The 142920-nt window shown below is 47.1% G+C and overlaps 2 protein-coding genes and 1 long non-coding RNA gene across 7 annotated transcripts; 1 reads left to right on the top strand and 2 right to left on the bottom strand.

The window, feature by feature from the left end:
• The first annotated feature begins 22825 nt into the window (after positions 1 to 22825).
• Positions 22826 to 54661, top strand: LDLR (low density lipoprotein receptor). Its single transcript, XM_081844982.1, has 18 exons — positions 22826 to 23092; positions 32483 to 32605; positions 35242 to 35364; positions 36654 to 37022; positions 37731 to 37853; positions 39441 to 39563; positions 41661 to 41780; positions 42600 to 42725; positions 43772 to 43943; positions 44160 to 44387; positions 45546 to 45664; positions 47465 to 47604; positions 47903 to 48044; positions 49147 to 49299; positions 49955 to 50167; positions 50369 to 50446; positions 51377 to 51534; positions 52856 to 54661. Exons 1-18 carry the CDS (start codon positions 23020 to 23022, stop codon positions 52892 to 52894), a joined length of 2622 nt encoding a protein of 873 aa, XP_081701108.1. The 5' UTR covers positions 22826 to 23019; the 3' UTR covers positions 52895 to 54661.
• On the bottom strand, positions 25435 to 32452 carry LOC309332610. Its single transcript, XR_014152239.1, has 2 exons — positions 32068 to 32452; positions 25435 to 25901 (listed from the first exon to the last, which is right to left on the bottom strand). It is a non-coding gene; the product is annotated as an uncharacterized lncRNA (long non-coding RNA).
• A 6714-nt stretch (positions 54662 to 61375) lies between the features above and the next one.
• KANK2 (KN motif and ankyrin repeat domains 2) lies at positions 61376 to 140865 on the bottom strand. 5 transcript variants are annotated; one of them, XM_081844909.1, is made up of 15 exons: positions 140811 to 140860; positions 140561 to 140639; positions 104388 to 104507; positions 80022 to 80143; positions 77554 to 78221; positions 75742 to 76606; positions 73131 to 73244; positions 71187 to 71289; positions 70501 to 70737; positions 69957 to 70044; positions 68755 to 68974; positions 66150 to 66292; positions 65351 to 65551; positions 64207 to 64305; positions 61376 to 63470 (listed from the first exon to the last, which is right to left on the bottom strand). In XM_081844909.1, exons 4-15 carry the CDS (start codon positions 80059 to 80061, stop codon positions 63411 to 63413), a joined length of 2838 nt encoding a protein of 945 aa, XP_081701035.1. In that variant the 5' UTR covers positions 80062 to 80143; positions 104388 to 104507; positions 140561 to 140639; positions 140811 to 140860; the 3' UTR covers positions 61376 to 63410. The 5 variants fall into 5 exon arrangements, with proteins under 5 accessions (XP_081701035.1, XP_081701036.1, XP_081701034.1 ...); XM_081844910.1 differs by lacking the exon at positions 140561 to 140639 and having other exon boundaries at positions 140811 to 140865; XM_081844908.1 differs by lacking the exon at positions 140811 to 140860 and having other exon boundaries at positions 140561 to 140794.
• Between the last annotated feature and the right edge of the window lie 2055 nt (positions 140866 to 142920).

Here is a 142920-nt window from a genome sequence, read left to right as displayed (position 1 = left end):
ATTTTTTTATAAAAAGGTGGAACCTTGTGGCATGATCATTTAATATGATAGCGGATCCCCTCGGCGGGACATTATGGCTTTCTGTTTCCATGTTGTGCCATCTGAAAGCAACACATTGTCATTTTCCTGAAGTGGTGGCAAGTTTTTAGCACCCTTATCGTAATGCCATTTTCTCTTGACCTTGCTGCGTGGTAACTAGTTCTGTAAGTAAGACATGCCAAATAAGGATCAGCCTTTGAGTTCATTGCTTTATTTGGGAATCCCTTTGCTAGGCCATTCTCAACAAGTTCATTGGATTTTGTAGATATCTTGAGCTGGATGTTTTGTGGATAAACCCATCTAGCTTTGCAAATCCTTGGAACTTGTGGCCATCAAACTGATGTGTGTTATCTGTTTGTACTACAGTAGGCATGCCGTGTTGAGCAAATACTGATGCAATGAGGGTGATTACTTAAATGGCTGTCATGTTGCCCAGATGAACTATCTCAGGGTAGTTGGAAAAACAGTCCATTATTAGCAGGACAGTTCTTTCCTGCTAGCTGAAGTCAGTGCCCACCTTTGACCGTGGATGCAGAAGCTCTCCCCAAAACATCACAGGTTCTTCTATCAGAGCTGATATAAATTCCTGACATGCCAGGCTTTCCCTCTTCTTTCTCTGTCTACATTTATGTTTGGCCAGTAGCCTCTAGAAAAGTCTATCTATAATTACATTTTTCTATACCCAAGTGGCCTTCACGTACTCTTTGCGTCATATCTTCCTTTGAAGCCTTGCATGCAGTCTTGTACATTGGAACAAGATGTCACCTAGTACTGACAGTTCTTCCTTGAACTATATGACGATTCCAATTCTTGAGAGCCAGTGTGGTGTAGTGGTTCAGAGCGGTAGTCTCGTAATCTGGGGAACCGGGTTCGCGTCTCCGTTCCTCCACATGCAGCTGCTGGGTGACCTTGGGCTAGTCACACTTCTCTGAAGTCTCTCAGCCCCACTCACCTCACAGAGTGTTTGTTGTGGGGGAGGAAGGGAAAGGAGATTGTTAGCCGCTTTGATACTCCTGAAGGGGAGTGAAAGGCGGGATATCAAATCCAAACTCTTCTTCTTCTTCTTCTTTTGCAGGATATCATCTCGATCTATGAACTGGGCAAATGCGAACCTAGGGCTGCCATAGTTCAAAAAGTGAAAATCCAGATACAAATGTTGTTTTTGGAGGAGGGAGACAAAGTTGATGAGCTGGAGGCAAAGTTGATGAAAGCTGTCCGAGTCATGTGGTCAGCATGACAAAACACTGGCTCCCTCAGCCTGAAAGCAAGATGAGCACCACAACCCTCTAGTCTCCTTTGACTTAACCATCCAGGGGTCCTTTACCTTTTTTACTTTTTAATGGTAATACCATGCTTTTTGATCTCTTTCAGGCAGCTAAAGTACCGTATTTTCTGCTCTATAAGACGCACCAGACCACAAGATGCACCTAGTTTGGGGAGGAGGAAAACAAGAAATAAAATATTCCGAATCTCAGAAGCCAGAACAGCAAGAGGGATCGCTGCGCAGTGAAAGCAGCAATCCCTCTTGCTGTTCTGGCTTCTGGGATAGCTGAGCAGCCTGCATTCACTCCATAAGACGCACACACATTTCCCCTTACTTTTTAGGAGGGGAAAAGTGAGTCTTATAGAGAAAAAAATATGGTGTTTATTGCCTTTGAATTTCTAATTCTAAAGCTTTCTACTCTTTCTATGGTAAGAGCAGTTAACCAGTTGGAAGGACTACCTTGGGATGGGAGGTGGTGGACTCTCCTTCGCTGGAGGATTTTGAACAGAAATTGCATGGCCATTTATCAGAGATTCTTTAGGTATGATTCTTGCATTGGAGTGGGTTGCACGAGTTGAGTCTTGGCGTCCTTTGCAACTCTGCAATTCTATGATTCTTCAGTTTTGTGGCTTTAAGAAGGTGATGGTCTTCATATTCTCTTTCTATTTGTATTCCCAAGTAGCGTGTTATGTTTCCTATATCCTTCTGTTGTAAGAAAATCTGCTCCTCTTTCCTTATGGGGTATCCAGGAGCCCATACAGAGTCCTTCTAAGGTGCCCTATCGGTAGGAGAAAGTAACAGAGGCCAACCAGAGTATATTGAGAAGCAAAGCGGCTAGTAAGCCTGATCTTTATTCAAGGAACGGTTGCAACAGGGTCCTCACTCATCACACACAGGAGGGAGAACCCCGAACAATGGTGCACAAGCCCTTATATAGACTATTGAAATTGCCCACCCTGTAGCCCAAGATTCTCCCCAAAACATCATGCATACATCACAGAAGGAGGCGGCCTAAGGCAGAAATCCTGTCTGCCAGGATACCTAATAATGGTCACTGATTGCATTACCTTGGCAGCCCAGCAATTCTTTTGTGATGGTTAACACTTTAGTTCCTGAGTCCAGGTCACAGGCTCACACTATTCATACACAAATACACCCTTAAGACAGGATTTGCAAGCAAAAAGACAATAGGAAGGATTTCCCCATTTGTCTCCCTTACTGCAGAGGAATATTTGAGGTCATTGGGAGAGTCAAAATGGCTTCAGGATTGCCTTCCCATACTATTTCAGACACATGGTTCATATATTTAGATATGTGTGCATTTATGAATATTTATTCTATATTTGAGACCATAAAATTCTTATAACACTTCTTTCCGAGTTTTGGTTTAATACTTTAATTAGTTCATGATCATCCCCATCTTGTTCAAAGCAGATCATCGGATTATCTACATGCAATGGTACACGAATCCATCTCTGATCTGTTCTCTTTGAATACAGGCAGAGATCTGCTTTACTTTGGGTGAATTTCCCCTTTGTCAGTACTTCATTTATTTTTGCATTCCATGCTCCGGCAGCTTGGTTAACCTTTGGGGGTCTTTAACCTGGAGGGGGAGGGCAGCATACAGATTCTACCAGTGTTCCAAGGTGGTGGTCTTACCCTGGCTGGGAATTCATTTGTTTTTCTTTCTTTCAGCTGCTGCTTTAAGTGGCAACTTGACTGTGTTCCTGGCACGGAAATCCCTTGGGAACACTTTGTCATGGTTCAGCGTCATTCCCAAGGGCAGGTTCAGCAAAGAAGCCTTTTTGTTGTCCTTGGGAAGAAAGAAGGAACCCCTCAGCTCCATCATAAAGATAAGACCACAACCTTTGAAGATTCATAAAATCCACCCATTTTCTAAAATTCTTGGGTATTTCCCCCCTGCTTTTGTTGGATGGCAGTATTTGTCCCAGGTTTCGCCCATGCATTTCCACTCCTGCTCCTCTATAACCATCTCTCCAGCCAGGGCCGTCTTACCCACAGACCCTAGTGGTGTGGGGCGCCAGGGTGCCAAGTTCTAGAGGGCGGCGGGCAAGAGTCTGGGGAACACCGAACGAGCGCGCTGAGTGAGCGAGGGTGCGTGCGCTGCTCCCATTGAGCGTCAGCTCAGTTTTTCCCTTTTAGTCTGCAGGTGCCGAATTCTGCGGGGCGCCAGAAGGCTAAAAGGGAAAAAACCGAGCCGGCGCTCAGAGGGAGCAGCACACCCCCCCTCACTCGCTCAGCGCAGGCCCGCTCACTCGGTGTGCTCACTCACCCAGTGTATGCCCAGTGGCTCCCATTTTACAAACCCCTTTAAGAGGGGACCCTGGAATCGCCACTGTGGGGGTTGGGGTGAGTTACCACTTCATGCCCACCCCCCCAGTTTAGGGAAGATAGACTAAAGGATTCTGCCCAAGGCCAAAACTGCCACCTGAGTCAGCGATTGCATGTTTGCTGCTGACTCCGCCTCCTATTTATGTGTCTGGCCCCGCCTCCCAAGAGTGCTGATAGGTTAACTGGGGTTTGGCAGGAACCCCCAATGACTAGCGCAGGGAGGTGGGCCAGCCCAACCAGCTGGTGAGTCCCACGTGGCCAGAGGAAGATAGTAAAAGCACAACTTCAGGCAATACCAATGAGACGGAAACATGGAAGGTGCCTAAAGAAGCCAGGGTGGCTATCTAAAGAACTTTTCACATGTACTGCTCTCAAGCCAGGTGTCACCCATCTTGTATTTGTGCCTCTCAATTTTTTTGCCCAAGTGCAATACTTTACATTTCTCCCTATTAAAATTCATCTTGTTTGTTTTGGCCCAGTTCTCTAATCTGTCAAGGTCGTTTTGAAGTGTGATCCTGTCCTCTGGGGTGTTAGCAACCCCACCCACTTTGGTGTCATCTGCAAATTTGATCAGGATGCCCTTGAGTCCATCATCCAAGTCATTGATAAAGATGTTGAATAAGACCGGGCCCAAGACAGAACCCTGTGGCACCCCACTAGTCACTCTCCTCCAGGATGAAGAGGAATCATTGATGAGCACCCTTTGTGTTCTGTCAGTCAGCCAGTTACAAATCCACTGAGTGGTAGCATAGTCAAGACCGCATTTTACCAGCTTCTTTACAAGAATATCATGGGGCACCTTGTCAAATGCCTTGCTGAAATCAAGGTAGGCTACATGCACTGCGTTCCCTTCATCTACCAGGCTTGTAATTCTGTCAAAAAACGATATCAGGTTAGTCTGACATGACTTATTTTTCAGAAATCCATGCTGACTATTGGTGATCACAGCATTCCTTTCTAGGTGCTCACAGACTGTTTGCTTAATGATCTGCTCCAGAATCTTCCCTGGTATTGATGTCAGACTGACTGGGCGGTAATTATTTGGGTCCTCTCTTTCCCCCTTTTTGAAAATAGGGACAACATTTGCCCTCCTCCAGTCTGCCGGGACTTCGCCTGTTCTCCAGGAATTCTCAAAGATGACTGCCAGTGGTTCTGAGATCACATCTGCCAGTTCTTTTAATACTCTTGGATGCAGTTCATCTGGCCCTGGAGACTTGAATACATCTAAACTAGCCAAGTATTCTTGTACTATCTCCTTAGTTATTCTGGGCCGTGTTTCCTCTGCTGAATCATTTGCTCCAAATTCTTCAGGTCGGGCATTGTTTTCTTTATCGGAGAAGACTGAGGCAAAGAAGGCATTGAGAAGTTCAGCCCTTTCTGTGTCCCCTGTTTGCATTTCACCATCTTCTCCTCTGAGTGACCCCACTGTTTCTTTGTTCTTCCTTTTGCTACGAACATACCCATAAAAGCCTTTTTTGTTGCTTTTAACCTCTCTAGCAAGCCTGAGTTCATTCTGTGCTTTAGCTTTTCTGACTTTGTGTCTACATGTGCTGGCTATTCGTTTGAATTCTTCTTTGGTGGTTTCCCCCATTTTCCATTTTTTGTACACATCCTTTTTTAATCTTAACTCAGTTAAAAGTTCTTTAGATAGCCACCCTGGCTTCTTTAGGCACCTTCCATGTTTCCGTCTCATTGGTATTGCCTGAAGTTGTGCTTTTACTATCTCCCTCTTAACAAACTCCCAGCCATCATGAACTCCCTTTCCTTTTAATATTACTGTCCATGGGATCTCACCCAGCACTTCCCTAAGTTTTATGAAGTCAGCTTTCTTAAAGTCAAGAAATTGAGTCCTAGTATGCTTGGCTGCTCCTTTCCGCTGTATAGTAAACTTCAGAAGAGCATGATCACTCGCGCCTAATGATCCTTCCACTTCTACCCCACTAACCAGGTCATCAACATTGGTTAGGACCAGATCTAAAATGGCTGTTCCTCTTGTTGCTTCTCCCACTTTCTGGACAATGAAGTTGTCTGCAAGGCCAGTGAGGAATCTGTTTGACCTTATGCTCTTGGCTGAGTTTGACATCCAGCAAATATCCGGGTAACTGAAGTCCCCCATTACTACTATCTCCCTTCCTTTTGCATGCTTGGCCATCTGTTCCAGGAAGGCATCATCTATGTCCTCCGTTTGGCTTGGGGATCTATAGTAAACTCCCACAATGAGGTCCCTGTTATTCATCTCTCCCTTAATTTTGACCCAAATGCTCTCACTTTGGCTTTGAGGTTCTAAATCTTGGATCTCTTCACAGGTATACACATCCCTGACATATAACGCCACTCCTCCTCCTTTCTTGTCTGGTCTGTTTCTCTGAAATAGATTGTAACCCTCCATTATTACATTCCAGTCGTGGGACTTATCCCACCAGGTTTCAGTGATGCCTATTATGTCATATTTAGTTTGCTGTACCAAGAGCTCAAGCTCATCTTGTTTATTACCCATGCTTTGCGCATTAGTGTACAGACATTGAAGTCCATTAATCGTTCCCCTGTGTCTCTTATTTAAAGATTTTTTCCTCCCACCACTAGGTCTGCGTGCTGTTTGCTCCATTTGGTCTATGACATTTGGATGATCATCTTCATCAATTGATAGACTCCTACCTTCAGGAGCACTGTCTTCCTCCCCCACATTAGTCAGTTTAAAGCCCTCCTGATGAGGTTTCTGAGATTTTTGGCAAAAACATTCCTCCCAACCGTTGTGAGGTGCAGCCCATCTCTTGCCAGAAGTCCATCTTCAAGAAACTGCAGTCCGTGATCTAAGAATCCAAACCGTTCCTGTTTACACCATTTGCAAAGCCAGCTGTTCACTTCCACTATTTTTCCCTCTCTCCCTGGGCCACGTCGTTCAACTTTCACACACCAGATGAAGACACTACCAATTTGGGTGGCAAAGAGGGCACATGTTTCACCATTTTGTGGTTGAAACTAGAAACACACTTCAACTGTCTCTCCTCCCTCCCTCTCTCTCACACACAAATCCCTTATTGCATATTGCTACAGACTCTTCTCCAACCACTGCATGGCGTCTTAATATACTCTGCAACATATATTTATTACACTAGCTGCTGAATAAAAATGTGGTAAAAGCTGGTAAAATGCGGTCTTGACTATGCTACCACTCAGTGGATTTGTAACTGGCTGACTGACCAAACCCAAAGGGTGCTCATCAATGGCTCCTCTTCATCCTGGAGAAGAGTGACTAGTGGGGTGCCACAGGGTTCTGTCTTGGGCCCGGTCTTATTCAACATCTTTATCAACGACTTGGATGATGGACTCAAGGGCATCCTGATCAAATTTGCAGATGACACCAAAGTGGGAGGGGTAGCTAACACCCCAGAGGACAGGATCACACTTCAAAACGACCTTGACAGATTAGAGAACTGGGCCAAAACAAACAAGATGAATTTTAATAGGGAGAAATGTAAAGTATTGCACTTGGGCAAAAAAAATGAGAGGCACAAATACAAGATGGGTGACACCTGGCTTGAGAGCAGTACATTTGAAAAGGATCTAGGAGTCTTGGCTGACCACAAACTTGACATGAGCCAACAGTGTGACGCGGCAGCTAAAAAAGCCAATGCAATTCTGGGCTGCATCAATAGGAGTATAGCATCTAGATCAAGGGAAGTAATAGTGCCACTGTATTCTGCTCTGGTCAGACCTCACCTGGAGTACTGTGTCCAGTTCTGGGCACCACAGTTCAAGAAGGACACTGACAAACTGGAACGTGTCCAGAGGAGGGCAACCAAAATGGTCAAAGGCCTGGAAACGATGCCTTATGAGGAACGGCTAAGGGAGCTGGGCATGTTTAGCCTGGAGAAGAGGAGGTTAAGGGGTGATATGATAGCCATGTTCAAATATATAAAAGGATGTCACATAGAGGAGGGAGAAAGGTTGTTTTCTGCTGCTCCAGAGAAGCAGACACGGAGCAATGGTTCCAAACTACAAGAAAAAAGATTCCACCTAAACATTAGGAAGAACCTCCTGACAGTAAGAGCTGTTCGACAGTGGAATTTGCTGCCAAGGAGTGTGGTGGAGTCTCCTTCTTTGGAGGTCTTTAAGCAGAGGCTTGACAACCATATGTCAGGAGTGTGCTCTGATGGTGTTTCCTGCTTGGCAGGGGGTTGGACTCGATGGCCCTTGTGGTCTCTTCCAACTCTATGATAATCCCCCGCTGCCTAGAAAAAGGAAGACGGATGGCAAAACTAGTGCAAGTTGAATTGCTCAGAGGGAAGGATGCAACGCTGAGAGGGACCTGCTGTGTTACACACAACTGACGTCATTGTTGTGTCCTAGATGTGACCTGCAAAGGATTTGCAATACCGTATTATGTATGTATGTAGACAAAGGAAATCCTCTTTGCTATTCTACCGTTACGTGTTCAGGGTGCTGGATCCAGTAAGTGTTAGAAATTAATCAAGGCTTGCGGCATTAAACTGGATGCCAGACCATTTTCATCCCCAGCAAGTGTTAAAAGCTCAATAAGCAAGGCTAGCTTCCTGCAGTCAGGTGATTGCCTCTGCCATGAGCCATTAAGAGAGCAAAGGAAAGGGAGCTCTGTGTCGGGTGGCAAAGGGGTGGGACCCCTCCTTCAAACAGAACTTGAAAACAGTTTTATTCAGTGAATATTTTAAGGGGGCCATCTGCACTTCCACTTGTCCTCTCCCAGGAAAACCTGCTCCTTTCCGTTGAATTGGAGCAAATATCAATAAGGTTTTCCGCTGAATTATATTTGCTCCTATAGAGTGGGGCAAATGTGAAACAACTCAGCCCCGTGCCTCTCAACAACAGTTGTTTAAACTTACTTTCTTTTGACCCCAAGTGCTCAGGAAAATAATCTGTCAAAATCTTCAGGCGTTTGAAAACTAGGAAGTTAAATAAAAAAATTAACCACGGGGAGTACCTTTTGTGCGGTTCAGGAGTATATTTTGCAAAATTGCAAAGAGCATGCCTCTATTCATATTTTTTTAAACTGAAACAAGTTTCCTTGGATTTGCTGAAAACCTTTTCAGCACTTCCTTCCCAAATTCCTCCTTTTTACCGATGCACATTTTCTGTGCACACTCAGCAAGCCTAGCCCACTGAGATGTTCCCCTGTCATCGTTGACCTTAGCCAGGTCTTTACTCTCCAAAGGTATTGAATGACTGCTCTATGCTGCATAGCTGAGCAAGAGAGATGAGCAGAGCCTTTGTTTTGTGGTAGAGCCTTTCAATTTCAAATATCCTGATTATTTCCACTTGTAGTTAAGTATTTTTTATTTATTTACTTGATGGGGGGGGAGCTGGCTCCCCCACCCTGCCCCGGCTACACCCATGACTGTGGATGAGACCTTAGTTTAGGTTCTACTGCTGTTTTGAATGGCTGCTGTTTTTAACCATTCCCGTATTAGGGTGGTTCAAAATAATATATTAAATACACCCCACCCACCCACTCTGAGAGCCACAGATAGAAGCCAAAATCTGGGTGCCCCAAAATGGAAAGAAGCAGAAGTCCCAGCAAAGAAAGAATCAGTACAAAAACTTATGGTATATGCAGAAATGGCGAAACTTACCGGAAGAATAAGAAATCAAGATAACATTTTAAAAAAAAAAAAATAAAAGAATGGAAATGGTTTATTGAATATTTACAGATAGATTGTAAACAGATAAGAACATTGACAGGGTTGTTGTAATAACCTGCAGTTTCATAAAAGCATATATTTAAAGTAGATGAATAAATGAGCAAATTAAGTTACAGTAATTTGGATATGCAGAAGATATTAAAAATAAATTTAAGGAACCACTGAAAGAGGGGGAAGGAAGTCAAGGTTTGAAACCGGAAAAGTATAAATAATTAAAAAAAGAAACAGATAAAGTCCTAGTTAAAGAGGTAAACTTTTGCCTGCTGCCTAAAGGTATCTTAAAGATGATCCAGAGCTCTTGCACAACAAACCCATAGCCCAAAAAGATCAGAGTTTCTGCTAAGAACAAAGGGACAGGGATGTGCCCTGAGAAGGTTTGCTCATGCTTGCTTTGATGCAATCTCATCTAACCTCCCTACAAATAAATCAAAATGAATGCTCATCGAATAGCCACCATTGTCTAATAATACTACAAACAGATAAGGATGGCTGCTCAGTAAGCAAGCCCTCTGGAAGATCCCTTAGTTTGTGAGTCTTTAATATCGTATATGACATCTCCACCTTTTTTGCAAGCTGTTCTGAGTATTAATTTGAAAGGAAGTGTAGGGCAGCAGTACTGAAAGCTATTAAGAAATCAATCTATCTGCTTTTCCCTAATCCAGCTCAAGAGACTTCCCTCCCTTGCTTGGGGTGAATATTTATGCTTGCCTGCCTTTGAAACCCTGTGGGAAAAGCCACTGAAAGGGATTGATTTGCAGTGGGGAATCAGTGGGCAGAGAAAGGTGTTTGGAGCTGTGCCATTCCCAGGGCTAGGCTGCCCATGAGGCAGATTGAAGCATGAGGGTCACATGGCAGCAGCTTCCAGCTAGATCTCGTGGCATTCTCGTGCAATCTCACCACGCAACCCCGGAAAGCAAGGCTTCAGCAGCAGGGGAGCAGCTGTGAAAGAGGACATGCCACTGGCACTTGCCCAACTCTCTTCACTATCAGATGTGAACAAGGCAGGGCTGGGCTGGAAATTGCAGTTTGCATTGACCCGCGAGGGGTTTGGAGCTTTCAAAAAAAAAATTAAGTGGTTTATAAATGCGTTGAAATAAATAAACATTGAATAGCACTCCACTATGCAAGGTCTTGGGGACACGGGTGGCGGTGTGGTCTAAACCACTGAGCCTCTTGGGCATGGTTAGGCAAACTAAGGCCCAATCGCCTTCTCAATCTGGCCCGCGGACGGTCCGGGAATCAGGTGTATTTGCATGAGTAGAATGTGTGCTTTTATTGAAAATGCATCTCTGGGTTATTTGTGGGGCCTGCCTGGTGTTTTTACATGAGTAGAATGTGTGCTTTTATTGAAAATGCATCTCTGGGTTATTTGTGGGGCATAGGAATTTGTTCATCCCCCCAAAATATATATATAGTCCGGCCCCCACAAGGTCTGAGGGACAGTGGACTGGCCCCCTGTTGAAAAAGTTTGCTGACCCCTTCTTTGGGCTTGCCCATCAGAAGGTTGGCGGTTCGAATCCTCGTGATGGGGTGAGCTCCGGTTGTTCTGTCCCAGCTCCTGCCAACCTAGCAGTTCGAAAGCACGCCAGTGCAAGTAGATAAATAGGTACCACTGTGGTGGGAAGGTAAATGGCGTTTCTGTGTGCTTTGGTTTCTGTTACAGTGTCCCATTGCACCAGAAGCGGTTTAGTCCTGCTGGCCACATGACCCAGAAAGCTGTCTGTGGACAAATGCCAGCTCTCTCGGCCTGAAAGCGAGATGAGCGCCACAACTCCATAGTCGCCTTTGACTGGACTTAACCATCCAGGGTTTATCTGGCTCGCTTTTGAACTGCTAGGTTGGCAGTAGCTAGGACAAAGCAAAGGGAGCTCACCCCGTCATGGGGATTCGGACCATCAACCTTCTGATCGGCAAGCCCAAGAGGCTCAATGGTTTAGACCACAGGGCCACCCATGTCCCATGCTCTGCCTAAACGTTATTGCTAGCCATGCATTTCAGGCAGCAGTTCCATCTGGTGCACAGGTGTTTGCTCTGAATATATTGTGCCCCTAATGGCTCGCTTGCCACCCACACCTAAGTAAGCCCTACTGAATGCAAAGGAACTTTCTTCTAGGTAATAGAGCAAAAAATACGGTAATTGTGTTCCTCCCTGCCTGTTCTCTTCTTGCAAAAAGGTGCTTGGGCTGGTGGGGAACGTGTAGGGAGTAAGTCCCTTTGCATTGAATAGGGCTCACTTCTGAGCAGAAGGCAGGTATCATGTCTCCTCATGGTCACAACATTCACAATACAAATTGAGTGTGCATTTGGAGACAGCCAAGAGGATGCATGGGGGAAACTGGAGGGCCATCTTTTATAGGTAGCTATCTTACTAGTGGGATGCGGGTGGCGCTGTGGGTTAAACCACAGAGCCTAGGACTTGCCGATCGGAAGGTCGGCGGTTCGAATCCCCTCAAAGGGGTGAGCTCCCATTTCTGTCCCAGCTCCTGCCAACCTAGCAGTTCGAAAGCACGTCAAAGTGCAAGTAGATAAATAGGTACTGCTCCGGTGGGAAGGTAAACAGCATTTCCATGCGCTGCTCTGGTTCGCCAGAAGCGGCTTAGTCATGCTGGCCACATGACCCAGAAGCTGTACGCCGGCTCCCTCGGCCAATAAAGCGAAATGAGCGCCGCAACCCCAGAGTCAGTCACGACTGGACCTAATGGTAGGGTCCCTTTACGTTTATCTTACGGGTCACGTGGGGAGGTAGAGAGCAGAAGCAGGGAAAATCCAGGACAAAGGCAAGAATTGTGATACAATGAACATATATTAATGGGGAACCGTCATGTTAAGGTATTAAAAATCATTTTTGCACTACTCGCTGTTAAGAGAAAAGTGGTTTTTTGTTCCAGGACATCCAAAATGTGAGCAGAACAGTGGGAATGACATGTGGTCCCTTGTCCTCCCCGCAAAAACCAGGCTGAAAACTTTTTTGAGGATTTGTGGCTGAGCCTTGAGTGGACCATGTGGACCTTTGTTACATCCAGAGATCAACCAGCTGTGCCAGCCTTTGCTTGTGTGTCTGTCTAGTTGTGTATGACAGTGGAACGAATCTCTTTCCTCTTTAACTTGGAGGCTGGCTACATGATGTTCAAAAATAGACACTGAAAGGCTTTTTTTTTTTTTGGTGCTTGCTCAAGGACCTTAGTGTACACTGTGATCTACGCTTTCAAAAAGAGTCATGCCGTTTCCTAAACTCTGATGATGCTCTGTGAGTAATCTATCAATAGGCACTACATGGAGAGGAACATATAGTTTATGTGCAGCTTCTATTAACCACAGTGGCAAAAGTATTATGCGTTTTTGCTAAAGTATGCTAAGACCTCCTTTGTTCCTTCTACTCGGGAGCCTTGCAGTACAATCCTGCGCATGTCTATTTAGAAGCACACTTCATGGGAGTAAGCCTCACTGATATCAGCTGAGTTGCCATCTGAGTAAATCTCCTTGGCCCCGAGCTATTTAGCAAGCTTCTCCTCTGTGGCTTACGTTTACCAAAATCTCGAAATGAATGTTCCACAGTACAAAACAAACAGGAACCTCATCATGTCCCAATCATCTTTTCGAATGATGTTTCCTCTTTTGTAATGATAAGTAGAGTCGGTGTTTCTTAAACAGCGGGCCTTCGGACACTGTGTGCCTCCTCTTTGCTTGACTCACGAGCCATACCGTAGGATTTGGGTGGTGAGTAAAGGGAAGTTTTAGGTAGGGAAGGTCTACTTACTCTCTGAGGGGAAAAGGCAGAGGAACTGTTGAAGGAAATTTGAAAATGAGATAAAATCTTTATTTATTTGTTATTGAATTCATATACCACCCTATACCCAGAGGTCTCAGGGCGGTTCACAGAACATAATCAAAATATAAAACCACAATATATATAATCAAAATAAAAACAACAACTCAATAACAACACCTCCCAAAAAAGAACATTTTAAAAGGGCATAGGATGTCAATCAAGTCAATCAAAGGCCTGGCTAAAAAGGAACGTTTTTGCCTGGCGCCTAAAGGTGTCTAATGAAGGCACCTGGCGAACTTCCCTGGGGAGAGCGTTCCACAGACGCAGCCACTGCAGAGAAGGCCCTGTTCTCGTGTTGCCACCCTCCGGACCTCTCAAAGAGGCGGCACATGAAAGAGGGCCTCAGAAAATGGTATCAAATAATAATTGTTATTATTATTAATTATTAAGTTCATAAAATAGGAATAGAAAGGAAAGGAATAAGAGAGGAAGGTTGTTACAGGAGGCAGAAATGAATGTAAAGGGACCAGGAAGGAGGGATGGAAGAAACTGGTGCGGCAGAGTGATGGAAAGAAGATATGAATTGAATGTGAAAGGAGAATGGGAGAAGAAATTACAGGAGATGGGTAAAAATACTTTGAGAAGCATGTGAGGGTTCTCCACTTCTGGACTCTGGACCAGCAAATGCTGCCTAAATAGAGAAGCTAAATACATGGGTAGCGAACATAGTGCCCTCAACTCCAGATATTGTTGGACTACAAGTCCCATAATCTCTGAAAATTGGCCATATTGGCTCAGACTGATGGGAATTGCAGAACCCCATGTTGGCTACCCATGCAATACCCCCAGAACCAATGTCTGTACTTGGCTTGAGGAAAAACTGAGCTTTGGAACTCCTTGCCACAAGGACAACACTATGGCAAAGAATTTCAGCCATTTCCATAGATGTATTAGAACTGGATATGGAACAACTGATTGGTTCAAAATTGGGAAAGGAGTATATGACAAGGCTGTGTATTATCTCCCTGCTTATTTAACTTATATGCAGAATTCATCATGCGAAAGGCTGGGTTGGATGAATCCCTAGCCGGAACCAAGATTGCCGGAAGAAATATCAACAACCTCAGATATGCAGATGACACAACCTTGATGGCAGAAAGTGAGGAGGAATTAAAGAACCTTTTAATGAGGGTGAAAGAGGAGAGTGCAAAATATGGTCTGAAGCTCAACATCAAAAAAACGAAGATCATGGCCACTGGTCCCATCACCTCCTGGCAAATAGAAGGGGAAGAAATGGAGGCAGTGAGAGATTTTCTTGGGCTCCATGATCACTGCAGATGGTGACAGCAGCCACGAAATTAAAAGACGCCTGCTTCTTGGGAGAAAAGCAATGACAAACCTAGACAGCATCTTAAAAAGCAGAGACATCACCTTGCCAACAAAGGTCCGTATAGTAAAAGCTATGGTTTTCCCAATGGTGATGTATGGAAATGAGAGCTGGACCATAAAGAAGGCTGATCGCCGAAGAACTGATGCTTTTGAATTATGGTGCTGGAGGAGACTCTTGAGAGTCCCATGGACTGTAAGATCAAACGTATCCATTCTTAAGGAAATCAGCCCTGAGTGCTCACTGGAAGGACAGATCATGAAGCTGAGGCTCCAATACTTTGGCCACCTCATGAGAAGAGAAGACTCCCTGGAAAAAACCCTGATGTTGGGTGTTATGTACTGAGTCGAATAGGATCCAAACTGCAGCAGTCTGATTGGTCCTAGAACAATAGGATCCAAAAGGCAGCAGTCTGATTGGTCCTAGAACAATAGGATTCAGAATGCAGCAGTCTGATTGGTCCTAGAACAATGCAGCAGTATGATTGGTTGGCAGGAACCACCCAATCATGCTCCAGATTGAAGTGAATCCACAACCTGATTGGTTTACAGTACAATTCCGGAATTAGCCAATCATGTGCAGCCCATTGTGTAAATAATGTATATAAGGCAGATACTTTGAGGGGACTTTCATTCATTCCTCCTCACCACTATGAGCTGAATAAAGAGCATGAAATCACTTTGCGACTCCGAGTATATTTCACTGGCGACGAGGATGGGATCCCGCTGAGCTGACTGCCACACACAGCACCGCAGCACCGCCACCTGCCGCACCGCTGCCTCGCACCGTGTATCCAGGCTTCAGCTCCGGGACACAAGGAACTCAGAATGGCAACTGACAGCAACTTCTCGCCGTTCAACCCAGCATCTGGAGACTGGGAAGCGTACGCCTCCCGTTTCACCTTCCTCCTAGAAGCCAAAGGGGTCACCGATGATGAAGACGCCAAGAAGAGGGCAATATTCTTCAGCGTCTGCGGAGAGGAGACATTTGAAATCGCCCGGGCTCTCCTTGCGCCTGAAGACGTTGCTACTGTTCCATACAAAACAATAATGGAACAGCTGAAGGGGCACTTTTCGCCACAGCCCTCAGTGGTGGCTCGTCGAAATGCCTTCTACGCAAAGCGGCAAGCCCCTGGGGAAACCATAACTGGGTTTGTGACCTCTCTCCGCCAAGCCGCCCGGTTCTGCAACTTCTCAGAGCTGGAGAACATGCTTCGTGACCGCCTCGTCGGTGGCCTGAGGGATGAGAAGCTGCAACGACGCCTCTACGCTAAGAAGAACCTAACGTTCCAGGTCGCTCTGGAGGAGGCCCTGGCAACGGAAGCTGCCGAGAGGTCGACACAAGAGGCACGGCCGAGCCAGCCGTCCCAACCGAGGGTCCACCATGAAGACCTCACCGACGACTCAGGATCTGACAGGGAGGAGGTGCACCTAGTACAGCAGCGCACTCAAGCAGCCCACATACCACAGCTGCCTCGACGAGAAGGAGGGAACTGCGCAAGCTGTGGAGAAAGTCATGAGAGGAGGACCTGCCGTTTCCGCAATGCAGAGTGCAGACAGTGCAGAAAATCGGGACACATCGCCCGGGTGTGTCGGGCTCGGCCCACCCGACACCAGGCATCAGACGACCAATCCAAGAACCCCAGGTCCCGGGGCCCAACGCACCAAGGCAACTCGACAGAGCTCACGGACTTCCAGGTATACCAGTTGCCCCACCCCAACATAGAGAAAATTTATGTAGAGGTACAGATAGAGGGGGCCCCATGCCGCATGGAGCTTGACACGGGTTCAACTCTATCCATAATCTCGGCAAGGACCTTAAGGAAACTGTGTCCTACTGGGGGTCCCAAACTCAGGCCGGCCCCATTCACCCTCCGGGACTTCCAGAAACGTAAGGTCCCCACAATGGGGGTGGGGACCTTCAGGGTGCAATACCGAGGGCGGACGCGGCAACTGGACTTGCTTGTGGTCAAGGGCCCCTACATTAGCTTACTGGGATTGGCATGGTTTGGACCACTGGGGCTAGCTGTCACCGGGGTGAACCACACTAGCTTACAAGTGGACGTGGACGCCATATGCAAGGAATTTCCGGGGGTTTTCGATGGGAAATTGGGACAGTATACGGGCCCCCCCATTGCTCTACAGCTTGACCCCGCAGTACGACCAGTCAGGCTCAAGGCCCGCCGGGTCCCGTTCGCTCTGAAACCCCGTATAGACGAGGAATTGGACCGGCTCGTGGAGCAAGGAGTGCTGGAACCGGTACCTAATGCCCCCTGGGAAACCCCAATCGTCACACCTGTCAAGCCTAATGGCTCAGTCCACATCTGCGCAGACTACAAATGTACCATAAACAAGGCCCTCACGGCCCATGCATACCCAGTGCCAGTGGTCAGCCATGTCCTTGCCACCCTGGCTGGGTCGAAAATTTTTGGCAAGCTGGACTTGGCCCAAGCATATCAACAGCTGCCAGTAGATGAGGCAACAGCAGAGGCACAGACGATTGTGACGCACAGAGGAGCATTCAGGGTAAAGCGGCTGCAATTCGGTGTCAGCGTGGCACCAGGCATATTCCAGAATCTAATGGACTCTCTCCTTAAAGGGATTCCTGGCGTCACCCCCTTCTTCGATGATGTGTTGATTGCCGGGCCCACACCAGAGGAGTTTGAGGACCGCCTCCGCACCGTTCTGCACCGTTTCCAGACAGCGGGTCTCAAGGTAAAGCGGGAAAAATGTCTACTAGGAGTGCCCCAGGTGGACTTTCTGGGATTCATGGTGGACGCAGAAGGGGTCCACCCGACTGGGGACAAGGTACGGGCCATTTGTGATGCCCCAGCGCCCAGGAACAAGACTGAACTTCAGGCCTTCTTGGGACTATTGAACTTTTACCATTCCTTCCTTCCCCACAAGGCGGCGGTAGCGGAGCCCCTACACAGACTCCTGGACAAGCGGGCCCCTTGGGTGTGGGGCCATCGCCAGGAGGCCGCATTCCAGGCAGTCAAGGACTTGCTTGTCTCAAACTCGGTCTTGGCACACTTCGACGAGAAGCTGCCGGTGGTGCTAGCATGCGACGCCTCACCCTATGGCATTGGCGCTGTCCTGGGACACCAACTCCCAGATGGAAGAGAGGTACCGGTGGCATACTTTTCCCAGACACTCAACGCAACCGAGCGGAACTACTCACAAATCGACAAGGAGGGCCTGGCAATCGTGAAGGGAGTAAAAAAATTCCATGATTTCTTGTATGGGCGGCCCTTCACCGTGGTGACTGACCACAAACTGTTGCTTGGCTTGTTTGCCCCCGAAAAGCAGACCCCCCAAGTGCTGTCTCCTCGTGTCCTCAGGTGGTCAATTTTCCTTGCCAGCTACCAGTATGCACTGATTCACCGCCCTGGGAAGGCGATGGGCCATGCGGACGCCCTCAGCAGGCTACCACTACCAGAAACAGGCCCCGACCCGGCACCTGCACAAGAGGTTATGAGCCTGGAGCTGCTTCCCGACTGCCCCATTCAGGCACAAGAAGTTGCACACCATTCCAAGAAAGATAGGGTCATCTCCCGGGTCCTGGACTGGGTGTGGAGGGGATGGCCCAGCAGCAGCCCCGGGCCAGAATTCGCCAGCTACACAACCCGCAAACATGAACTGTCGGCCCACAAGGGGTGCCTGTTATGGGGAAGCAGGGTCGTTGTTCCCTAGCCCCTCCGCAAAAGGGTCCTCACAGCCCTACACGAGACACACCCAGGGGTAGTAAGAATGAAGGCCCTTGCCAGGAGTTATGTGTGGTGGCCGGGGATCGACGGAGAGATAGAGGCCTGGGTCAAACACTGCCAGGCCTGCCAAGAATCCCGCCCAGATCCCCCAAGGGCCCCAGTCCAGTCCTGGGAGTCTGCCCGAGCACCATGGTCACGCCTGCATGTGGACTTCGCTGGCCCCTTTCAGGGGAAAACATTCTTCATAGTGGTGGACTCCTACACCAAATGGCTGGAAGTCGCACTGGTACCATCCACTTCTACATCCGCAGCCATCCGGGTACTACGCAGGCTGTTTGCAACGCACGGGCTCCCTGACACTCTCGTCTCAGACAACGGGACTGCATTTACGTCAGGAGAATTCCAAACCTTCACAAAGCAGAACGCCATCCGCCACATCCGTTCGGCGCCATTCCACCCTGCCACCAATGGCCAAGCAGAATGCATGGTGCGGACCACCAAGGACACCCTTCGCCGCATGACGCAAGGGGATTGGGAGTACCGCCTTGCCACATTCCTTCTAGCACAGCACAGCACCCCCAGCTCAACGACTGGCCGGAGCCCTGCTGAACTACTAATGGGTCGGCGCCTTGCAATCAGATTGGACCGCCTTCACCCCGATAGAGCTCAGGATGAGGTAGGGGTGGGGGAAGGCAGGAACCCCCGGACCTTCGAGGCCCAGGACCCAGTGTACGCAAAGAATTTTGGGGCAGGCCCTGCATGGGTACCCGCCACAGTCACCAGGGTCACTGGCCCCGTGTCGTACGAGGTGCTAACGGATGGGGGGCAATGCTGGCGCCGCCACTGTGACCAGATACGGCGACGATTCCCGGGAGAAAACCAGGAGGAGGAGGACAGGTCAGAGGAGTCCCAGGGGAACAGTGGGGCAGTGAGGCCCATAGAGCAGCAGGGGCCAGCAGGAGAGGCAGAACCAGTAAATACAGAGAGGTCCCGGGAGGCCGAAAGGACACCGGAACCAGAACCACGACTGAGCGAGCCGGTTGCGCCAGACCAAACAGCCCCATCACAGCCAGCATCCTTGGAACACGAGCCAGAACCAGAACCCCGGACCAGGGAACACCCCAGGCCGCAACGCACACGTAGGCCGCCGGCGTACCTCGAGGACTATGAATGCGACCTCCCGGGCAGGACTGGAACTTAGAGGGGAGGGGTGTTATGTACTGAGTCGAATAGGATCCAAACTGCAGCAGTCTGATTGGTCCTAGAACAATAGGATCCAAAAGGCAGCAGTCTGATTGGTCCTAGAACAATAGGATTCAGAATGCAGCAGTCTGATTGGTCCTAGAACAATGCAGCAGTATGATTGGTTGGCAGGAACCACCCAATCATGCTCCAGATTGAAGTGAATCCACAACCTGATTGGTTTACAGTACAATTCCGGAATTAGCCAATAATGTGCAGCCCATTGTGTAAATAATGTATATAAGGCAGATACTTTGAGGGGACTTTCATTCATTCCTCCTCACCACTATGAGCTGAATAAAGAGCATGAAATCACTTTGCGACTCCGAGTATATTTCATTGGGAAAGATGGAGGGCACAAGGAGAAGGGGACGACAGAGGACGAGATGGTTGGACAGTGTTCTCGAAGCTACCAGCATGAGTTTGACCAAACTGCGGGAGGCAGTGGAAGACAGGAGTGCCTGACGTGCTCTGGTCCATGGGGTCACGAAAAGTCGGACACGACTAAACGACTAAACAACAACAAATTAGATATCAAGAGAAAGTGGTGTCAGTAATTGCCCGCTGATAATGGCAGACTCTGCCTCCCTCTGCCACTATTTTGTGATGGGTTCTGCCCCTACAGCACCATTTTGTGGCTGGTGGGGCTCAGGCATCTGAAGTTGACCCTGGGGAGTTGAAGGTTTGAGAACCCATAAATTAGGTAACACTTGGGCTACTGTTGGGTTCACTACAATTAGGAATCAAAAAAATCCTGTGCTGCTGCTATATTGATCAATATTGATTTTGGAATACAGCAATTCCCTCCTCTCCTTTTCCTTTGTGTGTGTCCCTACATTACGGTGCCCTTCAAATATTGTTGGAGTACAGCTCCCATAATCCCTGACCACCGGCCATGCCAAATGCAGCTATTAGGAGTCGTAGTACAATAAATATCTAAGGGTCACCACATTGACTATCTGCACATATGAAGCTCTCCTAGTCAATTGGCGATAAGTCACGCTGTGGGTTAAACCACAGAGCCTAGGACTTGCCGATCAGAAGGTTGGTGGTTTGAATCCTCGCGACGGGGTGAGCGCCCGTTCCTCGGTCCCTGCTCCTGCCAACCTAGCAGTTCGAAGGCATGTCAAAGTGCAAGCAGATAAATAGGTGGGAAGGTAAACAGCGTTTCCGTGCGCTGCTCTGGTTCACCAGAAGTGGCTTAGTCATGCTGGCCACATGACCCAGAAGCTGTACGCCGGCTCCCTTGGCCAATAAAGCGAGATGAGCGCCACAACCCCAGAGTCAGTCACGACTGAGGTCCAGCGCCGAGGGCCTTCTGGCGGTTCCCTCATTGCGAGAAGCAAAGCTACAGGGAACCAGGCAGAGGGCCTTCTCGGTAGTGGCGCCCGCCCTGTGGAATGCCCTCCCATCAGATGTCAAAGCGATAAATAACTACCTGACATTCAGAAGACATCTTAAGGCAGCCCTGTTCAGGGAAGTTTTTAATCCGTGATATTTTAATGTATTTCTGGTTTTTATGGAAGCCGCCCAGAGTGGCTGGGGAAACCCAGCCAGATGGGCGGGGTACAAATAATAAATTATTATTATTATTATTATAATGGTCAGGGGTCCCTTTACCTTTACACGACATCATGAAGCCAGTCAGATTTTGGCAGGAGTGATGGCACTGAAGGCAAACTCATGGCTTGTCTGCATTTGGACATTGTCCGCATGAGCTCAGTCTGTAAAGCATTGAGACTCTTAATCTCAGGGTCCTGAGTTCGAGTCCACATTGGGCGAAAGATACCTGCCTTGCAGGGGGTTGGACTAAATGACCCGGGGGGGGTCCCTTCCAACTGTGATTCTGATTCAACCGTAGTAGTCCACACCCAAACATATTCTGATTGGTAGTTGAGCAGCAGCTTCAGTCTCTGTTTCCTGTTCACGCCAGGAGGCGTTGCCTTTTTGTGTTTGCCTTCTAATTTATTGATTATTTTATGCCACTTAAGTACTGACAGGGCATGCGTACTTTTTCTTCTTTTTAATTGCCCTGCCCAAGAAGTGTGCAAAAAGCACAAAGTCATGCAATTGTGAGTGAGGAAAAAAGCACAAAAGTCATGCAATCGTGAGTGACGGCCAGTGTTAAAAGTTTCGCTACATTACTGCAATGTTTTCTTTCCGGCCCCGCTTGCAAGACTGAAGCAGGATCTCTCCATTCATACCGGAGCAAATTACGAGACCCCCTGAGCCGCTCCTTCCTCCGTGTCTAAAAAGAAGCAGCTTCTGCAGCAACTCCCTCCCGCCAGAGCCCGAGCCCCACCTTTCTCGGTCCCAAAACGCGGTGGGATAGAATCCCAGAACTGTCGAGTTGGAAGGGGGACCCTCCCAGGGACATCTAGTCCAACCGCCCGCCTGCAATGCACGGAGGAGTCAAATGCGTTTGGCGTGTTATAGGAATTCTTAGGTCTCAAATATCGAATAAATGTTGATAATTGCACAAGGTAAACACACATACACAAGAATTTAAATTACATGTCTAAAATAGTAGGGGAGAGCAATCCAAAAGCCATCTTGGCTCCTGTAAAGTCTCTCAATATTTCCTCTGCCTCCTTAATTCTCCTTGCCTGAGAACAAGCAGGCAGATCGCAATCAGGGGAAGTTTCTGAATTGATTCCTCTTCTTATGATCCTCTCTTGTATTAATTGTCATTGTTTGCCCAGATAATTATAATAATTTATTATTTATACCTCGCCCAATGCTCTGCATTGAGGGATGTCCGACGGGCATCCCGGTTGTCTTATCAAATGCCAATGTTTTGTGCAAACTGTGTTTGGAACCATGTGAAGCTTGCTAAATCCTCAGGAACAATATCCCTTGGCTTTATGCCTGATGTAATTTCTATTTGTAGAGATGTCCTCCTCCTCCTCCCATGCCAAAATGCAAACCCTTAAAAGAGGTGTTTCTTTTTGATTCTGGGTCTCTCTTGCCTCCTTTTGCCAGGAGGGGAAGGGAGCTCTGTTGCAAGAGAAAAAAAATAAAGATCTGCCTTGCTTTCGCTGCATTCTGCCTCCATCCCTTCATCTCTGACCCATGGGGGACTCAAGAGTTCCATAGGGAAGCAAAAGGCAATCTCCCCTACTTTTCTAGATCAGGCGCATAGGGCGAAACCAGGAAGAGAAAGGCTCGCGCGCGCTCACGCCCACCCTGGGCGCAAAGCAAGGCGGATATCCCCACCCCACCCAAAGGGGGCGGGGTGGGGAGAAGGACCGGGGAAAGAAGGGTTAACTCGCTGACGTCACATGGTGCGTTCGCAACTCCTCCCCCACGCGCTTGAATTGGGGAGGTTTGAAAATCACCCCATTGGAAGCTCCTCCCCCGCGCCGCTTGAATGGGGGAGCCGCGCGGAGAGGATGCTACAAATCTGGTTCAGCCGGGCAAGTGCGCGCACGTGCGGAGAAGCGGCGCTTAGGGACCCATCGCCGGGCAGCCTCCCCGTTTGCGCGCCGCGGGTCTCCCTGCTTTACTCTCCCGGTGGGATCGAGAACAAGGGACGAGCAAATTCAGCAGCAGCAGCAGCAGCAGCAGCAGCCCGAGGGAGCCACGATGAGTCCCGGTGGATTGCAAACGCCTTTGCTAGCCTTGGCGGTCGTGCTCTGCGCCCAAGTTTCTGGAAACGGTAAGCGCTCTAATCCCGATCTCAATATATGTGTATATATATATATATATATATATATGGGACCTTCCCTTTGCGGAACGAGAGGGCTGGACGTTACTCTTTATAAGATCAGGTAGCAAAAGGCTTCCCTTCCCAGTTAAGGGTGGGTGGGTTGCCTGGCGGGGACGGGGGGGCCAGGGAAATGTATATATGTATTTATCTACTTTATTGCATTCGCATCCCCACTTTTCCTCCCAAGAAGCTTACGGTGGCGCGCATCCTGCCGCTCCCCATTTTATCCTCGCAACAACCTTGCGAGGTAGGCCGGCCCTCCGGTGGCTCAGCTTGCTTCTTCCAAGGTCTGGGTGGGGGTGTGTGTGCCTTTTTGTGACTCCGGTTCCCGCAGCCCTCCCTTGGGTCCGCTTCTTTTAGATGGGGGTGTTCTAAACAAGGGCATCTCTAGTAACAACGCTCCCCAGATATCGGGCTCCTAAATAGTGCCGACCGGAAGCTGAATTCTTGGGCTACAAATAGTTTTCTTTGCGCCCCCCCCCGCCCTTGTTCTGCCCACCCAACAGCATCCTCTGCTTCTGATTCCGCAGGTATGAACTTTGGTGAGCTTAGGAGGGGCTGCTGGTGCCCGACCCCTTCCTCCTCCCCCCCCCCCACCTGAGCCGTGATCTCTCTTCCATACCTGTTTCAGGGCAGGGCCCAGTGGAAGGACTGGGTCTGCTGCTGGTTGCCCCGCCCTGAGCTTATAAGGGCGGCTCCTTCCCTGCTATCACACTGCCATCCATCCTTCCGGAGCAAGACCTCCCAAGCCTAAGCATCCCTTTAATGGCTTCAGGGTGGGGGCCTTAGCCTGGGATGTGTGTGTCACTGTATTTTTTATTTTGCATTTTGCTGCTGTAAATTTAATAAATAGCAATGATAATATTGGGTGAAATAGATTCCCTCCCCAGGGATGATTTATTACCTGACAGCCTTTACTGTTCTGTTAATGAGCAACATTCCCTGGGGTAGGATGAGATTCTTAAATGATTTCTCGATAAGATCCCACAGGATTATTTTGCTCCTCCTTTCATTATTTCCTTTCCTTTTGCTCATTTAAAGACACAAATCTTCCCTGTGAGGAAGCGCATCTTTTTTTTCCTGCCCCCCCCCAAAGGAGGGGTCAGGCATGCACATGGAAAGAAGTAGTTAAAACTTGATTTTGAGAAGAAGCGAAGACACATGCATGGAACTCTCTGCATTAGGGTTGCTAGCCTAGGCTCCAAATGGGACTCCTTTACCAGGAGGGGATTGTGTGTAAAATAATGGGGGGAGAGGAGTGGCGAGGTGGGGAAAGCAAGAATGTTTGGAAATGCTGCGGAGTGTCTTGTGTCTTTTTGAAAATGGGCAGGAGGTCTGGGAAACCGATGGTGGTTTGATGGCAGAGAGGAATGGCACCTCCTGGCATGTTTGCATCTTTTAATAAGACCTCGGCAAAGGAATGACCACAAGCCCTTTTGTTTTTAAAGGGGTACGGATCTCAGGACATGCAATGGTGTCATTTGCCTCTTTGGAAGTAGCAACTACTTGGGTGTAAGAAGGGAGGGGAGCGAGTGTCAGTGTTGGGTGGGGTTTATCGGAAGGTACATGTTAGAAAGGGAGGCACCTCTGTCTTCAGCAGCACAAAGTCCAGCCAACCCGCTCCCCGGCCCTCGCCCATTCGTTCCCCTTCCCCACACGCTCTGCTTCCCCATTGGTTTGTGGGCCAAACGGGCCATTTGTCGGCTTCTTTGCAATCTGCCAATGGGTGTCGGAGAAAGAAACACCCTCTGGCTCGGCTTGGAAAGGCACCTCTGGCAAACGTGGGCTAAACTTCCTTCAATGTGAAGGATTCTCTGGCTTTTGTTTGTTTGAACCCTTCAGCCTGTCTGCCTCCGCTAATTTCACCTCTGTCAGCCTGAACTAACCAGCCTGTATGCTGGTGTCTCGATGTGACAGCGAAGGAAATGTTTGTTTTCTTTTGTGTCAAAGGGAGTGCAAGATGTGTGGCCTCCTGGGCTCATAAGGCATGTTCACACATTACATTCAACAAGTGTACAATCCGTCTTCCTGTGTACAGTACACAGTTAGCTGAGTGGTACGCTTGTAGCTGTACAAACCAACAAATGCAGACATTTGCTTGTGTAGAGACAGCTTCTCTATCTGTTCGGTGTAAGAAGCCTATGATGTCTTGCCAGTTCTTGATTGCAACTTAAATTTAAGTTTAACTGGTTATACAAGACGCCGAACCGATGTAGAAATGAATGGCATCACTCCCATTAGGAGTGACCTAGATCCTTGCTGTTATTCCAAAAGCTTAACACCATGCGAAGTTTTGATAGTTGCATATCCGTCTTTTAATGTTAAAGGCAGCATATCTCCTGCCATGCAACTGTTAATTATTGAGGGACGGCGTTTCTGCCCCCGTGGGAGCAAAGTTCTGAAGGACGGTAGCACCAGGTTTGGCTGCGTCCTGGGTATTTGCTTTAAAAACTTTGCTGTGAACTTCAGTCATGTTTACAAAAGGAGGTGGTTGGACATTGTAGAGAAACTCCACTTTGAAACCCCTTTTCACCATTCTGGTAATATTAAGGTGCGACTCCCAGAGCATGGCTTCCTCTTTACGAACAATAGAAGTTCTGATGAAATCGTTCTCTTTAAGTCCTCTCCAGTCTGCTGCCTCCCAGGTGTTTTTGCACTAACAGGTTCCCTTTTCCCACCTTCATCATGAGCAGCAATCAATGTTTGCAAGTTGCTCCTGGTCAGCCTTCTCTCAACCCTCCGAGGAATGTTGCTAGCCCTAGAATCAAAGGAGGAAATGGGTAATTGTGAAGAAGAAGCAGGAATGCTGATCCATCTGCCCTGCCCAAATCTAGCTGTGATGCAGAGACCATCGTAAACAGTGTGGCCTTCCTGTTTGCAACATCCTACCCCACTGCTTGCATGTTATGTGTGCTAGGTTAGAGAGGTTGGTTTGACCTCTTATGATGCATACTCCAGCCATTTGTTGTCAAGAGCGATACTTCATAGTTAGCAGCTTGTACAGTCGTACCTTGGTTGTTGAACACCTTGGTACTCATACGTTTTGGCTTCCGAATGCTGCAAACCCGGAAGTGAGTGTTCCGGTTTGCAAACGTTCCTTGGAACCCAAACGTCCGTTGCTGCTTCTGTGGCTTCCGATTGGGTGCAGGAAGCTTCTGTAGCCAATCGGAAGCTGTGCCTTGGTTTACGAACATTTTCAGAAGTCAAACAGACTTCTGGAATGGATTAAGTTCAACAACCAAGGTACCAATGTGTCGCTTTGGGTAGGGCAACATATTGGTGGTTTTGCTACTTCTCGGAGGCTAGAATCCTAACTGTACTTCCCTGGATTCAAATCTCTTCCAATACCCGTGTTTAGAATCGGGGGCCGTATGTGCCTATGCTGTACTTTCTTGACTCATTCTTACAACAGCTTTGAGGCAAGATCAGATGATATTTGAGCTCATCCATGCCCAGTAACACCACTAACCACTGAAAACTTCCAGACTTGGATTGGGTGACTTGCTGTGGTTGGACAACAGCCCGGGGTCATCTTCTAGCAGAAAGAAACCTCTTTTTGCTTTCATTTACTGTCACCTTGTGATCAATGCAACTCAAAGCTCATGACTTTGGTACGCTTTTTAAAAAAGAAAAGGGGTGGGGGGAATGAACATAAAAAGCCAACTACGTATGGGCCACATGAATTTCATGAGTTTAAGTCTGTGGGTTTTTAAGAGTAACCGAGGACCCTCACATCCATTTGTGTAAGGAAAAGTTCCTGGTCTGTATGCAAGGAGAAGACTTTGAAAATGTAAGGGGACCAAGAAGTCACAGAATTGGAAATAAATTTCTGCCAAATAAAAACAGGGCTGGGTGGATTTGGGTTTTCCACAGTAATGTTTCAAGAGTAGGCCTAGATGTTTTAGGTTTGATGTTAACAAGACTGTGCTTCACCCTGTTCATGAATATGTGCAAATTAAGTTGTTCCTACAACTCCCTCAGGTTTACCAATCCATTTCCCTGATGGACCCGAGAGCCAAGCATAATCTAACAGGATTTCTCTCCTTCCCCTGAGATTAAGGAGCAATGGCTGGATTTAGCAGTGCATTTTGGTACTATAGCTTCCAACTCCGCTTGTTCAAAATTATTGAATAATTATCCTTGGTACTTCAGTCTTCGCCAGAGATCAGGAGTCTCAAAACCTATTACCCTCAAGCCCCACGTGAGAGGACAGAAAATTCCTGAGACCCACCAATCGCAAAATGGTGGCACAGAGGCAGAGCCATTCATGAAATGGTGGCAAGTGGTGACTGGCACAAGGAGCTTGATGTTACTGATGTCGTTCTTCTGTTCATATCTAATCCCTCTTTAGAATTTGCTAAATTCTTTCCCACAACAATTTCCTCTTGGCGATGAACTCAACTTTCACATATGTGCACAGACCTTGGTTTTTTGGTGTATTTTAACTCTGTCTCTCCATTTTAGTTTTCCTTCACCCTTCCTCCCTGCTCCCTACACCATTTTTCTCTTAGAACAGCTTCTTTCTCCTGCACCCTCCATTTACTATTTCTAGTTGCATTGTTATTTTAAAAATATGGGCCTTATTTTTTTTAAAAAAACAAAAAAACCTGGCCCTTTATCTTCTCTCTCGGATTTCCTCCAGCACCTTCTCTGTTGCATCTCCCCTCCCTCTATCTTTCTTGTCTCCTGCCATCTTTGCTCAACCTGTGAGGCAATGCTGGTGTTGACTGTGGTCCAGCCAAAAGGTTATAGAAAGGATGTGTTAATGGGGCAAGTGAGCAAGGAGGTACTGGGTGGGCTTTGCCACTGATGGCGCATGGCTCCCAAGTGGTATTGGGGGCATGGGAGAGGCATGTGATTTCAGTTTCTAGCTATTCTTGACACCTTTCTTTGGATGAGGCTGCATGTTTTTATAGGAATTCAGAGGTCTCAAATAAAAAATAAATGTTGATAATTGTGCAAGGTAAACACAGATACAGTGTTTGTACCTTGGGTTACAAACACTTCGGGTTACAGACTCCACTAACCTGGAAGTAGTACCTCGGGTTAAGAACTTTACCTCAGGATGAGAAGAGAAATTGCGCGGCAGCAGAAGGCCCCATTAGATAAAGTGGTAGCTCAGGTTAAGAACGGACCTCCGGAGCGAATTAAGTTTGTAACCAGAGGTACCACTGTATATAAGTATATAAACCACATGTCTAAAATACTACAGGAGAGCAATCCAAAAGCCATCTTGGCTCACCTAATGACTCTCAATATTTCCTCTCCCTCCTTAAATCCCTTGCTTGAGAACACAGAGGCAGATAGCAATCAGGGGAAGTTCCTGAAGGGATTCCTCTCTTATATCTATGAACCTCCTTTATATTAATTGTCATTTTTTGCCCAGATGCTCTGCATTGAGGGATGCCCGACCTGGGCATCCTGATTGTCTTATCAAATGCTAATGTTTTGTGCAAACTGTCTGGAACTCTGTGAAACTTGCTAAATCGCCCCTTGGCCTGTGTGAGCCACAGTGACCTCACCTTAGGTGTGATGTAATTTCTGTTTGTAGAGGGGATGTCCTTTTTCTCCAGGAAACCCTTAAAAGAGAAGTTTCTTCTTGGTTCTGGGTCTCTCTTGCCTCTTCGCCAGGAGAGGGAACTCTGTTGCAACAGAAAAATGAAGATCTGCCTTGCTTTCGTGGCCTCCTGCCCCCATCTATTCATCTGTGACCCATCGTGGACTTACGGGACTCAGAGTCCCATGGGGAGTTGGGCAGCAAAAGCCAACCACCCCTAAAAAAAATTCTAGATCAGTGTGGATGTTTTAACTACGCTTGCCCTGACCTATTTGCCTTATTAATGAAGTTTCTGACAAACAGTTGCAGCAAATTCCTTCAGGCTTTCTCTTGTTGACCATTTCTCTTTTCCTACATCTCCTCAATAAAGGACAAACATTTGCAGATAACGATTTAGATAACATTCAGCACATGCCCTTCAAATGTAAGGCAAGCCAGATGTTGTTGTTTTTTTATGTTGCGCAGAATTGGTCTGTATTTGAGCACCAGGGATAAAGTAAGAGCAGGAAGGATCAAGCATGCAGATGCTTTGAATAACCCACCCCAAAAAACCCCAAACGACTCTTGTATTTCAGCTGAGGCTTAAATGCAGATGTGTGAAATGGTTCTCTCTCTTTCAGAATCCTTTGTCTCCAGCAAAAGTGCAAAATGGGAGAGGCCCGATTCTGGGTGTGTCCCTATATGGTTGTGTGTGCTGCTTGTAGAGAGGATATCCTTGTTTGTTCTTTTTAACTCTGCTGGTGGAGAGAGCTGTTTGCTAAGCAAGAGTCCTGTGCAAATATCTGGTGAAAGCTGTAAAAGTGCTGGGACCTCCCATCGGCCTGTCAATTCTCTGTCTTATGCTAATAGTGGAGGGTGGAGAGAGGAGGAGGGCCAATATCTGGACTGAATCTCCTACTTGCGTTGCTGACACTGGCAGAAAACCTTGCACAAAGCGAATGGATTTAAATCGCCTAAAAAGAGAGTGACCAGTTTAATTAGTTTTCCTCGTTTTGAAATAAGCATGTTTCCTGAGCCGTGCATCCTGTTTTAAGGATTATAGCTTGCTGGTTTTCAGCGAAACAGAGTGTTTTTGCAAGCTAAAGGCACAGTTCTGCACCTTTCTCCATGAAGCCCACCGAGAACTACATCTGCTCATAGGCAAAGTATACATACATGCAAGGATGTGTGAAGGAAGATCACTTATGCAACAGCTTCGGTTATGTGCATCTTCAGTTGGAAATATGCCCCAGTGGATGAGTGGAATTTATTTCTGAGTAAACATAGGAATTGCCTTGCCTTGAGTCAGATCATTGGTCCATCTAGCTGGCAATGGCTCTTCAGGGGTTCATAATTCCCATGCCCACCTTTAGTTAATATCTAAATACAAGGTCAGGACACAGGTGGCGCTGTGGTCTAAACCACTGAGCCTTGGGCTTGCCACTCAGAAGGTCGGTGGTTCGAATCCCCGCGATGGGGTGAGCTCCCGTTGCTCGGTCCCTGCTCCTGCCAACCTAGCAGTTCGAAAGCATGCCAGTGCAAGTAGATAAATAGGTACCGCTCCGGCGGGAAGGTAAACAGCATTTCCGTGCGCTGCTCTGGTTTCGCCAGAAGCGGCTTAGTCATGCTGGCCACATGACCCGGAAAAACTGTCTGCGGACAAATGCCGGCTGCCTCGGCCAGTAAAGTGAGATGAGCCCCAGAGTCATTCGTGACTGGACTTAACTGTCAGGGGTCCCTTTACCTTTTACCCTAAATACATGGTCATTTTTGTGGGCTCTAGGGATGTCCATGGGTGAGTTACAGCAATATCATCACTTTGATTCTAGCCCCTTTGATGATTCCCTGCAAAAACCCTGTGAAATAGGATGATCAGAGGGGCCCAGGGCCAGGTTAATTTTTTATGGGTCAGGATGGCCCCAAATTGGAGTGTCTGGTTAAATTTTACAATTTCCACGCGAAAAAGCCTGCAGCTCCTGGTAGCTATGTTTGAAACCTTTATACGTGGCAGGGCAAATGTACACAGCTTCTCCATGCCAGCTGTTTATTTTGCTGCCGTGTCTACCTGCAGCTGTAAGTAGGTATTTAAAAAACAGCCTCTGAAACACAGAAGCATGTTTTGCCGGACATGCTTACCTGAAGCTCCCATCACAATCAGCAAAATCTTCTTAGGATGTTAGCTGCACGAGAGAGCTTATGTTCCCGGGTCCTTTCTGGAAACTGTCAAGTTTCTAAAGAGGCTCATCTTGCAGAATGAGTTTACATTCTTTATTTGAGTGTTTAAGGCATTTCCCCTTTATCTGAAGTGACCGGAGCTGGATTTTCCTTTCTTTAAACACTCATGTCTAAAGTTGGAAGTGGCGGTTGCTGTCTGTAGCTACGTATTAGTAGTGTACCTCTTGTTGCCAAGAAGTCCCAAGTCTGAGTTCCTGTAGTATAGAGTTGGGTTATCCCACAATACAATGAAGACATTGCTTGTTGTATTGTTGTCGTTATTTTTGCTGCTGTTACTGTTAATTAAATTTTTATGCAGTCATACCTTGGAAGTTGAACAGAATCTGTTCTGAAAGTCGGTTCGACTTCCAAAACGTTTGGAAACCAAAGTGCGGCTTCTGATTGGCTGCAGGAAGTTCCAATAGCCAATCGGAAGCCGCACTAGATGTTTGGCTTCCGAAAATCATTCAAAAACCGGAACGCTCACTTCCCGTTTTTGAGTTCCAAGGTGTTCGGGAACCAAGGTACAACTGTACTGCCCTTCAGCCAAAAATCACAAACACATTTAAAAGGGTATAAGATGTTAATCAGCCAAAAGCCTGGTTGAAGAGGAATGTTTTCACCTGGCACCTAAAGGTGTATGATGAAGGCTGCAGGTGTGCCTCTCTGGGGAGAGAATTCCACAAATGGGGAGCCATTGCAGAAAAGGCCCACTTGTGTTGCCACCCTTTGGACTTCTTGTGGTGGAGGCACATGAAGAAGGGCCTCAGTTGATGATTGCAGGGTTCATATGGGGAGAGGTGGTCCTTGAGGTGTTGCTGTCCTGAGCCATATTAGGTCAAAACCAGCACTTTGAATTGGGCCTGGAAAGAAAATTGGCAGCCAGTGCAGTTGAGCCAGGATCGGTGCAATATGCTCAAACCGTCTTGCCCCCCCCCCCCCAGTGAGCCACGTGGCTGCCAAATTCTGCACTAGCTGAAGCTTCTGAACTGTCTCCAGAGGTAGCCCTACATATAATGTTTTGCAGTAATCTAGCCCAGAGGTTACCAGAGCATAGATGGCAGAAGTTAGGCTATCCCTAGGGGTGCAGCTAGTGGAAGGCATTCTGCCCCACTGAGGCCACCTGACACTCAAGCAACACAAAAGGATCCAGAACTAACCCCAAGCTACATACCTACTCCTTTAGACAGAGAGTCGCCCCATTAGGAGCAGACAACCTCCTAGCCATCTGGCAAAGGCAGATCCCAGGGAGCATGACCGGTTTGGTCGCACCAGGTGCCGAACCTCTGGGGCACCTCGACCGGCGCCGCTGTTGCGACGCACAACGGCAGGTGAGAGGCAGGGTGTGTGTCAGAGTTTGGCATCGCAGAGGGCGCCACTGAAATGTGAGACGCTACTGCGTCTGTTCCAGGGAGCCAGCCACAAACTGCCTCAAGCTTATCAAGGGTTGTGCTTCAGTTCGTTGGCTCTTATCAAGCTATTATGTTGGCGCAATTCACACTCTGATTGCAGCAGTGGGAGATCCTATGAGATCATTGTTTCACTGGCCTTTCTGGCGGCTAACGATGTTGCTTGCTTCTCTCTTGCAGGTGTGGAGAAGTGTAGGAGGAGGGAGTTCCAGTGCGGGAATGGCGAATGCATCCCTTACAAATGGATATGTGATGGCAAGGCTGAATGCCAGGACGGCTCTGATGAATCCTTGGATGCCTGCAGTAAGTTGACTATTATTGACTCCCCACCCCCTCTCCCAAATCATCCTGCGTAGGAGGGAGCTGAAGGAAAACCTCTGTGTGTAAGAAAACACTCTGGGTTTTCCTTGACCCTGCCAATACTGGAACACTTAAGGGCTTCTAGTCTTGTAGATCATGCTCCAACCTCTGTAAACCCTTTGAGCAGTCTCTTCTGCACCCCCGTGGGATGTAGATGAAGAAAGCAAGACTTGGATTGAGGGTGGGTGACTAACTTAACTGCCAGGTGAAGTAGGAATTTTTGAAAGCCAAGTGTGGGGAGAGACATCTTAGCTTTACCTTACTGGGAATGCGGGTGGCGCTGTGGTCTAAACCTCTGAGCCTCTTTGGGCTTGCCAGTCGGAAGGTTGGCGGTTCGAATCCCCGCAACAGGGTGAGCTCCCATTGCTCTGTCCCAGCTCCTGCCAACCTAGCAGTTCGAAAGCACGCCAGTGCAAGTAGATAAATAGGTACCACTGCGGCAGGAAGGTAATGTGCTCTGGCTTCCGTCAAGGTGTCCCGTTGCGCCAGAAGCGGTTTAGTCATGCTGGCCACATGACCCGGAAAGCTGTCTGTGGACAAATGTCAGCTCCCTTGGCCTGAAAGCGAGATGAGCGCCGCAATCCCATAGTTCCCTTTGACTGGATTTGACCATCCAAGGGTCTTTTACCTTTTTTTTTAATTTCCTTCTACCTTAAATCACACTGGGGCAGGTATGCCTTGCCTTGGAACGGACTTACTTCAACATATCAGGCTGCAGCCTTGTGGCTAGGGAGTCCACTTTGACCTGCATCACCACACTGTGAAAATTCAGAACCATGGGACATTATGGCTTAAATGCTAGGCAGATGGATTTCCATTGGGCATTCGAGGGATTGTTGAGAGATGTGAGCTATGTGCTATTGACTCAAAGCAACAGTGGATTTATTAGATCAGCTTCCATGCCCGTCCGTTGCAGCAAAACAGCAAAGTGTCTTGGGGCACCTTGAAAGTCATGAGAGATTGGTTCAGGTGCCTCAAGCCTTCTTTTTGTGTCAAATGGATCGGTGTCGAAAGGTCTTTCCAATGACCTCTGCATCTCTTGGTCAGCAACCTGCTTCTGTTCAGACATAAGGAAGGAATAACAAGAAAGGCAGCCATTTCTTTTCTCTCCCTCCCCTTGCAGTCCAGAGCGAGCCAAGCAAGCATTGATGCTTTCCTTATAAATGCAACAGTGCTGCTGCTATGTGTCATAGCAGTTCTGATATTTTCCTGCTATTACCCCCTCAAAGTCAAGAGTTAACCTTTCCAGATGCATTGGAGGGTATTACCTATTTTATGGGTTTCAGGTTTGCCTGTCCTGGCTGACCCCAAGGAACTTGAGAATTGACAACTTTGGGTCAGAGCCAGGAGTAGTTTGCAGTAGGCGTTCCTTAAAGGTAAAGGGACCCCTGACCATTAGGTCCAGTCGTGGCCGACTCTGGGGTTGAGGCACTCATCTTGCTTTATTGGCCGAGGGAGCCGGCGTACAGCTTCCAGGTCATGTGGGCAGCATGACGAAGCTGCTTCTGGCAAACCAGAGCAGAGCATGGAAACGCCGTTTACCTTCCCTCCGGAGCGGTACCTATTTATCTACTTGCACTTTGACATGCTTTTGAACTGCTAGGTTGGCAGGAGCTGGGACAGAGCAATGGGAGCTCACCCTGTCACGGGGATTCGAACCACCAACCTTCAGATCGGCAAGTCCTAGGCTCTGTGGTTTAACCCACAGTGCCACCCACGTCCCTATGGGTTCCTTAGGAAACAGCTATTTACCAGGTCCAGGGGTTGCCAAGGGAGCAGAAATGAATGCATTGCTTTGTCTGTTGTGTGCACACGCCCTAAGGCAAAGCAGAATCAATTTGAACAACAGCAAAGTTTGTTTTTATCCCAGATGGTTTAGTATTAGAGGGTTGAGTGGAGATGCATGGGCGTCCTGTGGGGGGGTTTAAAAGCCCCCAAAGGAAGGGTGCAAAAATCCTGCCAGAAATAGGGGGAATGTATCCACTTGTTGTGTTTGCATGCAACAGGAAGAAAATTGCACCTCTCTTCTGCCCCTGGCCCAGTCACAGTACAGTGGTATCTTGGGTTACAAACGCTTCGGGTTACAGACTCCGCTAACCTGGAAGTAGTACCTCGGGTTAAGAACTTTGCCCCAGGATGAGAAGAGAAATCGCGCACCAGCAGCAGCGGGAAGCCCCATTAGCTAAAGTGGTACCCCAGGTTAAGAGTGGTTTCAGGTTAAGAACGGATCTCTGGAACGAATTGAGTTCGTAACCAGAGGTACCACTGTATGTACAATACATGGGGGTGGAAGTGGAATTTGGCAATTGTGTGCTGATGTGGCAGGAGGACTCTGTTTCATGTTATGTGAGCCTTGGACTTTTGGCACAGGTGAGCTTGACAGCCTTCCTGTAGCTTGCACTTGCCCGTTGACACTATTGGTTTTCTGTCTTCCTAGCAGAGGCTGACCTGTAATGGACATTGTAGTGCCCCATAACCGCTTGGTGGCTCTGTGCCATCCATGCAAGAGCAGGCACAGAGGCCAGTCCCACGCTGGCGATACTGAGGTGGCATTTTAACATCTGACTTGTCTTTTACAGAGTCTGTGACCTGTGAGCCAGGGCAGTTCAGCTGTGGCGGCCGCATCAATCGGTGCATTGATATGTCCTGGCGGTGTGACTCGCAGATTGATTGTGAGAATGGCTCTGATGAAGAAAACTGCCGTAAGTCGGACTCTGTAGGCTTTGCTATGATAGTAATGGAGCTTTACCAAAGTGTCGGGCAGGGTCGAGGGGATGAAAATGGTGGGAAAACTCCTGGATTCTGCTTCTCTCTCTGGATTCAGGCTGGGTTTGGAGACTAGCATTGTAAAAACCCATGCTTCAGTAACACTCTGAAATTTGAAGCAATTGACCAGTTCTTCTACATCAAGGCCTATTGCCTGTAACTGAATTGGCAGCCTAGAGCCTCTGTGTGACCAGTAATCTTTATTGGCAAATAGAAGAGCTGCTCTCTTTGCCTGTCTGTAGCCGCTCAATTCAAGCTTTCACATTGCTTTTCAAGAGTTGCTTCCATAGCACAGAACTTCATCTATTCTGTCCTGTTGTAGTCTAGGAAAACAGATATAGCAGCCAGACCTCCAAATCCTTTTTGGGTACTTACTTTTTTTTAAACTAAGAAAAAACTACCAAAGGGTAGCAGTTGAGATTAATTTGTTGTCTTCTAGTGCAAGCTTCCTCAGCCTTGGCCCTCCAGATGTTTTGAGACTACAGTTCCCATCATCCCTGACCACTGGTCCTGCTAGCTAGGGATCATGGGAGTTGTAGGCCAAAAATAGCTGGAGGGCCAAGGTTGAGGAAGCCTGTTCCTAGTGCCTATTGCTGCAGTAGCTTGTATACACCCCTCACTGTCCTTCCCTTTAAATCACCTTGGAAATTTTAACTGAAAGGCAGTTGGGAAAGATCTAAATGAATCAGTTTAGACTGTAATGCCCCTAAGTCAGGACTGCAATACCTCAAGAACCGTCTCTTTCCATATGAACCTACCTGGTCCCTGAGATCATCTTCTGAGGCCCTCCTTCGTGTGCCACCTCCTTGAAAGGTGTGGAGGGTGGCAACACGAGAACAGGGACTTCTCTGCAGTGGCTCATTATACACCTTTAGGCACCAGGCAAAAATGTTCCTTTTTAACCAGGCCTTTGGTTGATCTGATTTACATCCTTTGCCCTTTTAAAATGTGTTTTTTTTGGGGGGGGGAGACTATTGGGTTGTTGCTTTTATTTTTATTATGTATTTTGTGGTTTTATATCTTGATTTTATTCTGTGAACCACCCTGAGACCCCTGGGTATAGGGCGGTATATAAATTCAATAAATAATAATAAGTCATTTGTTACTTGGTAAAAGCCATTTGTGTATTGATCATGCTGTTTTTAAAATGGCAACATGCTGCAGCCATTGACCCAGCCTGCAGGCACAGAACATGACTTGACCTTCTTGTCTTTTGCCTTTGCAGCCCCTAAACATTGTGCCGACAGCGAGTTCCAGTGCAAAGATGGGAACTGCATTGCTTTGAGTTTTGTCTGCGACGAAGACCGCGACTGCGAGGACGGCAGCGATGAAGAAGGCTGCTCTGGCCCGACCTGCAGCCCCGAAATGTTTCACTGCAACAGCTCAGAGTGCATTCCCAAGCTCTGGGCCTGCGACAAAGATGCGGACTGCAAGGATGGGTCGGATGAGTCGCCCGAGCATTGTGGGAAGCTGGAGAAGGACAATCCTTGCTCTCCGCTGGAGTTCCACTGCGGAAGTGGTGAATGCATCCATCAGAAATGGCAGTGCGATGGGGGTTTTGATTGTGCAGACAACTCAGACGAGGCAGACTGTGGTAAGTTCTGGGTACCATAGTGTGCCTATGTTTGCTTTCCGGAGGGATTAATAATAATTATAATAATTTATACCCTGCCCGTCTGGCTGGGTTTCCCCAGCCACTCTGGGCGGCACCCAACAAAATATTAAAAATGTGATAAGACATCAAACATTACAAACTTCCCTAAACAGGGCTGCCTTCAGATGTTTTCTAAATGTCAGATAGTTGTTTATTTCCTTGAGATCTGGTGGGAGGGCGTTCCACAGGGCGGGCGCCACTACCGAGAAGGCCCTCTGCCTGGTTCCCTGTAACCTCACTTCTCGCAGTGAGGGAACCACAAGAAGGCCCTCGAAGCTGGACCTCAGTGTCCGGGCTAAACAATGGGGGTGGAGACGCTCCTTCAGGTATACTGGGCTGAGGCCATATAGGGCTTTAAAAGTCAGCACCAACACTTTGAATTGTTGTAGGGGATAAATGAGAGGTTAAGGTGGATGAGCATCATTTTGCACTTGGTACAGTGATGGCGCTTACTGCTTTATGTTCACTGCTGCCCACAGTTAGGGCCAGCAGTTCGCACGCTGTTGGGATGTCTTTCACAACATGGGCAGCTATTATGACGTGGAATCATATTAAACTCTACACTGTGAAGAATTAGGCTGTTAGGTGATTAAAATCTCAGCATAGTGGTGCTCTTTCTAAGTTTCTGCTTCTCCCCCCCCCCCCCAGCTAAAGTCACATGCCGCCCAGATGAATTTCAGTGCAATGATGGTACTTGCATCCATGGGAGTCTGCAGTGTAACAAGGAGATTGACTGCAAAGACAGGAGTGACGAGGTTGGCTGTGTCAACGGTATGTAACCCAGACAGGTTTTGTGGGCCTAGGGCAGATCTGAAGCCTGGCTTGAGCCAGCACTGCTGTGACAACTACTGCATCTACTCAATTATAGGCCACACACTTAAAATGATATCTAAACTCTCTCCCCCCCCCATTTAAATTAAGATGTTTTACGCAGTTTATTCATCCCGGCTCTTAGCTTAAAAATTCTTCCTGTTCAAGTAAAGATCCTTTAATCTGCTCATATTCTCTTGTCTGCTCAGTGACTGTCGAGAAATCTCAAGATTTCTGTCTGCTTAAATGGGATGGTGCCATTTACGTTATGGTGGCATTAGTGGGACAAAAATAACCCCCAGAAAGTCATTTAATAGCAAGCAGCAGCAGGTTTCTGCTATGAGAATCTGAGAGATGATTGATTTTTATATGTAACATTTTGCACGGCAGTGCAGCTCTCGAGCTGTTAATGTTGAGCAGAGTTTGCAAGCAGAAGAAGAATTTGCTTTTCTCCTCGCACTGCTTCCCTCTTTGGCTTGGTGCTTTTTTTCACCTTAGAAGCTATTTTAACTGTTGGACTTAGGAACCAGTTAGGGCTTGGTTGGACTTCCCACCTGTAAGTCTCAGCAGTGATCCTAAGGCAACAGGCCCTGTGCTTATATAGAAGACCAGCTGTATTCTAGCCATTTAATCTTGCTTCCCAATATACAAGCATAGGATCAAGTTGCAGAACATGGAAATAAACAGGACAGACTACTTGCAGCCCCAGCCTTTGCGTGCTTTCGTGGAAGCAAGCCGTGGTGTGTTTAACGGAGCTTACTTGCAGAATTGCTGCAATCCTAAACCTGTTTGCTTGGGAGTAAGGCCGCTTGAGTTATACTGGACATATTTATGAGTAGAAAACGCTAGGATTGCACTCTGAAACAACTAGATATAAAAGTAGGATTTCAGAACAGTCGCCCTTCTTGCAAAGCTTTCCCCTATTAGGTTCTTATTTCTTCCCTGTGAAGAAGGGAAGATTTTGCTGCGGTCTGAAAGCCAACACTAGCTCAGCAACCCAGAGGGAAGGCAAGGTGTGTTTTGAGGGATTGACTGCCCAAGGCCCAGTATTTCCTTGCTTGGCTCACTCAGTTCCATGGCGCTTATTCCCCAGCAAGTGTTACAGTGGTGCCCCGCAAGACGAACGCCTCGCAAGACGGAAAACCCGCTAGACGAAAGGGTTTTCCGTTTTGGAGGTGCTTCGCAAAACGAATTTCCCTATGGGCTTGCTTCGCAAGACGAAATGTCTTGCGAGTTCCTGCGGGTTTTTTCCCCTTTCCCCCCCTTTTCCTAAGCTGCTAAGCCGCTTATCAGCTGATCCGCTAAAAGCCGCTAAACCGCTAATAGCGCTAATCCGCTAAGCTGTCAATGGGCTTGCTTCGCAAGATGAAAAAACCGCTATATGAAGAGCCTCACGGAACGGATTAATTTCGTCTTGTGAGGCACCACTGTATAAGCTTTCCCAGACCCTACCTCAAGCTACAGTAGCTTTCCCAGGGCTGCTGAAAAGGAAATTGGTCCGAAATGCAATGACGGAATTAAAAACGTGCTTTCTTAATTTTGCAACAGTGACAACCTGTGAAGGGCCAAACATATTCAAGTGCCATTCTGGAGAATGTATCACTATGGACAAGGTCTGCAATGCGAAGAAAGACTGCAGGGATTGGTCGGATGAGCCCCTCAAGGAGTGCCGTAAGAATTTTTAATACTTGTCTCTGTTGGTGTGCTGTAAGAAGGCTGCTTTGCATCTCCTCTGGCTTGGACTTTCAGGTCCCTTCCAACACTGCAATTCTATGAAAGTGATGCCATACATCTGGGACTTGGCTATACAGCTGCAAATTATGTGGGACGTGGTTGGCGCTGTGGTCTAAACCACTGAGCCTCTTGGGCTTGCTGATCAGAAGGTAGGCAGTTCAAATCCCCACGACAGAGTGACGTCTCGTTGCTCTGTCCTAGCTCCTGCCAACCTAGCCATTCAAAAGCATACCAACGCAAGTAGATAAATAGGTACCACTGTGGCAGGAAGGTAAAGGTGTTTCTGTACGCTCTGGTTTCCATCACGGTGTTCGGTTGCACCAGAAGCAGTTTAGTCCTGCTGGCCACATGACCCGGAAAGCTGTCTGCGGACAAACGCCAGCTCCCTCAGCCTGAAAGCAAGATGAGCGCTGCAACCCCATAGTCCAGGGGTCCTTTACTTTTTAAAGTGCATTATACAAATGTGACACTAGATAGCGATGGTGAGCTGAGGGCAAATTCTCTCTTTTTAAAAAAAGGCATTTTCACAGCATTTTAAAATAAATGTCTAGATTCAGCTGTGGTTTATAACTGGTTCCCTGCTGCAGTAATGAATAGCAGGAGCTGATATGAGCCCGTACATAGCTTGTTATCTTTTGGAAACAGACTAAACCCAAGTTTATTACAAAGCACGAGAGGTGGAAGGGAAGTTGTTTTGTGAGTCAAAAACCCAGAGGCTTTTTTCTTCCATGCCACAATAAAGGATAGACCTGCGCCAGCACTGAGACTGAGCTGCATTCTTCAGTGTTGCCAGTTTGGATTTGCCTATCCTTGGAGAGCTTCTGTATCTTGATGCTGTAAAGAAGCTTTCCCCACTGCAATAGTTCTTGTGATGAATTGCTCAGTTGCCACTGATAGGGTAATCTTCATCCTTCCCAGCAGTTTTTAAATCTGCAGGAGGCTCCCAATGGGAAGCCCCAAGTTGTAAGACCCGTGTAGCACATCTTAAGTAACTTGAAGTTCTAGAGCTCCTATTTCTGCAAGAGACAGCATGGAATTGCCAGGCTGAGCACGGAAGTGCAGCTCCCTGAAAATGGGGACACGATTGCAAAATGTACGTGCTTCACGCCAGAAATCCTCACCACAAGCCTGTTACAAGCCCTATATTTTAGATGTGATGGCTTTTCCCATCCACTGCCGGCAAGCTCATGGCAGAAGCAAAATTTGCAATGCAATCTTCTTCATTGGTCTTTGACACTTATCATCGTGTGTTTATTTGCACGCCACTTTTCCTCAAAATTGTGCCCAAAGTGATTCACAACATCTCATGTGATCAACTGAGTACAACTGTTAAATAAAATGCAAATTAGAAACAATAATATCAATCAACTTTAAAAAAATAATCCATACACATTTTATTTGAATTTGTAATAACTTGAAGTTCTTGCAGTATACAAGGTCCACCCTACCTAACCCAGCGTAAATGCTCACTGATGGGAGGCCTTTGTGTAAATGACATTATTTGATCACTCTCTTCTTTTTGTGGGGGGACGGACGGGACGGGACTCAATATTCTTTGTTTTATACAAGTCTTGTTAGGACCGTAAGCAATTTCTCTAAGAATATTAGAGGGACGATTCCAACAGATTCCACACGAAAAACGCTTATGTCCCTGTGGAGATGGCAGTCCCAAGCCCCTTCTGGTTTGCACTCTTTATAAAGACTTGAGGAATGAGATTATCACCCCTCTTTTATTATCCATTCTGGGTCGCCCAGCCACTGCCACAGTGTCCTTTCTCTTGGCAGATCAAGATGAGCAGATGACAGCCAAGGTTGCAAGGTTTTTAGCTGGGACAATCAGAATAAGATCCAGTATTTGACTATTGATTCAAAACCCCAAAATGTATTTTATATCATTGACTTTTTATTTCTATTCTTTGTATATTGTATTGTTGTTTTCTTGCTATGGCAGATGGCTGACGCAAATAAAGATTCATTCATTCATTCATTCTCTAAGAATAGCATCATTATAAGCTCTTTGTTATCCCCTTCCAGGAACAAATGAATGTTTGGATAATAAGGGTGGTTGCTCCCACATATGCAACGATCTCAAAATTGGGTACGAGTGTTTATGCCCTGAAGGATTCCAGCTGATTAACCAAAGAAAATGTGAAGGTAAATGGGAAAGTTTTCTTCCTCTTTCCACAACACAAAACTTTCTTAATGCACCTCTAATTACTGTATTTTTCCGTGTATAAGACTAGGGTTTTTTTTACCAAAAAATAAGGCTTAAAATTGGGGCTCGTCTTATACACAGGTAGTGCTGAGGAGTGTTTTCTTAATTTGGAGTCCCCCCAAATAGGGCGTGTCTTATACTTGGGGGCATCTTATACATGGAAAAATACGGTAATTTATATCTGGTTGAAAGTTAATGGGAGTCAGGGAGGTTACTATGTTTCTCGTGATATGTTTTCTTTGGGAAAAGCAAGGCTTGGTGATCTGGCCAAGTCCATCCAGCTGAGGCCACAGTCCCAGGTTGAAAAATTTGGCCTTTCCGAAAAGATGTCTGCGATTGTGGCTTCTGAAGTTGTAGATGAGCATGCCGTTGGCAAAGCCTTGCGTTGTCCCACCTCTGTAAGAAAAAGGCAGGCAAGATACAATCAAATGTGCCTTTCTCCCCTTACACATATGCAACTTGATCCCCCGAGCTGTTCTACAAAATGTTTTTTTGCGCCTCTGTCAAGTTGAATCCCATAGATCTGGTCATGGAACTGTAGGCTGATGCTTCTTGTGGTGGCCACTGTGGGGAAAAATCTGAGTAGTTCAAAGTCCAAGACCATTATGGGATACTTCCTGCTCCTCTTTGTTTGGGAGGTTCCAGGCAAGTAGCAGGTTGGCCGCAGTAGAGAAAACTTACTTGAGCCTCGGAGACCAAATGTATTGTCGTACGTTACTGACTTCAGGCGATGAGTATCATCCTCTTGATTTTCCTAGATATCGATGAGTGTCTCAATCCTGATACCTGTAGCCAAATCTGTGTGAACTTGAAAGGAAGCTATAAGTGTGAATGTAATGAAGGCTATCAGATTGACCCTACCACGAAGGCCTGCAAAGCCATTGGTAAGTCTTGGGCATGTTCTACTCTAGAGTATTACTGTAACCATTGCAGGGTGGAGGTAAAAAAGTTAGGGTACCTGCAGGAGCCATCCTTCCCCTGGGAATACATCCAGCCCCAGAAACTTGTTTTTGCAGTTCCTTCCTTTTTAATGTAATATTGGGGACCTGAATTTACTTCTTTTCCTCCCCCCTTCCTTTTTATTAGGTCCATTATAGTGTAAAATGCTTTTTTAACTTGTGACAAGGTGGGTTTGATTTAAATCAAATTGATGTAAATCACTAGTCAGTAAGACTTTATTTAAATCTTTTTTTACAGAAAGACATTCTTGCTGGTATAATCTTAATATTCTCAACCAGATGAAGGTTTCATTTTTGGAATAATAAATTTTCAGAGTAGTTTTTACAGTTATATCAAACATTACTGACAAACATTACTGTTAGAAATACCGTACATAGACAGATAATTATGAAATTATTGTGAGGTTTAGTAAGTTAACTGTTTATATTTGGACAACTTTTATGCTGTACTTTATTGGCAGGAGAAAAACAACCAATTTCTTAATAACAATTTATACAATTTATTTAACTAAAACAATAACATTATAGCATATGTATCCATGTTTGTTAACTGATGTAGTTAAACATTTTTTTAAAAAACACACCAAAACCTTAGACTAGTTTTAGCACACATGAAAACCTTAAAACAAATCCTAATTTCCTGATGAATAGCCTTTGGACTATAATGTAACTTAAATAGAAAACTATCTTTAGAAAGATTTTTCCTCCAAAAGCATTTTATTTAAAAAATCCAATAAAAAAGCAATCTATCCACCCTGACTTGTGAAATGACTTGAGAGCATGGACAATTGGAATGTGCAGTAAACAACTATTTATTTAGTGAACTTTGGACACTGGGAGAATCCACTTATTGAATTGTAATAATTCTTCCCAGAGACCTTTTGATCTGCTTAGTTGCTTTCTGGAAGCTGAGAGAGCAGGTTTAAAAGCCACAGAGTTCCCAATATCCCTTTTCTTGCTCCTTTCCCCAGGCACCATTGCATATCTCTTCTTCACCAATCGGCATGAGGTCAGGAAGATGACTCTCGACCGCAGCGAGTACAGCAGCCTCATCCCCCGTCTCAAAAATGCGGTGGCTTTAGATATGGAAATAGCCAACAACAAACTCTACTGGTCTGACAGCTCTCAGAAAAAAATATACAGGTAAAAATAGGTGAAACGTGTGCACTGCGGGCTGGAACTGGCAGGGCTCAGTAGTATTTGCGTTTTAAATCGCATCTGGGCACAGATGTGATCCAAAACACAACTGCTTGGAGAAAACCAGTCCTGTATGGAATCCTGCAGCCCATGATGTATGACCCCGTCTCTCTCCTTCCTTCATTTCAATGGGGATTCTTCGTTTCTTTGTGATGCCTCCAGCACTCCAATAGACAAAGCAGACAACCACTCTCACCACGCCACCGTGATCGACAGCGGGATCAAATACCCAGATGGCCTCGCTGTGGACTGGGTGCACAGCAACATCTACTGGGCTGACTCTGCCTTGGGCACAATCTCCGTGGCCAGCAGTGAAGGCTTGAGGAGGAGGACCCTGATCAAGGAAGTTGACGCCAAGCCGTGTGCCATTGTGGTGGATCCAGTCCACGGGTATGTTTTGCCTTAAATGCTGCGGGGATTTGCCAGTCTGTTGAGGAACTGGGCTCTTGTTTCTAGGGACACGCCCTAGTGAGAGGCAAAAGATATGTGTGAATGAGGCTGACCTTTGAGATGGGACCTCAGCAGTGGATTAGTAAGGGGGAATTGTCAATGTACGTTCTTTGCATGCAAAAAATCCCAGATCCAATCCTTGGCAGATTAGGCTGAGAAAAGTCTCGTGTTTTCACTGCCCAGGGTTTTAGAGAAAGGATGGCAAACCTTTGGCTCTGCAGATGTTACAAGTCTACAACTATTTGGTTCTTAACCATGCTGTCTTGGGCTGATGAGATTTGGGGAATCCAATAACATCTGGAGGACTCCCCAGGTCCCCATGCCTAACACAGACAGCGCCGAACTGGATGGGCCAGTGGTCTGGCTATACAAAGATAGCTCGGTGGATCTGTCAGCGTTTTAGGGCAGTGTTGACTTTAAAAGAATAGTGCTGGCTGTGGCTTCCTTAAGAGGCTCTCCACGGTCAAAAGAAGCACAGCATTTTGGGGCAAGAGAGGGGCTTTGTCTACATGCATAGTCTAAGCATGCAACCATTGCTGCATGGATGTTGCTGGCCCAGAGATGGAAAGAAGATAAAGTCCCAATCAGAGAAGAATGGCAGATGAAGTTGATGGACTATTCTGAAATGGCTTAAATGACCGGAAGAGTTAGAAATCAGGAGGACCAAAATGTTAGTAAGGAACGGGGAAAATTTATAACTTACCTTAAAGACCATTGTAAACAGTTAAAATCGTTTGTAGGATTGGAATAACACTTGTAGTTTATAAGGGTGAATTCTGGACATAATGGAAGAGGTAAAGGATTTGGAGTATTATAAAAGATGTGGGAGGAAATGATTAATAACAGAACCCACAAAGGGGAGGATAGAAGTCCAGAAGATTCCTAGGAATCTTGTTTTTATTATGTTTGATATATCTCTGTAAAATGTTAATTTGAAAAACCCAATAAATTTGTATTTTAAAAAGAGGGTGGGGGGCCTTTGCCGGGTTTGCTGTCCATTGAGGAGGAGGGGCTTAGGGTCAACTCCCCCAAGGACAATGTTGCTCTGCGAGAGTTGGCTTAAATTGTGTGTTTGTTTCTCCCTTCTCCTCATGTTAGGTTTATGTACTGGGCTGACTGGGGAACGTCTGCGAAAATTGCCAAAAGTGGTCTGAATGGGGTGGACAGCTTTCCCCTGGTGAAAGAAGGCATTCTTTGGCCTAACGGAATAACTCTAGGTAAGCTCTGCATAGCTCAGGGAAGAGAATAAGAAGGGCAGGCTGGAGGAAGACGAGGCTCTGTTGACTCATGATCCAAAGGGACTTGTTTTGTCGTTCAAATGTGGGGCTTGTTGGAGACTGATCTCTCTCTTCCTGCTTTTGTGCTGCTACAAAGTTTGCTCTCTTAGGCAACCCATTTGCAGCTGGATTAGCATCCCACTGCTAGGCGGTGCTGTCATCCTCCCTGACTCAGTTGTAGTGATGGAGTTAGGGAGCGCATTCGCAAACACAAGGGCCAGGCAAGGCTTAGCATATTTACAAGGGCCGGGGGGGGGGGGGAGCTGGACAGAGCAACCTCCGATCCTAAGAATATCTGAAGCTCCTGAGTTGGATTCACAAACATTTTGGGGGGTCATGCATGAGGAGAAAAGGTGCAGTGAGAATTTCCCTTTAAGTACAGTGGTACCTCGGGTTACAGACACTTCAGGTTACAGACTCCAGTAACCCAGAAATAGTACCTCGGGTTAATAATAATAATAATAATAATAATTTATTATTTGTACCCCGCCCATCTGGCTGGGTTTCCCCAGCCACTCTGGGCGGCTTCCAACAGAGATAAAAAATACACTAAAATGTCACATATTAAAAACTTCCCTGAACAGGGCTGCCTTCAGATGTCTTCTGAATGTCAGGTAGTTGTCCATCGCCTTGACATCCGATGGGAGGGCATTCCACAGGGCGGGCGCCACCACCGAGAAGGCCCTCTGCCTGGTTCCCTGCAACTTGGCCTCTCGCAGTGAGGGAACCGCCAGAAGGCCCTCGGAGCTGGACCTCAGTGTCCGGGCAGAACGATGGGGGAGGAGACGCTCCTTCAGATATACTGGACCGAGGCCATTTAGGGCTTTAAAGGTCAGCACCAACACTTTGAATTGTGCTCGGAAACGTACTGGGAGCCAATGTAGGTCTTTCAAGACCGGTGTTATATGGTCTCGGCGGCCGCTCCCAGTCACCAGTCTAGCTGCCGCATTCTGTATTAGTTGTAGTTTCCGGGTCACCTTCAAAGGTAGCCCCACGTAGAGCGCATTGCAGTAGTCCAAGCGGGAGATAACCAGAGCATGTACCACTCTGGCGAGACAGTCCGCAGGCAGATAGGGTCTCAGCCTACGTACCAGATGGAGCTGGTAAACAGCTGCCCTGGATACAGATTAAGAACTTCGCTTCAGGATGAGAACAGAAATTGCGTGGCGGCGGCAGTGGGAGGCCCCATTAGCTAAAGTGGAACCTCAGGTTAAGAACAGTTTCAGGTTAAGAACAGACCTCCAGAACGAATTAAGTTCTTAACCCGAGGTGCCACTGTATATAGTTGTTAAAAGTAAAGGTCATAAAGGTGCTCAGTTAGGTTTTTGAGTGCAGATAATCACCCGTTTTCCCCTTGTAGGCCTGGCTTTTGAGGGGCAGAGTTCTGAACAATGGCAAGTAACCAAAAGCGCTCTTGAGAAATTGTTAGGATAAAATGTTTCTGAAATCCAGTGGACCAAAAGCCAAGAACATATTCTTGGGAATGGGCTGGCCCTTGGGTCTAAATAAAGCAGAGCAGTCTGATTTGGAGGGAACCCTTCTCATCTGAAAGCTGTATGCTGTAGTTTGTTGCAAGTATCAAAGGCGTTTGGGGATGCAGCACTAACTTACAACGCCTCTTGGCCAGTGTGTCTTGTTCTCTCTTCTGAACTACCTTTATGCTTGGCTTGCTCCCTTTCCTATGAATGGAAGGGTGTGTTCCTCTGGTCATGTGACACTTCTGACATCTTCTGTCTTTAGATTTGGCCAACCAGCGCCTCTACTGGGTAGACTCAAAGCTCCACTCCATCTCCAGCATAGATGTGAATGGGAGAAACAGAAAGACCATCCTTGTGAATGAGGACAAGCTGGCTCATCCTTTTGCCATCACAGTCTTTGAGGTGAGGCAGATTCAGAAATGGCCTCATTTTAGACATGTGGTCTTTGTTTATTGATCACATCAATAAGGCGGCACAGTTACTACATCCCCCTATAGCACATGCATCTCTATGGAGAGGACTAATTAATCTGTGAACCTATTGTGCATGTATCTTAGTGTTACTTTTTGAGTTGGCAAGCCATATGTTTCCCATGTTTTGCTTTGCATGGTGTTTTTTTGGGGGGGGGGTTATGTTCACAGTGTTACTGTTGAAAACCAAAAAAATCCATTTAAAAACAAATCACTGAATCTTCACCCAGGATAAAGTGTTCTGGACAGATGTCATGAACGAAGCCATTTTCAGCGCCAACCGCCTGACCGGCTCCGATATCGTCAAGGTGGCAGGGGACCTGTATTCACCCCAGGATCTGACGTTGTTTCATTCTGTACGGCAGCCAAAAGGTATTTGATCATGACCGCCTTCCTGCTGTTGCACCCCTAAATGCGTTTTTTCTCTCTCTTCCCCGACCTTTTTTCTTTTGCCTTGTGCTTTTTGGACTGTCAGGTGAGGGCAGCGCTTGTGCCGACAATAAGCAGTTTAGCACGCTGCACTCTGCCGCCAGGGAAACCCCCTATTATCCTGCAGCGGAGGAGAACAGCCATTTACGGGCTTTTTCTTCCACTACCTGCAGAAGGCAGGGCTATTTAAGTGGTCTTTCTCAATTCCTTCCTGGGTGGCAGCATCTACCTCCAACCCTTGGCCAGCTTCACTCCATTTCATCTCATCTGCCAAAAAAGAGAGCCCTTTAGACCAGCCTTTCTCAACCCGTGGGTCCCCAGATGTCGTTGGACTACAACTCCCATCACCCCTAGCTAGCAAGGCCAGAGTTCAGGGATGATGGGAGTTGTAGTCCAACAACATCTGGGGACCCACAGGTTGAGAACTGCTGCTTTAGACAGCTCCCCCCCCCCACTGCTATTAGTGGTGGTGGTTTTTGCTCTGTCTTGGAGGACTCCCACTGGGTGGGAAGGTGCAGTGTTTGTGTCACGGACTGGGCAGAGGAGGACCGGTGGAGGCCGCCTCCCCAGCCTGACCCTTCCAGAGAAGGGGACAGTTCAGAATTACAGCGGGTTTGAGGGAGGTCTCAGCTCAGAGGCAGATGGGGGGGAAGCTGGGAGATAATGGGAGAGGAGGAGGAAGAAGAAGAAGCACTAGGGGAGTGACAGCTGAATATCTGCCCCATCTGCGTTTCACTAGTTGTTGAGGGCACCCTGACATTATATATATCTGAAAGTTCTAGGGCATTTTTAAATCAAGGTTTTGAACAAGGTTATATTGAATTAAAGCATATGGTAAGGACTTTTCCTTGTCTTGTCCATTCCTGGCCACCTGCCGTGGGGGGTTGGTTCCTCTGCTGCCTGACAATCTGAGATGCCATTCAGTGAGGATAACCTCTGGCTCCCCTTGAATTCCTCCTGTGTTCGTGAAAGTGAAGACTTGTGCAGGCACTTGTGCCATCCTGAGTCTCCTTTGTACAACTTCTCCCCCCCCCCCTTTTAACAGGTGTCAACTGGTGTGAGAAGAACGGAACTCCCAATGGAGGCTGCCAATACCTCTGTCTCCCTGCCCCGCAAATCACTGCTCACTCCGCCAAGTACACCTGTGCCTGTCCTGATGGCATGCACCTGGCCGCAGACATGAGAAGTTGCAGCGCAGGTAAGCAGGCAAAATGGGTGAAGCGAGCCTTTGTGCAGTGAGCAGCTGGCAGCTGGGGTACAAACTCAATCTGTGTGTGTGTGTGTGTGTGTGAGAGAGAGAGAGAGAGAGAGAGAGAGAGAGAGAGAGAGAGACTACAGTGGTGCCTCTGGGTGTGAACAGCATCCATTCTGGAGCCCCGTTCACATCCTGAAGCGAACGCAACCTGCGTCATCGCAATTCTCTGCTTTTGCGCATGCACGTGACGCCATTTTGAGCGTCTGCGCGAGCGGCGAAACCTGGAAGTAACGCATTCCGTTACTTCCGGGTCGCCGCGGAGCGTAACCTGAAAACACTCGACCTGAAGCACATTTAAGGTACGACTGTACCCCCTTTTCCACAAAACGAGTATAGTCGTACCTTGGAAGTCAAACAGAATCCTTTCTGGAAGTCCATTAAACTTCCAAAATGTTCGAAAACTAAATCGCAGCTTCTGATTGGCTGCCGGGAGCTCTGGGTTCCAAAAGAACATTCACAAACCGGAACAATCTCTTCCGGGTTTGTGGCATTCAAGAGCCAAAATGTCCCGAGTTCCAGGGCGTTTGGGATCCAAGGTACGACTGCAAAAGTGTTTATTTGGAGAGATAATTGATATGTTGTTGTCTCCGCCCCCCAGACACTGTTCCCGAGGCTCCTGCTTCTGTTGCCGCCACAACAACTCGGCAGCCTCCCTCGAGAACCACACCTTTGGGCCGGCTGCTCGCCACAACCGGTGCCCCCAAGCATGAAACTGAACGCCTGCCTGCCGCTGCCCCCACCGTTCTGAGCAAACTCATCCCAGGCATCTCTGAGCGTACCACGCCTCCGATGGTCACCCTGTCCCAGCAAGGTAAGAGCTTACACCGAGTGTGTGACACTCTTGTTACGGCTCCTTTGCACCTACGTGCAAAGTGCTGTGCACATAGGAAAACTTAAGTTGGGTGCAAGTTCTTCTCCTCCTCCTCTCCTGTTGCCCCTTCCTTCCCCTCTGCATCTTTAGCAATATTCCAGACTGGACAGGGCTTAATTTTAACTTTCCTCTATTCCCCAGCGCGAAACGGAATTGCTGCTGAAACGGACGGGGCAAGGCAAGGGGGTCCCCCAGCACTCTCAATTGTCCTACCACTGGGTAAGTTCCTCGCCAGGCAAAAGCGTTCCTTTTTAACCAGGCCTTGGGTTGATCTGATTTACATCCTATACCCTTTTAAAATGTCAAAATATATTTAAAAATTAAAACAATTATCCAGTAGCACCTTAGAGACCAACTAAGTTTGTTCTTGGTATAAGCTTTCATGTGCATGCACACTTCTTCAGATTTAAAATGTGTTTTTGTGTGTGTGTGTGTGTCGGGGGAAGGTATTGGGTTGCTGTTTTTATTTTTATTATTAATTTTGTGGTTTTATATCTTGTTTTTATTCTGTGAACCCTGCCATAGGGTGGTATATAAATTCAATCAATCAGTGTAATAGTAATCGTAATAGTAACAAGAATAGTAATAAATAATAATAGTTGCGGGCAAGGCAGAAGCCCAAATCAGTAGTCCTTCTCAGGATGCTCTTGAACTAAATATAATACAGCGGACACTCAGGTTGCGAACCTGATCCATGCGGGATGCACGTTCGCAACCCACGTCTGCGCATGCACGGGTTGCAATTTGGTGCTTCTGCACATGTGCAAAGCGCGATTTAGGGCTTCTGCGCATGCGTGACTGCCGAAACCCAGAAATAACCTGTTCTGGTACTTCCGGGTTTCGGCAGTCTGCAACCCGAAAAAATGCTACCTGAAGCACCTGTAACCTGAGGTGTTGACTGTATTGGTGTAGCAAATAAGTCACGGTGCATATTTTATTCATTAATTTCCTTAATTTCTCAGGTGTGTGTATACGGTATAGCGTTCTTAGATTGTAAGCCTCTTGGGATACAGGCCTGTCATACGTTCTTTGTAAAGCCCCACGCACATAGATAGTGCTATATTCACCATCGTCCCCAGTGGTCTCCCGAGCAGTTAGGAGAGGTTGGTTTAAAATAACATCCTGCCTTCTGGGATTTCTTTTTTCCAGTGCTGATTTGTTTAATCTCCTTTGGGGGTTTCCTTGTTTGGAAGAACTGGCGCCTGAGGAACATCAACAGCATCAATTTTGACAACCCTGTCTATCAGAAAACGACGGAGGACGAGGTTCACATCTGTCGGAGCCAGGAGGGGTACACATACCCATCGGTAAGCTGGCATTCAGAATGGTGGGAACTTTGCAGTTTTCTGTACTGCTGGTGGGTGCTTTGTGTTCTTTGATATTAGTGGGGGTCCCAAGTCATTCTCATTCTGCCCCTCTCCTGAAGCCGTCCTGCCCCCATTCCTTCCCGCCATGGTTGACCGTGGTAATAGTGAAGAACATGGAAGAACAGTGCCCTTCAGGAAAGGTCTCATGCAAAAGTAGCACGAGTGCTCATTGTTTGTATAAATCCATAATGTGAATTTTCTGGGTCTGGCAAGATGACTCCTTTCCCCCCTGCTCTTTTAAAAAACTTTTTAATTTATACTTTTCAAGTTTATACATTTCATTAGTTTTACAATCAACTTAACATTTCAAAGTTTAACTTCCTTCCCCTTCTTTCTGCGGTTCCTTAAATTTATTTTTTAAAATACCTTCTGCATATCCAAATTCATTTAACTTGCTTGTTTAATTATCTACTGTAAATATACACTCTTAAGAAACTGCAGGTTATTACAATAATCCTTCTAATGCTTTTATCTGCTTACAATTTATCTGTAAATATTCAATAAGCCATTTCCATTCTTTTATAAAAAGATTTTTTTATCTTGATTTCTTAGTCTTCTGGTAAGTTTCGCCATTTCTGCATATTCCACAAGTTTTTGTATCCATTCTTCCTTTACTGGGACTTCTGCTTTTTTCCCACTTTCAAGCAAGTAGCATTCTTGCTGCTGTAGTAGCATACATAAATACATTTCTATACAATTTAGGTACTTCTGTCCCTATAACTCCCAACAGTTGTTTCTGGTTGTTGTTTTTTTATAAAAGTTATTTTGAACATTCTTTTCAATTCATTGTACAGTCATACCTTAGAAATCAAACGGCTTAGTTGCTGAACGTTTTGGCTCCCGATCGGAAACTGGAAGGGATTGTTCCGGTTTTCGAATTTTATTTGGAACTCGAAAGTCCGGCACGACTTCCCGCTGGTTCCGATTGGCTGCAGGAGCTTCCTGCAGCCAATCAGAAGCCGCGCCTTGGTTCCCAAACATTCTGGAAGTCAAACAGATGTCCGGAACGGATTCCGATTGACTTCCAAGGTACGTCTGTATATCATTTCCCAGTAAGCTTTAACCTTACTACGAGATGACTCTTTTGAGAGACCGCAAAACACTGAACGCTGTCTTCTTGAGTAGGTTGGTTTCTGTTTCTCTCCTCAATCGGCTGGCAGGCTCACTTTTTATCCCTAATTGGGACATTTTGGCTTCTGCGGTTGTTCCACCTAGCTAAACCCATTGAGTAACTTCCTTTCCAATCTCTCTTCCCCAACAGAGACAAATGGTCAGCCTGGAAGACGACACCACAGCGTGAGCCCACCTCAACGCCTCCAAGTGCCTCTCTCCAGACTTTTGCTGCTGCTTTTTCTGGGAGATCACGCATGCCCTGGCTTCCGTTGTCTCTCAGCCGTCCGACGCCACTTCCCCAGTGACTCGATGGACCTTTCCCTTCCTCAGCCCCTCACCTTTCCCTTTTTTAAAAGGAAGAAACTGTACGTCGGTCAGCAACTGTCTTTACAGGACAGAGCAGACGAACCAGGGCCACTTTGTTGAGTTTTTATGTTTCGATATATTTATTGTTGTATCCAGTGCTGCCACGGCACTGATACGTCTGCTGTCCTCTGAGTCTCATTTTTAATCTGGGCAGGGTCACTTATTACTATTTTTTCACGCACGTGAAGGACAGTAACTTGACAAAGGCAGTGGCTGTTCTCTGGATGCACACCTGGGTGTCTCGGGGTCCTTTTCACAAGCTGACCGTTGTGCCTGGCCCTTTTCTCTCCAAAGGCCTGACAGGCTGGCATGAAGCAAGCTTGGAAGGGAATCGGGAACATGAGCCTTTGCTGAGAACTCGCCTTGCCTTCGTGAGCCTCTGAGCCCCTTTCTCCCAAGCTAGACTGGGGAAAATTTTAAAGAGTGGATTTTGCCATCCGTGCCGCAAAGAAGAAACAGTGACTTTTGCCCTCTTAACGTCCAAAGAAAGGAAGGACAACGTGGAGGTGTCCTGGATCCCTCTGTGGGCCCTGAGCTGCTAGATCTCTCTCAGCCTTCCCCCGCCACTTTCGTTTGATTTCTTCTCGTTTCTCTTTGCGACCCGTGTAGCTTTGTAACCTTGCATTTTCTGTATTTGCACTTGATTCCTTTCTTTTGGCTCTCTTGTCACGTGTTGCCAGGAGGGTGAGAGAGGGGGGGAGAACTGAACCAATGAGACAAGCAGGCTGACTTTGGGGAGGGAAAAAGGGGGTTGTTGCGTTTTGCTCGGTGCTGGTCCGTTTTGTGCCTTTCGGCAGGTGGACAAAGGGCAATAGATTGTGCTGGCCAAGAAAGCAGGAACTGAAGCCATTCTCCTGTGTCTTCTACCTTCGTCACAGGTTTACAGTTGCCTTATCGCTGCATCTCTCTATGCCAGGTATATTTTTTACAAATTTCCTGCCCTTAGCTTTGCCTTATTTTGTATACTGTTATCCCTTCTCTTACTAACAGAGGGCCTCTTAACTAAGGCAAATGCCAAATGGGAACTCCCAGCCCCCTTCTAGAGTTGCACTAAACTCTGATTCTGCACCTTAGTTGAAATATATATATATATATTGCATGTGATGCTTTTTAAGCTTTTGTGAATGGAAGCGCCAGGTTGCCACATGTTCTAAGGTGGGCTGAATTTGAGCTCATGGTGTGCTCTTTAGCTACCGTTCACCTAATGAAGGATCTTTACATTTTCAAGGAAGTAGAATCAGTGTAAATTCCAAATGTCTGCCGCAGCTCCAGTCCGTCCTAAATTCAGTAACGAACAAGCAGAAAATACCCGCTTACCCTGCTATCCTAGGATAACAAATGGCAACTTTATTTTCTTGGCCTGACACATCTAGTTCCCTTCCTTTGACGGAGGGGACAGCACACTACATACCAAGGAAAAGCACTCAAAACCCCTTTGACCTGAAGCTGTGAAAGATTCCAACCGCTTCCTCTGATTGTGGAGCATGTAAATGATGTATAATGTTTGAGATATATATTTCCTTTGCACAAAACGTTGCATTCTGTATGTACATAATGTTCATAAAATACATGCCTTATTTATTTATAAGTTTATTTTCTTATGGTTGTTGATGATTAGGCTTTATTCCCTCATCCCCCGATTCTCTGCAGTTATGGGTGCATATTATGGTGGAGAGCTAACCATGATCAGCTAAAGTTCAGTCCCAATCTGAAGTAAGCGGGACTGAACGTGGGGGCTGCGTTTTGCATGTCATAGTGAACCAAACCTTTGCGGTTTGCCATTAACATGGGTGTCTGAACCAGGGACTGCGGTTTTGTTTCACTCCAAGGAAACCACTGCTCCATGAAGCTTTTCGTATCTCCACAACTGCATAGATGCTTTGAGTGAATTGTACTTGATCGCTGCTCTTACTGGTGCTTTCAGCAGCAGTGCCCAAATGTTTTTTTTCTTGGGGGGGGGGGACTGCAGCCAAAAAGGGGATTAACTTTTGCAATATTTATTCGCTTATTTAATGCGGTGGGGGTATATTTCCCATCACTGTCCGCAAATCTTGCCATTTAGGTACAGTCTGATTTTTATCATCCCACCCCTTTCAGGCATGCAGCATGTTTTTTGCTGATTCGGCATGGGTCGATTGCAGTTGGAGATGATTTTGTCGTTTGCTGCATCCCCTTCTCCTTTGCTGTTGCATTGTGAATGATACTCATGTCTATATCATGTCAGCCACCTTGCATGGAGCAGTCAAATTTTTAAAAGCACAAGCCGGTTGATAGAATTGTGTGTGTTCATTTGTAAAGAAAAGTGTCAATGGCCTAAATGTCTATGAAATGCTCAGCTGCCTGCCCCAATGGTTTATTGTGTTAATGTCATTGGCTGTAGTAATTTGGGGGCCTTAAAATGAGCACTGAATAAATTTTTGTAGAAGTAAGATGTAGTAAAGGGGAACACCCCCCCAAAAAAACCCCCCTTAAGGTTATGTTTTACTTTGAGAAGGGAAAATAACAAAGCACTGTCAGTCTATGTATTTGCCCTGCTGTCACATTAAGAGTGCCTTTCATTTGTCATGCTGATGAAGAGTCCTCAACTTCCTTTGGGTTGTTAATGGCTGCTTTAATGTCTTTCTCATACTTTTGTCTTTAAATCAAAGAGCAACAATCACAGAAATGGGAATAGCTCTGAAACGTCTTGCTTAGTGCCTGAATCTTGTCAAAAGCAGTGGCCCAGACCTGAGCATCATTCAGTATGTCCTTTTCTGCTTCTGGTTGCCTTGAAAATTCCAAAGTAGGAAGCAACTTTCCTAGACAATGGGCAGTAATGGTGCTACTTTAAACAAAAGCAGTTGGGGATTTTGAGAAAGAAATGACAAGCTGTGCCTCTGGTCCTTTGGTCTAGTGCTCCCCTGCTGTAGCATACAAAGCTGTTAGGCTCTGCAGGGTTGAGTGGGGCAAGCCGGTTCCTTGTTGGGGCTGTTTGCATAGGAGAAACAGCTGTATATCAATTGAGCTACATTTGATGAAGTCAAAAATGTTCCCTGAGCTTCAGGATGTTTGTGTTAGAAGCTCAGTACACCTTCCGTTGTGTAATTGGAATGCGGATGGCGCTGTGGTCTCAACCACTGAGCCTCTTGGGCTTGCCAATCGGAAGGTTGGTGCTTCAAATCCCTCTGTGAGCTCCTGTTGCCAGCTCCTACCAACCTAGCAGTTCGAAAGCACACCAGTGCAAGTAGATAAATAGGTACTGCTGCGGCGGGAAGGTAAATAGCATTTCTGTGAGCCCTGGCTTCCGTCAGTGTCCCAGAAGCAGTTTAGTCATGCTGGCTACATGACCTGGAAAGCTGTCTGTGGACAAATGCTGGCTGCTCGGCCTGAAAGCGAGATGAGCGCTGCATCCCATAGTCGCCTTTGACTGGACCTATCCATCCAGGGGTCCTTTACCTTTTTAATTCTGTAAGGACAGAAGGGGGGGGGAGAAAAGTGCAACCTGGAGCTCAGGGAACAGTAGGATCCTCTCCCCCCTTGGTGCAGAACCCGTTTCATGCTTGCATAAGTTTCAGCTTAGTCCTTGCTGGGCTAGGCAAACAATCCAGGCAAAGTCCCTTTAATAGCTCACCTGAGATTCTGCTTCTGCATAGTGAAGAACAGCAATCCATGTTTCCGTTTTCTAGATGTCAACATGAGATGCTGCAAGTCCCTGGACAGCAGGGGGAAGCTGTCTTAAGGCTGCATTCACATAGCAGTTTATTCCATTTCCCTGGCTGTTATGTATTATAGCTGAGCTTTCACACAATGTGAAGGACACTGACAAACTGGAACGTGTCCAGAGGAGGGCAACCAAAATGGTCAAAGGCCTGGAAACGATGCCTTATGAGGAACGGCTAAGGGAGCTGGGCATGTTTAGCCTGGAGAAGAGGAGGTTAAGGGGTGATATGATAGCCATGTTCAAATATATAAAAGGATGTCACATAGAGGAGGGAGAAAGGTTGTTTTCTGCTGCTCCAGAGAAGCAGACACAGAGCAATGGTTCCAAACTACAAGAAAGAAGATTCCACCTAAACATTAGGAGGAACTTCCTGACAGTGAGAGCTGTTCGACAGTGGAATTTGCTGCCAAGGAGTGTGGTGGAGTCTCCTTCTTTGGAGATCTTTAAGCAGAGGCTTGACAACCATATGTCAGGAGTGCTCTGGTGGTGTTTCCTGCTTGGCAGGGGGTTGGACTCCATGGCCCTTGTGGTCTCTTCCAACTCTGATTCTATGATTCTATTCTATGATTCTATGACAATGTAAAGGACACTTCTGGAAGTCTAGCAGCGTGTGGGGGAAGTTTAGTGCTTTTTTCTGTGTTAATCACTTCTTGAGGGGGCATCCATCCGCAACCCCAACAACTTAGAAAATCAGAGGTGTTAAAGTGAGGAGATTTGGGGTAGTTAAGCCAGCATACAATTCTTTCCAACAATTTTCATGGGTGAATTGAGGAAAAGAAGCATTCATGTGTAGGAGTGACATTGTCCGTTGACATTCAGTGTGTCATACCCAGTGGTGTGAATGAAATTTGGCATATTGGTCAAAAGGCCGCAGTTCTTGAACGCAACAGGTACAGCATTGTGAAAGGAGCGTTAGCAAAAGGGACAGAAGTGCTAGCATTACAATCAGGAAAATGTGATGCAATAAACCAAAATGCATATATAGCCCCTAGTTCACGAATGCCACCAGAAACCATCTGGGAGAACCTGGTTTTCTTACACAAGTTTTGGGAAGCTCTTCAGGTGAACACCTGACCATTGAGAGGTTGTGTCCTTTCAGCTGCACTAAGTTATATTTTATCAAGCGTTTTCTTCACTGTTCCTTGATGAAAATCCTTTGGGGGGGTGTTCTTTCCCCAGATCGTGAATGAGTTTAATAAATATTTAAATACACTGAAAGTATTTCATTTGTTTTTTCTTGGCCAGTGTGAAAGCTGCCGTTGTAGTGTTACTGATGGTGGGGTTGCTCGTTTGTTGCCACCCCAATTTGTGATCCAGTGCACTTTCAGAATGCTTTTCAATAAAGTATCTCCCCAAAGGTTTGGGCCCTGGGAGGAAGGGGCGGATGTTTATGATCATTTAAAAATGGGAGGTGTGTCCCCACCCACTTTTGCCTCTAACTGCCCATCATCTGGATTTGAAGACTGAAAAAATAATGGTTTATAGATGATAGAATGGTTGGATCTTAAGGAATGAATATCACATATAGCTGCAGGTTAGAGAAGTCCTTTTATTACTATTTTTTCTTCTGTATCGTTTAGATTTTTTCTTTCTTTTCCATTTTTTTCTCTTTCGTTAGGTTTCTCCTTGTCTTTTCTTCCTTCGGTTTTCTTATAGACTTAAGTAGCTGTCTCAGTATATTATAAAATGATACTTGGTGATAGGTATGTCATTTCCTTGAATATCAAACCATAAATTGAAAGAATAGGGGATGATGCCCACAGTACCCTCTGATTTCTATTTTTTTTTTTTTTTTAAAAAGGGCTTTCTTGGCTATACACTTACCCCACCCAGAAACTTGTACTGCTGCCACAAACAAAATATTTGCAGGTCTCCTTGCCGTCAGGCGGGCTGGCACACTGCTTGTCTTCTGACTTCTGCACAGAACAGCTTCCTGGAAGGGCTTTTGAGAGCTATGCTAAGGAGCAGCAGTGAGGGACGCAGTTGCCAGCAAAGCCGCATGCCCCTCGTTGATCCCCTGCAGAGATGAATGGCCTCGCCTGTCCAGGCTGGCTTTCCTTCTCTCAGGGAGCAGACCAGTTCCCCAGTCTTCAGAGCCAAGTTGCCTGCGGGCAGGCAGAATGCAAAGCTCGCAGCGGGCCGATTCACTTTTATTCAGCCGCTGCCAAAGCCTGGAGCCAGCTCCTTAAGACTCGAGAGCAGCCGATTAGCCGCCGCTGCAGCAGACATAAACCCTAGACCACAGGAGCATAATCACTGCTTAAGCCGATTGCCCAAAGTGGCTATTAGAAGCTTGTTAGCTTTTTAAATGAGGGAAGTTGTTTCCCTTCCCAGATTCTTCCACAACAGTTAGGGTGGGGATGGGGGGGGGGGAGAGAGTGTTTCTTTCTGCTCTTGCTTAAATTTAAAGGTGCTGACCTTTAAAGCCCAAAACAGCCTCGGTCGTGTAAACCTGAAGGAGCGTCTCCACCCCCATCGTTCAGCCTGGACACTGAGGTCCAGCTTCAAGGGCCTTCTGGCGGTTCCCTCACTGCGAGAAGTGAGGTTACAGGGAACCAGGCAGAGGGCCTTCTCGGTAGTGGAGCCCGCCCTGTGGAACACCCTCCCACCAGATCTCAAGGAAATAAACAACTATCTGACTTTTAGAAAACATCTGATGGCAGCTCTGTTTAGGGAAGTTTTTTATGTCTGATGTTTTATCGTGTTTTTAATATTCTGTTGGGAACTGCCCAGAGTGGCTGGGGAAGCCCAGCCAGATGGGCAGGGTATAAATAATAAATTTATTATTATTAATAATAATAATCAGCACATTTAGGGAGGCGCAACTGTCTTGCCTGCACTGGGTGCCAAGCCAAGAGGATGCTGCTGGGGGAGCCACAACAATGACAGAATGAAAGGTGAGACATGGAGGGAGGGGATTTTGGCATTTCCCTCACCTACTCTGCCCCTCACCCGGGAGGTGGCATTGCCTTCAGTGAAACCACGTGACACTTCAGGCAACTGGATGCCACATTGACAGCTCTTTTACACTAGCAAAATGAGAGTAAAATGTGCCTGTTGCCCTGGTCATCAGTGGCGTAGCATGGGGGGGGGGGACAGACATAGTCGGTTGTCCTGGGTACAAAATTGTCAGTTTCCCTCCATCCCTTGCCCCCTCTGCACGGGCCTGGGCAATCCTTGCTATGCCACTGATGGTCAGTGCTGGATTTACATACGGGCTGAGTAGGCTGCACCCAGGACCTCATAATCTAGGGTAGCCTCAGCCTCTTGCCAAAAACGATTTTAAAAACAGACAGATTTTACTATCTAGGCCCAGTTGCTTAGTAACATTAAACAGGTGACATGAGTCTATGGCCATGTAACAATTACACAAGCATGTACGGTACTTACCGTTTAATAAAGTTCGTCAAACATGCTCGCTCTGACAAAGAAAATTTCAGCCACCAAGATACGTATCAAATAATATTCCAGGAGAAAATTCTGACAGCTTTTCCAAACGTGGAAACAATTTTTTAGATAGTTCCTGCATTTAAAGCTTACAAACTGTACTGGCAAACGATGGTTTTTTAGACTAAAGAATTATATATGGTCAACAATGTCCCAAGATCAGTTGTCTGATCTAAACATTCTCTGCATAGAAAATGATAAACTGGAACTTACTGATTTTAATGATATAACTGATAAGTTTGCATCCAAAAGAGCTCGAGAGAAACTGCTTTGACTTTGCATATAAAGGTAAAGGGTAAAGGGACCCCTGACCATTAGGACCAGTCGTGGCCGACTCTGGGATTGCGGCGCTCCTCTCGCTTTATTGGCCGAGGGAGCCAGCATACAGCTTCCGGGTCATGTGGCCAGCATGACTAAGCTGCTTCTGGCGAACCAGAGCAACGCACGGAAATGCCATTTACCTTCCCGCTGGAGCGGTACTTAATTTCTCTACTTGCACTTTGACGTGCTTTCGAACTGCTAGGTGGGCAGGAGCAGGGACCGAGCAATGGGAGCTCACCCCGTCGCAGGGATTCGAACTGCTGACCTTCTGATTGGCAAGTCCTAGGCTCTGTGGTTTAACCCACAGCGCCACCCGCGTCCCATGACTTTGCATATGGTGTGATGTTATAAAATAGCCATGGTCCCCCTATGAATGTTCTGTGTGAATGTCTTCATTCATTCCATACTTCAATAAACTTGTTACAAACTAATATGCAATCTTTTTATCAATGCTAAAATTTCAGCAATGTTCTGCTTTCATTGAGTAGATAAAGACGAGGACAAAAGGATCTGAGACCGGCAACTTACCAAAGGTTATTCAGGTTTTTCCTTGAGTTAATCTTGCTCCTCTTTTAAAAATCATACTTTTTGTGCAGGGAAAAAAAGTTATGACAATATTACAGATTTCTCTCTCTCAAGTTGCTATAAGGCAGGCATTGCCAAACTTGGCCCTCCAGATGTTTTGGGACTACAATTCCCATCATCCCTGACCACTGGTCCTGTTAGCTAAGGATGATGGGAGTTGTAGTCCCAAAACAGCTGGAGGGCCAAGTTTGGCCATGCCTACATAAGGGAACACCCCTTTAACAGTAACACCGCTAGAAACAGAAAGAGTCACATCTGATCATTTTACGTTTATTATGGCTATAAATGACCTTAACTTCCTTTAAAAGTGTAGAAATATCATCATATGACAATCCTAAAAGAGATTACATTTATCGAAGGCAATATCCCAAGTACAAGTTCCAAACACACTCCTAAAGACATGCAGTTTTCTAAAGCCTCCTGTTGCCCGTTCAAAATGTCTGCTTTGGGGGCAGCGACAGAAAACCATTGCCAGGATGAAAGACTTGTACTGTCTGTGCGTTCGGAGCAACACAAGAGCCAACTGGCTCCAAATAAACATCTGTTTTCAAGCCCAACTAGTGTCTAATGGCTTTTACACAAGGCAGAATAGAGACTGTGCAAATATATCAGCTGGCAGATTTGCAGCTTCAGACAGTAGTCCTTCGCCCAGCCAGTTACAACCCACCTCAACATTTTGGACGTCGTCTCCTCTAGAATTCCTTAAAAAATTCTGTGCACTAAAATAATTTATATAGTCGTTTTCTTGGTGTATATTAATATATATATATTTATATATTTATATAAAAATAGGTTGTACCCTTTTACTATTTCAAATTATTGGCATTAAAAAAAACCCCAAACCACTATGGTTTATCTTAATTATTATACTTTCCCCCCTCCCCTACTGATCATTGGCTGTTAGGAGAGACAGACATAAATTTTGGTATTAAAACTCCAATAAGCAAAGAGGACTTTTTCAACTTGCATAGCATCCATTAATGAATTTGGTGCTTCGGGTAATCCCAAAGAGGGAAACAGTTTAGGTCTGCCTAATTAGAACTGCATTATTTTGACATTTTTAGGCAAATAATACCAGATATTTTCCTCAGATCCTAGTCATCCAACATCAGTAAATCAGATTGTAGAGAGTAACTGACAAGGAGAGCTGATTAGCACTCTGGGCAAAGGGTTCAATTCACTGGGAGAATATCTCCTGTGCAAATCTGTTTAATTGGAGCTGTGCAAAGGCCCATCAGCATTCAGCCACAACATTTCCTTGTGCAGAAGAAACAGCCTACAGCCTAGCCAAATAATGGTTATCATTTTGGAAAGAAATCTAATCCCATCTACCCCACCCATCGAAAATATACTATTGCTCCCTTACCAAGTTGCCGAACTCAGTGAGAATTCACATTTTGCCAAATCTGCAAAATTCACTCATTCGAACCTTTGTGTCAAATACTCATTTTAGTTCCATTGCAACGTTGTTTGTATTACAATAACACACACACACGTAGAAACTCCTACCCAAATGAAGAAACATTGATTCAAAACAGGGCCCTGTTTCAGGCAGCGTGGCCTTCAAAAATTATTTCAAGTAATGTCGTGTTTAAGTATGGGTTTTTTGTCTTGAAAAAGAGAAAAGGAAAATGGATTCTGTGTGGAGTTGCTTTAGGCAGGCCTCTTAACAATACATTAAGTCCCATTTTACAATGAGAGGAGGAGCTGAGACAAAGAGATGCCCAAGATTATTCAAGAAGTGCGCTGCAGAAGCCTATGTGTGGCATCCACTCTGTCTCTCTATAGATTCTCCATAACCCTGGACTACCCAAACTCATCAGCTCAGGCTCAAGAGACATCTTTCGCCTTGCAGAGACTTTTAATACTGCAATGGACTTGGGTGAAAGTTGGGCGGAGAGGGAAACATGTCTCTAGAAAGCAGGAAAGCCTTTAAGCCATGCCAAGTTGGCTGAGAAGCTGTATCCAGAAGTCCTTCACCGATTCTTCCTCTTTGGCTCAATAGCTAGCAGAATTGCAGCTGATCAGGCTAAAGTAGCCGCTCAGAAACTGTAGGGGGAGCTCCTTCTCCTGGAAGGCCAACCAGTCCACTGAGTGTAGCCGATGAGAGAGATCCCAGCTGATGGGAGGGGTTGCAGGAGGCTGAGAACAGACAGCATTTCTTGGGAGATTTACATGCTTACATTATGCACCATTGGATGCTTAGGTTCTGCAGTCCTTGACAAGTTCTCAGGTACTTCTTCAAAGGGAAGCGTAGACAGACAGGAAACCGCCTCGTTTTGTGTTACTGAGCATCACCGGACATAGATGCTATCTTCTCATCTTTCGGCTGTTTGGGGGTCCCCTGAAAAGTGCATTTCATGGTTAGTCTTTAATTAAACAGCCCTACTTATCTCATTTTGCCTCCTGTGTTGCTCCTCAGCCCTTTCCTTTGCCAGAAACAGCCCCCTGAACTCAAAACTGACCCTCGTGCAAAGTTCCCTGCTCACTTAAGCAGGAGGACAAGTCTGTGCAGAGCCAGCCCATCAAATTTATTTTCTAAAAACATCGTTCACCACAAAAGATACAGTGGTACCTCGCAAGACGAATGCCTCGTAAGATGAAAAACTCGCAGGACGAAAGAGTTTTTCGTTTTTTTGAGTTGCTTCGCAAGACAAATTTCCCTATGGGCTTGCTTCGCAAGACAAAAACGCCTTGCAAGTTTGTTTCCATTGTCTTGGAAGTTTGTTTCCTTTTTCTTAAAACCGTGCATTCACTTTGAAGAGCAACTCATAGCATGCGGTGTGGTAGCCTTTTTTGAGGTTTTTGAAGACTTTGGTGATTTTTGAAGCTTTTCCAAAGTCCGTGCTTCGCAAGACGAAAAAATCGCAAGACGAAAAAACTCGCGGAACAAATTAATTTCGTCTTGCGAGGTACCACTGTACTGAGTTGAAGGATCGCATTTTAACATGGGCAACCCCCAGTGCATTAGACCCCCATTCTGCGTCTGATCTGCTGGTTATCGTGCCTCAAGCGGGGAGCTGGACCAACTGCACTACAAGGCCGGTGCAATGATTCCTTGACTGTACATGGCAACTTACCGGAGACGAGGCTTTGGCAAAGTTCAGATGAGCATACAGCATGATGGCAATGTCATTCTGGCCTGCTTCCACTGCGATGGAGAGAGCTGTGCTGCCATCCTGCAGGAGGAGAGAAAATCCAAAGTGTTGGTGCTAAACAGCCTCTGCCCAGTAGACCTGAAGGAACATCTCCACCCCCATCGTTCAGCCCGGACACTGAGGTCCAGCGCTTAGGGCCTTCTGGCGGTTCCCTCACTGCAAGAAGCCAAGTTAAGGGGAACCAGGCAGAGGGCCTTCTTGGTAGTGGCACCTGCCCTGTGGAACGCCCTCCCACCAGATGTCAAGGAAATAAACAACTACCTGACTTTTAGAAGGCATCCGAAGGATGTTTAAGGAAGTTTTTAATGTTTGATGCTTTATCATGTTTTTAATATTCTGATGGGAACTGTCCAGAGCGGCTGGGGAAACCCAGCCAGATGGGTAGGGTATAAATAATACATTTATTATTATTATTATTATTATTATTATTATTATTATTATTATTATTATTATTGGCAGTGCCCAGTTACCAAATATATTATGGGGTCTATGAAACTTGGGGTGCTTCAGAAGTGGAAAGGATTATCAACTAAGGAGAAATGGCTTATGAAATTGATGGACTATGTTGACATGGTAAAATTAACTGCCAAATTAAGAGGACATAATGACGAAGTGTTTAAGGAAGAACGCAAAGCACTGGTGGATTATCTATCAAATTATCACTTTCCGCTCAGCCTGCAGTGGAATGGGAGACAAAGGGTTTGTGCACTGTATGTCGTGATTCTATCCTGTGAACTGCCCTGAGACCTGCAGGTACAGTGGTACCTTGGTACCTTGGTTCTTGAACTTAATCCATTCTGAAAGTTCATTCGACTCCCAAAACCGTTCAAAAACCAAGGCACGGCTTCCGATTGACTGCGGGAGCTTCCTGCACTCACTTGGAAGCTGCAGAAGCCGTGTCGGATGTTCGGCTTCCGAAAAACATTCGCAAACCAGAACACTCACTTCCGGGTTTGCGGCATTCGGGAGCCAATTTGTTTGGGAGCCAAGCCGGTCGAGTATCAAGGTACCACTGTATAGGATATAGGGCGGTATACAAATTTAATAAATAACAAAAAGGGCTCACGTTGTCGGAGAGGGCAACGTCACAGCCAGGTGTGGCCAAGAGCAGGCGGACGATCTCAGCATGGCCATGTTCACAGGCGCACATCAGCGCTGTGGAACCATCATCATCTTGCAAGTTGACATCCGCTGCGCTAGCTAGCAAGGCACGAACCATGTCCAGGCGCCCGTGGCTGACGGCCAACATCAGTGCAGTTTGCCCAGCCTGCAGGAGCAGCGAGGAGAAAAGCAACAGTGTAAGTTGCAGTTAAATACTAGGGCCAGGGTTGGGTGGGGTGGGATGAGAATTGAGGGTGAAGGCTGCTGCAATCTCTGGCTCATCAGAATCGCTTGCCTCTGTTTAGTGCACAAAACTGAAATGCTGGGGAAGGGGAAAGCTCTTGATTTAAGCGTGATTTGACACCGTAAGCATTGATCCAGCTTGCAAAGAAAGAAAAGCCAACTGAGAGTACAAAAATCTGAAAAGCGTTTCACAATTACCTTAACTTGCAATCAAGCTGGGGCCTGCAAAGCTTTCAAGAAACTGAGCTGTTTTGCAAAGTGTGTTGCTTTGCTTTGACAGGAGCGTTTCCTCAATTGCCAATGATACTGTTTACGAAACCTCAGTAAGGCAAACATGTGCAAATGAGGAATGGGGGAAGAGAATCAGGCTTTAAAATCTCACTTGTGCCCTCAGAGCAGAAGAATAGGTGGTTCTGAGCACCCCACCCTGGCCAAAGCAGAAGCCTTTGCAAGGCTCTCTCATCACCTGACTTCCACCTCCACCTCCCTGTCCTGCGAGAAAGTGCTAACCATTTGGATACCTGGCTGGCTTTGGCATTTACGTTGCCCATTTTCAGCAGCTGCACAATTGTGTCCATGTCACTCTCTGAGCGGGAAGCGGCCAGTGCTGTCAGCATGATGGCCGTATAGCCAGCTTTGTTCTGTTGGTCCACGTGGCACAAACCTAGAAAGGCAAAGGAATCAACAAGAAGCCTCATCCCCTTGGAACCAAAGATTTAGAGCGAATGGGTTGTGTAGCCCCTAAGGCTGGCCTAAGACATTGCCAACAGGCACCTGCCTGAGCCTGATTTCAAAACCATCCATGGAAAAAGATCCCCCCTAACCTAGCCAGATAGTTGCTGTGATTATTGTGAGCTATTTCCTGATGTTTTGCCTAGATCTTCGTTCTACCACTTCCTGCACAGACCAACATCAGTCATTGCACCCACTTCCCCTTGATTTAATCCACCCCCTTCTTATTCTTATTCATTTCATGTTTATACCACTTTATATTTTTATGAAAAAAATCTCAAAGTGGTCAACAACACATCTGTGAAAGGAATTTTGAGGTCTTAGATATATGGTAATGTTCATAACCGCACGTACATAGATCAGCACAGGAAGACCGACCTGAAGCCATTTTGATTCCTAAACTGAGCAAATGTTTTCTCTGCAAGGTCAAAGTGGAAAAGCCTCCCCATTGTCTTTTCCTTCACAAATCCTGTCTTAAGGGTATGTCTGTGTTTGAATAAGCTATGAGCCTGTGACCTGGCCCAGGAACTAAGTATTTATCATTACAAAAGACTGGTCAGGCTCCCCAGGCAATCCAATCAAGTAACCTGCCAGATAGGAGATAAACAAGGACAGGAGAAAAACAACATTCAAATTTCTGTTTTAAGATCACATTTTCTGTGATGTAGGTATGATGTATCTGAGGGGTGGTCTTGGGTTACACCCCTTCTGTGATGTATGTATGATGTTTCTGGAGCTGGTCTTGATCTACAGGGTGGCAATTTCAAAAGTCTTTATAAGGCCCTGTGCACCATTTTTCTGGGTTCCTCCTCTCTCCTGCGTGTGAGGGGAGCATCCTGTTGCAACAGATCAATAAAGATCAAGCTTACTAGCTGCTTTGCTTCTCAATATTCTCTGGTTGGCCTCTGTTATTCTCTCCTACCAATAGGGAACCTATGTAAGGACACTATATGGGCTCTTGGATATCCCATAAGGAAAAAGGGCAATTTTTGTTTACAACACATCAAAACATCAAAGTATATCTTCAAAGCAACACAATTAACAGGAAACTAAAATATTAAAGATTTCAAAATAAAACATCGCAAAGGAGGTCAACCACAGAAGGCACACTTAACACAGCAAAGTTAACCAAAAAAATAAATAAAATAAAACCTTACTAAAGTAAGTCAAGTATAGAATTCACATTTAAAACAGCAAGAGAATAAAATATTATCATAAGCATAGAACATATCAACTGGGCAGCGGCTGTGGAAGCTCAGGCTCAGTGACCTGGATCTGCACTCAGAGACAGCCAAGATTGTATGAAGAGAAAACTCCCAGCCGACTCCTCTTTCTCCCTCTCTCTCCAGTGGAGTGGAGTAGCATTGGGCTCTGGCGTCAGAAAGCCACCTTCAAATCCCTACTCAGTATATAGCTCACTGGATGGCCTTTTTTATGTCACAAGGTTGTAGAGAGAGCTAAAGAGCCATTCTAGCTCTTTGGAGGATTGATGACAATGAATGTCATGAATCAGGAAGGGCAATACGTCACCCTCCAGATGCTGACCAATGCCCAATGCATGGCCAATGATTAGGGATCATAGAACCGTAGAGAAATACCAACTAAAGAACAATGGTAAGAGAAGTTGATGAACCATGCAGAACTGGCAAAAATGACAGATAGACTAAGAGAAAAAGACAACAGAGACTTTGAAAAAGACTGGGAACCATTCATATTATATTTGCAGAAACAAAGAAAGTCAATAGACTTGATAGCAGGATTTAAATAAACAGTGAAATATGATGGTGCATTTACTTTTATTTTTATGTTTTTAGGCTTGATGTTATGTTATTAATAACTTTTTCTGTTGAGAGATAGCAAAGTAGCAAACCAGAAGCGGAAGTTGGGGGAAGCCTTGGAGAGGAGGGAGGGAAGAATATATAGTAAATGTTAAGAATTTGAGATGTATGTAATGAATGAAAAAGAAAAATGAATAAAATTAAAAAGAAAAGAATTGTAGAGTTGGAAGGCACCCTGAGGGCCAACTAGTCCAACCCCCCCCCCCGCAATGCATGGTCCCCCGTCCAATTTGAAACCAGAGCGGACCCTGCTTAGCTTTGCAAGTGTGCTAGCAGTTTTATTGCTGCACTACTAAGAGGAAGATGGGAGGTATAGTCCAGCAACATCTGGAGGGCATCAGGCTCCCCATCCCTGCCATAATTGGACACCCAAATGGTGGCAGGCACGAGCTTCAGGCCACATGGAGTTCCAAAGGTGCTGAGCAGTTGAAGCACAAGAAGCTGCAGAAAAATGGGATGCCCCAGTGTATCACCAAGCTGTGTCCAGGTGGGCCAGCCCTCCTCAAAGGGCTCCCTTGGACTCCAGGTTTCCCCATTTCTCTCTATGCCCACCTACCTGTTTCAAGAAGCTTTGTGACCACTGGGAAGTTGGAATGTGAGACAGTGTAGTGGAGGGCCGTGTTGCCGTTGGCGTCGGCCATATTGATGATGAACTCCAGCAAGTGTGGGGAGATGCACCGGAAGGCAGCCAAGTGCTGTGAGACCAATTCTGGATCCGCTTCTTTGTGGCAGGAAAGCCTCAGCCAATAGTGGAGCACGGCAGTATAGGCCAATTTCTATAGAAACACAGGAAGGAAAGGGCAGCCGTGGCAACTGTCAGGTGTGTGAAGCTGTTCCGTCCCATTTTTTTGTCTTCTTTGCTAAATGCTTTTGGATCTCCTTGGGCGTCTCCCCCTCCGCAAACACCTTCCTCTGGCATATGTGCATGGTGAACAGGAGGAGAAGTCCCAACTAGGGGTTGGGAAAGGGATTATGTGGCAGGCTCACTATCTCATCAGAAGCCCCGCCAGTTCCTGATAGCCAGGGTGGAAGACAGTGGTTGTGGGGTGCTTTGGTTTTGCTTTCGCAGCTGAGGAATCAGGGACTGGGAGCACTGGGGATATTGACAAGGCCTTAGAACCCATCCGGTCCAAGGCCTCTGGGCCCTTGATCTGTTGAATACTGCTGGGAGATCTTCTTCCTGCCCCTTTTTCTGCAGCAAAGCTGCCCCTCCCTGTTCCACCCCAGCAGCACTCCTCCTCATCTCCCCACAAGCAATAAACTTTGGGGCCCTAGGATTACAGCCTTAATACACTTTTAATTTGGTTTAACCAGCATGGTTTCCCAAAGGAAGCCAACTCCAGGGAACTGTGGTTCCGTGAAGTGGCAGGGAAGCCCCTGTGCAAATGGCAAATCTGGTAGTTCTTCTCTAAGAGATAACCTCCTCTCCATGTGGATAGGGATCAAATGGTTTCTTTAGGTCTCTCTGAGCCAGCAAAACGCCTTTCCATGAAATCAGGAGCCTCTACAGCAGCAGTTCTCAACCTGTGGGTCCCCAGATGTTGTTGGACTACAACTCCCATCATCCCTGAGCTCTGGCCTTGCTAGCTAGGGATGATGGGAGTTGTAGCCCAACAACATCTGGGGACCCACAGGTTGAGAACCACTGCTCTACAGTATCACAGATGCCGACAACAACAAATGAGAGCTATGCTCCCACTTTAAGCTCCCTTCCACCCTCCAGAGCTTCCGCCCTCAAGAATGAGAGTGCAGGTATACCATTTCTTCGTCCATATGTTCATTGGGGCTCTCCAGGTATTTCTGAAGGACTTCACAAGCTGAAAGCAGCTCCTTGCTGAGTCCTGTCCTGGAATGGGTAGAAGAACATGGGGGAAGTTAGTTTTTGGACAGTGAGTTCCTGTGAGAGAGGAAGACAGGTATAACATTATAAACTCTGCTTATGTTACAGCTATGCACTATGAAAATCTGACTATGAATTTCCTGTCCAGAGTAAAAGAGAGATATCTGAACAGCGACTGAAGACGATATGTGTAAAGGTTCAGTGATCTCAACCATTTCCTTTCTCTCTGCCGCTTCACTTTTCCTCCCTGTATTCTGGTTTTTTTTTAAAATTGCCCTTCCTTCCATTCACGAAAATATTAGCAAACGGTATTTGTGAGAATGAGCAAGAGGCGGCACACGTTCTATGTGTATTGAATCATTCATTCTGGGAGTGAAGTTTTCTTTCTCCAGAGAAGAGAATGTGGAATATTTGGGGCACAGAGTCATGATAGCTGGGAAGATGCCCAAGGCTGATGGTTACCCTGTTTTGCCTGGTGGCTCCTTGCTGGCGCTTTCTGCGGCTGGCATCTCCCCGCTCTCGGCAGAGACTCCAGGGCAAGATACGGCTGCGGTTGTCCCAGGCAGCTTTGGGGGCTCCGCTGCCATTGCCTGTGCTGCAGGGAGCCCCTCGCTTGCCTCGTGGTATTCGCTCTCGGTGCTTTCATTGTCTGAGACGTTCTCCGCTGTGCTGGAGTCTTCAGAGGAGGTGGACTCATACCTGGGGTGGGGGCAACAAGGGGGTGAGAAGGAACAACAGAGAAAACAGCCCCCCAGAGCAGAGAGGAGAAATAGGGAAACCTCCTGAAAAGTTCTGTGCCTAGTTCTGCCTAGCTCTGTGCCATTAGAGTACTGCAGGGCAGAGGATTTCCCAGGTGCCAGGTGTGCTGATCTTGGATCACAAACCACATGGGGACTGGAAAATACCTCCTAGCTCCTGCAAGTGGAAATCCAGCAAATAGCATGACTCTGGCACAAAATCCCACACCTGTGTGTTTTGTGGTGGCGGTGACATTTGACTTCCTACAGTCCAGGTTTAGGGTGAAATCAGGCAACCTGGAGTGTGGGAAACTGCTGCTGCTGCCGCCTGGCTGCAGCCTCACTGGACTCAAGAGCAGACTGGAAGGCTCACATTCTATTTTTATTTTGGGAGCAGAGGCTTCGCCATACCCGCCATTGACACCAACAAACTGCAGGCTCTTCTTGTTGGCCAGAAGCTCTGTAGGATCCTCCTTCTTCTTCATGATCGACCGAATCCCTGCTCCGAATGAAGCTGTGGGGAAATGAAGGAAGGTGACAGTAGGCCATTAGTGTATTATTATTATTATTATTATTATTATTAATTGAGTTTATATACCGCCCTATACCTGGAGGTCTCAGGGCGGTTCACAGAAAAGATCACAACATATATAATCAGAATATAAACAACAGAATATAAATAACACCCCCACCCCCAAGAAAAGAGGCACATTTTAAAAGGGTATAGGATATCAATCAGATCAACCAAAGGCCTGGTTAAAAAGGAACATTTTTTGCCTGGCACCTAAAGGTGTATAATGAAGGCACCAGGCGAACTTCCCTGGGGAGAGCATTCCACAGACAGGGAGCCACTGCAGAGAAGGCCCCGTTCTTGTGTTGCCACCCTCTGGACCTCTCGAGGTGGAGGCACACGAAGGAGGGCCTCAGAGGATGATCTCAGGGTCTGGGTAGGTTCATATGGAAAGAGGTGGTCCTTGAGGTATTGTGGTCCTGAGCAGTTTAAGACTTTATAGGTCAAAACCAGCACTTGGAATTGGCCCGAAAACGACCGTATTTTTCACTCCATAAAATGCACCTGACCATAAGACGCACCTAGTTTTTAGAGGGGGAATGTAAGACAAAAAATTTTCTTTAAAGGGAGCGCTGAGCAGAGCTTGTATGCATCCCAGGCTCTGCTCAGCACTCCCTTTCACAAGCCGCGTGGAGCGTGTGTGCGGCGCTTGCAGGCTTTTCCCTGAGGAGGGAGAAGGGCAGCCATTCACTGACGGGCTGCCCTTCTCCCTCCTTGGGGAAAAGCCCCCAAGACTCGCACACACGCTCCACGCAGCTCTTTAAAGGGAGCGATGAACAGAGCCTCCTGCCTGCATTCACTCCATAAGACGAACACACATCCCCCCTTACTTTTTAGGAGGGAAAAAGTGTGTCTTATGGAGCGAAAAATACGGTAATTGTTAGCCAGTGCAGTCGGACCAGAATCGGTGTAATATGCTCAAACCATCTTGCTCTGGTGAGCAACCTGGCTGCTGAATTCTGCACTAGCTGAAGTTTCTGAACTGTCTTCAGAGGCAGCCCTACGTATATTATTGACACCTGGCTTGAGAGCAGTACATGTGAAAAGGATCTAGGAGTCTTGGTTGACCACAAACTTGACATGAGCCAACAGTGTGACGCGGCAGCTAAAAAAGCCAATGCAATTCTGGGCTGCATCAATAGGAGTATAGCATCTAGATCAAGGGAAGTAATAGTGCCACTGTATTCTGCTCTGGTCAGACCTCACCTGGAGTACTGTGTCCAGTTCTGGGCACCACAGTTCAAGAAGGACACTGACAAACTGGAACGTGTCCAGAGGAGGGCAACCAAAATGGTCAAAGGCCTGGAAACGATGCCTTATGAGGAACGGCTAAGGGAGCTGGGCATGTTTAGCCTGGAGAAGAGGAGGTTAAGGGGTGATATGATAGCCATGTTCAAATATATAAAAGGATGTCACATAGAGGAGGGAGAAAGGTTGTTTTCTGCTGCTCCAGAGAAGCAGACACAGAGCAATGGTTCCAAACTACAAGAAAGAAGATTCCACCTAAACATTAGGAAGAACTTCCTGACAGTAAGAGCTGTTCGACAGTGGAATTTGCTGCCAAGGAGTGTGGTGGAGTCTCCTTCTTTGGAGGTCTTTAAGCAGAGGCTTGACAACCATATGTCAGGAGTGCTCTGATGGTGTTTCCTGCTTGGCAGGGGGTTGGACTCGATGGCCCTTGTGGTCTCTTCCAACTCTATGATTCTATGATTCTATTCTATGATTCTATATGGAAGGCTCTGTATGGAGGAGCCCACGGCACCTCTCTCCATCCCAGTCCTTACCTTGGTCCTCTCCCTCATCTCGTGCCTCTTGTTGAGGCTCCTGGGATATGCAGGGAGCCGCTTGCTCTGTCTGGAGGGAGTCGGGAACTGATTTCTCTAATGACCCATGAAGTTCTGGAAGAAGAAGAGAGAGGCAACTGCATCAGCACTAGCTTCTCTGAGGCGTTACTCACCAGGTAGGATGTCATGGCTCCTGTACTGAGCTGGGCATCCTGACTTGGGCTCTGGCTCTACCTTGCAGACTCTCCTCTTGCAATCCTTCCACCCCACAGGTTGCCTACAGCTGCAGCAATCCAAGGAAAGAGGGTGATCTCTTACTGAACTGGTTCTGTTGGTGTGAGGAGACCGTGCAAGATTTTGAGCTACACCAAATCCTCCAGGAAGATGGAAGATCAGGGTGGTAAACAGTCATTTCGGAGATTTTGTTCACTGACCTCCAAAGAGGCAAATCTCCCTGTACGAACATTCGGCAACAGGTATTGCGAGGTGGGGAGTAGAGATTGGAAGTTTCATGCCCCAGGGAAGGAGATGCTTTCAAAGGATTCTGGGAAAATGTCCTCCAATCATTGTGTTTTGTTTTTCTGCCTACAGCGTTTCAGTGAGTTTCTGGTTGGTTCTAACAAAGGTATTGCCCAACTGTGAACATGTACAATGGCAATGTGTGTAATCAGCTCATAGCATCCAAGGCCTTCAGTTATTTCCCCCCAAACCTCTGGAATCCATGCAGCTGGATTCTCTACCAAGCAGCTGAAAATAAACTTGGAAAATCTTAACCATTTAATACAGCGCCCACAATAATCTCCCCCAGCTCATGCCCATATCTGGGCACCAAGCTCTCAGCAACAAATCCCCAGGTGGCTAGGAGTTCAAATCCAGATTATTCTGGAGCTTCTGCTGTGGCCTTTATATGCTGAGCAAAGGATGCACCCAGTTCCAAGAGAATTAGGAGGGACACCAGTCTCTCTTCTTGGACACTCCAGGGACCTGGAGTTCAGGCTGGTTCCTGACTCGTGAGAGCTCTTTTTCCACCAATTCTTTGTGGCAAAACTGGCTCATAAATGGAGCTTCCAAACATCTTTTCATTCCAGAACCTTTGATCTCACCCTGGGAACATCACAGACTATTTTAAGAGTTTCTCTTTCCCTTGCTCCTGCTATAAACAGCTGGTAAAAATCAGCGTATTAGTTACACAAAAGCCTTTTACGGGGTAGGGAGAAAACAGCCGAGCGTTGCCACTGATTTTAGTCCAGAGAGAGGGAGAAAGACGAGGGCGTGCATTTTCTGGTAAGCCCAGACAAGGAAGAGAAAAAGGGGCTGCCAGGACTCTCTTTCCCTGCAGACTCACCAAAGCTGGGACTTTTGACAGGCTGTTTTAATCGATTGTTTTGAGTTAAGCTTGAGTTAAGCTTGAGTTAAGCTGGTATGGGGGGGGGGTCATTTTAATTTGATATAGAGCTTTATACTTAGTGGGTTAAAAAAAAATCAGTCAGTTCAAAGAATGCACCCAACACATTTCAGCTTTTACAGGGTATTCCTGTTACAGATAGGTAGCCGTGTTGGTCTGCCATAGTAAAAACAAAACAAATTCCTTCCAGTAGCACCTTAAAGACCAACTAAGTCAGTTCTTGGTATGAGCTTTCGTGTGCATGCACACTTCTTCAGATACACTGAAACAGAAGTTTCCAGACCCTTCTATATAGTGAGAAGGTGGGGAGGGGTATTACTCAGAAGGGTGGTGGGAATGGGTGATTGGCAGATAGCTGTGATGAGCCTGTTGACGACTCTTAACGACTGCAATAGGTCTTACAGGAAAAAGCAAGGGGTGAAAAGGTGAAAAATGGCTTTGTCATGTATAATGAGATAAGAATCCAAGGTCTTTGTTCAGACCAGGTTTCTCCATGGTTTTGAGTTTGGTGATAAGTTGTAATTCAGCAGCTTCTCTTTCCAGTCTATTTCTGAAATTCCTTTGTAGTAAAACAGCTACTTTGAGATCTTGTATAGAATGTCCTGGGAGATTGAAGTGTTCTCCTACTGGTTTCTCTGTCTTGTGATTCCTGATGTCCGATTTATGTCCGTTTATTCTTTGGCGTAAGGTCTGGCCTGTTTGTCCAATATAGGTATTCCTGGCACTCCCAATTCAAAGGCAGCAGGTAAGCACAACATCCAGTCCACAAGTAAACAAAGAGAAACATAGATTTGGGAGGCGGGGAGGAAGGAGAGTCAAGCTGCTTGTTCTCTTCTCTTGGCCAAGATTTTTGGGTCTCACACGACAACAGCACATCTGATGTGCTGCAAACTGAATGGAAAGATCTTTACCACCATTTCCCCATTTTTATTTTTTTTTGCTGTTTTATTATGTACCCTAAGGACTTGGATGAAGAAATGACAGAAAAGTTTTATTTAGAGTGGGGAGCCCTAGCCGGAGGACTGGTGGGATTTGTGGGAAGAGTAACAGAATTGTAGAGTTGCAAGGAACCCGAGGGCCACCTCATCTAACCCCCTGCAATGCAGGAAGATGCGACAGATTTTCCACAGTTGGGGTGAGTGTATTCTCCTTCAGAAACACACACACACACACACACACACACACACACACACAGAAAGAGCTTACCTGCTGTATCCTGCTGTCCATTCCCCTCTGTGCCAATGATGCTGATCTTTTTCACAGTGTGGAAGGTGGTAGCTGTGCTCTCTGCGCCAGCATGGACCGGGAACGTGGTCTCCATCACCTCGTTGCTGCGGTATGTGGCATAGAGCGGCACCATCGCTTCTTCCAACCCTGCGTCTTTGCCCGCCAAAGCTTTGAGGCTGGCATAGGACTCCTTGTTCTCCAAGCTCTGTGCCCTCTGCGGCCTGTGGTCCAGCCCTGTGGCTGTGCTGGCGGCGACCTCTGGCTCCCTTTCCACTTGGACAACCTTGACTGTATCCACCCGAATGGGGACTTCCTGGGGCCTCTGAAACTCTCTGCCGCCCCCTTGTCCCGGACCCTCTCCCCCTACTTCCCATTCTCTCAGGCCACCACCGGACGCTCCTTTGCCCTCCTTCTCCTTGGCCTGCAGCTCCAGTTTCTGCTGGGCGGCTTGAAGTTCTTGGAGCGCCCTCTTCAGCTGCACCTCTAGCACGGCAATCTTGGCGGACAGGGCCTGAACTGCCTGGCGCTGGCTCTCCTCCTCCGGGGAAGGCAACCCCAACTCCTCCTCCTTGACCGCCACCCCAACATCGCACCTCCCCACCTCTGCCTCTTCGGCTGACATGCCCACGCCCACTGACCTCACTTCCTTCTTGTCCAGCCTGCCTCCTGCATCAGGCCCCACGCTGCCCTCCTCATTTCCACCAGCCCCCTCCTCGGGGATATCTATGTAGAGCTCCCCCCTGGATTTTCCTTTGCCGAACCCCCCCGGGTGCCCCAAGAACTTCTGGCTCTTGAGCTGGACACTCAGCTGCCGCTTCTCCTCCTGCAGCACCGAGATCTTCACCTGCAGCACATGAAAATGATGTATCGTTGGTACTTAATTCCAAGTAAAACAGCAAAAATGTATAGGACAAGTTCAAATATTTGCTGGAAATGTAAAGAAAAAGAAGGCACCTTTTACCATATGTGGTGGAAGTGCAAGGTGGTAAAAGAATTCTGAGAAATGCTATATAATGAATTGGAAAAAACAATGTTTAAAACAACTTTTGTTAAAAAACCAGAAGCTTTTTTTAGGTGCAGAAATACTAAAGGAGCACAAAAGGCTGTTTCTGTATGCAACGACAGCTGCATGGATGCTCTTAGCCTCAGAGATGGAAGGAAGACAAAGTTCCCACCAGACAGGAATGGCAGACCAAATGGATGGACTTATGCAAAGATGGTGAAAATGACTGGGAAAATCAGAAACCAGGAAGACCAGAATTTCAACAAAGAACGGGGGAAATTTATAATTTACCTTGGAGATCACTGTAAACACTTAAACTCTTTAGCAGGATTTGAATAACACTTGCAGTGTAACAGGTACTAGGGTACTTAAAATTTGGAGTGGCTTAAAATATGCAGCGGAAAAGGACTAACGATGGAACCCATGGAAGGGTGGGGGGAAGAAGCCCAGAGATTCGGGTGAATCTTTGTTTATTTACCTTTTTATTACTTACGACGTTGAAAGTAAATTTTAATTTGTAAAACCAAATAAAAAATTATTATACAGTGGTACCTCGGGTTAAGTACCTAATTTGTTCCGGAGGTCTGTACTTAACCTGAAACTGTTCTTAACCTGAAGCACCACTTAATTAATGGGGCCTCCTGCTGCTGCCGCGCCGCCGGAGCACAATTTCTGTTCTCATCCTGAAGCAAAGTTCTTAACCTGAAGCACTATTTCTGGGTTAGTGGAGTCTGTAACCTGAAGCGTATGTAACCCGAGGTACCACTGTATAAAAGAGAGATCTTCACCTGTAGCACTGGGATCATCTTGACCTGCTCCTCCAACTGGCGCAGCTTCTTCAAGGCTACAGCCATCTGCTCCCGGACATGCTGGAGGTGCCCTGGCGTTGGGGAGACTGGGGTGGAGAGTCCTGAGCCGATGGGCGTGAACTGCCCAGGGGCGCCTTGCTGTGAGCCATTGTAGGAAGTCTGGCGGGAAAGGCACTGGCTTCCCACCAAGGAGCTTGTTGATCCAGATACGCTGCTGTGGAGGCTCCCAAGACCACCTGCCCTGGTCCTTTCTCCATCTCCAGAATCCGCTTGGTCTTCTAGCTTCTTCCTGGCATCCAGCAAGGTCTTCTCCACGCGGGCATTGAAGCTGCCGGGCGTGGCGTACTGTGGGTAGAAGCTGCGCCCGCAGTAGGAATAGGAGGAGTGGCGGCTATCCATGCTGGCATTGGAGCAGAGGGACTCGGTGGAGGTCCACCATGAGCCGGTGTAACCATAGCCTCTTGGCAGGGAGCTGTAGCGTGGTCGGCGGTGGACCGGAATGCGCTTGATGGTGTGGCCCTTCTCAATGTCATCCACATATTTGAGGAAGTCCAGGTCCAGTCGGTAGCCATAGGGAGTCTCCACGGAATAGGGCAAGTCCTGTTCCTTCCCATGGAACGCCGTAGCAGAGGTGGGATTGGCCTTCCCTGCAAGAGCACAGAGGGGAAGAGATCAGCTTAAAACATTCCTTTGTTTTTGTAATTAGTTGAGCGCCCTTGAGAATGCACTGATCATCTCAAATACATGGTGAAGTCGGGACCATCATGTCCTGGCTCAACAAACATACCTGAAGGAGCATTTCCACCCCCATCGTTCAGCCCGGACACTGAGGTCCAGCTCCGAGGGCCTCCTGGCAGTTCCCTCACTGCGAGGTTACAGGGAACCAGGCAGAGGGCCTTCTTGGTAGTGGCACCCGCCCTGTGGAATGCCCTTCCACCAGATGTCAAGGAAATAAACAACTATCATGTACTAACTTTGGAGCAATTAACGCATTTATGATTTTTCAGTGGCACCACAGGAGTTCTTCCACTGCCAAGTGGCGCCAATTTCACACAAGGGAAGGATGGGTGAAAATGACAATTTTGATTTCTCTCAGTTCTCATTTTCCCAGTCTGAAGTTCACTTCACGTTTCCACCTCAGTCTGCAATTTTTTATTTTAAAAGTCATCAGCATTTCTCCTAAAATACTCATTTTCTAATGCAGGTTCTCCTAACATATAGTATTTTTGTATGCTGCTTTCACTAATAGACGCATTTCTATGTACTCTTCACCTGATTATTTTACATTTTTCATTTCCATACACACTCTGGTCCGTGACCGAAATAAATCTATTCATTCATTTCTGTACAAATTACTTGAATGGCAATATCTGGAGGAGTGTGAATTTTGAAAGATGGTGGTGTTCTGAAAGTGTGAATTACCGTATTTTTCTGTGTATAAGAGGCACCCATGTATAAGACGATCCCTAATTTTGGGGACTCAAAATTAAGAAAATGCACTATGCACTATCTGTGTATAAGACGACCCCTTATTTTAAACGTCAAAAATTTAGGAAAAAATATAGTCTTATACATGGAAAATATACAGTAAGTAGATTTGCCTTTGAGTGCAAATGTACTCTTATTTCTCCCCATATGTAAGGGTTTGAAGTCTGTAGCCTGTATTTCTCTCAGTTGTATGTGTGTTGTATTTCCTATTTCTTGGCAAATCAGCAAGTCTTTCTTCTTCTTTTTACACAACTATAGAAAAAGCCAATTGATGTTTGCTTTGATTTGGTGATAAGAGTGAGTTTTCCCAGCAGAAAGCCGTGGGAGAAGCAGAAGTGTGGACCAACCCTACACATTAAGAGCTTTATTTTGAAGCCTCAGCTTATTTCTCTACAACAGTCCTAGGTACTATAACAGCTGATGACAGCGGAATGCCTACAATAGCTCAGGTGACCCCCATATCCCAGTAGATTCTCTTGTTTTTAGTATGGTACTGCTTTTGTGTGAAGGCTCAAGATGCATCACACATTTTCGAGAAGCAGCATAAAATATTTTAAAAATCAAATCACAGAAGTTACGAAACTCACAGGGAAAACTGTAAAATAGTGTACACAGACTCTGGTGCGCAGGACTATTCAGGGCCACAATACATTTTGAAAGGTTAATAATTTGCCTTCAGTTTTGTAGTAACATTTCTTTACACAGCTGCATTTCTTAATTTTGGGAACATGGGGTGGGGTGTGCAATTAGGGAGACTGCCCTGATGAGCCCCTGCACTTCAGAATATACTGCTACTGCTTCCTATCAACCTCTGCATCAAATACTCTCTCCCTATCAAATCTAGGAAATGGATCTTCAGAATTTTATCTGAGGCCATACATCACATCCAGCAGGCCTGATGCCCCATCTTGCAGCTTTATCTGTCCAAACGAAAAGTGTTCATGCACATGCACACATACCTGGGAAAGCAGTGGTCTCCATGTGCAGAACCTGTGCCATTCTTGAATTCTGGCCCCAGTTCAAAGTGTGTGTCCAAAGCAACAAGGAAGCTCTTTCAGAGTACAGCGAGGAGCCACACAGCCTGCGAAGAAAAGCAGGTTGAATCCACATGTGCCAGATATGAGACTATATTATGAGGCAGCCTGTTTTTGTTGGTTGAAGGAATGGATGACATTCACATATTTTGGACTTAGAAGGTCATGACAATATTTTTGGTTGGAATGCTTATTTCTGATATGAAAAGGTGACAGTTCATAAAGGATTTACAAATCACATAATCAGGAAAATTATTCCGTTGTTGAACGATGGAACTCATTGTTACGGGAGGCAGTGAGGGCCACCAACCTAGCTGGCTTTAAAAGAGGGTTAGGCAAATTCATTGAGGAGAGGGCTATCGCTGGGAGCTAGCCATGATGGCTATGCTCTGCCTCCACAGTCGGAAGAAGTATTGCTGCTGGAAACTGCAGGAGGGGACACTGCCCTTGTACTCAGATCCTGCTTCCGGGTTTCCCACAGCCATATGGCTAGCCTTGATTTTCAAATGAAGGCAAATGTCCTACAAATATATAGAAAATAGTAAAAGAAAAAAGAAAAAGAAAGGTATAGGGCCCCTGGATGGTTAAGTCCAAGTCAAAGGCGACTATGGGGTTGCACCACTCATCTCGCTTTCAGGCCGAGGGAGCCAGCGTTTGTCCACAGACAGCTTTCCGAGTTATGTGGTCAGCATGACTAAACCGCCTCTGGCACAACAGAAACACCGTGACGGAAACCAGAGTGCATGGAAGAGCTGTTTACCCTCCTGTCACAGCGGTACCGATTTATCTACTTGCACTGGTGTGCTTTCGAACTGCTAGGTTGACAGGAGCTGGGACAGAGCAACAGGAGCTCACCCCATTGTGGGGATTCAAAGCGCTGACCTTCTGATCGGCAATCCCAAGAGGCTTAGTGGTTTGGACCACAGCACCACCCACATCACATGCAAGAAAAAAAAAGTAAATACTGGTGGGAAGGAGGACTGATTGCTACAGAGGCATGAGAACAGGAGGACATCAGGATCAACAACGGGGCAAGGAGCAGCAGGAGGAGGAGGGCTGAATGGTATTTATTGTTTTCTAATAGCCAGCCAAATCTTAGACTGTGGCTCCCCAGTATTGTTAACATTTCTGGGGGAATCGCTGAGAAGCCATTAAAATTCTTTATCTCCTTCTCCATTTTCTCCATTCTGGCCTCACATTCTCTGGTTGCAAAGCACAACCACAAGGAAGGGGGTGGGTGGGAAGAGAGACTTCATTTGTGCGCTGTCTTTTCCCCCCGCCATCCCATGTCGGAACCCCCAGCCCAGCCCCAGAGCTGGGTCAGCAGATAGTCTTGTACTCCTTTCTTCCAGCTCCTTCCCCTGCCAAAACCTCAACGCCACTAGACAGTCCTGCTGCCTCAGCCCTGTTCCCACCACCCTGCTCCTTCCGCGATCGAAGCCGAGGGCCTGGCAGATAGCGAGAGAGCACGAGCCTTCCCAGCCAGAATTCCTGTGTCAGAGCGAAGGAGGACCACAAAAATGAGCATAGAGAGCTGAGGCCTGGAGCGGGAGGTGCCACGACTTCAGCTGCAGACGGCTGGCCAGGAATGACTCTCTGACAAGGGAGGCTGCTGGGACTCCTCTGGTCTGGAAGCCCTAATCCCTGACAGGAGTAGGGGTTTGGAGAGGAAAACGAGCTCTGCGCATGCTCAGAGTCCCTTGCAAGTCCAGACATTGTGCTCCCAGCTCCCCAACCTGCAGGCAAATAAAGGACCACAAAGACTGGCTTGGATAGAAACAGGCCACAACTTTTCATGGGGCAATCAAAAATACTTGCCCACTGGAAGTGACACGTAGGTGAAATAGGGTGACCCCCCGCAGGACCACTCCCCCCGGGATCCCTTTAATGGGATAGCCCAGTGTTTGGAGGGGCAGGTAGAGACTAGAACCTCCCCTTCATCCAAGACAAAGGACTGCCCCAATGCCCAACTCAGTTGTGATGACTGCTATGAGGTAGGCAATTGGCCCTGTTGGACAAATCCCTACCCATTCCCATAAAACAGCAACCACCATAGCCACAGCAAAGTCCTTAACCATCAGCTTCAACCAAGGGAGGAGGGGTGTCGAACCTGACAAGGAGAAAGCAGGTAGGGCCCCTGGTGAGGGCTGTTTAAATGGCCAGGGAGTGGACCTGAGGGAAGCCTTCCTGCTCTGTTGGCTCTGCCCCCCACCCCCACCCCGTGTCCTAGTCTGCATCCCTATTTGCCAATCTGGGATGCAGGCTAGGATCTGGCTTCTGGTAGGAGATTTGGGCTTAAGCCCCCGCCCCCTATTTGGAAGGGACACCAATGCCACGATTCCCTTGTCGGGGGCTTTGGAGGAGCCCCTGCCACCCTGCAACATCTCTGCCCCGAAAGGCTGAACGGACTTACTCTTCATAGTCATTTCACGTGCTTTAGGACTAAGCCCTGGAGAGATCCACAATTACCGTACTATTCGGTGTAATAAGGTGCAGCAATTACCTTGGACGGCACAAATTCCTGGAGTAGAGACGGTCTGTCATCTGCAGTTAATCATGAGAGCTAAACAGAACCCACAAGGGCATGGCAGAATAAGTGAGGGTGGGGAGAGCAGCTCCCTTCTCATGTGACTGGCATCACATGGAAGTAGAATACATGAATTGGTCTTTTGCAGCACACACCATCTGAAAGGAGGTTCTGGCTGAGAGCTAGAACTGCATTTAACCAGCAATGTCATATTCAGGGGCGGCGGGTGGAGAGAATGCAAGGATATGGCTTCACTGAGCTGTGATTCCTGCATTGCAGGGGGTTGAACTAAACGGGTCCCTTCCAACTCTACAATTCCATAATTCTATGATTCACACTTACAAAGGAACATCCAGGAAACTTAAGAGGGCCAAATGCAAGCCATACGTACCATGTCTGCTGAGGTCAGATCCAGCTGGGATCACAGGCTGTCAGGTGACTGACAAATGGGCAGCTCCACCCCCTGTCAAATGTGGCCTGTTGAGTTGGCCACAATCGGATCTGGCCTGCTGGCCAAAAGTGGTTCCCCACTCCTAGACTGGAGTCCTGGGGCTACTCACCACCCTGTCCGAAATGCATTGGTGGGGGCAAATGTCTTAGGAGCTCTCACCCCTATACAATAATCCCAGTTGGAGAGGAAATGTGAGTTTCCCTTCCGCTAAGGCCCTCCACTTCATCTGGGTTAATGAATGAGCAAAGCTTTGCTGCTCTAAAGAGGGAATGGGGAGTCACTTTATTACCGCACAAATATTCAAGGAGGAAGGGGCTAACAATGCCTATTAGGTGCCCTGGCTGGGCATGGTGAGAGAGAGGTGGCCGTGTCAACAGGTCTGATGCTTGGATTCAACAGCTTTTCTCTGCAAGCAACAGCTGGCTCATCTCATCCGCACTGCTATCCAAACAGCCTGCAGCACAAAGCCATTACTCAGACCCAGAAAGCAGCCAGATCCCACACATCTTCAGGCTGGGGAGGCGGGGGGGGGGGCACGATGTACTAAGTCATGGTGATGGCTTAAGAAGGAGTGAGGGGGCTTCATATCCCAGGGTTTTGCTGGAAGAACTCCAGTTGACCCTACTGCTGCCGGAGCAAATGACGGCATCCTTTCCAAACCAAAACCACCTGCAATCCCTTCCCTATTTTTGGTTTCTGGGGCTGATGGAAATGCAACAAGCCTTTCCGAAATAGGGGCTCGTGTGCTGCGATTTGGGATGCGGCCAGCCATTACATCACAGCCACGCCTTTTGGGCTGCGCAGGCAAGGTGCTTGGCCAGATGTGAAGAGGACGCGTCTGGGAAATCTCTTGACAACTCTGCCTACCTCAACTCCAGTCTCGGAGGGTTTGCAACCCCGCACCCTCCCGCATGGGCAGCTATATTTCCTCTTTGCTTCCTGGCTGCCAGAAAAAGCTCAGCCTGTGGAATGTGAGCTGGCAAAGGCTGTGCAAATGGGAAAAGGTGTGTGTGTGTGTGAGAGAGAGAGAGAGAGAGAGGAGAAGAAGAAGAAGAAGAAGAAGAAGAAGAAGAAGAAGAAGAAGAGGAGGAGGAGGAGGAGGAGGAGGAGGAGGTGTAGGAGTTTGGATTTGATATCCCACTTTATCACTACCCTAAGGAGTCTCAAAGGCTAACATTCTCCTTTCCCTTCCTCCCCCACAACAAACACTCTGTGAGATGAGTGGGGCTGAGAGACTTCAAATAAGTGTGACCAGCCCAAGGTCACCCACCAGCCGCATGCGGAGGAGCGGGGAAGCGAACCCGGTTCACCAGATTACGAGCCTACCGCTCTTAACCACTACACCACACTGAGAGACAGAGATAGAAAGAAACAGCCTAGGCAGCAAAGCCAGTGATGGAACCACAGTAGTCCTTGGTTTCCATAAGGCCTGGTCTACAGGTTGGTGGGGAAGGTAAGCAAAAAGATGCCAGTGGCCGGGGGGGGGGGGGGGATGAGCAAAGCAAACATACCAAGGGTTTGAATTTTGTCAAAGTTCTCATTTATTTAGAAAGGATGCTGAGAAAAAAATATAATGACAGCTCTTACGTCATCACAGGTATGAGTTCCAGGCAGGCTAAGCCTCTCTTTTTGGACAGCTGCATATTCCTACATTGCAGGGGGGTGGACTAGACTCTAGAATTCTATGAATCTATGAAAATCAACTACCGGTAATAACTGAAAGGAGGAAATGCAATATTGGAGTGTCATGGTGTGCTCCCCAAGCCAGGAATAGGATCCAGAAATACTGAATGTTTATGTGTTTTAATCCATCCTTCTGTGATTGCTGAACTACAGCTGCTTTTCCAGACACAGAAGAAGATTCAGTCAGAATTCTCAGCTTTGCTAGTAACTCCATGGCAGAGCCTGGGGCAGCCAGCCAGCCAGCCAGCCAGCCAGCCAGCCAGCCATCCGCTTGGCTCTAAACCCCCAGCTCTTCTAACCTTCACAGAGGCGAATATTGCCAGCAGGGTCTCTGGCCCAGCTGACTGTGAACAAATTTCACTCCCTTAAATGCAGGAGCATAGCGTGGAAAGAATTTCGGCCTGGTGGCACATTTAGTCCCATATTATATCAGCAAAGCATCTGTAGCCCAGGGAAAAGAGGGCTGCTTCCCATGCAAGCCAAGGCAGCCATGAGGTTTCTTTCCAGAGCTGTAGCCAGGCAGACCTGCAACTCCCAGCAAAATTCCATGCGGTTTGGTCACACACAAACACCCACCAGAGCCACTGCCAGGGATCTGGAAAGTCTGAGGCAGGCAGGGGAGTGACACTGAGTCATGGTTACGGATTTCATGCTTCTAAAACCATGCAACAAGCATTTGACCTCATGCAATAGGTTTCGGTTTGAGATGTCGGTTCTACTTGGCTTGAAAGGAACCAGCCTGTGGAGGTGGCTATAGGAAAGGACTCACATCTCAAACCTGGGGACTCTGCTCTGAAAGTGGGAAGGAGGCTGAGCCAAGGTTGCCCCCAAAGCAGACCTTGGGCATGGAGCACATAAGTTTCTACTGTCTGCCCATGAAGCCACTATGCCCTGTATGGAACTAAGTGCTCATATCCACAACTTGTACTGCCATCAAAGCCTTACAGGCCTCATACTACTGGCTTATCCTTGAAGCACATGAAAGAGTGCATCTGAGCACACAAAGAGCACATATCCTAATTACCAGAGGCGTACCTAGGCTCCCTTGTGTCCTTGGAAAGTACCTCCATGGCTGGGACAGACCATGGACCAAAAACTCAAAAAGGATGCTTTTTGCCGCACTGGACTCCCTCCATGGCCATTGGGGTTGGGTCTGCTCTGCCTGGTCTCACCTCCTTTTCCTCTGTCAGTCAGTCTGTCTGAGCACGCAGGCAGGTGGGCTCTTAGCCACTCTCAGCCAGAGTGGATATAGATTGCATTTGCTCCCCGATGGGCCTGGCCCCTTGCCGGGGGCCAACCTGTCCAGCCCCTGGCAATGGCCCTGATAATGAATGAATGTTTGGAGTACATTTCCAGGTTAGGGAAATGTGGTTTCGAGGTTTCCTTGAGCCTTGGCACTACTCTATTTAGAAATTAACTATTGCATTGTGACTCTACCCTGACATGGCAGGAAGGACTAGGCTATCCAATGCACTGAGAGAGAGAAGATCATCACAGAATCATAGAATCGTAGAGCTGGAAGGGATCTAGTCCAAGCCTCTACAATGCAGGAATCACAGCTAAAGCATCCATGACAGATGGCCATCCAACCTCTGCTTAAAGGTAAAGGGACCCCTGACCATTAGGTCCAGTCGCGGACGACTCTGGGGTTGCGGCTCTCATCTGGCTTTATTGGCCGAGGGGACCAACCTACAGCTTCTGGGTCATGTGGCCAGCGTGACTAAGCCACTTCTGGAGAACCAGAGCAGCACACGGAAACGCTGTTTACTTTCCTGCCGGAGCGGTACCTATTCATCTACTTGCACTTCGTGCTTTCGAACTGCTAGGTGGGCAGGAGCAGGGACCGAGCAATGGGAACTCACCCCATCATGGGGATTCGAACCACCGACCTTATGATCGGCAAGCCCTAGGCTCTGTGGTTTAACCCACAGCGCCACCCGCGTCCCTAACCTCTGCTTAAAAACCTCCAGTTAAGGAGAGTTCACCACCTCCCAAAGGAGTCCGTTCCACTGTCAAGCAGCTCTTACTGTCAGAAAGTTCTTCCTGATGTTTAGTCAGAATCTCCTTTCTTGTAATTTGAATCCATTGGTTCGAGCCCTGCCATCCAGAGCAGCAGAAAATGAGCTCGCTGCATCTTCTATGTGACAGCCCTTTAGCTATCTGAAGATGGCTAACATTTCTCCTCTCAGTTTCCTCTTTTCCAGGCTAAAGATATCCAACTCCCTCAACCATTCCTCACAAGACTTGGTTTCCAGACCCTTCATCGTCTTGGTCGCCCTCCTCTGCACACGTTCCAGTTTGTCCATATCCTTCTTAAATTGTGGTCCCAGAACTGGACACAGGACTCAAGGTGGGGTCTGGCCAAGGCAGAACAGAGAAAGCCAACCTGTTTAGCTTATACAATCAATTACGTCAAGTTAAGTTGTCCCATGACAACACTTCATTCTCAAATTTGCTTCCATGACCAAGAAGAACCGTTCTTCCCTGGGAGTTCAAAGCGTGATGAGCAATCAGATAAGCAACTGCAGGGTTATCTTGCAAAAGCAGAGATAGGTGAAGTTCAGAATGCAGCGTGAGTTAACAGTGACCTTGGGCTGCCAGCTGCACAAACAGAGCAAGCCAAATTGATTTGGGTGGGCCAGGAAAACACATGGTAGGCAGAGTTTGCAAACAGTACACAGCAAGAGTACAGTGTTTTGCACCATGACAAAACCTCACATATAAAGAATTTTACTTTTGAAGAGAGGGGGGAAATTGTGCCGCAGATGTGAAAAGGAAGTGTGTTTGCAACTTACAAAATAAATAAATATGAAAGCTGACTAGTGTGGTCATAGGCTCATTGGGGAGAAGGACTGAAACATGCTATTCTGTACATGCGTGTTCACACACATGGTCTACATGGCATCTGGAACTCCTGGCAAACTCAGCATTAAAAAAAATGTCTCCGTAGACTATGTTTTTGTTGTAGCCAGCAGATAACTGCAAGCCTGCCTTGTAGTAAGGGCTACTTCATTCTACTGTATACCCCATACATGTGCCCTTTTCTGATAGTTATTGAAGATGACATCATAGCCAAAAGTGCCTATGACATTGGACAGGCGCAGTTCAGGATATTTCAGCAAGCAAGGCTGCTTGACCTGTTGAAAGAGATCACAGGTCCAAATCTTGAAGGACTGTTTCCAGCTACTTGGAGAAGAGAAGGAGAGAGAGAAAAAGATGAAAGAAGATGCTGTTTCAAAAGAGGAGTTACAGAGCACTGATATGAAGAGGGACCTGAATCTGTTCTCAGGACTATTCATCACTTTCCATTCACAAAACAGGAGATCAAAGAGACTTCAAACACAAACACAATCTCTGGCTTTCAGCACCCAGAGAACTCTGGTGCAAAGTCTTACGACGAAGCATCTCTTTTTTTGCAGCAAACAGCAATGCTTGTCCCAAGAGTGATGCAGCAGTTGCTGTTTATTCTCTGTTGGTAAATTTGTGCAACTTTGTTGTTTTTTTTAAATAATATTTATTCAGAATTTTAAAAATTACAAAAAGAAAAAAAGAAAAAAGAAAAATAAAAAAGACAGAACAAATACAAAAAAATACAATCATTTTAAAAAAAAGAACAGATTAAACCTTTACATAACTTTCTTCCTTTACTTATTTCCTTGACCTCCTCACACCTCCCATCTTTGTATTATAGTTCAAATTATTATTTCAGCAAATCCTTCCAACCTTGTTTTTATCTTAATAATTTGTTTTAATATATTGTAATTTTACATTCTCTCTTTCATCAATTCATTTTTACTTAATCCTTTATATCATTTCTACCAAAACCACATAATTTTCTTTTTCCAACATCTTTCTAACAATCCTTAATTTTACAATATTTTTGAAGATATACTTTAAATTTTTTCCAATCTTCTTCCACCGACTCTTCTCCTTGGTCCCGGATTCTGCCAGTCATCTCCTAAATTTGTGCAACTTTGACACTGCTAGAAATTTTCATGAATGTGCCAAGGTAGGTCTCCTTGCCAGGAGACCAGCAGTCAAGCAAACTGATATCATTCGGGATGTGCATAAGAAAGACAGCTTGCAGAGAAGTGTTCAAGAGAATAGGGGTGCAAGCGTAGAGAGATTCTCTCAGCATGGCTCTTTGCCAGCTGACTTCTTAAGAACTGATCCTTAAACCAAGACTGAACTGCTCAAGTACCTTACAAAGAAAATCTCAAAGCGTACCTGCAGAAGCTCATGACCAGCAGACATGGAAAGCGAGTCATTTTCAAATATCAGCCATTTCAACATGGGCAATGTTGTTCCATGCAACTATAAATAAGTCCATTCGAGCATAATGCTCCTAGCTAGTATAGGATGCTGCTGTTTCTGCCGCAGCAGCCCCTCATGGCTGCTCAAGATTCCTGATATAGTCTTTGCCCTTTGAGTCTTTCTGTAGATTCCCACCAAGCTACTGGTGCTGGGCTTTGGTATTGGGAAGAACTATAGACACTAAGCTGCTCTATTGGCTGCCGTGAAAGGGGAAGACCGTGGCATAGCCGTCCTTCGTATTCATCCAGTGTCACAATGACTAAATGGAAATGACCAGCTCACAGCATGGGAAATGCAAAATATGCTTCAAAACAGCTCTTTCGGTATGTGTTAGAGCTAGGCTGAGTTAGCTTAGGGCTCATCCACATTGCTGCTTGACCCATGCCAAAAAAAAACATGGGTCCAAGAGGTTTCCCATTTGCCCTGCCACTTTTTCTGGGGAAACCATCTCTTTACAGCTGAATCAGACCAAGCATCAACCCATGGTAAAGGGCATCGACATTTGCTCTAATTCAGAGGTAAAGAGCAGGTTTTCCCAGGGGAAAGCAGCAGGCAGGACAAGAAGTGTGGACAAGCCCTTTATTATTGTTCTTCTGTTTTGTAATTCCCAACAGTACTTTTCTAATTGTATTTCTTTGCTGGAATATGGGCTCTTTTTATAGATAGATAGATAGATAGATAGATAGATTCTTTATTGTCATTACACAAGTGCAACATTGCACAAGTGCAACGAAATTGGATGCCATCCCTTAAAAACAACAAAAGCAAAACAACAACAACAACATTCCAGCCACACCCACACCCACACCCATCAAACTCCCAGGTCACACTATCGAGTTACTGCATTTAAGAAGGCCACAGCTCTTGGATAGAAACTATTTTTCAGTCTATTTGTCCTTGACTTGATGTTTCTGTATCTCCTGCCAGAAGGCAGTAGTACAAACAGACTGTGTCCCGGGTGAGATGCATCCTGCAGGATATTGTTTGCTTTCCTAAGACAACGGGAACCGTACAGTTCTTCCAAAGATGGGAGGGGATGACCAATAATCCTTTGGGCTGTGGTTACTGTGCTGCTACTTTTAAGTATTTTAAAATTAAGCTATCTCGGCATGTAGTGCCTTAAAAGAGAATATAATGAAAATGATCTATAGGTGGTACATGACCCCAGTCAAGCTTGCAAAGATATATCATTTGCCCAATAACAACTGCTGGAAGTGTAATGAATGCGAAGGAACTTTTTATCATCTTTGGTGGACCTGCCCGAAGATTAAGGCCTACTGGGAAATGATCTATAATGAAATTAAGAAAATCCTTAAGTGGACATTTGCAAAGAAACCGGAGGCTTTTCTCTTGGGCATGGTAGGCCAAATGGTTCCAAAGAAAGATAGAACATTTTTTATGTACGCAACAACAGCAGCAAGAATTCTTTTGGCAAAGTATTGGAAGACTAAAGAACTACCTACTCTGGAAGAATGGCAGACCAAGGTGACTGAATTTATGGGACTAGCAGAGATGACCGGCAGAATTCGTGACCAGAGGAGAGAGACAGTGGAAGAGGACTGGAAAAAAATTTAAAATCTATCTTAAAAATTGTTGTAAAATTTCGGAATGTTAAGATGTCAAGGGATTTGATATAAAGAATTACAGCTGAAAAAATTTAAGCTTAAGAAAATTTTAAAGAGAATTAAATATAAAAATGGATGAAGGATTGCTAAAAAAATTTAAAACAAGGATGCAGTGAAGGGGAGGTATGGGGAAGTCGTGTTATGTTTGTTTGTTTTTTGTTTATGTTGTAAAATTAATAAAAATTATTTTAAAAAAATAATAATAAAATTAAGCTATCTCTTCAATTCTCGTAAAAGCCTTGGTATCAGATCCAGTTCCTTGGCCTCCTGGTGAAACAGCTACTGAGTAATTTTTATGAGCTTGAGGCTCAAACACAGAGAGTCAAGGTTTTTAAGCTCTTGTCCCTGTGAATCTCAAGTGATCGTCAATAATGTCCTCTGGTTCAGAATGGTTGGACTACAGAAGTAGTGGCAGCTGTATTAACTTGCAGTAGGATTGGTTTTCAACTCTGGTCACTTAAAAAAAAAAAGGTAAAGGACCACCATGACGGAAGCCAGAGTGCATGGAAACACCATTTACCTTCCCGCCGCAGCGGTACCTATTTATCTACTTGCACTGGCGTGCTTTCGAACTGCTAGGTTGACAGAAGCTAGGATTTGAACCGCCGACCTTCTGATTGGCAAGCCCAAGAGGCTCAGTGGTTTAGACCACAGCGCCACCTGCTCCTTCTGGTCACTTAGCACATGCTAAACCAACAAGGGCCAGCTTCCAGGATTTGGGGACCCCAGTCCTTGACAGACATGGCTGGCTTTGTAATATTTAATGTATTTTATAATATAATGAATCTATTAATTTCTTCTGCTGCTACAGATGAAGATCTTAATCCTACCTATTTCCTCTGTACACTCCTGTTTTGTCAGCATTTCCTGATTTTTGTTTACCAAGGTATTTAATTCTGACTCTCCAAATCAATATGTAATGCTTTCAATAAAACATTTTTCAACTGGTGTTTTGAGGGGAAGTTATCATTCCAGGATGGGGGGAAAGTTTTTCTTTTTAATGTGACAAGATAAATGGTATTGACTGCAAAGCAGTGAAGGGATAGAATGTTAAAACAAGCATTATTGTGCATAATTTAAAATTACCCATGAACTTTACTTACTTATTTCTCAGTAAAGGAAGGAAAAAAAGAACACAACAATGATTTATTTATTTTTTTAAAAAATATTAAAACCTGCAAGTATTTAAACTTTAAAAGTACGTAAAGAATTTGTGTAGAAGAAATGATGGGGAAGACAAGTTGTTCGTGGGGGGGGGGGCCTACTCTAGCCATGAGACTCTTACTCAGGTGACTATTTTCACCTGCTAGCGATACTAATACTAACCAAGCATATAAGCACATTTGAAACACAGGGAAGTCTCATAGCTCAGTAAAGACACAGTAGAGATTCCTGCATTGCAGGAATAGATGAAACTTGGGGTCCCTTCCAACTCTACGATTCTATGACTCCAAACTATCATGTATGAGGATGCGTGGCAAAAAATAATTGCACGATATAGACTAAGCAATCATGTGATAAGCTGATTGGCTCTACTGGCTCATTGCTAGAAAAGGAGGAATCAAGAATGGGACACACCAGCAGTACTCCCAGATGGGGTGGGATGCGGGTGGCACTGTGGTCAAAACCACTGAGCCTCTTGGGCTTGCCAATCAGAAGGTTGGCAGCTCCTGCCAACCTGGCAGTTCGAAAGTATCCCAGTGCAAGTAGATGAATAGGTGGGAAGGTAAATGGGGTTTCCTTGCGCTCTGGTTTCCGTCACGGTGTCCCATTATGCCAGAAGCAGTATAGTCATGTTGGCCACATGACCTGGAAAGCTGTCTGCGGACAAACACCAGATCCCTTGGCCTGAAAGTGAGATGAGTGCTGCAACCCCATAATCACCTTAAAGGTAAAAGTTAAAGGGACTCCTGATCGTTAGGTCCAGTCGTGGACGACTCGGGGGTTGCGGTGCTTATCTCGCTTTACTGGCCAAGGGAGCCAGCATTTGTCCGCAGACAGCTTCCGGGTCATGTGGCCAACATGACTATACCGCTTCTGGCAAACCAGAGCAGCAAACAGAAACGCCGTTTACCTTCCCGTCGGAGCGGTACCTATTTATCTACTTGTACTTTGACATGCTTTCAAACTGCTAGGTTGGCAGGAGCAGGGACTGAGGAACAGGAGCTCACCCCATCGTGGGGATTCGAACCGCCGACCTTTTGATCGGCAAACCCTAGGCTCTGTGGTTTAGACCACAGCGCCACCCGCGTCCCTTGGACTGGACTTAATCATCCAGGGGTCCTTTACCTTTACCCAGTGCTTTTTCTGGGGGTACGCATATCCCTAAACATTTTGTGAATCTAAGTTTGGCCCCATTGAGGGGCAGTATTTCAATATTAGGAAAATGAGAGTAGAAAAAGCACTGCTTTTACCTTTACTCCCAGATCACACAGATAGGCTCAAATCACTTTCAACACTAAAAGACAAGGGAGCTTGAGCAGAACAATTTCTGAGACATTCAGATGTGGGGACAATAACTGGTGAAGAAACAAATACTTGAACCACTTCTAGTAGAGGACCGAATGACACAAGAAAGAAATCACATTGGATCTCTTCTCCAAAGGTTCAGGATGTGTGCTCTGGACTGATTCGAGATGGATATTATAGAAACTGTTTGTGTCAGAAGAATGAACTGTGTCAACAGCACGGCACAAAAGAGAATGACATTTTTTCAGGTTGCATCAACTAGAAGTCTCACTGCCAGACGTTGGAAATTATACTATATTAACTCAGCTCCGGGAATACTTCTTTGGAGTGCTGTGCTGTGCTTGTTTCTGGGAATCCCAGTTCAAAGAGTGCTACAAGACTGGTACTAAACAGCAGTCTAAATCACAGATTCTTTGAGAAACAGCTGAAAGAAATGGCTATGCAAAGTCTCAAGGCTGAAATAGTTAAGGACTAATAAAGCAGAGACATGCTACAAGAGACCAAAGACTCATCTGGTCCAGCTGCTCTCTTCCCCACAGTTTCCTACCACATGCCTTCAAAGAGATAGCTCAGTCGCTAGAGCATGAGACTCTTAACCTCAGGGTTGTGGGTTCGAGCCCCACGTTGCGCAAAAAAAAATTCCTGCATTGCAGGGGGTTGGACTAGATGACCCTTGTGATCCCTTCCAACTCTACAATTCTATGATCAGGGCCGTCTTTAGCATATGCGCCGCCAGGGTGCAAAGATCTGCCCAGCGCCCCCATATTTTGACATGACTGATCTCATGACTATTTCCCGCGTTGCCACCTGGGGAAAGGCAAGCGCCAGGTGACATCTCTGCGCGCCCTGGGCGAAAGTCCACCACTGTCAGGTGATGGTGTGGTTGCTCAAAAGCAAACAGGCAAGACTCCAACCTGTCTTTTCCAGGCTTTATTATCTGTACAAACTATCTTACAGTGCAGAACGTCACAAGTCCATGTCTGCTCAGTCGCTAGCAGAATATGGGAGTGGGCGATCCTTATACCTTCCCCAGCATAACAGTCCTGTGACCCCCATCCTTCTCCTCCTCTCTCTGCGCGCAAACCTACTGTGCAACGTGGGCGCTGGCAAAGGGGGACTTGCCTCCCCTCCCCTTTGCTCAGGCTCAGTGTTGAGGCTCTCCCTAGCATCTTCTGATCCCTGCGCCCCTTCCCCACTGGAGGCGGGGTTTCCCCCCTCGCCAGAGGAAGAACTGCTTCGCAAGATCTTCGGAGGCTCCCTGTAACACAACTGCCCTTCCACCTCTCGCCTCTGAGCTGATGGCAGTTCCCTGACAACCACCTTCCAAGGGAGCCTGTTCCACTGTTAAACAGCTCTTACCGTCCTAAAATACATATTCTAGGCATTCTTTGGATGTGGTTTGCAGCATGTTTGCCAAAAAGCTTGGCCATGATTAATGCTGCCAAAGCAAAACCAGCAGGGATCAATACCTTTCTTGCAGGTGCAGGCTCCAGCCAGATCTCTCTCTCTCTCTCTCTATTCCCACCTCAGTCTCTCCCTCCCTCCAGATGCCACAGGGCCAGCCAACAGAACTGAGGGAGATTGCCCAAGAAGACAGAACTGGGCCAAAAGAAAGAAAACAAAGCCACGTTTTGGGGCAGGAAGCTGAGCAGCAGCCGGTAGCCTCAAAGGTGAGTCTGGCGCCAAGACACAGAAGGAGCTCAGGAAACAGAAGGGGGCAAGCAGAATATAAAATGGAAGAATGGTATAAAGAGGTGTGGGATGTAGCTATTAGTGATAAATTAACATGTGCCATTAAGGCAAGACAGGGAAATATGCAGGAGAAATGATTTTGAGGAGATAATGGAAGGTGTTTGTATAATTTGTACTGTTAAAATGGAAAGGGGTCAAACCATCGCAAGAGGTGTTTGAATTTTTTGGAGGTTGGATAGTTACAATGGCATGGTCTCAGTTGTGGGGTGCACATTTTTATTCTTATTTATTTATGATTATTACTTTTTAAAAAATGTATAAAATGTAAATAAAAGAATGAATAAAAAGTGGGGTGGGGAGAGAAGGTGCTCAGGGAGACCAGCCATACCCTCCAATATTTCTCTGATGAAAATAGGGACATCCTATTCTATATTAATAATAATTCTAATGTTATTATTTGTGTCCCACCCATCTGTCTGCCTTGCAAGACATATAAAACCATAATAAAATATTAAATATTAAAAAACATATACAGGGCCACCTTCAGATGTCTTCTAAAGGTTGTCTAGTTACTTATATACTTGGTTCAGGGGTTGAAAATAGGGATGTCCTAAGGAAAAGTGGGACATTCTGGGATCAAATCAGAAAACGGGACGGCTTATGTAAATCTGGGAGTGTCCTTGGAAAATAGGGACACTTGGAGGGTCTGGACCAGGGGTCAGCAAACTTTTTCAGCAGGGGGCCGGTCCACTGTCCCTCAGACCTTGAGGGGGGCTGGACTATATTTGGGGGGGGGGCGGCGGGAATGAACGAATTCCAATGCCCCACAAATAACCCAGAGATTTATTTTAAATAAAAGGACACATTCTACTCATGTAAAAACACGCTGATTCCTGGACTGTCTGTGGGCCAGATTTAGAAGGCGATTGGGCCGGACCATGGATAGGCAAACTAAGGTCTGGGGGCCAGATCCAGCCCAATCGCCTTCTAAATCTAGCCTGCAGACAGTCCAGGAATCAGTATGTTTTTACATGAGTAGAATGTGTGCTTTAATTTAAAATGCACCTCTGGGTTATTTGTGGGGCATAGGAATTCGTTCTTTTTTTCTTTTCTTCCAAAATATAGTCCAGCCCCCAACAAGGTCTGAGGGACAGTGGAGATCGGCCCCCTGCTGAAAAAGTTTGCTGACCCCTGGGTCTGGACCATCTCCAGGCAAGAAACTTACACAGGGTCAAGACTGAATGGTGAACACACAATGAGGGAGGGGCAGCCCAAGGCCCACTAACTACAAAGGGAAGCAGCAGCAAATAGGGGATAAGCCCCTAACCCAACAGTCAAAAGGATGCCCAATTGCAAGGCTGCATGCAGCTGGAGGTCTCTATTAACTGAATTTGTTAAATCTGCTTACTCAGATTTATCTAAATAGTCTGAAGACGGAAAAATGAAAATAGATTTAGTACACAAAGAGCCAGCTTTGCAAAAAAAAAATAAAAATCCACAATGCATCCAGAAGAGAGGAACCTCTCGCACCCGATCCCAGCAACAGGGCCTCAGCATCATGTTCCCTTCCCCAGAGGCCATGAGCAGAGATAGACAAAAGCAGCTGATTGGAGACAGGAAGGGTGGGTGGGCATCCTGACCCCAGGGGCTTCCTGCTCTACTAAAAAGTATAATTCATGATCAACAAGCATCCACTGGAAAAGGCAAACAAAGCTTTTAAAAATAGCAGTACGAGGCAGAGAGGAGGCTTTTGCTTTTGAGGCACAAAGACACTCAGAAGTTGCAGCTGAAAAGGGAAGGACTGAGATCAGGGTTTGGAACAACAACAAAAATCCCATTAAAGTAGAGGATGAGGTTGACAATGGATTTGGCCATTGCATGTGACCGTTCCATGCCCTCTCCCGGGAGAGTCTGGTGGACAATGGCCTTGCATGTCAGATACTGAGCAGCAGTGGAAGAACCATCAGTGGAGAGTTGTCAGAAGAGTTATGCTCCTCACAAATGGATCCGCTACTGTAAAATCCCATCCTACCAGATTTCCCTGCAATGTGCTTAACTGAATCGCTCCTTTGACAAGTCTAGATCCAGCCTTAGTAAACGGAGAACCTTCAACAGAAAGAGACTAGGTCCAGGTTCTCCACTCCTGCATGGTAGGTCACTCACTACATACATATACCCTCTGACATTTCTCCAATGAAAACAGGGACGTCCTAAGGAAAAGCGGGAGATCCCGGATTAAATCAGAAACCGGGGCGGCTTCTGTAAATCCGGGACTGTCCCTAGAAAATAGGGACACCTGCAGGGTGTGCATTTATACAGTTTCCTGCATGTTGAAATTCAGCATATCATGGGAAGACCAAGACTTAACTCTTCTCCCAACAACTTTTCTATATCAAAGTCTGTGTACACGTGTGTGTGTGTGTGTGTGTGTGAGAGAGAGAGAGAGAGAGAGAAAACACATTCTATTGCAGTCTGAAGTGGTACAGCACAAGCACATGTTTGCCCCAGTGAAATTCAGAAAACAGGCTACCAGAAAGTTTAATGGTGGAGTGTTGCGGGAGCCAAGGAGGGAACTTGGGATTGTGCCTAAAATCTCAAGTGATGCGGCACTTAAAATTCGGAGTGGCAGCCGCCAGTTGTGGCTCCCTCGCTTGGGGCTAGTTGACAAAGAGGGAAGGAATACACATGTCAAAGGGATAGGATTTCACTGCAACCCAAATAGTGGAATGAACAGCGAGAGGCACCCCTCGGAAAAGCTCCCTTCCAATTGCGACACAGGCTGAATGGGAGGCATGCTAACCCCACTTTGAAAATACATTTGGGTGTAGCTTATCTCGGTTGTGGGTGCACTGAATGAGTTTAAACGCCAGAGGTCCAGCTCCAAAACGCGCCCACACCCTTCTTGGGAAGGAAAGGAAACAAAAGCTTGGAAAACCCCCTGAAGGCTTGGAACTGGAGACAAAGTGCACCGTTGTTCAAACGGTCAAATTAGATTTTTGTTAGGTTGGGAAACATTGGCCCAAGGAAGGACGAGGGCCACTTTGAGAAAATGGGCGATGCTGGCATAAGGCATTGTCCCAGCTCCACTCCCCCTTGTTCTGCTGCAGTGAATGCTGTGTAGTCTCTACATATTGCATCCCAGCATCCTCTTCCAATTCATTAAAAAAATAATTGAGAGAAATAAACAACATGTAAGTAAAGTAAAGGTAAAGGGACCCCTGACCATTAGGTCCAGTCATGGCCAACTCTGGGGCTGGGGTGCTCATTTTGCTTCCGGGAGGTCATGTGGCTAGCATGACTAAGCCGCTTCTGGCGAACCAGAGCAGTGCATGGAAATGCCGTTTACCTTCCCACCAGAGCGGTACGTATTTATCTACTTGCACTTTGATGTGCTTTTGAACTGCTAGGTTGGCAGGAGCAGGGACCGAGCAACGGGAGCTCACCCTGTCGCAGGGATTTGAACCACCGACCTTCTGATCAGCAAGTCCTAGGCTCTGTGGTTTAACCCATAGCGCCACCCGCATCCCAACATGTAAGTAATATACGAAAAAATAAAATAAGAGTGAGATATAACTAATCCACAATGTGTTTTCACTTTTAGGCATGCCCTACGTAGCAAGCATAAACCCTTATTGGCATTTTTAGGTAGTCTAGGCAGGGCATATCGTACTTATTGGATCAAGTGGCTGACTGGATTTATTTATTATTTATTAAACTTATATCCCACCTTCCCTCCAAGGTGTTGTACATGGTTCTCTCTTTCCCCCTCCCACCCTCCGCACACTCCATTTTATCCTCAAAACAGCCCTGTGAGGAAGGCTAGACTGAAAGACTGTGACTGTCTCAAGGTCACCCAGTGAGCTTCGCGCTCAAGTGGTGATTTTAACCTTGATCTCCCAGGTCCTAGTCTGGCACTCTGACCACTAGGCCACACTGGCTCTTGTGCAACCCTGGCAATGAGCTCACCATCGCAGTTGTCTTACGAGGAACTGCCGGTCAATGGAGAAGAGTCCATGGGGCGCTGGGGGTGGCAGGTGGGGGTTAAGAGAAAGAACTTAGCTGTTAAAGTATGTGGACAAAGACAACAATGCCCATTTACACCACAAAGAACTTATAACCAACCTGCTCTCAGCAACCAGAAACATCATAACCAGACACTGGAGAGACCTGTCAGGAGTAAGCATGGACCAATGGTACCAAATAGTATGGGAAACAGCCCTACTAGAAAAATTAACTAATAAACTGAAACTGACATGGGGACAAACAGAAGAAGACGCCTTCACCCCGGTATGGCTCCCCTTTATCACATACACAGCCCAACAGGACAACGACAATAATCCACCAACAGCATACAAATCAATATGGCTAACCTGATCCAAAACACCCACCCACCTCACTCACACACGAAAACAAAGATCACCACAGCCAATCACAAGCAAACAATCACATCCTAAGCCAACCCCAACCTCTCTCACCACCAAAGGAACACAAGTGAACAACACAAGCAACGCTGACACCAAACTCTACATACATTAAACATAATAGAAACACCGCCACCCGACCCCACCCCCATCCATCCTCCCTCCCCCCACCCCCCCTTTCTTTTTTCTTTCTGTTTTCTTCTCCCCCTAATGCCTCAACAAATGAAACGGATTTGTAAAAACGTTACATGGAAGAAGAAGAAGAAGAAGAAAAAAGAGGCACTACACTTCTGTAAAACAAGAAAATCCTTAATATTAAAAAAAAAAAAGTATGTGGACAAAGGCATGCGAGAGAGGAGATGAAATGCGGGGCACCAGCGGCGTAGCGTGGGTTGTCAGCACCCGGGGCAAGGCAAGTAATTTGCGCCCCTAACCCCTAACCTGCCACCGCTGCCAGCTTCTTCTTGCTGCTGCCTGGGCTAGTCGGGTATGGTTCTCTCCCGCGCTGAGCGCTGCGCTGGGCGGCCGTTGCACTGTCCCTCCCCCAGATAGTCCCTCCCTCGCTCTCTCTCCACTCCGCTCCGCAACGCAACGCACGCCTGGCACCCTCCCTCTCCACAGTGGGCAGCGACCCGGCAGCTCGGATCGGATTCGCACAGCCAGCACTGTGAGAGAGAGTGAGTGAGCCAGGTAGGGGCAGAGAGCTGCAAGTGCGCCCCCCCAAATGTTGCGCCCGGTGCGGCTGGCACCCCCTGCACCCCCCACGCTACGCCACTGCGGGGCACGCCCTTTATTTACTTATACACTGCTTTTCAATGACATTCTCCAAAGCAGCTTACAAAAACAACTCATCTGTACGGCTAGAAGCAGTACAGATGAGTGGGGAGGGGGGCTTGCAGCCCCCAAGTATCGATGACCCCCAGGGTTCCCTATCCCTGCAAAAGAGGGATTCAATCACAGCCACAGAATGAAGTCAGCTTCAACCAGAAAAAAAAAACCAAAACTGTCTTCTGCCAGAAAGAAATAATGGGCAGCACCAGCCAAGTCCCCACGGGGAGAACTTTTCTGGGGCAAAGGTGCCACAACTGAAAAGCCCCCCCCCCCACTCTCCTAGTCGCCACCTCCTTGACCCAAAGAAGGGCCTCCGAACACACAGACAGGTCCATGTGGAAGAAGGCTTCACTTCAGGCACCCAAGTTCAAAGCTTCCCAGGACCTTAAAAGGGTAACCAGCAACCAGCAGTTTGAACTGAATTTGGAAATGCACCAGCAGTCAGCGAAACTGTTGTAAAACTAGTGAGATATATTTCATTGGCTGGGCCTAGCAAAGTTGGACACAGTCCATCATCTGAGCAGTGTTCAAAGGAAGCCCCACATCCAAAGGATTGCAGTAGGGCCCCCTTCACAACTGATGTGGTTTGCATGTGTTTTATTCTTAGACTTTTGCATCCATGCTTAAAAGCTGTTTTTATGTGGTTTTATTTTTAGTTACTTTGCGAAACCTGAGCAGCTCAATACCTCAATACCTCAAAACCTAAGGTCTAGCAAACTCTTTTTTTTAATGGACAAAATACACACTGGCCAAACATTGTCAACACACCCATCTACTGCAATAATTAATACAGTGGTGCCCCGCAAGACGAACGCCTCGCAAGACGGAAAACCCGCTAGACGAAAGGGTTTTCCGTTTTTGGAGGTGCTTCGCTAAACAAATTTCTCTATGGGGTTGCTTCGCAAGATGAAAAAATCTTGTGAGTTCCCGCGTCCCCCCCCCCGCTTTTTTCCGCCCTTTCCCTAAGCGCTAAGCCACTTATCAGCTGTTCCGCTGATAAGCCGCTTCTCAGCTGATCGCTAAAAGCCGCTAGACCGCTAATAGCGCTAATCCACTAAGCTGTCAATGGGCTTGCTTCACAAGACGAAAAAACCGCTAGACGAAGAGAATCGCGGAACGGATTAATTTCGTCTTGCGAGGCACCACTGTAAATATTTGCAATGCACCACCCGCATGCTAGGTGCTGTTCAAAAGCATCACGTTGATAGACTAATCCAGGCTGCTTGATTTCTGCATCAAAACCTGAGTTTCTCCATAGCTTATTAGTTCAATCCACCCTTTTCCATGCCATTATCAGGTGCAGTATGAAGCCTGCAAATCGGACAAATGGACAATGGCTAGCTTACCCAGATGCTAGCATAAGAGCCAGTGGGCTGATAAGGACAGAGCAAGTTCAAGAGGAGCTGACAAGAGAGGAAAGAAGCAGGCCACTCTTACTTTCAGGGTGGGCAAGCTTGTGGCAGCATTTGAAAAGAGCAGAGTAAGTTGAGCATCGCTCCTTCAAGAGACAGGCAGAGCAACTCTGGCCCTTTCCCCCTATATGGAAGCAATTTTCTCCAAAAATAAACAATTTTGCAGGCTGCTACATGAGAACTTCCTCCTGCTGACAAAGAAATCTTGGCAATGATGGGGGAGGAGCGGAGGATGAAACACCAACCCAGTGGGAGAGCAAGGAAGTTCGGTTTCAGCAGCCAGGCTTTTTTCCCAGAGCAGGAAGCTGGGGCGAGTTGGGGGGGGGGGACATGCAGGGAAGCAAAGCGTTTGCAAGCAGAGTGGAGCTGAAGCAGCAAAAGTCGAACTTGGGAAAGTGGAAATAGGACTTCCCTTCTGGAGTCAGAAGGAGAGGGAGGGCTGGGCTGCGTGAGTGAGTGAGTGACTGATCATAAAATCATTGCTTCCGAGGGTCAGTGATAGGAGGCTTTGAAATCTGGTACAAGCAGAACTTGCAAAAATAAAAATAAAAAATCAGCACCCTAAAACCACATACCTAGAGGGCTGCTTGAACCTCCTGTCATGGGAGCAAACTGCTACCCAAAAAGCCGTAAATAGATCTGAGTGGCGGCATGCCACAGGCAAATATGCCTCTGAACACTAGTTGCCAGGAATCACATGTGGAAAGAGTACAGTGGTACCTTGGGTTAAGAACTTAATTCGTTCTGGAGGTGTATTCTTAACCTGAAACTGTTCTTAGCCTGAAGCATCACTTTAGCTAATGGGGCCTCCCGCTGCTGCCACCAAGCAATTTCTTTTCTCATCCTGAAGCAAAGTTCTTAACCTGAGGTACTATTTCTGGGTTAGTGGAGTCTGTAACCTAAAGCATCTGTAACCTGAAGCATCTGTAACCCGAGGTACCACTTTAGTGTTGAACCCAGGCCCTGCTTGTGGCCTTCCTATGGAAATCTGTTTGGCTGTTGTGAGAACCATAAGCTGAACTAGATGGGCCACTGGCCTGATACAGCAGGATCTTATATTCTCATAAGTTTATGCCTTCTAAAACACAAACTAAGCATCAGTTCAGGCACAAAGCAAGCTGCATTCACATGCTCAAACTACTCAAAGCCAGTCTCCATTTGAGGTCTTTACAGTACCTCTCACTTGATAACAATCCTGCTCACTTTTCAGGTTCTTTCCTTTTCAGTGGAGAAGGTGCCACAACTCTGCAAAGCGGCTTAGCTGGAGATAGCATTCGTCTACAACAGCTCCCACACCAATTGTGATTTTCCGAGAACCTGCCTCCAACAGAACTCATTGCTGAATTCTGAAACTGAACATTTGTTCCTACCACCCCCATTTCCCTACCAACCTTATAGAAGCCAGAATGACAATCATCTCTCACAGAGCAAAAACAAATGCCAAATGTTCATTTCCATGTAGATACATAAACTCCATGACCTCTGCACAGGACTGGAAAAAGGGTCATTCCACTCTACTGGCAGAAAGACACCAGCCATCTTGCTGGCCGATGTTTCTAGATCTTCCTCAAATTTCTCTGCTGGTTGGGAGCCAGTTTCATCGCTGGCCGTCTCGACAGCTTTAACAAAATCACTCTCCTCGCCACTTGCAGCTTCAACCACAATGCATTACTGGCAACCTGCTAGTGGTGCAGCAGTAAAACTGCTAGCACATTTGCAAAGCTAAGCAGTATCTGGTAATGGTTGTCCACCTTGAGGAGCCTCACCAAGAGGGCAATCTATCTATATACAAACACACATATACAGTGGTGCCTCGCAAGACGAAAAGAATCCGTTCCGCGATTCTCTTCGTCTAGCGGTTTTTTCGTCTTGCAAAGCAAGCCCATTGACAGCTTAGCGGATTAGCGCTATTAGCGGTCTAGCGGCTTTTAGCGATCAGCTGAGAGGCGGCTTATCAGCGGAACAGCTGATAAGTGGCTTAGCGGCTTAGGGAAGGGGGGGAGCGAAAAAAACCCCGCGGGAACTCGCAAGATTTTTTCGTCTTGCGAAGCAACCCCATAGGGAAATTCGTTTAGCGAAGCGCCTCCAAAACAGAAAACCCTTTCGTCTAGCGGGTTTTCCGTCTTGCGAGGCGTTCGTCTTGCGGGGCACCACTGTATATACAGTATATCAGTTCTGCTTTATGAAGCAGGGACAGGACCTGAACTCATCACAGTGGAATTAAGCTGAAATTAGCCAGGAGGCGGATGCTGAGCCAACCTCCTTTCAACAGCCCCAACTCAAGCACCTCCAGCCACTTAGGATATCACTGCCACCAGACAGAAAAGGAGTGAGCTACAGCCACCTTATTGCTCCCAGGAATCCCTCCCAGCAGGCCAGACAGTAATGTTCATGCATTGTCCTTGGGAACAGAAATAGGTCTAGGAGATTTAGGTGCAGGGCTTGCTAATCCACAGCAACTTTTCCTCCGCTCTTTCTCAGCACAGTCCATGCTTTAAAGCTCCATGTCTAAGTGCCTTTCTTTTTGCCCTAAAGCTTTCCCCATGAAGACCTACTCTTTAAAGCTGAATTGGAGCAAACGTCAGCCCTGCAGAAAACCTGAATTGATGTTTGCTTTGATTGAGCACCCAAGAGCGGGTTTCCAAGGGGAAAGCTCCAGGGCAAAAATAAAAAAATAAAAACCACGTATAGAGATGGAGCAGGGCAGAAGGTCAGTGTGGCTAAGTCCATGGTCACAGGGTTTGTAGTGGCAGCATTTTGAAGGATCTGGCAGCATTGTGAAGTAGCAAAAGGGCTAGCAATCTGCAATTCCTAACATTGCAGAAGAAGTCCTGGTTGTTGTGCGCATCGAAAAGGTTTCTCTCACCTCAATCAGTGCCTCTCCCGTCTCTCTCTCTGCAGCCTGGAGATAAGGCAGCATGCCGATTCCACAAGTATGCCCCTCTCTTGTCCTTCTTTAGCCAGCAGTCCCCGTGTATCACTGTCCCTTGAAAAGAAAATAGGAAAAGGTCATTTCCTCACCTGCAGCTGGTCCAGAGAACTCAAGAGAATAAGGAGGGTGAACCTGGGGCCCTCCAGATGTTGCAGGACTTTAAGTGCCATCATCCCTGAACACTGGCTGTGACTGATGGGAGCTGGAGTCTAACAATATCTCCTGAAGGCCAGTATTCCAAGACAGCAACATTCACCCAATCCTGTAAGAGATCATTTTCCTCTGCCGGTTCAGGCAGAAAGAACATGTCCCCAAACCCTGATCATTCAGCATCCGTTGCTTTAGTGCTGCCTCTGACTAATCCCTGGACTTTAGCTGATGCTTTCTTAAAAGCCCCAAACCTCAAGGATTCTTGAAACCTCAAGCATATTTCTGCCATCCGCCAGCCATCTGGAACTCAGGCCTGCTGCTGTTGCTCCCATCAAATTGCTGCACGATTCAGCCTGTCTGGTTTTCATTTCTTGTAACATGGCATTGACAGCATAGAAAGCTTTGATTCTGCTCTGCCACCCAGCCCCAAGGAAGGAACCACAGAGGTCTTCCAAAGAGGAGGTCAGGAATCTGGGATTCATACTCTCTACTTGTAGACACAGCATGGGCTTTGTGTGCAAATTTTGATTGAAACAAAGAAGTTGATCTCGTGTCCAGGAGGCATCAGTGTTTTACCTCTTAGTAAAGCCAGGATTACTTGTGGCTGAGCGTAGAAAAATGCATCAACACACATGGGGTCAACTGGACCATTGTCATTGTTCATATGAAAGCCGTAACACTTGGATGTGCGGCTGTGAGTTTCAAAATGCATCTAAAGAAGACTTTGCCCCCCAGATGTTTAGGACTGCAACTTCCATCAGCTTCAGCCAGTGTGTCCAATGGGAATTGACATTCAACATCTGGAGGGCTCCAGGTTGCTGATTTAAAGGAGAATTCCCAAACCTGAGAAAGGCTATCAAAAGGCCTTCAGATCACTAGACATTGTCCAGATCTTTAACTAAGACCAACAACAGAACCACATGATGCAAAAATGAAGCACATGCTAGCTTTTAAATTGTCACCTCACATAGTTTCCTGACTTGGAGCAGCATTTTTAACTTTGATGATTGTCCTACTTGGTGGGACGATCTACTTGGCTCTCAACATGGACCATGTGGTCAGTCCTGATTCAGTCACATCGAGCAAGAGCAAAGGGCTAAAGTTCATTCAGTGACAGCAGGGAGCCAGAGACTAAGAACTCATTGTAAGCAAGACAGGACAGAGTTTGGAAGCCCCAAGCCACCAATTGTCCAACATCAACAGGAAACCAGGAAGACCTCTCTGGTTCCACGCATCCCCTGTGTAGCCAGAGGCCCAAACATGACCTGATGCTGGATCCAGGCTTGCAACATTGGCTGACAATACTTCCCCACCTGCTTTGATATCTAACCTCCTAACTTGCAAGAGTCCAAAACAAAAGCCATCTCCAGCTGTTTTTCACCCTCAGGTGAGCACTAAGCCCTGGAGTGACCCAAGCAGTCACTCAGAAAGACAATATTGTTCTGCCTGCCAAAAAATAGGATGGGTGAGTCAAGACATGTTGCCCTGTGGATAGAATTCCTTAGCACCATTGTAGAGAGTGCATGTTTTGCATACAGAATGGCCCAGGTTCAATGCCCAGTTAGATAACCTCAGGAAGCATATGCTGGGGAAAAGAGACCTTGAAGACTGGCTGTCAAGTCAGAGAAGGTAATATTGAGCTAGATCAGGGATGGGAAACTTGTGTCCCTCTTGATGTTGTCAGCTCTCATCAGCCCAAGGCAGCATGGTCAATCAGAACCAGTGAAGGCGGTGAAGGTCCTGTGTGAGTGCCTGGAGGCGGTTGGAGGTTGGATGGCGGCTAACAGATTGAGGTTGAATCCTGACAAGACAGAAGTACTGTTTTTGGGGGACAGGAGGCGGGCAGGTGTGGAGGATTCCCTGGTCCTGAATGGGGTAACTGTGCCCCTGAAGGACCAGGTGCGCAGCCTGGGAGTCATTTTGGACTCACAGCTGTCCATGGAGGCGCAGATTAACTCTGTGTCCAGGGCAGCTGTCTACCAGCTCCACCTGGTACGCAGGCTAAGACCCTACCTCCCCGCGGACTGTCTCGCCAGAGTGGTGCATGCTCTAGTTATCTCACGCTTGGACTACTGCAATGCGCTCTACGTGGGGCTACCTTTGAAGGTGACCCGGAAACTGCAATTAATCCAGAATGCGGCAGCTAGACTGGTGACTGGGAGTGGCCGCCGGGACCACATAACACCGGTTCTGAGAGATCTGCATTGGCTCCCAGTACGTTTCCGAGCACGATTCAAAGTGTTGGTGCTGACCTTTAAAGCCCTAAACGGCCTCGGTCCTGTATACCTGAAGGAGCGTCTCCACCCCCATCGTTCAGCCCGGACACTGAGTTCCAGTGCCGAGGGCCTTCTGGCGGTTCCCTCATTGCGAGAAGTGAGGCTACAGGGAACCAGACAGAGGGCCTTCTCGGTAGTGGCGCCCGCCCTGTGGAACGCCCTCCCATCAGATGTCAAAGAGATAAAGAATTACCTGACGTTCAGAAGACATCTTAAGGCAGCCCTGTTCAGGGATGTTTTTAATATGTAATGCTGTATTGTTTTTGATACTGATTGGGAGCCGCCCAGAGTGGCTGGGGAGGCTCAGCCAGATGGGCGGGGTATAAATAATAAATTATTATTATTATTATTATCAGGTATTATAAACGGTGTGGTAGTCTAGCAGGCTACCAGTTCCACATCCTTGGGTGAGATGAATACAGTCTCAGTATAAGCACAATTGGTTTACCCCAAGCTCTCTTGCGCTAGAATTTAAGATACTGGTGTGTATCTCTTTGATTCTGCAGTCACCTGGGGCAACAAAATAGCTTGGAGTGACTGTGAACAAATTTTAGGCTACTTCACAGTAACACCCCCCCCCCAAAAAAAAAACCACACCATATGGGTGCTGAACAGGTTTTTAAAAAACATTTTCCTCTCAAAATTAGATTACTGAGTTAATCTTGAACACTGCAGAATTTAAAAGAATAAGATTAATTAACTGAACAGATTCACATCTGCTTATACAACAAGTTTAATTAGACTGATAAACAGTGATTTATCTTTCTGATAATCTTTAAATTAAATTCCATCTATCAAGTTGACTATTAATTTATTGCTGCTAATGCTACGCCATGGTCAGTGGTAACGATTTTATTATGAAATGGGATGAACATCCGTTATTAGCTTCCAAGCATCACTGCTTAACCAAAAAGAAAAACATAGAGCAGTATCTTGGTGGGTGGGGGTGATATTTCGGAACTCGGAGAATGTCAGCAGTTCAAAATCTGAAAGGATGTCGGTACTGCACAACCACAGAGAAAACAGAATCCCACTGAACTGTCCGCTGTAGAAGTGCCATTAAGAGGCAAGTCAAGGCAAATTACATTGGATAAACTGAGCCCAGCTGCTTTTGCTAGAACCAAGGGGCTGCAAGGGATTTGGAGATCACGAACATGCAAGCCACAGCCCTGAATACTGAGTAGTCAAGAGTGGGGAAACATCCAACAAAGTCTGTGTTGTGGGGAAGCCCCAGGAAACACAACATGTTAGTCCCTGAGCATGAGCGAAACTCCATTCCCATGGCTTTTAAGGACTGCTGTCCCCTGTCCCCTATGGGGAAGCAGCAGGCAGCAAAAATGATGCCTTCTGGCAGGGCCTCATAATTGAAAATTCCATGTTCAGCCAATGTTCGGACACAGAACTTTAAGGTGTGGCCCTGTGCCCAGAGACATAGCAGAAAAGGAAGTCTGGATGAGCCCTTAGGCTATCTCTTCAGTTTATGGCTGGGGCAAAATTTGAGCTAGGAATTTGTTGGTTCTTAATTGAGTGCAGGGACACGGGTGGCGCTGTGGGTTAAACCACAGAGCCTAGGGCTTGCCAATCAGAAGGTCGGCAGTTCGAACCCCTGCAACGGGGTGAGCTCCCATTGCTCGGTCCCTGCTCCTGCCAACCTAGCAGTTCGAAAGCACGTCAAAGTGCAAGTAGATAAATAGGTACCGCTCCAGCGGGAAGGTAAACGGCATTTCCGTGCGCTGCTCTGGTTCGCCAGAAGCGGCTTAGCCATGCTGGCCACATGACCCGGAAGCTGTACATCGGCTCCCTTGGCTAGTAAAGCAAGATGAGCGCTGCAACCCCAGAGTCGGCCACGACTGGACCTAATGGTCAGGGGTCCCTTTACCTTTAATTTAGTGCAACCCCATATACATCAACTCAGAAACAAGTCTCACTGAGCTCAATGTGCTAACTTCTTAAGCCAGTATAGGACAGCAGCCTCAGTCTCTTCCAGCGGAATTCGATACAGAGGTAAGTTGGGTATTTGTGCTGGTATGAGGTCCGCTCATGCAATGGGACTCCCCCCCCCCCATGTTCCCCTAAAGCTGTTCTGGGGTTTTCCCCAACTCTCCAGAGCAGATTTAGGGGGGCTTGGAGAGAGGAGGGTGAGGAAGCCCTGTTGCATAAGTAGACCTCATTCTGTGCATGCAACAACTTAGTGGAATCCCACCCATAACACTGGAAAGAGTTCTCTTTTGAGCCCATGCTAGAAAGTAAAGATTATTTTACACCAAGAGTAATTGGGACCTTGCAGTTGTTGCTGGACTTCAGCTCCCATAATCTCTGACATTAACCATGCTGGCTGGGACTGATTAAAGCAATATCTGATGGCTCCGTGTTGGCACACCCAAGATTTACACCTTGACATAATTTTGTGTAGCTACAACATTGCTGGCCTTGACATCTCGGGTAGTTCTCAGATTTTGAGATGAGCCAGTCCCTAGTTGCTCCTTCCTAGGGCTGTTAAAGCCACAATATCTACATTCATATATAAATTATGGCATTGTTCCATATGCTGTATAAAGATAAATAGCAGGTGCATGGTACAGGTAGACAACAAAATATACATAAAGAATGAGCAAGTGTAACAATAATAAGCAAAGAAGGGAAAAAAGAACTAGTTCAATAGCACTGAATTTTCAGATGATTGAACTAAAGTTAATACTTGAATGACATTTATCTTTGCTGTTTGTTTGTACAAGTAAGTGTTCACAATATGCATACTTTTTACGGGTGTGCACCAGCCACAAGATTTGACTTGTGTTTCTAACTTTGGGAAGCAGCCCAATCTTTCAGAACCATTCTGTGCCTTTAAAATTCAACTCATTGTTGGGGGCCAAATCAGATCTGTTAAAAATGAAGGTCAGTCCCACCCCCTCCATTTACTACAGTGGTGAACTTAGACACACATTACAGAAATGAATAAAATTTGAGGGCACAGCAGTTCCTCCAGATTAAGGGGTTGCATTAAGCCTGCCAAATTGCAGGCACATAAAGAACCTTTAAAATTAATGGCGTATTGTGTTTTTTTGAAGAAAGAAAGAAAGAAAGAAAGAAAGAAAGAAAGAAAGAAAGAAAGAAAGAAAGAAAGAAAGTTCTCTTTTATTTTATGCCAGAATTGGATGCAATTTGCAAGCATGATAAGCCCTTATGAGGGAATGAAGTCTGCCAGATTTCAGAATGATAGCAGCAAAGAAGATGGAAAGGAAAGGAAAGGAAAGGAAAGGAAAGGAAAAAGGAAGAATTATGTCTGCGGGGATTCTATTTTATCATTTTGCGGTGGGTACAACAGAAATCATGGAGATGATGGAGGGAAAAAGAGCATGGAAGAAAATGTCAGTCCCTCTCATGGAGTCTGCTAGTGGTTGATTAAAAACAAAGTTCCCAGAGTGCATTGGAGAATTAGTAACTGAGTTATGAAAACTGCCCCTCTATGTGCCCCATAATTTGAAAAGTACACAGGGCCGACACACATTCCTAATAAATATTAATATTGATATTATAAAAGTTAGTGCGAACTTGTCACATGGAACATGGGGTATGTTCATTCAAGCGTCTAGGGTTTTAAAAATAAAAATCCAAGCAAGTTTAGGCCTTTAAAAGTATTAACCCCTTCCTTCAATTAAAAAACAACAACAATTCTACAAGCTAAGTCTAGCTATGCTACTGTTCTGTGCCTTTCCCCCCAACTCCTCCTCCCAGTTCATTTCAGAGAGAAAGCAAGAAAGTCTCTCTTCTTCACAAAGCTGAACAAAGCAACTTAAAACTGCCTTCCAAAAACCCTCGTGAAAAGAAAACTGAAATTTTTTTTACCACAACAGCAAAACATGCAGCCATTCGAAACCCCACTGGGGAAAGAAAACCCAAGCCCAAAATTTAAAGCAGAGGGCCAGCTGTTCTATTTATTATTATAAGAAAAAGGGATGGGGGATTGGATTGTTTCACCTGGTAAGTTTTCTGTGGTATTGAACAAAGACAAAAGCACAGTACAAGACAAAACCATATTGCAGGGTGTTCAAAGCAATTGGGACATTGTCTTCTGCAGGCAAGAATAAAAGCAACAGCAAGACCCACATATGAAATACATGCAAAGCAACCAAAAAGATGCAACAGAGATTCTCTGGGGATTTGCACCACAGTGTCTGACAAGAAAGTCGCGACTTTGACAAAAGTATTCCTAGGATTTACGAACATACAAAATACAAAGCTTTGGCTCAGTGAGTCTGGATCAGGGGTAGGCAACCTAAGGCCCAGGGGCCGGATGCAGCCCAATCACCTTCTCAATCCCGCCCGCAGATGGTCCAGGAATCAGCATGTTTTTACATGAGTAGAATGTGGTTTTACCGTATTTTTCGCCTTATAGGACACACTTTTTCCCCTCCAAAAATGAAGGGGAAATGTGTGTGCATCCTATGGGGCGAATGCAGGCTTTCGCTGAAGCCTGGAGAGCGAGAGGTGTCAGTGCGCACCGACCCCTCTCGCTCTCCAGGCTTCAGGAAGCTATCCGCAAGCCTTGGGAGCCTGGCGGGAGTTCCCACGGGCTCGCAAGGCTTGCGGGCAGCAGCCTGCAGCCCGAAGCACGGGGCGCACTCCGGAGGGCACCCCGTGCTTTGCGCAGATGTCCGCAAGCCTTGCGGATAGCAGCCTGTTCTGGGGGCTCAGGCTTCCCCCGCACCAGCCCCGTGGCGGGGGGGGGGGGAATAATTTTTATTTATTTATTTCCCCCCCCAAAAACGAGGTGCACCCTATGGGCCAGTGTGCCCTATAGGGTGAAAAATATGGTATTTAAAATGCATCTCTGGGTTATTTGTGGGGCCTGCCTGGTGTTTATACATGAGTAGAATGTGTGTTTTTATTTAAAATGCATCTCTGGGTTATTTGTGGGGCATAGGAATTCGTTCATTTTGTTCCCCAAAATATAGCCTGGCCCACCATATGGGACGGTGGACCGGCCCACAGCTGAAAAAGGTTGCTGCCCCTGGTCTGGATAGCTCAGTTGGTTAGAGGGCTCTATTGATAGGTGTTGTCTACAGTTGCAGTTGCTCGCTGTGTCTTCAGCAAGTCTCCTGGATGGCTATAACAGCTATTCTTCATGGCGGTTCAATTACCCCAACTAGACTTTGGTAAGCATTCACTGCACAGATGGGGGCTGTAAGTGAATTTCAGTGTGCTGCAGCGAACGTCGGTGCAAAGCCATATCCCCCATCATTTAAGGAGGGCAGTTTGGGAGGAAGCCCCATCACCACCCCACTGACCCTGTCACTTGCCCCCTCCCTGCCACCGATCCCTTCCCCGTCCACTCGGTCCCTCCCTCCACAACCTCCTACCTTTGTCCAGTCCTCCTCCTCCACAGCCTCAGGGGTATGTTAGAAGACACCCCATGGACTGCAGCGGCCTACTGGAAGTTTGCCCCGGCCTCAGCTGTGTACAGAGACGCGGACCGGACCGGACCGGACCGGACCGGACCGGACCGGATCTGCCTCTTCCCCTATATAATAATAATAATAATTTATTATTTATACCCCGCCCATCTGGCTGAGTTTCCCCAGCCACTCTGGGCGGCTCCCAATCAGTATTAAAAACAATACAGCATTACATATTAAAAACATCCCTGAACAGGGCTGCCTTAAGATGTCTTCTGAACGTCAGGTAATTCTTTATCTCTTTGACATCTGATGGGAGGGCGTTCCACAGGGCGGGCGCCACTACCGAGAAGGCCCTCTGTCTGGTTCCCTGTAACCTCACTTCTCGCAATGAGGGAACCGCCAGAAGGCCCTCGGCGCTGGATCTCAGTGTCCGGGCTGAACGATGGGGGTGGAGACGCTCCTTCAGGTATACAGGACCGAGGCCGTTTAGGGCTCCAGCACAGCAGGCGAACCTTTGGTGCTGCCATGAAGGAAGGAGGAAGAGGAGGTCAAGGTAAGTTTTCCTTCCTTTTTTTTTTTGATCCTGCACTCTTGTGTGAGCCAACTGACTCATGCCACAGCACGGAACCAGAAAGCCCCCGTCTTTGGGTCTCTCGCTCTGGCGCAACTGGCACAGGGGAACAAAATTGGGGCATTTGGGATCAGAAGTGGCTTCTGTTAATTTGGGGTGTCCCGGTTAAATTGGGACACTTGGGGGTTATGCAGTGTGAATGTACCTGGACCTGCCAGGTACATAGCTGTCAACGTTTCCCTTTTTTTAAGGGAAATTCCCTTATTCCAAATAGGATTCCTTACAAGAAAAGGGAAAAGTTGACAGCTATGGCCAGGTGAAACACCGCAGAGCGTTGCTGTCCTTCTAAGTGCTCTAAAAATGAGGATAAAATCTACAAATAGTTCCCTCTTAGCACTGCACGGCATACCGACCTCATGTTCTTGGTACGGTCAAATCTAGCAATTCCTGCAGTCCGTCAAAGGTATTTCTAATGACAGGAATATCAAGAATCCACCACGGTATCTCGCCTAGTGTGGGGGAGGCAGCGGTCACACCATCACCCCCTATCCCCCCCCCAACCTCCAGCCCCGCCTCCCATCTGCCTCCAATATAAATAGACAAGGGTGGGAGGAGAAGGAAGCGGCTGGTGGGAGAGAAAGCCACGAACTACAGTCTTGGTGACCTTTGGCTTTCCGACTTGGAGCTATAGACAACACTTTTGGCAATGTGCCTCCCTGGCTGTCCTCCAGCTGCATCCCTATTCCCCTAGGAGGAGGAGGAGGGATGTCTTCTTCGCCAGGGCCTCGCATCCAGGGCCTCGGAGGGTCGGCAGCTTCAACTGCCACGGCTCAGGGCTATTCTTAGCATCCAAAACGCTAGCGTGGAAAGGAGCCAGAAAGTTTGCAGTACAAAGGCCTGCTTGTCCGAGGAAGAGATGAAAAACAGCCTCCGAAAGCCTGGAGTTTAAGGAGGGATGGGAGAGGTTTGGCCCAGGGTGAAGGGGCGGGAAGAGAAGAGCTTCTGGAAGGGAAACAGAAGAAGAAACACAAGGGAAGGGGAGAAAACCAAGAAAAACAAACCCTTCTCAGCAGACGCATGAGTAGCCACACCCCAAAAGCAACCAGAATTCCAGCAAATAATCTTATTCCTCTGGTCCTTGCCTGTGAGTCACTCTTGGCTCCTCCCTAGGAATAAAACTTGCCCAGAGGCTTGGAAAAAAAGGGCTGCTTTGCAAGGGTCATGCGGCCCCAAGCCACGGGGGAATGCTGAAAGCTGGGTAGGGCCCCTTGCCTTGCTAAAATCACAAGAACCAGGAGTCCAGGGACTGAACCATATAAAGTTGCCATGTGGTCGGTTTCAAAACAGACCCAGCTGCCCATCACTGTCAATCCTCACTCCCAATCTGTTCACTCCCAATCACTGGGCAGTTTTAATTTCTGCTTGTGTCAGTCTTCAGAACTCCACACAGCTAGTTCATAAAGCTGCTTGTTGCATGGAGGTCTGCAGCCCTGCCTGTGGGAGCAAAAACGCAGAATGAGCGTAAACGCATAGTCAGAGGGCAGAGGCATTGCCATTACCTGCATGGTGGCAAAACAATTTTAATTGCAGGGAAATGCAGAGTTAATATACAAGTGGTACCTTGGTTGTTGAACAGCTTGGCTCCCGAACAAATCGGCTCCTGAATGCCGCAAACCCGGAAGTACCGTATTTTTCGTCCCATAGGACGCTCCGTCCCATAGGATGCACCTAGGTTTTTTGGGGGGGGGAGGGGGGAATTTTCCTTTATTTCCCCCCCAAAACTAGGTTGGGGAAACCGAACCAGGTCGAGGAACAGCGGGATGGCGGCGCTGCGCCTCCTTGCTGTCCCCCGAGCTTGTGGGGCTGGCCGATGTCTGTCCGGCAGGCGGGGCGCTCTGCTTCAGGGCAGCTTTAGCGCCGGGCGGCAGGCTGCTATCCGCAAAGGGCGGCAGGAACTCCCGCAGGGCTCCAACACGCTGCGGATGTCTGGCGGGCGGGCGGGGCGCTCTGCTTCAGGGCGCCCCTTGCGCCGGGCGGCAGGAACTCCCGCAGGGCTTCCTAGGCTGCGGGTGTGTTCCCGAAGCGCCGGGCGTTCTGCTTTCAGCGCGCCCGGCGCTCCGGGAAGCAGACTGCGGATGTGTTCCTGAAGCACCAGGCGCTCTGCTTTCAGCGCGCTCGCCGCTCCGGGAAGCAAGCTGCTATCCGCAGCCTAGGGAGCCCTGCGGGAACTCCCGCAGGGCTGCCTAGGCTGCGGATGTGTTCCTGAAGCCTGGAGAGCGAGAGGGGTCGGTGCGCACCGACCCCTCTCTCTCTCCAAGCTTCAGCGAAAGCCTGCATTCGCCCCATAGGACGCACCCAGATTTCCCCTTCATTTTTGGAGGGGAAAAAGTGCGTCCTATAGGGCGAAAAATGCGGTAAGTGTTCCAGTTTGTGAATTTTTTTTGGAAGATTAATGTCCGATGTGGACTCCGCAACTTCCAATTGAGTGTAGGAAGTTCCTGCAGCCAATTGGAAACTGCGCCTAGGTTGTCAAATGGTTCCAGGAGTCGAACAGACTCCTGGAAGGGATTAAGTTCAACAACCAAGGTACTACTGTAATTCCAGCTGTCAACTGCCAACTTGGCAAAATATTTTTACTACATTGGGAATGGTGCTATTGGGGTTTTCCCCCTTAAGTAACCTCTAGAGGGGTTTTTTGACACCTGTAATGGGAGACGATGGGCAGGCCAGAAGAACAAGAACAAAGAAGGTGTTTGGGTTAGAATGACACATGGCAGATATACCCTCCAACATTTCTCTGATGAAAGTAGGGATGTCCTAAGGAAAAGTGGGACATTTGGGGATCAAATCAGAGACCGGGACGGCTTCTGTAAATCCAGGACTGTCCCTGGAAAATAGAGAGACTTGGAGGGTCTCAGATACAGTGGTACCTTGGGTTACAGACGCTTCAGGTTACAGACGCTTCAGGTTACATACTCCACTAACCCAGAAACAGTACCTCGGGTTAAGAACTTTGCTTCAGGATGAGAACAGAAATCGTACGGTGGTGGCACGACAGCAGCAGGAGGCCCCATTAGCTAAAGTGGTACCTCAGGTTAAGAACAGTTTCAGGTTAAGAACGGACCTCCAGAACGAATTACAGTGGTGCCCCGCAAGACGAATGCCTCGCAAGACGAAAAACTCGCTAGACGAGTTTTCCGTTTTTTGAGGTGCTTCGCAAGACGAATTTCCCTATGGGCTTGCTTCGCAAGACGAAACGTTAATAGCCGCTAAGCCGCTAATAGCCGCTAATAGCCGCTAAGCCGCTAATAGCCGTGCTTCGCAAGACGAAAAAACCGCAAGACGAAGAGACTCGCGGAATGGATTAATTTCGTCTTGCGAGGCACCACTGTAAGTTCTTAACCCAAGGTACTACTGTATGCAAAAGAGAAAGTTGTAATGTCAGAATCCAACTCAGGACTCAGCCCCAGAACCTACTTTCATTGAAACTCAAGGTTAGCTGCTGAGCTTTCCAGAGGTCTAAGTGGACAGCAGGGGTCATTCCCCATTAGCAGAGGGTTTTTTGTTTTTGTTTTGAGGAGTACACCCCTCACAGTTACTCTTTGGATGGTACAGAGGACCTTGTATTTTCCTAGCACTCAAACTGAAACAATTTGTGTCTGGGAAATAGCACTTCTTCCCCCAGGATTGCACCTTCGCTGCTGTTGAGGCACGAGCAGTAACAGCTTATAGAGAATATTGCTTTTGACATAATTAACCCACAAGCAGACACAGCTTCTCTCTGCATAGTTGCTTAGAAACAGGATACTGGGTACCTTCTATCATATGTGGTGGACTTGCAAGGTTATAAAAGCTTTCTGGGAGATGATATATAATGAAATAAAAAAAATGCTTAAAATAACTTTTGTTAAGAAACCAGAAGCTTTTTTATTAGGAATTACAGGTATCGACGTACCAAAGGAGCAGAAAAGACTATGTATGGAACAACAGCCGCCCGGGTGCTATTAGCCCAGAGTTGAAAAGAAGACAAAGCCTTGACCAAAGAAAAATGGCAGACCAAGCTGATGGAATACGCTGAGATGGCAAAGCTGACGGGAAAACTCAGAAAACCAAGAGGATAAAGACTTTATAAAAGAGTGGGGGAAATTTGTAAGTTACCTGGGAGACTACTGTAAGTAGATGGAAACAAGAGCAGGATTCTGACTCACTTGTAGTGTAAAAAAAATATTAAGGACAATATGGTTTGGTATAAAAATTGGAGTACGGATGAATGTGCAGTTGTAGATGCTTAAAATCAGACTCCATGAAGGGGATGGAGGGAAGTTTCGAGATTCAGAGAATCTCCTTATGCAGATATGTTCATATTAGTTTGTGTTTATTTGTACTTGGTACTTGTAAAATCAATAAAAATGATTTATAAAAGGAAAACAAACAGGATTCTGGGCAGGATGAGCCCCTTGTCAATGAAGCTCATACTTGCGCATTTCATGGAACAGAGAGTGAACCAGTGCAAAGGTGCTGTCTCACATATCCTTCTTTGCTTTGCCTCTCGTGTGGTTGGATCCTGGCTAAATCACCTTCCCCTTTAACCATCCACACATAGCAGCTGCCTGGTTTCCCCTCTGCTTCCAGCACATGGCAGGACAAAGCCAACTAATGAACCACACGTTACATAAGGTACTTGCATAACCTCGTGAGCGTTAAACTACCACTGCAGGAGGAGAGACGTGACCATTGCATTCTTTGAACGCAAGTTGGCCAATGGAAGGCAAACTTCAGATTTCCATGAAATTTAATTTAATTTCATGGTGGCCGAGAGAGAATAATTGGTTCAGTTCTGCAATAGACTTCAATGCTGCCACTGGACACTCTAAGAGAAAAAGCCACATATACAGTTATTCAATTAAATGTGCATTTGTATCGTTTTTGTTTGTTTTTTCCAAAAAGAGAGAGAAAATAATAGGTTTTAGAAAGTTGAGAAACTGCTCCATGGGGGAAAGTGAGGTGGTTCATCCATTCCACCAATCAGTGAAGTACACAAACAAGTTTCTTTCAGAAACGCACAACCAGTTTGCTCCAAGATGGATCTCGGAGAAAGAAAATACCAGTTGAACAAAATCTAATCGGTATGCTCAAATAATGCATGTTTGAATGTTTCTTGGATGTATGAACTGACTTCAATGATTTTCATATTTTTATGAAATTGTATGAATGTTCGGTTGGTGGAATTTGCTTTCTGATCACTGTCAGGCTTGCAAAGTCCTCATTTAGGGCAAAACATTGCATGCTAACACATAGAACAAACCTAGATAAAAAATGCTTTGGAAGGGAGCGGAGTAGAGAAGTAGGTAGGGGGGTGTAAACGCTCAACTCTTGCCTAGCCAGCCGTTTGTTTTTATTCTAAATCAGCCACAGACGCTGCTTGCTTCTGTGTTTCAAATACACACATGTAAGGGTACACACATTTTTGGAACTGGGGGGCAGGGGTGGGAAGGGAGAGAGAGAACAGTGTGGGAGACGTCATAAAAAACGCAACTGAATAGGTAACAGGGTTTAGTGAGCAGGAAGAGGCTGTGGCAGAAAGCAGTCCAGAATCGGAGGCAGAAGTAGAAGCAGGCTGCTGAAGAAGCCAAGGAATGTCCTCCTCCTGCTGTGACCAGCTCGCCTCCTGCTTGGTCTCCCAGAACACAGAGAGGAATTAGAGAGCAGTGGGAAGGTAGGGACCTTCGATCCTCACAACTGCCTGACTGATGCAAGACCAACTGGGAAGAGTTGCAGTGATCACTAGGCCTGTGCTGTTTTGATTTCTTTGAATAAACAGTTACAGATAGGTAGCCGTGTTGGTCTGCCATAGTTCTTACCTGAAGAAGTGTGCATGCACACGAAAGCTCATACCTAGAATTAACTTAGTTGGTCTTTAAGGTGCTACTGGAAGGAATTTTTTGTTTTGAATAAACAGTTAGCTTCTCGGGCACCAGGTGTTTTATTGCTGACCTGTCCAAAACTCTGGGTCCTGAAGACAGCTAAGACATCCCCAACACAATCTGCCTAGCCTCTGCAGTCTGCTCTCAGACCCCCTGGCTTGCAATTTGCAGTGGGGGAGAGGAAGCTCCCACTAAATTCAGATCAGGTCCCCTCACAGGCAATTCATGAAAGGAAAAGCCTGCGCTCGGAGGCAAATGGCATGACAAACGTCACGTGTCGCCTGTCCTTACTATCCAAAATAGCAAACCCAGCCACATTTGTGAACTGATGCACATACAAGATGTCAAAAAAGGGGGAAAATACTTTGTGGAAGATGTCAGAAAGCGGAGGGGGGAGAGCGGACCCTCTCCGGTGTGCATAATATAGTTGCTGTTCTGAAATTGCTCATTTAGTAATTGTGCATCTTCCACACTCTCATGAACATGATTCTGGATAACAATGGAATCACAGTATATGGATGAGAGTGGGAGCCAGCAAAACATTTTCTCTTTCTCCAGCACCATACAAGGTTCCCTGGTGGGGTGGGGAAGTGCCAAAGGAGAATGATGGGGACAGCCATGTTTGCATTTCCCACATCTGTCTTATTCATGCTAAAATGTATCTGAATGCATGTGTGCCTTAATTTTCACATCAAAAGCTGCACACAAGTGAGCAAAGACAAAACCTCCTCTCCAGTGGTCTGTCTCCAGAATTCCCCCCCCCCCACCCCTTATTTCCAGTATCAGAGCTGGGAGGAAAGTTCCTCAGACAACAGAGTATGAGGTGGGAAGGCAGGCTCAATGCCCATGCAATTGCAGCCATCTTTTCTCCATGTAAAAAAATAGACTCCATGAGATGGGAGGAGAAGGGGCTTTTATGCCTCAAGTTCTTGTATTATGCTACAACGGCAGCAAGAATATCAACAGCTAGAAATTGGAAAAGTGAAATGGTACCAACAAATAAGGAATGGCGGGATAAATTATTTGAATACCTCAAACTGGCAAAAAGGACGGATGTGATTAGGAGACATTCGTCGTGGAATTTAGTGTGAGGAGGACGCAGGCCTAAGACACTACATGTCTTTAGGCTTTTTGGGAAGGGGCAGGTAAGTGTAAACTTTGAAAGCAGTAGAGTAGTGAGCAGAATGTTTAGCCTTTAACCAAGGAGAGCCAAATTCAAATCCCAGGCTCAGCCCTGAAGCTTCCTAGATGACCTTTGGCAAGTCACTCATCCATTGTAAGGATTAAAATGGGATAAACCCCCTGCGTTGCTGACGTCGTCCCCCCCCCCCAAGTTCTTCGGAAGAAGGACAAAGACATAATTGCAACAGCCAACACAATTTGATCCTTCGGCTGCAGCCGAAATGCCTTCTTTTTGCATTGTGTTTTCAAGCTTGCTTTCCAGAACAGCTAATCCAAAACAATCTTAAAATATGCATCTTGTTCTACGAAATGTTGGGAGGGGATGAACAGGCAGGCTAAGAAGCCTTTGGAGAGGCCAGTGGCATGAGTCACTCACTTAGTCCCACTCTAGAGGCAAGGAAAGCACTTCTTAAGAGGTCCCTGGAGGCTCAGGATACGGGCAGCTGCTTCCTGAACAGCACTCACAGGGCAGCCCACTAGGCAAAAGGCACAAACCCAGCTATGCTAATCATCTCTGCCATTGCTTGTCATACCTTTTTTACCCTGTGAGCTGACGTTTGCTGTCGTACATACTGCCAGCTGGTGTCTTGAATGGGCCCTGTAGTTCTCCAATGGCAGTCTGGGCCCTGAACCTGGGAAGGCTGTGTAAAAGAAGGCCACCCTTTATTGCTTACAAAGCTCAAGAAATTTGCAAAGGTTGGACTTGAGCAAGAAGGTGGGTGAGCCATCAGGAAAGGGGGGGAGAGATCAGAAGGTAACTGAAACCATCAACAGAACTGTACGGAACAACCTTACATTTACAGAGCAAAATATCCTCTTGAATTATGCACCCAGCACATGGAACCCCACAAAAGGACAGTATGAGTGGATTGTCCCTGCCTTACCACAGCAAAAAGGCTGATACTGGTGAACTGGAAAAATAAAAATGTGGCTCCCTCCTACGACTGGACTGAAGACTTATACAAACTCGCAGCATATGAACAACCGGCATATAAATGCAAACTTGCCATGAACAAATTCAATGATATTTGGAATCCATTCTTACAAATACTGTAATAGGTTAAGACATGGGTAGGCAAACTAAGGCCCGGGGGCCAGATCCGGCCCAATCGCCTTCTCAATCCGGAGCCCGTGGATGGTCCGGGAATCAGTGTGTTTTTACATGAGTAGAATGTGTTCTTTTGTTTAAAATGTATCTCTGGGTTATTTGTGGGGCATAGGAATTTGTTCATTCCCCCCCCCCCAAAAAAAAATTATAGTCCGGCCTCCCACAAGGTCTGAGGGACAGTGGACTGGCCCCCTGTTGAAAAAGTTTGCTGACCCCTGCGTTAACATCTGGTGAAGTAAAGTATACAGTTTTTTGGGGGGGGTCCCTCCTCCCTCCCCCCCTTTTACATGGGTTCTGTTTCTGTTTTTCTTTTTCTCTCTTTTATTTACGTCTCGCCATGTTTAGTGCACATATAATTATGTGCTTTTTGAACTTTCGATAAATATTTTCACTTAAAAAAGAAGAAGGAAAGAGGGCCCAAAAGATTAGCAGCCAGACTCAGAATTGCTCTGTTAAGAGGCTGGGCATTTGTTTCTATGTTAAAGCCCTCTGCTCAAGAGTCACTTTCTCCCCACCTCAAAACGCAGCTCTTAAATGTCTTCCAGCGTGTCAGGGGGCTGAAGCACCCAGCCCCAGCCCTCCCTCTTTGCAGTTAAAAGCCTCCCAGGACAGGAAGCAGCTGGTAGCGGTGGGCAAAGGGGAATGGAAGAGGGCCTTGGTCGGGCAGAACATCAGCACACATGGTGCGCTGATTGTTACAGCGTGTGGGCGATGCAGCTGTGGAATGCTCCCCACCCAGTCCCCTTCTGTTTCTCAGAACTGAAGGGCAGGTATGGGACATTCCATGGTGCCTCTTCCCCTGCCTTTGCCAGCTTCTCCTTCAACAGTGGGGTGGGGTGTGGAATCAGTGTCTTGCTTACATGATGCACACCCAGCACATATAGTGAAGATGCTTGCACAAGCACTGGGGAGAAGAAATTGGATGGAAACCTGCCTAACTCCCTCTCATCTCATGCCAATATTCCTCTCTCCAGCACTGAATTTTCTCTCAGTGGAGAGACCAGTTCTCATCAGAAATCCTTTTTTTATATATATACTTTTCAGATTTAGACATTTCACTGATTTTACAGTCATTTTGACATTTCAAAACTTGGCTTCCTCCCCCCGCCCCTTTCCATGGTTTCTTATTTTCAGTATCTTCTGCACATCCAAATTAACTTAATTTGCTCATTTATTCATCATCTTTAAATATACAGTCATACCTCAGAAGCGGCGAATCACGACCCGCGACCCGCGCATGTGCAGGGGTTGCATTCACTTCAGGATGTGAACAGTGATCCGGAACAGATCCCGATCACATCCAGAGGTACCACTGTACACTCTCATGCAGGGGTAGGCAACCTAAGGCCTGGGGGCCGGATGCGGCCCTATCGCCTTCTCAATCCGGCCTGCGGACAGTCCAGGAATCAGCGTGTTTTTACATGAGTAGAATGTGTCCTTTTGCTTAAAATGCATCTCTGGAATTTAAAATGCATAGGAATTCGTTCAATTTTTTTCCCCCAAATTATAGTCTGGCCCACCACATGGTCTGAGGGACGGTGGAGCGGCCCACGGCTGAAAAAGGTTCCTGACCCCTGCTCTTATAAAACTGCAGGTTATTACAATTTCTCATCAGAAATCTAAAGGAACTGCATCCCTAGATTCCAACATTGGAAGTTACAGTCGGATTGTAGGCAAGATGGAATTATTTCAGCCCTGAGCCAAAATATTTAGCCTTGCTGAATTTTTGGAAGTTTCATAGGTGAAAACACTCCCCAAAGAACGGTAGTAGCAGTGGGGGGGGGGGAGGTTTAATTTAAATAATGTCTGGCTTTCCCTAAATATGAGGTGGCAGAAATTTTTCTTCTTTTAAACCAGAAAAAGAACCTCTTGCCATTGTGCAGGACATGTCCCAGTGAGGCTGCTGTATTGTGACAACAGAGTCATTCTGTCCCAGGAAAAGAGTGTGGCCAGGATCTGCCCAGCACTGACCTGAAGCAATGGCAAAACAATGGTGGGGGTGGCGGCAAAACAAAACCCCTCATATTTTAAGGCAAACTAAGCATTTTTAAAATTTGCTTGCCCACCCCTGAAAGTCATTGAATATCCCCACCCTCTCTTTCATTGGGATCAAATGATTCCATGATAGTAAGGATGGGGGTAGTATTGACACACCCATAACTTCTTCTTGAACATATCCAGCAAGCTAAGGGTGTTGCTGTCTTGCTTTGGCATTCAAAGCCAAATCAACATGTGGTTGCAGTCATGCTGTTTTGGATGAGTCATGGGCTGTGGAAGGGCCAGTAGACTGAAACTCAATCCTGCCAAATAGACAAACTATAGATCTGTGGTTTGTGTGACCAGGGAGGGGATCCTCAACCTGTTTTGGATGGGGTTGCATTCCACCTAGGTGAAAAAAGGTAAAGGTAAAGGACCCCTGGATGTTTAAGTCCAGTCAAAGGCGACTATGGGGTTGCGGCGCTCATCTCGTTTTCAGGCCGAGGGAGCCGGTGTTTGTCCACAGACAGCTTTCCGGGTCATGTGGCCAGCATGACTAAACCACTTCTGGCACAACAGAACACCGTGATGGAAACCAGAGCGCACAGAAACGCCGTTTACCTTCCCGCCACAGCGGTTTATCTACTTTCACTGGAGTGCTTTCAAACTGCTGGGTTGGCAGGAGCTGGGACAGAGCAACAGGAGCTCACCCCGTTGCAGAGATTCGAACCACCAACCTTCTGATCAGCAAGCCCAAGAGGCTCGGTGGTTTAGACCAGTGTTTCCCAACCTTGTGCCTCCAGCTGTTTTTGAACTACAACTCCCATCATCCCTGACTAGCAAGACCAGTGGCAAGGGATGATGGGAACTGTAGTCCAAAAACAGCTGGAGGCACAAGGTTGGGAAACACTGGTTTAGACCACAGCGCCACCTGCATTTCCACCTAGAGAATCAGGCCCACAGTCTGGGGCTGCCAAGGGATCCACTTGTGTCTCCTTGGGACCCCAAGCATGATGTGCCGCAGCTTTCAGCATGCAAGGCTCAAGTGCCAGCTATGATCCCTCCTGGATTGAAATGCATGGCCGTGGTTCTCGGTGCTCTGACATCCTCTAGACTTGACGTTCTAAGTCTGTAATATGCAAGGCTGCCTTTGAAGACTGCTCATGTTATTCAAAAATGCAGCTCTGGGCTAGTAACTGGGACCAGTCAACAGGGACCAGTTTTAAAACAGCTCACCAGCTTCAGCCTCGGCCTAGTATACCTGAAAGAGTGTCTCCACTCCCATCGTTCAGCCCGGACACTGAGGTCCAGCTCTGAGGACCTTCTGGCAGTTCCCTTACTGCAACAAGTGATGTTACAGGGAACCAGGCAAAGGGCCTTCTTGGTAGTGGCACCTGCCCTATGGAACGCCCTCCCATCAGGTGTCAAGGAAATAAACAATTATCTGACTTTTAGAAGACACCTGAAGGCAACCCTGTTTAGGGAAGTTTTTAATGTTTGATGTTTTATTGTGTTTTTCATATTCTGCTGGGAGCTGCCCAGAGTGGCTGGAGAAACCAGCCAGATGGGCAGGGTATAAATAAAATAATAATAATAATAATAATGATTGTTGTTGTTGTTGTTGTTACTACTACTACTCATGAACTGCTCCCCTGGCTGCCAGTTTGCTTCTGAGCAGAATTCAAAGAGCTGATGCTTACCTTTAAAGTCACTAATGACTTGGGAAGCTGGGATTTGAAGGAACACTTTCACCCACACGACAGTGCCTATACACCAAGTTCATCAGACATGGGCCTCATCCAGGTCCATCTCTCCTCCCTGCAGCCTGGTAAGTTCTAGTGAGTGGCTAACTCATCGCAAGATTAGTCTCTCCAGGGAGGTTTACTAGATAGAGCTGCCCTTCTGTTTCAGAAGAAGACTAAAGACTTTTAAAGATCTAGATCATGGGTCGGCAAACTAAGGACCGCGGGCCGGATGAGGCCCAATTGCCTTCTGGATACGGTCCGCGGACGGTCTGGGAATTGCTGCATGGATCGCCAGCGCGCACAAATCGCCAGCGCGCACGTTCTTTCCGTCTCCCTCACATGGTGGTAGCGCCTCCTCCCTCCCTCCTCCTGGCTTCTCCCTGCCCTGCCTAGAGGAGGAAGGGGGCTGGGCTTTGTTGGTGCCAGCAGCAGCAGCGCTCAAGCGGCCGCCATTTTAAGCAGCCCCTCTCCAGAGCCCTTTCGCGCGCCACTCATCATTCTGCCATCGCCACCAGCCCCTGCTGCTTGCAAGACACAGGTAAACAGCCACTGGGGCTCGTGGTGCTCTTGTATCTCCCCCCGCCCCCAAAAATATAGTCCGGGCCCCCCACAGGGTCTGAGGGACAGTAGACCGGCCCCCATGCTGAAAAAGTGTGCTGTCCCGTGATCTAGATTGCAGCTGGCTTTATTCTGTTGCTGTACTGCCCCACCCCCATTCCCTTACTTCCCCCCTCCCCTGGTAACTTTTCATTTGCTGTATAAGAAATGGATAGCTTTATACATAACCAATTAAGCAACAGAGAAAACAGCATTACAGAGCTGCTGAATGAGTAAAAAATGACAAACCAGAATACAGAAATGCAGTCATGAATTCAGAGAATGTCGGATAGAATGCATATATCCCATTTTTATTCCCTTAATGACTTTTTTATCCATTGTTTTATTATAAATATATGTTTTTATTTTATTTTTCAGTTGTATTGAAATTGGATTTTTTTGTAAACCACTTTGAGGGTTTTTAATTAAATATCGGTATATAAAAACCATAAAAGCACAAATAAATGGCATATTGCTCCACCCAAATAGCCTTCACTTTATCTATAGGGCTCCCATGCTTCTGCCTACATATCCCCACACTTTCTAATTTAAACCTTTTCATTAGATTGCCCTCCCTGGAGGCTCACCCAGTTCCAAATTTAGGGTGTCTCTCCAGGGCCAGGTGAAGAAAACCTTTCTGTTTTGCCCAGATTCCATAAATGTCACCAACTCTGGCTTTAATCCAGTGAGCGCTTATTGATCCTGTGCTTTGCTGTTTAAATTTTATATCGTCGTAACTGAGTTTTGCTTGATAATGTTTTTATGACTCTGCAGTATCAGAAGCGGTTATAAATAACACAAATAAGAGGTGGGCATGCTAAGTCTTAGGTGGAATCTACACACATATAAAAATCATTCTGAAAATGTTTTTTAAAAGCATTTTTAAAAATAAATTGAATTTTCCATAAAACTCATCATTGCCACCTAGTGTCACATTGTATATTGCACTTAAAACACACTTAAAACGCTGTATAGCTGAGTCCTAGGGACGCGGGTGGTGCTGTGGGTTAAACCACAGAGCCTAGGGCTTGCTGATTGGAAGGTCGGCGGTTCGAATCCCTGCGACGGGGTGAGCTCCCGTTGCTCGGTCCCTGCTCCTGCCAACCTAGCAGTTTGAAAGCACATCAAAGTGCAAGTAGATAAATAGGTACCGCTCCAGTGGGAAGGTTAACGGCGTTTCTGTGTGCTGATCTAGTTTGCCAGAAGTGGCTTAGTCATGCTGGCCACATGACCCAGAAGCTGTACGCTGGCTCCCTCGGCCAGTAAAGCGAGATGAGCACCGCAACCCCAGAGTCGGCCACGACTGGACCTAATGGTCAGGGGTCCCTTTGCCTTTAGCTGAGCTCCTTAGTCACATAAACTCTGGCTGGGAGAGCAGGGATTATCTGTTAGGCAAGCAACCTCTCTCCCAGCAACATCACCAAGTTAGCTCAAGCAAGAGCAAGAATGATATTCCTAAGCAAACTCTGGATCTGTACACAATCCCTGAAACCTGAAGAACAGGACAAAACTCACAATTGCTGCTTCCTTCTATGAGACCCATGAGACTCAGTGGAGCTGAGCTGGTCAGATGCAATCCTGCCTGCTTGCCTGCCTGCCTGCCTAATGTTGCTTCAAGCCTCTGCCATTGCCTTGTGAGCTTTCTTTTTCATATTATATTCATTACTGCACATTATCATCACTTCCATGCAACTGATAATGCTCTTGGGATGCTTGTGTATGCGTGCAAATCTCTTTTCAGTACAATAACTTCCCTGAGCATTAAAAGAGAGGTACACAGCCAATTGTTCAGTGCTATCATTATATACCTGAGCAAGAATACCCACCAGTTTGATCTGATCCCCCTCCATACCAAACCAGAGCCTGCAGGAGAACAAGTATTAAGAACCCTATTGGTCAAACAAAAGGCATTGCATTTTCCAATCTTCCAAAAGCCTCAAACAGAAGGCAGCCCAGTGCCTCCAAACCATTTTCAAGTGAAAAAGGAGTCTAAACACTGATGGGCACTTTCTATGGTGTGTAATCAGCATGGTTGGACTATAGCTGGGGGTCAAGAACAGCACCTCGTATTTGTCCACATCTCCAGGCCTCATCAGAAGTGACCAAATGACCCAACAAAGTCCAATGTCTATCTTTCTAGCTGGATAAGTTCCAGGGAAATCCTGTCCAATGCTCTAACTAGGAATGACAACTACTTCCTCCCCTTCCCTCCATGAGGATGCATCTTGGCAAAGATTTGGGATGGATCTAATTGCAATAACCAGGCTTGGATCTATTACAGAAACTGGTTGCACTCAGACATATAAATCTGGCCATTAACGGCCCAAGGGAGGACTGGAACAAAGAACTGGATTGCCTTGAACGCTTGAGACAATGGCAAACTATGTCGGCCTCTAGCGGGTGGCGCTGTGGGTTAAACCACAGAGCCTAGGACTTGCCGATCAAAAGGTCGGCAATTCGAATCCCCACAACAGGGTGAGCTCCTGTTGTTCAGTCCCTGCTCCTGCCAACCTAGCAGTTCGAAAGCACGTCAAAGTGCAAGTAGATAAATAGGTACCGCTCCAGTGGGAAGGTAAACAGTGTTTCTGTGTGCTGCTCTGGTTCGCCAGAAGCGGCTTAGTCATGCTAGCCACATGACCTGGAAGCTATACGCCGGCTCCCTCAGCCAATAAAGTGAGATGAGCGCCGCAACCCCAGAGTCAGCCACATCTGGACCTAATGGTTAGGGGTCCCTTTACCTTTAATGCAGCAAAAACTTGTCTTCGTCAGAAATGTCTTGCACCCACAGACACTTGTTAGCATTATGGCACACAAGGTGTGGCGCTGAAACATACAATCTGGTCATGCCCTATAGTGGCACTGTTTTGGATGGAAGCCATTCTTCGTATTAGTTTTGTCCTGGGAAAATACCAAAATTTATTGGATGCTCAAGTTATATTCCAACTCTGTGGGCCTTGGCATTGGGGCAACATAAGTGGACTATGCACACTCTGTTGGTGGCCAAGAGGCTTCTGAGAGGAACCTATGTCTCCACTGATTGCTCAGTGGTCGGAAGACTTACCTACCATTGCAGCATATGAAAGAGCTATCTTTGGCAGGTGACACAAAGAGAATAATTTGGGATCCGTACTTGGAATTATTTGCATGAATTACATGCCCAGTGGGCATTTTCCTGCCCTACTCTCCCCCCCCCCAGCTTCAGTGGTACAATTACCATACTTTTCTGTGTATAAGACTATTTTTTTTTTAATTCAAAAATCATGTTAAAAATTGGAGGTCGTCTTATACATGGATAGTGCATTCTGGAGACGTGTGATTGGTTGCTGCCACTAGTCGGAGATTGTTATTGGTGGCTGCAGCAAGGGCTGGTGTTGATTTGCTGTCGTTGTGGCAATAGGGTGGGTGATTTGCTGCTCCTGTCGACGAGTGGATAGGTTGCATCTGCGACACATGCGAGCAGCCTTGTTGGTCTGGCGGCTGAGTGATTTTTAACAATCCTTCCCCGAAAAAACGCAACAACTTTTCTTAATTTTGAGTCCCCCCAAATAGGGGGTGTCTTATACACAGGGGCATGTTAAACACGGAAAAATACAGTAGTTAATTTTGCACCCTGGACTTAATGGTCTTCGGGAGATATGGGGTTAGACAGACATGGGTATTACTTTGGTTATCAATTGCACAGTTTCTTGTCTTCCCACTCATTTGTGGGGAGGGGGCTGGGCTGTGGGACCTAAGCTTTGGCCAAGAGATCCAGCCATATGTGCAACCTCGAACGGCTTCGCCCTGCCGCTTGCTCATCCTGGCTCTCATCACATGATGAGAAACGGCGCATCAAGAGGCATGGTTCCAGAGCAGGACTTGGGGTGGGTGGGGAATGATTATTCTTCAGAATTACCGGGAGGGTCCAACCAGCTCGCTGGTTCAACACTATGAGGCTGTATTACTCACCACCTCCAAAGAGTTGAAGGTGACTTGAAAGGGGGATGAATCTGGTGCTGCACTCATCTTGTTTTTGCCTCTAGTAAACAACTTCCATCATTATGCTTGGGGCCGATGCTTTGCTTAAACCACTTTCTGCTCTCACAGAACCGCAATTCCCCTGTCATCTGTTGTCTAAAAGCATTAAAATGGGGGCAGTATACTGGGTAGACGTGCTAAAGACAGACATCCCTTTGCTTTAACAAGAGACTGCTCATGGTAATGTTATGAACACAGCTCATTTATTATAAGTCACACACCCCAACTCTTCTTGAAGCAGCCACCCTTTTTTCCTTTCCTCTTTTTTCCAATAGTCTTCCTTCTTCCTTGGAGGTTTTTAAGCAGAGGATGGATGGCCATCTGTCACAGGTGCTTTAGCTGCATTGCAGGGGGTTAGTTGGACTAGATGACCCTTGGGGTCCCTTCCAACTATGCAATTCTATGATTCTACTGAGGGCTCATCCACACTTAGCTTCTTCCCTGCGATTTCCAGGCACAAGTCCATGCTTTAAAGCTCCACGTCCAAGCACTTTCCTTTTTACCTGTCACTTTCCCCTTTCCACTCTTTCATGCTGAATCGGAACAAATAGCAATTCACAGTTCCCACTGATTGCCATTTGCTCCAATTCAGTGATAAAGAGTGGGTTTTTTTTCTGGGGAAAGCTTCAGGGTGGAGAGGAAATTGCCCGGACCCAGAGCTTTAAAGCACAGATCCGTTCCTGGAAGCGCAGCACAAAATGAAGTCTGGGTGAGCCCTGAATCTGAAATGGCGAAAAGAGAGCCGGGGAGAATGTGTTCTAGCCCCTCCTCCCCAGCACAACCTGCCTCCTTCCCGCTCCCCTGATCTGACAAACTCCTGTCTTCCAATCCTTCTCCCCCTTCTCCCCCAGGTGCAGCGGCCCCTTTAAGACAACTCCATCTGGCTGCCAAGCACACAAGGATCCAATTAGGTCCTGCTTGCAAGACATGGAAGCTCGGCAGCTGGGTGGGGTCCCCCTGGAAGCCTGCCTTTCTGGATCAGCTTCTTCTGCTCAGATAGTATGATGGCATAGAGGGGGGGGGGTCCACTTGGATTGGGACTCCATGGCAGGCTGGCAGGTGCCAAGATGCAGCTGAATCTGGCATTGTGCATTTGAAAAAGAACCTTTCAGCCCTCACTAACCTGCAGAGGCTGGGGGAGGAAATTCTATGGATGCCAATCTGGAGTGAGGTGACGGAGATATAAGAACCTCCGCTTAGCATTTTTAATGAAAATACAGTCTGTGGGCAGTTTGCCTGCTCATAACCAGGCGTATGGCTCCAAGAGAGCCCATCCAGGTCACAACTGAAAGCCAGAGAGCATGGAAGAGGCAAAGAAGGGCAAAGCAAGGGAGATTCTCCACTGCTCCTCTTCTAATCTCGAAGGATTAAGGGCAAACTGAGAGTCAGGGCCAGGAGCCATTTCTGTTCCTCAGCAAATAACATTCAGGACAATGGAGGTCACCCGAGACAATTGTCAAGGCAGCCCAAGCACCCTCTAGACCTTCCCACCTTGACCTGGGACAGGGGCCTCAAGGTGGGCTGGAGGGTGCTTAGAGAGGAATCCTCCCTCCTGCCCAGCTTTGGTGAAGACCAGTCGCTTCTGGGGGACGTTAGATGAAGCCACTGTCTGCTCCCTTTTCCTTCTTTGCTGCCAAGGAGTGTGGTGGAGTCTCCTTCTTTGGAGGTCTTTAAGCAGAGGCTTGGCAACCATATGTCAGGAGTGCTCTGATGGTGTTTCCTGCTTGGCAGGGGGTTGGACTCGATGGCCCTTGTGGTCTCTTCCAACTCTATGATTCTATGATTCTATGATTCTTTTACTCCCTCTTCCTTTGCACCAGCCACGGGGACCAAAAACAGGGTGCGCTGTGAGTTCCAAGCCACTGCCTCCCCCTGGAAGCAAAACAAGGGGAAAGTGCAGAAACTCTATAAAGATTTCCTGCCCAGCCCACCTGTTCATCTTATGCCATTCAGGAAGAGAGTGCAGTTGAAAGTCAGAGCAGAGCACAGTGAACATGAGGGTGGCCAGTTGGTGCTTTGCTCCTTGGGCCAAGCTAAACGCGACGCCATCCACACAACTGGTGCATTTTTAAAAGAAAAAAGCAGGTATGGAGCCCTCTCCACTGACTGGGATTGCAAAGGCTTAAAGCTTCCCTGCCTGCCTGACCCTCCCACCGGGGTCCCAATCCAGAAGAACCCCACCCCGGCTGCTGACATAAAAAATGTCATGTGGCCCTTGTTTTTACTGTGCTCCCAGCAGCCGCTTGGTTTGAAGACAGTCCCAATGTAGAGGGTTGACCCAACTGGAGGAGTTCCTTGCCTTGAGTCACCAAGGGCTCCAAGGGTGTTCAGCAACTTGCCTGCACAGGAAGCAATGAGAAAAAGTCAACTCCATTCGGTAATGGTGAAGGTAAAGGACCCCTGGACAGTTACGTCCAGTTAAAGGCAACTGTGGAGTTGAGGCGCTCATCTCACTTTCAGGCCGAGGGAACCAGTGTTTGTCCACAGACAGCTTTCTGGGTCACGTGGCCAACATGACTAAACCACTTCTGGCGCAATGGGACACCATGACAGAAACCAGAGCGCACAGAAATGCCGTTTACCTTCCTGCCAAAGTGGTACTTATTTATCTACTTGCACTGGTGTGCCTTCAAACTGCTGGGACAGAGCAACGGGAGCTCACCCCGTCGTAAGGATTTGAACCGCCGACCTTCTGAGAAGCACATGGGCCATCTCAGCAGCAGGCCTTTGAAGAGACCTGAATAAGGGGGTGGGGGAAGCTTCTACTGGAAATTGTGTCTTAGTTGATAAATCACAACATCTAAGTTATTAAAGTTTGCAGCATTAACTGAGGGGGAGAAGAATTCCATCCTTTGCCACTAAGGACTACAAGTATGAGGAGGAGGTGAAAGAATGCTAAGAGGTACCCGTGTTGCAGCCAATGATCCTAATGGACTGCCTCTGGAGAACACACCATGCCTTTTCTTAAGGGCTCTCTCTACTGTCCTAGTGTGCAGCCGTGCTTGTAAAGGGCAAGTGGGCATTTGGTTACACGCTCACAACACATGCAAGACAAGGGAAGGCCTTTGTGTTAGGGAAGGATGCCCACAAGCATCTCTCGAGGGTGGGAGGGGAAAGTCAATGGCCTGAACCATTTTGCTGGGAGTGTTAGTAAAGGAGTGTTAGTAAAGGAGCAAGTTTCTAGCTTCAGGGCAAGAGGAGTGGAAGTGCAAGAGAAAAAGCCCATTTGAGCTTGGCTGGCCACTCCCCAAACCTTTCCTGCAGTGTGGGAGATGGGCGGGAGAGAGGAGGAGGAGGAGGAAGGACTAGTTTTTAATAAGAGTTTCCAGCTGGCATGAAAGAGCCAATTGTGTGATCTTGCCGAACTCCCAAGACCTCCGTATACAATGAGCCCCTTCAGCCCACAGAGCTGAAAGCTGCTACCTTTGCTTGCTTGCTTCTGGAGCTCTGCAAAAGCATTAGGCCCCTTCTGCACAGCTCTTCAGAGGAACAGGTGCTGCCCCCTAGGGAAGAGGGGTGCAACTTTGGCAAGGCCAGGGCATGAGGTTGGTGTGGAAAAACACACAGCAGCAGGCGTGATTGGGTGGGTGGGGAGACTGACGTTCATCACAACAGACAAGAGTCCAATGCTGAACAGAACCAGGGTGGAAGAAACACACCATGTAGGTTTTTTGCCTCTGCGGGGGGGAAAGGCAATCTTGAATTTGTCATCTCCACCTGCTTTGCTCTGGGACATGATCATTGGCTATCACTCCAAGAGAGAAGGCACCTGTTCTTGTGAAGTCAATAGGCCACTCAGGAGCTGAGGAATGCTGGGCTGCAGAAGAATTCTGACTCAAGACTCAACCAGCTGCGTCGGGAAGAGATGATTATTCCCTGTCTGTAGACATCTCTTGCCAAACCTTCTTTCCCTAGATCTTCCTCCCTGCTAACCTATCAAATTAAGATTGCAAGAAAGTTCCCAAGTGGAGAACCATCAGGCAAAAGGAACCTATTGTATTTTTGTGTTGGCCTGCTCTCATTTAACCCGATAACATAATCTTTTATATATATATATATATATATATATATATATATATATATATATATATAATATAATATTTATTAAATTTTCCAATTAATACAAAAATTTAAACATACACAAAAAAGAAATAATAAAAATACAAAAATACAAAAACAAAAAGAACAGTTAAAACAAATATAATTTCCATTACTCATTTCCATTAACCTGTTTCCCAGACCTCCTCTCACCTCCCCCTTTTGTATTCCAATTCAAATTCTTAATTCAGCAAATCCTTATTATAACTTGTTGTAACTTATTATGACTTATTACTCAATCTCTACATTACAGCTGGTAACCACTTGATTTTTATCCAGCATCACACTAATGTCCATTAATCATAATCAGCACTTTCTTGGTGCTGAATTTGCAGTTCATTGGCACAGGACTTCCTATGCCTTGGTGCAAAATCATTTTCAAAGCGCATATGGGCCATGGCTTCTCTTAAATATAAACATTACACTGCATGCCATCTTCTTCCCTTGAATTTCAAACCCAAGTGCAATCATTCACTTCAATATCAATGAAAGTGTGGTCTATGCATTCTAAGGTTCACAATTAAAGTGAGTTGGCTTGGGATGTGCTCAGCTATCATCTGCATCACCTTTTGAGGGTGCCCTGTTCCGCCAGTGTGGACAGCAAAAGTAGTCCCCACTGAAAGGTTTAAGTTTCTGGGTAATATTTCTTGGGTGGACCATACAGAACTGATCACATTTCACCTTGAGCAAGCCTGTTTCTCCGCTGGACAATCCTGAGCGATACCAGAGAACTTTCTGGTGGGAAGCCAGACCCACCCAGAGGAGTAATGGCCAACTAAGAATGGGTGGACTTTAAAACCAAGAGGAATGTGAGCTTTTTACAGGACCGTCTTGCTCCTCCCCCTTAGGATGAAATTCTAAGTTGGTGCTCATAACATTTCCCACCCAATAGCCCTGCCCTCTACATCCCCATATGTAGGGCTGGAATTCTAACGCAAGCAGCAGAGAGGCCCCACATCAAATTGTGGCTCCTTGCAGGCCCTCATTTGGCATTAATCAAGAGACAAGCCAAACAAACATATGCCAAAAAATATACAGGAGATTTTCTGGAGTCTGCTGCAGTCTATCTAATTGGCCCGAGAGACAATATGGGTTTGTGCATTTGTATTTTGCTTGCAAACAAATTAATGAACTAAAAGTTAGTTTTCTAAATATTTCACTTGCTCTCTTTTTCTGTTGTTTTCTACAAACCTAACTCAGGTGTTAAGTACTTGGGCTGTGTTCACACTCCTGTTTCCTGTGCAGTAATTTCTTTTCCAGTGCAGGGTTTTAATCCATGTTCACATGGCACTATCCAAAATGCACACGTATCCTGTTGTTGGCATCTGTCTGTCTCAAGAGACAATGGATTGTGCCTCGAAATACTACTATTTTATGTGTTGTTTCTCAAACCGACTGGAGTTCTTAAGCTGTTCCTAATATAACTCTACATAAGGGGTGAACGCCTTTGCACAGGGTAAAGACATCCCTGCTGGCCGATGCTCCCCGGGGTGAACCCAAATGGAAACTAATCTGACACTAATGAAGCTGTGCTGACGTGAACAGCTAGAGAGGAAAGAGCTGTGAAATTCCCGAGGCCCTGAGAGCAACTTCGCTAAGGTGATAATGTGAACAGTCCCTAAGACCCCAAGATAAAAAGGTAGGCTGGACCCACCATTTAAAATAAGTAGATAGGCTGGTCTTATTGCACCCTTTCTTCCAGAATTCCAACCCCGTCCATACGAATATTCATTCAGTAAGTCAAGCAATAGAGCTATGAGTTAAAGCACTGCACTCCTCTGCCCCAGCACAAAATTTCTTCTTTGTGTCTTTGGCTAATTTGGAGTTGGGACAAAATCTGTGTTGTTACTGGCTGCTTTCTGCAAAGATCTATCTGAGAAAGGACAGCTTCTGGGCCAAAGCGCTGTTAGAAATTTAGATATATGAGCTAGGCGCCAAATGGCTCCTTAAACCAGGGCTACATTTGCCAAAATGGAATGCCTAGTTGCCATTTTGGGGCCAGATACGACTTTGGGGTTCCTGAAATCCATTCTGATTGTGCAGATAAAATATAGCAGATAGAATTCTACAGGATATGTTGCTAGTGTGTAAAAACAGTCAAGATCCAAGGATCCCCAGGCATGCATCTCCAGGTGGTGGTGGTGTCAAGTGCCACCCTGACCGATAGCCAGGTTCAAAATGTACCTGGCGCCTGGCAAATTTCAAATGCTGGGCCAGAGCGACACTTTGAGAGCCCTTCTCCTCTCACAAGAGAATTTAGTGTGGCTAATTCTCATGCCCTGAGAATCAGAGAGACCGCATCATTTTGTCAGACAAGACACAGGACAGAGCACACACACACACACACACACTGAAAAACCAAAAGCCGCCGCCTCTTCATTTTACAGTCGTATGTGTGTGCAAAAGGGCTTTCTACAGCCACTGCCTGTCACCACCAATGAGCCAGGCTCAATTAGACCTTCAAGCCATCCACAGAAGACCATTAATTAGTTAATTCTTAATCACTCTCTAATCGGCTCATCCTCCAGCTGTGATCCTGCTCCTGACACAGTAGGGGATATCTGCAGGTCACAAGAACAGGGTGAGGCCAGGACACAAACTACTGCTCCAGACATACCTGCTTTCTCACGAAAGCCCCCACTGCCACCATCTTTATCACCATGTCCCCAGGAGGGCACAACACAGCATGAGGCTATGTCAGCTACCATGTATTGGCAAACATGGCCAGTGATCCCAGGATGATGGGCGTTCAAGCCCAACAACAGCTGGAAGGAGACAGGTGGATCCAGCCTTGAAAGTGCAGGATGACCAGCTTCCTTCTCCAAAATGCTACTAGGCAGGTATTATCCAAGCCAGAGGCAGCTGCATTCCTGAACTACATCATTGGACCAAAAGGATATTGCGGGTGTGTGTCCAGACACTAGGAGGGTGCCTCAAAACTCTCTGTACCACTAATATCTAACAGGCTAACACGAGAGGAGGAGGAGGGAAGCTTTGGGGGTTAGCTAGTCCAACTCCTGTCCAAATACGTAGAGAATCCAGAGCTAGAGCATCAGCCTCTACTTGAAGACTTCCCAGCAATGGCACTGTGATTATCTGGCCAGGAACAGTCACTGATGCTGTTGACCAACTGGAGGTTGTCAGTTTACTGCACATTGTGCATCCCACCTGCACTTCTCCTATCTTCAAGGAAGGCACTTCCGTACGCCAATTGTCCACCCCCACAGCTGCCCAGAGGACAGCTAGCCAGCCATGCTTATTCCCTTCTCAGAAGCTGGGAGGGAGGAAAGGTGCTCTTAAGCCACAGAGCAAGTCTATGGCTGAGTCAGGAGTGGAAAGTAGTTAATGAGAATCACACCAGGCATCACAAAGATATCCTCGCCAAGGCAACCCAAAAGCATGCTTCAAAGGACACACACATACAATTTCTTCACCTTTTTTCTAAAGATCAGAGCCTTCAATTCCAGGCATTCTGCAAACTGCACCTTATGTGCTGGGAGTCCTGCTCCAGAATCCCAGCTGTGTCAGTGAAAAATGTCCCTTCCTCTCCACTCTTTCTGCATCACACACTAAGTCCTGGGACTGAGAAGAGAGACTTCTCCGCCTTGCCAGAGACCCTGCCTGAAACAAATACCAAGCAAGGTGGTGGCAGGTTTTACTCCTCCCGGGGGCGGGGGGCTCAAGGCCACTCACAAATCCAGACTTGCTATTCTCCTACTTCTTGCCCATTGGTTCCTGAAAATCTACAGCAGCAGCAGCATTAGAGCCAAGGTGGAGAACAGCATCCGGCTGACACATTGGACCGGGAACTGGCCCATCCTTCATGGACCACTTTGACAGGCAGCCTAACATGATCCAACTTTAAAGGAAGTTCTGAGAGCACATCCTAAGCACACTCTGAATTCCTCTCTTCCTTCTTTGCAGCCCCAGCTTGCATTCTGCATCAAATGCTAGCCCTCTGACTGTGATCCCCTGGTGGAGCATTCTCAAAGAGGGGGCTTGTGTTTGGTGCCAAATGTGAAAAGTGTCAATTAAATGCAAGGCCTGCCCGCTTGCAGAAGAACTCCTGGGAGTGTCCTCCTGCCCCACCTGACTGTCATATGATGCCAGGTGGGTGTAGCGGGGCGGAGGACTGTGCAAGCCAGATTAGGACCACTGGCAGACTTAATTTGGGCCACAGGCTAGAAGGCTAGAAGCATCTCTCTCCCTTTATTTCTCATTTGTTCTTGGGATAATAAGGCAATACCCATCACCCACAACTGTAACTTCTTTCTCCTTCCTCTGAAGACAATACAAGCCTACAGTATCATGTCCAGAGACAAGCAAAGGGACAGAAACAACGTATAGAAACAGAAAAACTCTTCCAAATCCAACTCGTCGTGGTAACTCTTAACTCTTTATTTGGGGGCATGTGCAAGGTTCACAGTGGCAAGAAACAACATCAGCGAGGAGGCATTTTAGCACTTGAACAAACAATTTGCAAGAGATTTGCAAAGGACAAGCTTCCACGGTTTGATAACAGCAAGCGAGAGCAATAAACCACAGCCCTTGCAAAGCATCTGGGTGTTCTGTAGGGGTGACGCATCTGTACGCTCCCACCCTCTGGTTCTCCCGCTCCCCCTGCAGCTTGGCCCAGCCCCATATCCTATGTCAGTCTGTCTTCCCTGCCTCCTGCCTTGCTTTCCCTGCCTGCGGAGCAGAGCAGAGGCACATTCTGAACCAATAATATTTTGTTGCAACACTACAGTCAAGAAGAGAGGAATGTAGTGTTTTGGGGGGCTATTCTACAACAAGGCCTGGGTGAAGCATTACCATTACCCTTACACCCCCTAAAAATTAGTTTCTGCCAGCACTAAGCTTCTCTCCCAAGTGAACACTTGATTGTATCCTGGGGAAACTTGCTTTACATGTCTGTTAGCTTTACACCATGAAACTCCACTGGGGACCATTTTCAGGTCTGCATTACTCCAAACAGCTTCCTTCTGCAACAGGGCCTCCAAAGCTACCCAGAGGATAAGGTTGCGATAGAACAATGGCAGTGCATGCTGATGCAGCTTCTGTCATGTTGGGTTCACAGAACTGTGCATAAGTAAGTGGGAGAGGGTTCTGTAGCAGGATCTCGACCCAGAAGCCAGCTCCCAGCATTCCATCCCAACTCTCTCAATGTTCTGGCAACCACTAGGAGGGGCTATGCCAGGAGACTCAAGGCTGCCCACAGACATTTTATCTCGATCTGGAATATTGTAAACAGCTGAAAGATGACCAAACGCCGCTCTCTGTTCACTAGGACAGCAGGAAGGTTTAGCAACACCCCCCCCAAAAAAAGTTTCCCAAAATGCACCCCTTTATTTTTGCTTTTGTTGGTGAGCGACTACCACCCACTCCATTGGGTACAAAATAAGGACTACAGCTGGAGGGAACATTGCAGCAGGAGAAAACTCTCTTACACAGACCCACAGACACTGGGTTTCCTGGCCTCTACACTAACAGGAGCATTATGAGGGTGTTAGTCATCCTACAGTGTTGCTTTAGACACACTACATCCCTCGCTCTGCCATAGGATCTCTGCAATACAGTGGTACCTCGGGTTACGTACGCTTCAGGTTACATACGCTTCAGGTTACAGACTCCAGAAATAGTACCTTGGGTTAAGAACTTTGCTTCAGGATGAGAACAGAAATCGTGCGGCGGCGGCGGCACGGTGGCAGCAGCGGGAGGCCCCATTAGCTAAAGTGGTGCTTCAGGTTAAGAACAATTTCAGGTTAAGAACGGACCTCCGGAACGAATTAAGTACTTAACCCGAGGTACCACTATATACCAAAGTCCCCTCTGCAACCAAGATGAAAATTCTGGTCCTGGCTGCATCTTCCTGGACTCCAGTTCTCACCATTCCTGGCCACTGGCCATGCTGGCTGGGGGGTGCTGATGGGAGCTGGGGTCCAGCAACACCTGGAGGGCCTCAGGTCTGTCACACCTCAGTCTACACAATCTCAGCCCATCAAGGCCACCAGTAGTTTGCTATTTCAGTGCAAGTCCGGAAACAGGGCGCACCTGGTGTGTCTTAGCTCAACTGAGCGCCTGCTCAAGTTGGAAAGGGTTTGCACCCAGCCTGCAAGACACTTTGTGGACAGATGGAGAGAGCGCTCAAAAATTGGAGAGGGCTTTTGATAAAGGCAGAAGTGCTGCTCCATGCTTCCTGTTGCTCAGCAAGCCCAGGGGCCCCAAGGAGGCAGCAGGACTCACTTGAAAGGCACTGAATGCCCTTCTCTCCCAAGGCTGCTGGAGGTGGGATATGGAGCAACCCAGCCTGCTCTGGTTTCCTGCAGGATGGCTATCCAGATGTTCTCAATTATGCTTCTCTCTCTGCCCCAGCCCACCCCCGTCCGCCCCGCTGGCTATTTTCCGGGGAGCCCAACCGACACCCCCCTCCCATTCCTCCAGATCTTGGCCAGAGATTTGACCCCCTCCTCCGGGTGCCAAACCCCGCCACTCCCGTCTGTTTGTCCCTGCTGCTGCCCCACCGATTCTTGCGGGCAGAGCGCGCGCGCCGATGCCAAGCTGCCCTCCCCGGAGGTCCCCAAGCGAGGAGTTGGGTGGGGAGGCGCGGAAAAAAACAACTTGAAGAAGCCGAGTTCTGCCTGCCTGCCTGCCTGCCTGCCTGCCAGCCAGCCCAGCGAGGGCGGCTCTCGCTAATGGCCAACAGCTGGACGCCAACCCCTCCAACCCCCCCCCCCGCCCGAAAGGCGGGCGAGGCAGCGAGGGCGGGAGAGAGAGAGAGGCAGCTACACAGATGTCATTTGTTCCTTCGCTCCGACTATTTCTTCCCTCGCACACATGGAACGCGCGCGGGGGGGGGGGGGGAGAGAGAAGCAGCGGTTTAAACCAAATTAAAACCGGGGGGAGGGGGGAGTTGGGTAGCGTCTTCTTCCCTCAGCGCGGGGAGGGGGGTCTTTCGCTTTGTCTGGGCTTTTGAGGCAATTGGCAACCCCCCTCTTTTTTTAACGAAATAAAAGAAGCCAGCTGAGGAGACTGAGGGCGCAAACTTCGTCCCCTCAGGACTTACCCGGAGCGAGGCGCGCGCGCGCGGGGCGGAGGGCTGCCCGTCTCTCGCCTTCCCGGAGCCGCCTTGTTGGGGTCCCTTCCTAGAGTCCGAGGGGCGGGATGGGGGCCGGGAGAGAAAAGGGGGGAGAGAGAAAAGGGAGGGGGAAGGCCGTTGAGAAGGTGCCGAAGTTTGGGGAGGCGCCTGGGAAGGAGCGGCGCCCCCGGAGTGGGAGGGGGAGAGGGGTTAGCGGAGCATCCTCTCCCCGAGGTACCTTCTCCTCTCGGCTCCGTCGGCTCCGCGCTGGAGAAGCTGCCTCGCCCGCCGAGCGGGGTCCCCCGGGCAGCGCGAGGCTCCGCCCCTCCCGTTGAGACCCCGCCCCTCCCACCGAAGCCCCGCCTCCGCCGTCGGAAGGGCAGCGGCGAGGAGGAGGAGGAGGAGGAGGAGAAGCGGAGCTGCCCCGCGAGCGGGGCGGACGGGCGGACGGCGCCTGCTTATGCCGCCCCGATGGGGCCAGAGTGGTCCATCTAAGCTGGGCGTCGTCTTCTGGGTTTGCGCGCTCGTGGGAACGCAGAGCCCTGTGAGACCATCGGGGGTCCCTACAACTCCGTGTTTCCCAAACTTGGGTCTCCCATCTGTTTTTGGACTACAGCTCCCATCATCCAAAGGTAGCAGGACCAGAGGTCAGGGATAATGGGAATTGTAGTCCAAAAAACACACCAGGTGGGTACCCACATTTGGGAAACACTGTTCTAGCTCAGTATTGTCCACACTGACTGTGTGTGATGGCCTGGGATTCGGACTCGGAGGCTGAATCTGAGGGATCCCAGCCTGCGCAGGATTCCCCGCCTCCAGAACCAGCTGAGCCGGGACTGGGGCTTGAGCCTGAAGGGTCCTCACCTGTGCTGGATCCTCAGGTGCAGGCACCAGCTGAGTCTGCTCTGGCTCCTGAGGTGATGGAGGACCCATTGCCTGCAGGTGCTCCACTCTCAGCCCCGTCAGGGGAAGCTGAGGTTGCCTCTGGGTCCGGTAACCCTCCAGCCTCTCCTGAGCTGCTGAGGCTCAGGGCAGAGTGGCGGAGGGAACTAAGTTCCCGCAGGAGGAGTGCTTGCCTCCAGGCCAGGAGAGGCGAGTCACCAGAGGATCGGGGCCGCCCTATGCCTCGGGACAGATAAAAGCCAGCCAGCCCGAGTCCCAAGTTGCGGGAGCAACACTGTTGGTAGCCTGTTCCTGACTGCACCCTGTCCTGCTCTCCTGCCAGAGTTCCTGACCTCACCCGACTCCCTGCCTTGGACCCCACTTCAGCTTTGATGGACAGCCTCCATACCACACCCTCGACCTCGGACTGGACTCGGACCTTGCCACACGGTTAACCCTCGGGACCAGCACACTGTCAGCCCATCAGGGGAATCCAGTAGTGCCAGCACAGACTGGCAGCAGCTTTCCAGGATTTCTGGCAGGAGCCTCCCCGATTCTGATCTGGAGGGACTGAACTTGGCACCTTCCGCTTGTGAGGCAGATACTTTGCCACTGAGCTGTGGCCTTTGCCCTTGCCTTGCTTGTCATTCCCAACAACTGACAGTGGAGGGATTGCCTAGTCAGGCTGGCAGCCACTGATCCTGGAGCCTCTGACCCAGACCGGATCCTTCTGCCGCCTGAGGCAAAATGGGGAGGTGCTGCCCTGCATAAGTGCCACCCATCCACTCCTTGCCACCTCTGCCCAAGCCTCCCTTGCTGGGGTCGCATGGCTGTGGCTTCTGGGTTCCAGCGAGATCTCGCAAGAGCCCTGTGAGTTCACACAGCATTCCTGGAACCCCAGTGCGAAAGGGATCTCAGGAAGGTCGTGGGAGGCCTCTGCAAGATTTTGTGGGGTTCTTGCTTTGGCAGTGGAGACACACCCATGAAGACACCTGTCTCAGTCTGCCTCGTGGAAGGGCCGACCTTGCTCTGTACACACTGTCAAGTAAAAACCCCACTTATTTTGGTTGAACTTCCTCTTAAATGCACATCAGCTGCAAGCAATCTTGATTTTAGTGGATTTTTGTATTCCTCCTTATCAGTGCTGTTTTTCTAGAACTCGCTATGAATGCCTCCCTCATTCTCTTAGAATGCCAATGGCACCAACCTGAGAGGTGCTGGAACTGAGTTCCGGCTGGCGGGGGGGGGGGGAGTGCCCTGCTTGTAATATGGCATAAGCAGTCTGCCCCCTACTGACAACTCCACCCCTTTAAGCTATGCGCCCCGGGCATCTTAACTGTCAGAACTCTTGTGCTGGCATACCGATCATGGCGCTGTGGTGGCTCTCTCCGCAGAAGGGTGCAGAAAGAGCTGTGTTTTAATGTGGAAGCTTCTCAAGCACCTTCTCTTCCCATGTGAAAAGAAAA

This window comes from Podarcis erhardii (assembly GCF_964252035.2).
Source record: "Podarcis erhardii genome assembly, chromosome: 17".
In the NCBI taxonomy this organism is placed as follows: domain Eukaryota; kingdom Metazoa; phylum Chordata; class Lepidosauria; order Squamata; family Lacertidae; genus Podarcis; species Podarcis erhardii.
The sequence above is the reverse complement of the archived record's forward strand: the minus strand, read 5'-3'. Positions and strand labels throughout refer to the sequence as shown.

What these genes read in the sequence shown, in the direction of transcription:
- LDLR (XM_081844982.1), top strand. Translation starts at nt 23,020, where the DNA reads ATGAGTCCCGGTGGATTGCAAACGCCTTTGCTAGCCTTGGCGGTCGTG. An exon ending in CGAGGTTGGCTGTGTCAACG is followed by an intron (nt 37,854 to 39,440) that starts GTATGTAACCCA and finishes ATTTTGCAACAG; the next exon opens with TGACAACCTGTGAAGGGCCA. An exon ending in GTGGTGGATCCAGTCCACGG is followed by an intron (nt 44,388 to 45,545) that starts GTATGTTTTGCC and finishes TCCTCATGTTAG; the next exon opens with GTTTATGTACTGGGCTGACT.
- KANK2 (XM_081844907.1), bottom strand. Translation starts at nt 82,640, where the DNA reads ATGACAGACCGTCTCTACTCCAGGAATTTGTGCCGTCCAAG. An exon ending in GGAGACCACTGCTTTCCCAG is followed by an intron (nt 78,222 to 80,021) that starts GTATGTGTGCAT and finishes GTGCTCTTGCAG; the next exon opens with GGAAGGCCAATCCCACCTCT. An exon ending in TGGACAGCAGGATACAGCAG is followed by an intron (nt 73,245 to 75,741) that starts GTAAGCTCTTTC and finishes TTCTTCTTCCAG; the next exon opens with AACTTCATGGGTCATTAGAG.